Here is a 144179-nt window from a genome sequence, read left to right as displayed (position 1 = left end):
AAGCCATACTGAGTGGTGTAAACTATGCATCGGGAGGAGGAGGAATTTTGAACCAAACAGGAAGAATTTTTGTACGTAATTAATTAACTAATTAATTAATCAACAAATTATCCATTAATGTTTTTTGCTTTTTTCTATTTCTAATTTGCTTTTAATTTTTTGCAGGTTAACAGGCTCTCCATGGAAATCCAAGTTGATTACTTCAACATTACAAGAAAACAGTTTGACAATCTGATGGGTGCATCAAAGGCCAGAGACTTCATAATGAAGAAGTCCATATTCTCATTGTCAGTAGGATCAAATGACTTCCTCAACAATTACCTTCTCTCAGCCCTCTCCATCGGAGCTCGGGTTTCCGAATCCGCTAATGCTTTCGTCGACGATCTCATTGATCATCTCAAAATCCAACTCACAGTAAGCAAACATGGATCTAGCTAGCTAGTTAATTAATCTCATATATATCCTTATCGGTATCTCAGCTAGACAGATTAATGAGTTTCATTTTCTCACCTTCGAGTCTAGACGGGACACCTTAATGATTAATGGGATGAATGGATGCATGCATGCAGAGGCTTTATGAGCTGGACGCTAGGAAGTTTGCGGTGAGCAACATTGGACCAATAGGGTGCATTCCATACCAGAAAATGATAAACAGATTAAGTGAAGATCAGTGCGCGGAATTGCCTAATAAGCTGGCAACTCAATATAATGGCAGGTTGAAAGATCTACTTGCTGAACTAAACGACAACCTTCATGGTGCCACATTTGTCTACGTAAATGTTTACGACTTTGTTATGGAACTCGTCAGCAACTATGCCAGATACGGTACGTAAAAGCCTAGCAAGCTAGCTAGCTGTATTTTATTTTTTGGTTTGGTAGGCATTGATCGATTGAACTCATAGCTGAGGCTTTGTTTGCTCCATTTTGTTTTTAATAAAGAGGAGTTGATTTAGATTTCTGTAAAAAAAAATTTAGTCCTTTTTAAAAAATTTGAATCCATGATTGGGTTTGTTCAAGTGATAAGGTTGAAGTTGGACTTTTGATGACTTCAAGGTCTTAGATTTGATTACCCACTTATGATTTGTCTAATGAATTACTAGAGATGTTTCAATAGGTGGGTGGTTTGGCCTAAATTGGAGTTTCGAGTCAAAAAAAAAAAAAAGTCATTAGAAAGAAAAGATGGGGATATTAATTGGGTTTAGTGATTATAGAACATCCATTGAATCTCAATTATACAATAAAAGATAGTTCAATCATCTCACATATATATATCATACCTCCTTTCATCAGTATACAATATTAGAACCTAATACTATTTCTAAGCATCATATTATTTTAAATAAAAAATCGAAATCCCAAGATTTGAATCTCCAAATTTTAGCTGAGCTTTTGAGCCACGTGCAGGTAAAAATAACATTATTTTTATTTCCAATTACCATCCAATGCTCTTATTTATTGACTTTAGATTAGAGAACAATAAGGACAATGAAAAATTAACAAATCACAGCTTAAAACTACATGTAAGTATATAATTAACTGCCCACTTTACTTTTAGTTGCTAATTAGACTGAGTCACTAGCTAATGTTATAGGACTTGTTTAAAATTTTGTTAGAGATTAAAATAAAACCCTTTGACAGAGAGACTGGGGGGTGGGGTGCATGCAGGGTTTGTGACAGCTAGCAGAGCGTGCTGTGGGAACAGGGGGCAGTTCCGAGGGATGATACCGTGCGGGCCAACCTCCACCATGTGCAGCGACCGTGACAAGCACGTGTTCTGGGACCCTTACCATCCTAGCCAGGCCGCCAATCTCCTCTTCGCCAAGCAACTCGTCGATGGCGACACTCATTACATCTCCCCCGTCAACCTCCGCCAGCTCCGTGACCTTTAATTAATTTCTTCCTCCTTTAATGTTCTGTCTATGTTATGTTGTACTATATTAACTGTAATGCAAAATTTTCTGCACGTGCCTTGTTCCTTTTTCTTTTCTTTCTTTCTTTTTTATTCACCTTAATTTTTTTTAAAAAAAATTCTGCAGCAAGGGTCTCGGAACAAAAAATCTTTTCTCCCCTATTTATGTTGGCATTGTAAAGCAATTTAAGCAACTTCATTGATCTCCTTACCCCTGACGTGTCTATCGAATGTTAAATCCCAAAAAGGCCCGTTGTTAGGGAATCTCAATAAATCAACCACCGTAGTATCTTTTTGACTAGCCACTTGGAAAATTGCTCGTAAAGAGTTCCCAAAGACTGTCTTTTGTGGCTCATTTATCCAATCAAAATTTTTTTTGGTTCCCGTCGTCTCTGACATTGATTTTCACGTGTTCCCAATTGATGGTTTGTAGTTTATTGAAATTTTTCCAAACACCCCAGCTTGTGCAGTTGTGCTTTTGCCATTAGACTGTGGGCACCAATTTGCAATATTGTCATACTTGTGCTTGATACTGATCACCACTTTCTAGAGGGCTTCATCTTTCTTGCTATACCTCCATATACATTTTCCCAAAAGAGCTTTGTTCACGATTTCTAATTGTTTGATCCCTAGACCGCCTTACTTTTTTGATTGAGTACTGAGCCCCATTTGGCGAGGTGATATTTGAAGCTTTTCTTTGTTCCCCTCCACAAGAAGTTTCTTTGAATTTTTTCTATAGCCTGAACTATTTTCTTTGGAATAGGAAACATGGACATATAGTAAATGGGTTGATTAGAAAGCACATAGTTTAAAAGGATTAATATACCTCCCAAAGAATGGAACATTGATTTCCAAGTGGCCAACTTCCTCTCCATATTTTCTACCACTGGGTCCCAAATGTGTGTCGATGTTGATTTGGCTCCAAGAAGGAGACCCAAATATGATGTGGGGAAAGAATCCAGTTTTCACTTGAGGATTCTAGCTTTTCGCTCTGCTCTTTCAACTCCGCTAATTGGGAAGATGTAACTCTTGGATAGATTAACTTTTAGGCCCACTACTATCTCAAAACAAAGAAGGATAGCTCGTAAATTTTTGACTTCCGAGGAGGAATTTCTACAGAAGACCAGGGTACCATCTGCAAAAAGAAGATGAGATAATATGGTAGAATGAGATGGATTATGGAGATTGACTCTCTTCAAAATACCGATAGCCAAACCTCTATTTATCAACTGAGAAAGAGCTTCCATTACAATAACAAAGAGAAAAGAAGACAGTGGGTCTCCTTGTCTCAAGCCCCTTGAGCTCTTAAAGAAACCGGTTGCCTTTCCATTAACGAACACTGAGAAAGAAGTCGATGAGATGCACCAGTACTCAATCCACCTCCTCCATTTTTCTCCAAATTCCATAATTCTGAGAATGTTAATAAGGCATTTCCAATTGACGTGATCAAAGGCTTTTTCCGGATCAAGCTTACATACAAATCTATTTGTTTTTTCGCAAAAAGTTTGTGCACTTATTTGCAATCAAAGTTGCGTCAATAATCTATGTTCCTGAAACAAAGGCCATTTGCTGCTTGGAGATAAGTGCAAGTAAAACCTCTTTGAGTATGTTGGAAAAAACTGTTGCAAGGATTTTTTTTAAAAATCCCAACGAGGCTTATTGGTCTAAGATTTTATGTTTTCGGCCCCGCCCTTCTTTGAGATAGTGACAATAAAGGTGGCGTTTAAGCTTTTTTCAAATCTTCCTTTAGTGTGAAATTCCTTAAAAGCCACCATGAAGTCTTCCTTTACAAATTGCCAACATTTCTGAATAAAGGAGAAGGTGAATACATTTGGCCCAGGCGATTTATCCCCATTCAATGATGATTGGCTCTTCTGATCACGCATTCTAAGAAGGGTCTTTAGAGATCTTCCTTTTGTCAACTTAGCAAAGAAACAATCCCCTCCTCCTTTAATCTAGGCCTCCATTGTCATGCCCCCAAACCCACCAGGTGGGGCCTGAGGTGTGATGAGACCATTTATCGTCTTTGATACCATTCACACAGCGAAATATTTAAACAACCTCAAATAAAATACCAGAGTACTATGTACAACCCAAAAAAAGAGTATCCATCCAAATATATTACATAACCAGAAATTATGAAAACATAATTAAACATATTTTAGTTCTTACAACCACTCACAAGTTACCAAAATTCTAAACCCTGCATCGGAGCTTTCTAAGCTCGATCACCCGAAGGACCTAAAAAGATAATAATTTGTTGGGGTGAGACACCTCTCAGTAAGGAAGAAATAAGCTATAGCAGTGTGTAGCAAAAGAGCTTTAATATATATATACAAAATAAACTCATCAATTATTCAACAACAACTGGCAAGGTGCATACAGACTATAGTCACACAAACAACCCAATATTTATAGCGAAAGTTCTCGAGGATTGGGAAAATTACACGCCTATACATGTACCTTCCCTCTGCTCTGATACCGTTTGTAACTGTACCCTTTGATTCGGGTGTGACTACAACTGGTACCAATCAGGGCACTCACCTTTCAAAATAAGCCCTCAGGCAGAGAAATTTACTTTTCCATATATATTCACATAATAAAATTCACAAATCAGTATTCACACATATTCCAAGGTCAATCATATTCCAGAAATGCACGTGTTCACATACATCACCACACGACCACACAAAATTACAATACATTCCATTGATCTCAATATGTGTCTCACTCAGGGCAACAGCATACCTCGCAGTACGTGGCCCACATAGGGCTTCTACGTACAACCCAGTATGTGGCCCACATAGGATTACTGCATACTATCACAGTACGTGGCCCACATAGGACTACTACGTACTATCTCAGTACGTGGCCCACATAGGACTACTGCGTACTACCTAGTATGTGACCCACGTAGGGCAGCTATGTATTTCACTGCACGTTTACACTCACAACAGACAGTATTCACCCAAACAACACTAACAAGCCGACAATATTTACAACCAGTTAATTATGAAGGATTATTTTCATGCCACACGGTTTTTCCCAAATATGAATTATAATCACAACCAATCATTTTTAAATGCCTAATCCATTCAGAAAAATCATACTATATATATACACACAGTTCCTATACTCGAAAATAACCGATTCAATTTAATAAAAAGCCTAGTATAATTTATTCCCCTTACCTGATTCTCAAAGTTCTGCCTAAAATGAACGGAAAACGAAACACTGTATTCCAAAAATCCTAACTTAATCAGTTTAACCCCAAAATGTTTATCATTTAACATCTCCTCGACCCACACACTCACAATAATTAATTTAATATTAAAAATATCCTAGTTACTCTAACTTTGGAGTGGTGCCCAAGACCTCCAAATCAAGTTTCGGCTCCGGTTAACATGGAAAGAATCACCCCAAGAACCTCGTGGTGGTTTTCGATCGTTGAATTGGGCTAAATCCGAACCAGACTCGAAGAGAGAAGAGGAAGAAACTATAACCCTAGAGAGAGTGTGAGAGAGAGAGGAGAGAATTTTATGTTGAAATGGATTTAGAGCCTCTTTATAGACTGGCGCTCATTGACGAGTCTAAAAGGTTTGTCGACGAACGCAAGAAGAACATTCGTCAACGAGAACATCCGATTCGTCGACAAAGCTCTGTTGTGATGCCCTCTTAAATTTTTTCTTTTCCCTTTATTTATTTCCCATTTTTTTATTTTTTTTATTTTTATTTTATTTTCTAGGTTCAGGTTATTACATATATCCACAAAGCTCTTGAACTCTTGAAGGAGGTCATGAAAATATTTTGTGATCACGAAATTTATTTCTTCTTGATTTGTGTATACCTTGTTTTGGATAACCAGCCATGTGATGAAATTCCTCTTCCTGTGTAACGAAGCCATTCTGTGGAAAAGTTGGTATTTTTATCTCTAGATTTCAACCATATTTCTCTTGACTTAATTCTCCATGACTCTTCCTCTCAATCTAGCAATTAGGGTAGCTTTCTGTTTGCTTCCTCTCTCTTAGCTTTGTCTACTTCGCTGAGTTGGCCTTGTTCTACCTTTCTGTTCCAATAATCCGCCTCTAATAAACCTAAAAATTTGATCTATGACTCAGATGTATTGTATTCTTTACTCCATTTTTTCAAATGAACCTTCATGGTCTTCAGTTTTTTTTCCAAATCATACGAAGTTGTGCTGCTATAATTCATTGTCTTCCACCAATCCTCTATTTTCCTTTGTACTTGATATATCATTAGCCAACTGTTGTCAAATATGAAAGGGGCTTTTTCACCCCTGCAGTCTAGCATAATGGGGTTATGATTCGAAATTCATCAGGTCAAAGTCGTTTGACAAATTTGGGGGAAGTTCATCATCTATTCAGGAGGAATTAGGAATCTATCAAGCCTGGACATAACGAGGGTGTCCTAATTGTTGGCCTAAGTGACTTTGGCCCCATTAAGAGGTAAGTCAATCAGTTCCCAATTGGATATAAAGTCAAAGAAATGAGTCATGGTTTTGGAAATTTTACTGCAACCTTTTCTTTCGTTGGGGAATCTAATCTCGTTGAAGTCACCGCAAATACACCAAGCTAGGTAGCATAAAATTTTCCTTGTGACTTGGGAATTCAGCCCACAAAGCAAATTTCTCTTATATACCATGCGGACCATAAACCACGGTGTGCAACCATTTCCAACCTCTGTTAGAACATTCTAAAAAACAATTGTAATGAAAAACATGCCTCTAACGATTTTATTGCTTTTGATATTAGCAAAATTCTATGCCACTATAATGCCCCCGGAAGACCCACTTGCGTTCAAGGATGTGCACTTTGCATGACTACTTTTCAATATTGAATTCACTTCCTTATTTCCAATGTTTTCCATTTTGGTTTCTTAGAAAGACATGATGTTCAGTTTCCACAAAACCAACATAAGCTTAATTCTACTTCTTTTAATCATATTATTCAATGCCCTAACAATCCATGAAATTATTTTCGGATTCATGAAGAGACAAACTATGTATACATAGAATTCTTTTTCTTCTCAATTTTTGTAAATAACCTTCTTAGCTCGTTGTTGCAATCCTCTTGTCTACAACCCACTTCTTCACTAATCTCCATTACTTTATCTATGACCCAATCCATTTCTTTTGTATTGCCTACATTAAGATTAAAAGCCAAAGAAATCCACAAATATTCCACAATTGCAATTATTTAGTATTGGAATTGGTGTATTCCCAAGAGGGGGGGTGAATTGGAATTTTAGACTTATTCCTAAGTTAAACTAGATGTTAGCAGTATTTCACAACCTAGGGTCTTTCTATGCAATCTCAATCAAATATTTAAACAATTAAACACAAACATTCAAGTACTGAAATTTAAAGTGCGAAAATTAAAAGTAGGCACAATAAATGTTATCGAAGTTCGGCCAATACTACATACGTCCCCGCTTCTAGCTCACAAGCTCGAGGATTCTACTACAGCTCACTTAACGGGTGGAGTGGCACCGATTTCAATCAGATCAAATTTCCAGGGTTGACCTCAACCTTTACATACTCTCTTTACGGGGCAGAGAAGGCCCTACCGATCCTTACAGGTTAGATCAATGCCCCCTCAGGCCACGCCTAGAAGGCAATCAGATAAACATTTTCATACAATGAAAAATGCTTCTAACATAAGCAGATTTGTACAACAATTCAGTACAGTATAATCAATGCACACTAATAATGTAAGAACTATAAGCTCAGTGTTATATGTGTGCAATCAACACTCAATGTAAAGACTATATTCAATCAAACACAAGAGTGTATCAACAAGCTAATCTTTGAAACTATGTATAGATGTAAATCTCAATCATAGTTTAGGGTTTCAAAGATTTCTACCAAGAGTATTCTAAATATCTCTAAAAAATATTTTCTTAATATTCAAGCACAAAGAGATATTCAAAAATGAGCTTGTGAAAATATTTTTTACACACACAAAAATACTAGTTATGTTGACTTTTTGAGTCCTATCTCATTTTTTATAATGACAAATATAAGGTATTTAATGTTTGTCAAGTTTGTGTGCAGGATAATACTAGTAAGATCATATTGGTCGCATGTGGCAACTTAAAGAAGAATGAAGACCCCGACATATTTACTTGTTGTATTTTCATATTCGAGTCTGTAATATTAAATTCAAAAAGGTCTATAATAATCTGCATATCATGCATATAGGACTATAAGCTCAAGACCTTAGCGATCACCCTTTGGTCGACAGATGCCTAATTTTTTTGGCAAGCAAAACGACTTTAAAAAGACCACCCTAAGTCCTAGCACTTGCACCTTGGAAAGTCCCCACTATCACATATATTATCTAGGGAATCTTATGTTTTAAATTGAACTTAAAAATGCAAAATCCTATGGATTCGAGTGATCGAACTTGGCAGTACATTTTGCCTTAATCAACCGAACATTAGACTAAGTAAATAAGTTGACTTGAGTTCAGGCGATCGAAAGGAATTGGTCGTAGTGCCTTCGGTCGACCGAACATATACTAAGACTTGGTTCAACAACTCGTATGCCCAAACTTTTGCTTTCAAAATACCCTCAGGAGACCGAATTGGCAAGTTCGAGCTACCAAACATATGAACGGGCGACCAAACCTCGTACGTTTGGAAAATCACCTAGTTCAACCAACCAAATGTATTTTTGGGCACCCGAACATGGAAAAATTGCTTTTTCTCATGTGTCTGTTCAGGCGACCGAAACTTGGGCTTGGTCAACCAAAAGTCTCGGGTTGGCTAATATTTACCAGGGGTTAAAAGAGGTAAATTAGGGTTAATTTCTTAAAACTCAATTAAAATAATTTGATAATTCCCTTGGTGTCCCCCAACGGTCATAATCCTTCCCTTCTCTATATATATGAGCTCATTTGCATGTTTAAGCAAGGGATTAGGGATTTGAATTAGCCAAAAATCCTCTGCATTTTTTATAGCAAATTTTTCCTATACTAATCCTATACTCTCACATACTACCACCTTCTTGATAATCCAAGCCTTGTGAGAGTACCTAGAGTGATTATACTCCATTCAATCTTGCTCAAAAACTCTCATTTCATTATTTGTTATTTGATTTTCATATTGAGAGTTAAGATTAAGTTTCCCACTGATTTAATCTAATAAATATTGTGTGGGGAAAACTTAGTAGCTTGTGAGTCTTAGCATTTTTATTGCAAGACTCCTAAGCTTGTATTTCGATTTGTAAAGCAAAATATTTTTACAAGCTTTGACTACAAATATCTCTTGTGCTGGATTGTTGAGAAAATTATTTTATGAGATATTTTTTTATTACACTTGTTGGAAGATCTTTGAAACCATACTTGTGATTGATATACTTTGGTTTATTGTTTCAAAGATTGTTTGAAAATACACTCTTGTGCTTAATTGAATACTAACATAAGATTGAGTGTTTAGCACGCATATTGCATAGAGCTTATAGTTCTTACATTATCGGTGTGCATTGATTATACTGTGATGTATTGTATTACATACTTGCTAGTGTAAGAAGCATTTGCTTGTACGTAAATTTTTATATATGTTGTATTCCATGCGTGAGCCTGAAAAGGGAGACTAGCTCTATTGAATAGTCCTGGATTGGCTTAGACCCGGTTAGGAAAGTTAGGTGCACCATCATGGTAAAGTGCGATTATAGGTTGAGGTCAGCCCCATTAATTGACCTAGTTGTAAATGGTGCCGCTCCACCTATTAAGTGAACATTAGTAGAATCCTTGAGCTTGCAAGTTAGAGGCGGGGACGTAGACATAGTTAGCTGAACACCGATAACATATCGTGTGTGCACTTTACATTTTCGCAATTTTCATTCCTGCATATGTATGTTATTCTGTGAATGTTGCGTACGATTTAATTTTCGCATCTTACATTTATCTATGCATTTGGGTTTATGCGTATATAGACAGACCCTAGGTTGAGTATTACTATTGCCAGATTTGTTGAACATAGGAATAAATTTTAAATACCCAATTCAACCCCCCTCTTGTGAATACACCAAAGTCAACAAGCTCAATGAGTCTTGCAATAATAATGCAAAGACACACTTAACTATACGGTTTTTCCCACACACGGATTTATTGATTACGCGTCGAAACTGCGTAATTGAACGCTTAACCCGGACTTTCCCGTTTATATTTTTTAATTAAATGTCCAAATTTATTCAATATTTTAATAAAGTGTCAAAATCATCATTCTTGAATTTTATTGCACTATTTATGAGAATTTGGTAATTTTTTGTCGCAGGAAAATTCCCGGGAATCAAAACCAACACCTAATCGTATTTTGTACATAACTTTTCCGTCCGAGCTCCGATTGAGACGATTCAAATTTCTAGAGAAAGAGAAAAGAATTATCTACAACTTTTATGTTTTGAGTTTTGTGAGATACGGGCTTTAAAAGAGTCAGATTTGCGATGAACAGAGAATTAAAAAAATGAAAAAATATAGCAATTCGGGTTTCCTATTCGGGTCTAGGGCTTTCCCCCCCTATCCTATTTAACCCTTCTCTTTCTCTTCCTGCGTAGGCAGCCCCCATGGCTCCCCATTCTCCTCTCCTTCTTCTTCTTCTTCTTCTTCTTCTTCTTCTTTAGTTTGTTTTTTTTTGTTCTTTTCAATTCTACTTCTCTCCCCTTGTCTCTCTTCTTTCCCTTTGTCTTTCCTCCCTCACTCTCCCCCTTTCCTCTGTTTTTCTTGGCATCCTCTGCCCTCTTGCAGTACGGCCAGCCTCCTCCACCATCTTCAGCAGTCCCCAAGCATAGCAGAACACTAGCTGACTCCATAGCAGGACCACCAAAGTGCAGCAGCAACTTCTCCAGCACAGCAGCAACTTCACGGTTCCGTGGATTTGTTTCTCTCTCTCTCTCTTTTCCTTTCTTTCTTTCTTTTATTTACTTTTCTTTGAATCTTGGAATATTGAAGAAATTTTAGTTTTTTTTTAATGTTATTGGAGTTTTCTTTCTTTTTGTTTAAGTTGAGTAATGTTGAGTATTTCATTATTGTTAAATTAATCTCTTTGTTTATCTAATTGATAGTTATTTTAATTTAGCATTCTTAATTAAATTCAAATATTTTTTTTTTGTCGAAATTCGATTTAGTTAGGGTCTATGATTAGTAAAGGTTGTGTTTTATTGTGTTCCGTTATTGTTTATGTCTTTTAAATTTCCGTTGAGTTCATGTTTACATTTAAATTGTGAGTCTTGATTTGATCTCTTAATTGTGCTAAAGGTTCGATTTTTAGTAGGTTTGGTTTTTTTTTAGTATGTGTCTAGTTTAGTTTCCATTGTGTGTTTTTAATTCCATGTTCTAGGTTACTATTTTTAATTAACGCGTGTCCCAGTGTTTCCTTAAGTAGACTAGGGTTTTCATTATTGTTATTTTAATTCCATGTTTAAAGTTTCCATTTTTAGTTAGTATGATCCAATGTTTCTTTAAATAAACTAGGATTTCTATTCTTGTTTCTTTTATTTAGTACATGTTAGTTTTAGGATTTTTAAATTACGTGTCATCTAATTCGGCAAAAGTGAAATTGAACCATCTTGAAAAACTCGAATCTGAACTGAGTTCAGTGCATTTTTAATTTTGATTGGAAGAACGTAAAATCTGAGATTAAACGCATTCCCTAAGGAGACGATCTAGCCCTTGGGCTTAATATTACACGACAGAACTCCTATACTTGGGATAGCTTCCGAGCTACTCATTTTTCGAGTGAGTCAAGTTTTTGGCGCCGTTGCCGAGGAATGTTGGTCTTAGTCTCAAATTTGCATTTTTCCCGTCATTTTTGTTAGTTTTACGAAAAAGAAAAAAAAATATAGAAAACAAAAACAAAAAAAAAAATTTGAGTTTTGAAAAATGGCTGCACCTGCACCGCGCACGATAATGGATTTTTTGCAGCTTGAATATGCCACTGCATCCTCTTCCACTGTTTTGCCTTATGATGAGCTTAATTTCATGATGCAGTGTGGGAGGACGTCACTGCTACCCGAGTTCTATGGGACGGAATCTGAGTGCCCATATCAGCACTTAGCAGAGTTTGAATTAACCTGCAACATGTTTTTCTCTCATGCTAGAGCTGACGAATCTACTATACTAAATTTATTTCTTGCTACTTTACAGGATAGGGCACTGATTTGGTTTCATTCCTTGAGACCTCACTCTATCACTAATTGGACTGATATGGAGCGTGAATTTCTGCATGCATTTTGTCCCTCACAGAAAACTCCATTTTTGCAGGAACAGATTCTTAATTTTGTGCAACAGGATGACGAGACATTTAGGGCTTGCTGGGAGCGATTCAAGGATCTACTAAGCACTTGTCCACATCACGGGTTTGACTCATGGAGGTTAGCTGATTATTTTTATACTGCTCTTACCCCTGATTGCAAGTGTTTTGTCCAGACTATGTCTAATGGAGAGCCCGTCAGCGAGGATTTAGATCAGGTATTATCATTCTTTGATTACTTAGCTGACAATGTCCCACAGTGCAACACACAATACACTCAGGCACCCATGACTACACATCCTATCAGCACAATTAGTGGTGGTGATGCATATGAACCACCAAACTGCCCAGATATTCCTCCGCCTCAATACCAGCCACCACAGATCCCTCAGAGCTGTACGCCGTCGGAATTTCTAGAGGATAGCATAACTCAGATGGTGAATATGCTCCAGCAGTTCATGCAAACTCAAGTCGATCATAATAATGAATTGCGGGATACTATTAATGCGATAAGCACACAGTTGGACATCTTAGAAAATGAGGAAACACTCGCAGAACTTCAGCCTAGTCCTCAAAAGTACCAGCAGCCACACCAACAAATACATGATGTTTCTCTTGAGACAGCAGAGACCATCATTACTTTAAGAAGCGAGAAAGAATTTCCCCAACCTGAGATGCTCATCGCCCGGCAAATAGTTGTCCCAACACCGAAAGTTACGGCTGAAATAGATGAATTCAAAGAAAAATCAGAGGAAACGAGCCCAAAAGTTGAGCAGTTAGTTAATGAGGAGACTAATACCCATACAGAGTACCAACCTATGGTACCTCATACTCCGAGCTCAGAAACCGTGGAACCGTCACTCTCACCTGAATCAGATGTTAAGGAGCCTAATGTGGAGGCAGACCCTTGCAGTGGTATGATGATATGTACACCAGATAAAGAGGGTGACCAGTCTGGTGAGCATATAATTTTCAAAGAACCAGGTAAAACCTTTAATGTTAATGCTTCTGAAGAACTGCAGGTAATTATTCCGTTCACTTTCTCTCTACCGTTAGTTCGTAAAGAAGTACATTTCCTGGACACAATGTTGAATAAAGACCCTTTCTTGTCCACACACGAGGGTCAACCTGCGCATGTATTGTTTGGTATTTTAACATGCATTAATTCATTTGAGACTGATTTTCATGCAGGTATAACGACTGATCGATTGTGGCAGCTCAAATTTGGAGAACCGCCATTGCAATTTATAGACCTGCGGCCACCAGACGAAATTCCTCCAGAGCCTTCGCCAGACAATTGTGATGTTTTTCTTTTTGTTCTTGTCCTTTTATTTTATCTTATTTTATTTTTAGTTAGTTTTCAGGTCTATTTTCTCATAGTTCGATCTTTGTTTTCCATTATTTCACCACTCAGGTACGCCTTACTTTTCCCGTGCACAGTATTTTTTATTTCCCCTATGCTTTCACATTGAGGACAACATTCCACTTTAGTTGGGGGGGATGAGCATTCGCATGTGACACTGTGCACGTACACGTACTAGGTTTAAAAAACAAAAACAAAACAAAACAAAACAAAACAAAAAAACAAAAAAATCAAAAAAAAAAAATCAAAAAATCGAAAAGAGAGAGAAAGAAAGAAGGAGCACTGAGGAATTACATTGCATTATGCCATGCTTAACACTGACTCATACCTTTCACATACTTGCGTATAACTTATGAATGACACATTTGAGTCAATCATGCGTAGTTTCTCTCTATATGATCTTATGACTCCATGAAGAATCGATTGGTAGTACATTCGTGTTAGTTTGACTATATAATTTCCTGTATTTATACGGCATCTCACGAGACTGAATAAATATATTCACGTGATTCATTGCACTTAGGGTTTCCTGTGAGCACTAAAAGAGCACCCGTGGCGACTATGACACCTTGTGAGATATCCTTGAGCTGTTTATCGTCCTTTTGAGCATTACTATCAAATCAGAGTTCATGGAACTCAATTCTCTTTTTCTGGATGATTCCTTTGTACACTAGTCTATGTTTTGATTTGCTAGCCTAGAGGTGACACCTAGTGGGGAGATAGAAACCTAGGTCTTGTAGCCTACTCAAGATGTGAAGGCTGAGCCACCCCTAGAGATAGACTTAATTCATGAACTCCTATTCGAGCTCAATTCCTATTGATTGTTTAAAGATTACAAAAGAAGTGTTATATTGTCCTTATTGCTCAAGAAAAGACAGAAAATAAAGAATGAGCAGGAAAAAAAAAGAATAAGCAATAAACATGCGCAGGAAATGAAATGTCAATGCCGGCCCAAATACATATCACAAAGAATCAAGGACACGACACATATTTTTCCACGTATGAAGATTCTTCAACCGGTTAATGCCTCAGATGTATTCACGACAAGTTTGTGAATGAGTTAATCTAGGGTGGTCTCAGTTGGATATGGTGAGTAGGTGAGAAGATGCTAGGGTGAATGACCCGACACCTCATAGATCGGCTAGATCCTTTCAAGACTAGTTCACTCCATATACCTAGCGTTTGTTCCTTTTTAATATACGGGATGTTTGATCGCGACATTCTTCCTCACATATGATGAGTGAACTCATTTTCTTTGAGTGTTCTTGAGGGTATACCAGTTAGGCCGAGTCAAAGCGACCGTTCTGTAGGTGTCCACTGGCATCCTAGGTGTACTGAGTCACACACATTACACACACCTCAAGAGTTTACCAGTTTATACTCGAACTTATATGATTGCATTAACTCTGAATGTGCCACTGATTAACTTCATGTGAGTATAATGCTCTTAAATGACATATAAACGATGAAGCTTGCATGGGTGACGTGTTTTGGAGTCGTGTGCATTGAATATGAACGAGCTTGTGTGAAATTTAGTTATGTTCTTGTATGTGAAGTGGTATAGTTATGTTACATATGCATTGATTTCATGATCTCCGGAGTTTATAGTTGTAGATACCACCCTGAGATTCATTCACGTCATTTGCTAGAGACTAGCAAAACGTTAGTTGGGGGGTGTGATTACGCGTCGAAACTGCGTAATTGGACGCTTAACCCGAACTTTACCATTTATATTTTTTAATTAAATGTCCAAATTTATTCAATATTTTAATAAAGTGTCAAAATCATCATTCTTGAATTTTATTGCACTATTTATGAGAATTTGGTAATTTTTTGTCGCAGGAAAATTCCCGGGAATCAAAACCGACACCTATTTGTATTTTGTGCATAACTTTTCTGTCCGAGTTCCGATTGAGACGATTCAAATTTCTAGAGAAAGAGAAAAGGATTATCTACAACTTTTATGTTTTGAATTTTTTGAGATACGGGCTTTAAAAGAGTCAGATTTGCGATGAACAGAGAATTAAAAAAATGAAAAAATATAGCAATTCGGGTTTCCTATTCGGGTCTAGGGCTTTCCCCCCTATCCTATTTAACCCTTCTCTTTCTCTTCCTGCGTAGGCAGCCCCCATGGCTCCCCATTCTCCTCTCCTTCTTCTTCTTCTTCTTCTTCTTTAGTTTGTTTTTTTTTTGTTCTTTTCAATTCTACTTCTCTCCCCTTGTCTCTCTTCCTTCCCTTTGTCTTTCCTCCCTCACTCTCCCCCTTTCCTCTGTTTTTCTTGGCATCCTCTGCCCTCTTGCAGTACGGCCAGCCTCCTCCACCATCTTCAGTAGTCCCCAAGCATAGCAGAACACTAGCTGACTCCATAGCAGGACCACCAAAGTGCAGCAGCAACTTCACGGTTCCGTGGATTTGTTTCTCTCTCTCTCTCTCTTTTCCTTTCTTTCTTTCTTTTATTTACTTTTCTTTGAATCTTGGAATATTGAAGAAATTTTAGTTTTTTTTTAATGTTATTGGAGTTTTCTTTCTTTTTGTTTAAGTTGAGTAATGTTGAGTATTTCATTATTGTTAAATTAATCTCTTTGTTTATCTAATTGATAGTTATTTTAATTTAGCATTCTTAATTAAATTCAAATATTTTTTTTTTATCGAAATTCGATTTAGTTAGGGTCTATGATTAGTAAAGGTTGTGTTTTATTGTGTTCCGTTATTGTTTATGTCTTTTAAATTTCCGTTGAGTTCATGTTTACATTTAAATTGTGAGTCTTGATTTGATCTCTTAATTGGGCTAAAGGTTCGATTTTTAGTAGGTTTGGTTTTTTTTTAGTATGTGTCTAGTTTAGTTTCCATTGTGTGTTTTTAATTCCATGTTCTAGGTTACTATTTTTAATTAACGCGTGTCCCAGTGTTTCCTTAAGTAGACTAGGGTTTTCATTATTGTTATTTTAATTCCATGTTTAAAGTTTCCATTTTTAGTTAGTATGATCCAATGTTTCTTTAAATAAACTAGGATTTCTATTCTTGTTTCTTTTGTTTAGTACATGTTAGTTTTAGGATTTTTAAATTACGTGTCATCTAATTCGGCAAAAGTGAAATTGAACCATCTTGAAAAACTCGAATCTGAACTGAGTTCAGTGCATTTTTAATTTTGATTGGAAGAACGTAAAATCTGAGATTAAACGCATTCCCTAAGGAGACGATCTAGCCCTTGGGCTTAATATTACACGACAGAACTCCTATACTTGGGATAGCTTCCGAGCTGCTCATTTTTCGAGTGAGTCATTTATTAAATAAAATCAGGGGAAAAACCTAGCTAAATCCTCATTTCGAAAATCAAATATGCAATAAACAAATGAGAGTTTTTAGCACACTAGAACAATGAATAAACACTTGCAAGGCTTGATTTCTCAAAAGAATGGTAATATATGAGTGTATAGGATTTGTATGAAGAAATAGAGCTTAGGAAATTTCAAAAGATTTTTTGCTTAATTAATATACTAATTAATTACTAATCCAAGCAAATGAACCCCTATATATAAAAAGGTTAAAATTATAACCATATGGGATACACAGGAAATTATTAAATTTGTTTTAAAAACGTTTAAGAAATTTAACCCTCTTTAACTTAAAATAACCATGGTAAAAATTAGGACAACCCGAGAGTTTCGGGCGCCTAACCCTTGGTTCAGTTGCACGAACTAACACAACAAAAAAGTGACTTTTTAAGGTTCGGGTACCTAAATAAGGGTTCGATTTGATGAGCCGAGGCGATTTTCTAAAAGTCCGTGATTCGGTCGCCTAGTATCAAGTTCGGTTTACCGAGCTTGAGTATTTGGTAGTCCGAGGCAGTTTTACGTGAAAGTTTAGGTTGCCAAGTTGGTGGAAAAAGTAACCGTGTGAGTTCAGTTGACCGAGGACGGGAAGTCCTTTTTGGTTTGATCGCCTGAAGTCAAGTCAACTATTTGACCTTTCAATGGTTTGGTCGAATGAGGTGTTTTGAACACCAAGGTTCGGTCGCCCGAAACCCTATTCTTTTAGCCTTTTAAGTCCTGTTTAAATTCAATTGATTCTCCTAGTATTATATGTGATTTTGGGGACAATCTTACATGTAAGTGCAAGGACTTAGGGTCTTTCCTAAGGTTTAGGCATTTTAACTTAGCCTAAAAAACCTGGCATTGGTTGACCGAAGGGTGATCCCTAAGGTTCATCTATGGTCTTGAGCTTGTAGTCCCTATATGCATAATATAGTAAATCAATTATTACAGATCATTCCTACTTTATTATTACAGACCCGAATTAAACTTAATATAAATTACAACAAATGAATATTCTGGGTCTTTATTCTTCAAGCTACTATGTGCCTTCATATGATTTTGCGAATGTGATCCTGCACACAAATTTGGCAAACATTAAATACCTTATATTTGTCATTATCAAAAACGAGATAGGACTCAAAAAGTCAACAATTTCCCCCTTTTTGATGATGAAAAATACAAATGGAAAAATGGGTAAAGCCAAATAAAACTCCCCCTAAGAATATGCATTCCAATTTTTGCAAATGTATTTTTCCCCCTCTTCGCATCAGCAAAAAGGGTATAAAAATATAACTATTTTTGAATATGGCAATAGAGTACACAATAACAGTTTGACTGGTCAGTTAAAAAATTTAAATGACATGAAAAACATAATCAAACTAGAATTATCCACAAACCATTTCAGTTCGAATATTTCATAAGACTCGTGAACGATTTTTGTTCAAAGCACACGGCATATGAAAGCAAATAGAAGGTTTGAGCATAAAAACAATCTAACTAGTTCGCATGCATTTTCATGTGAAGTTTCCGAACCAGTTATGCAATTTATAAACATATATATATATATAACAATGTAAATACTAAGACAAGACATAAAAATTTTAAGTTTTGAGAATATTTCTTGCCAAAAAGTATATGTAAATAAATAAATATATATATAAGTATATGTAAATAAATATATATATATATATATATATATATATATTCCCCTTTAAAGTTTGCAAAAAGGCACTGGGGTGTGCTTACTGAAAAAAAAACTTTAATTTTTAAACTCAAGCAATCAACATTCATCTGATTAAGCATTTAAGCACATCCTCAATATGACCAGACAAAAAGCAGTCGTATAAATCCTAAGGATCTCAAGAATTTAAAAACAAGGATCATATGGTAAACCGATGACAATGGCAAAATAATCATATATCAATTTAAGATTTTTGAGAAAAACATTTCATTTAAGCATATGCCATAATGAATTTAAAGTACATCTAAGTTGAAAATATTTGTGAGAAAAAAAAAATAGGAATTTATGTTTAAATGCTCCCCCTTTTGTTTTGAATGATGGCTTAGATGCTTCTAAGTGCTTATACATTTCAAAAGTTACTTTCATTTAACAAGCCAAGAAGTATAAGCATTCATTTGCAAACTTTTAACATAACTACATTGGATATTAACTGATTTATTTCAAACATGACAACTAGTATAGTCTCCCTAGAGCCTTCAAAATGCATCAAAGAATATATATTAAGGCATATAATAATGTCCATAACTAAGAACAATCCATATCTATTCATAAAACTTTAAGCGCTAGATATGATGTTCAGGGTTCTTAGAAGAACCTCAAAAATCAAAGTGAGGTGATGCATTTGAGTCTTTTATGTTCTTTTCCTAGGGATGGAGCTGAGCTCCCTTAACTATTTGATGAATATGCTAGGATTAAATTTAATATTCAATTAGTTTGCATGGGAAAATCCTCGCGAAATTTTGGCAACATGGTATTTGTATATAGGACATTTTCCCATAAAACCTATACCTAATAAATGGTTGTTCTCAAAAGATAGATCATATATGACATGCAACAACCTAAAATCAACTACCAGCATGCAATTCATATCCACTGCATCCCCCATGCAGGAGGCATTCTAAACTAGGCATGCAATCAGATAATAATCAACAACTTAATCAAAATATAATCCATCTATCAATGAATATAAATAGTAGAGAGTAGATGATAGAATTTGAGTTCAGCACAGGCTGTTATTCAGTAAGGCATTTAAGCATGTAGTATGATTATGACAACATTTAATTAATATAACAATCAAAGGAAGATGCTCCCCCCAAGTTATGCACTTAATCATTTTATGCATTTTCTTATTATTCAAGTTCTTTAGCCAAGTGTTTTTAGTTTCTATGATTATATCTTGGCTTTAAATGCTTTCGGCTTAGAGGATCAAAAAGTCACAATAGATATTTCTTTAAGTGAACTAAGCCAATATTTGCCTCTTCTCTTATGAATCTCAATACGTGTGAGAGGCACAAGATGGAATGACTTTCAATTTAAAATGCACGTGCATAGATCTATTTGAATTTTTTGCATTCATCTAGATTGAGACCTAATGCAACTGACTTAGTCATTCAACTTGTTCTAATAAGATGAAGCTCTAAATAATTTGATGTTAACGTTTGAGAGCTTATGAAGCGAGTTAGGACGAATACTCTTGAAGGTTAAACTAATGAGTTCAGAAGAGTATTCCTAAGTGGACATTATTCAAGAAAATATTCGTGCTAGCGTGAATGTCCAAACAAAATGGGCAAAGAGCAATAAGGAGTATATGAATATATTGACCAAATGCTCTTTGGTAATTGGAAGGTATCCTTTCGATATAATCACGATTTTGGACTTTTTGTTCAAAGTGAGTTTGGGTAAAAATAATATATATCATGATATGGATCCCTAAAGCTCACATTTGATTAATGGACAGAGTATGCTTAACTAAAGATTTATAATTAAGTGAGAGTTAAGTAATAGGAATTATTTACCAGGCAGATGCACCTTGTCCATTTGGAAGTGAATTTTCTTTGCCATGCTTTTGAGAATTTATTCAAGATATGATTTATGTTTTTCATCTCAGTATTTTAAGATTCTAGAGTTTTAGCTTTAGACACAAACCACTTCCTAGGCCTTTCAGACATCATAACCCCTAAATCTAATCCTAGGGTCTAAGGGAAAATTAACTAGTTTGATAAATTTAATTTAAATCCATTTCTCCTTAGATCCTACGAGGTTTGCTTTGTTGATTATCCATTTCATTTCTTTTTCTAAGCCTCTGACACTTCTGAATGAGCAAGTAAATCGAATGTGCCTTTTTATTTTACAGTGTAAGCAGGTTTTGTAAATACGTGAAAGATTATGCTTACGATTCTTATGATTGCTCAATGAGGCACGACAATGGGAATCACATGAAAATCCTAAATCCTTTTTGAAAAGATTTTTCTTTTTAATTTCTAAGAATTTATTATGATTATTCTTTTTAATTTTAGCTTTGGTTATAACTTTAGAATAATCATTTACTTCTTTCCTTAAGCACATAATTTTCAATATCTTTTCAATATTTTTCTTTTCTAAGGTGGAATTATATTCTTTCAATTTTTTTAGTTGATTTGCCACTTTCTTATTTTCATTTTTCAAAATTGTTTTCTGTTTAGACATCTGAACTAGAAGCTTATGCATTTTCGATAAAGCATTTCCTAGTTTTTCCCACAAAGGCATGCATTCATTTATCAATTTAGCACATGACTTATCATAAGATATATCACAATTATTACATGAATCATCCCATGCAAAGTCAACAATAATATCACAACATTCAACAGATGATTCATCAAGTAATGTGTTACAGGAATCAACATATGAATCATCATATGCAATATTAATTAAACTAGAAGGAGAAATGTATACCTCCTCGTTGGTTATTGCTGTAATGATTTGCTACTATCTAATCACCTGATCTTGGAGTTTCTAGAGTGGCAATCTCCTTCTCCTGGGTCTCTCCATATCTCTTTTCGAGTTCAACCTAGATCTCTCGTGCACTCTAACATGCCACAAACTCAACAAAAATATTAGAATCTAATGCAAGATATAACATGTCCATGACATATGAATTTGCATGCAACAAAGTAATATCATTTCTGTTTACAGGCATACAAATTCATTTGACAATTACCTATCAGGCCCTCCAGTTCATTGATTTTATAAATGAGCTCATTCTAATTTTCCAGGTAGTGTAATCAACACCACAAAATAATGGAATACTGGAAGGTGATCGTCCTTATCCGAATGGGGATACACCAATGTGAGCCATTACGATCTTTTGCAAAAACGTTTTAAGTCTATGCAACGAGACTCTGATACCAATTGTTGGAATTGGTGTATTCCCAAGAGGGAGGGTGAATTAGAATTTTAGACTTATTCCTAGGTTAAACCAGATGTTAGCAGTATTTCACAACCTAGGGTTTTTCTATGCAATCTCAATCAAATATTTAAACAATTAAACACAAACATTCAAGTGCTAAAATTTAAAGTGCAAAAATTAAAAGTAGGCATAAGAAATGTTATCAAGGTTTGTCCAATACTGCCTACGTCCCCGCCTTAACTTGCAAGCTCGAGGATTCCACTACGGCTCACTTAATGGGTGGAGCAGCACCAATTACAACTAGGTCAAATTTATAGGGCTAACCTCAACATTTACACACTCTCCTTACGGGGTGGAGAAGACCTTACCGATCCTTACGGGCTGGATCAATGCCCCCTCAAGGCACCCTTGGAATACAATCAGATAAACATTTTCATACAATGAAAAGTGCTTCTAACACAAGCAAATTTGTACAACAATTTAGTACAATATAATCAATGCAAATCAATAATGTAAGAACTATGAGCTCGATGCTATATGTGTGCAATCAACACTCAATATAAAGACTATATTTAATCAGGCACAAGAGTGTATCAACAAGCTAATCTTTGAAACTATGTATAAATGTAAATCTCAATCACAGTTTAGGGTTTCAAAGATTTCTACCAAGAGTATTCTAAATATCTCTGAAAAAATATTTTCTTAATATTCAAACACAAAGAGATATTCAAAAATGAGCTTGTGAAAATATTTTTTGCACACACAAAAATACAAGGTCAATGAGTCTTGCAATAATAATGCAAAGACTCACTTAGTTATAAGATTTTTCCCACACACAGATTTATTAAATAAAATCAGGGGGAAAACCTAGTTAAACCCTCAATCCGAAAATCAAATATGTAATAAACAAATTAGGGTTTTTAGAACACTAGAACAATGAATAAACACTCACAAGGTTTGATTTCTCAAAAGAATGGTAGTATATGAGTGTATAGGGTTTGTATGAAAAAATAGAGTTTAGGAAATTTCAAAAGATTTTTTGCTTAATCAATATACTAACTAATTACTAATCCAAGCAAATAAACCCCTATATATAGAGAAAGTTACAATTATAATCGTTGGGGATACATAGGGAATTATTAAATTTGTTTTAACATTAAGAAATTTAACCCTATTTAACTTAAAATAATCACGGTAAAAATTAGGACAACCCGAGAGTTTCGGGCACCTAAACCTTGGTTTGGTCGCCCGAATTGACACAATAGAAAAGTGACTTTTCAAGGTTCAGGTGCCTGAATAAGGATTCAGTTTGTTGAGTCGAGACAATTTTCCAAAAGTCCGTGATTCAGTCGCCTGATATCAAGTTCGGTTTACCAAACTTGAGTATTCAGTAGCCCGAGGTAGTTTTGAACGTGAAAGTTTGAGGTGCTGAGTTGGTGGAAAAAGTAATCATGCGAGTTCGGTTGACCGAGGAAGGTGAAGTCCTTTTTGGTTCGATTGTCCGAAGTCAAATCAACTATTTGACCTTTCAACGGTTCGGTCGACTGAGGTGTTTTAAACACCAAAGTTCGGTCCCCTATTCTTTTAGCCCTTTAAGTCCTATTTAAATTCAATTGATTCTCCTGATATTATATGTGATTTTGGGGACAATTTTACGTGTAAGTGTAAGGACCTAGGGTCTTTCCTAAGGTCTAAGCATTTTAACTTAGCCTAAAAAACCTAGCGTCGGTCGACCAAAGAGTAATCCTTAAGGTCCATCTATGGTTTTGAGCTTATAATCCCCACATGCATGATACACATCAATTATTGCAGATCATTCCTACTTTACTATTATAGAGCCGAATAAAACTTAATATAAATTATAACAAATGAATATTTTGGGTCTTTATTCTTCAAGCCACTGTATGTCGTCATATGATTTTGTGAATGTGATCTTGTTCACAAACTCGGCAAACATTAAATACCTTATATTTGTTATTATCAAAAACAAGATAGGATTCAAAAAATCAACTTTTAGAGTACTCAGCTGATTGTTTGGTGTGTTCCCGGAGTTCTTGTGCCAAGGTAGCAATAGGGTTATAGGGGGCTGGGATTTTGCATTTGGCAGGGGTGGGGCTTGGCAGCGTGAGGGTTGGGCTTGCTGTGTTCGGGTAGGCCTTTATTTTTCATTAATTCACGACTATTCCAAAGTGCTGGGCCAGGTTCAACTCTCATGTCATGTTCTTTGTAGGCCAGTTGTATTTTGTCTTCTTGCTTTTATTCTTCCCAATGGATCCCCTTCCTATTGAGCTCTTTCCAAAGCGCTGGAGCCGTGAATATTTGAATTTGAAATCTGCTTTGCACTTTGACTTGTTTTCTTTTTTTCCCGAGGTCATGCCAGTAACTGCTCCAACACACGTGCATTGTTTACGTGAGTTTCACTTTCGTCTTCCTTTATCCTATGTTCTTTGTCATCTTCTTCCCCACAGAATACAGATTTTAGGATGAATTTTGGGTCTGCCTCACTGCTGCAATGAATCACGCTACGAGCATTTGTGTCGCCGATGATTATAGCTTCTGGGAATGATATGCTTCTTGTCACCGGGTCTTGCTTCCGTTAATTCCGTGAGATTCTTTTGAACATGGATCTGTGCTTTTCCTCTCCAATATCCACCCTAAAACTGGAATCCCCATTTGCTATGAATTCTTCTTTTGGATTTTTTTGTGCCGCTGTCACAATTGTTGGCGATGTGGCTCATAATCAGTACAAGTCACGGAATTTGAATCGGAGATCAGTAGATTAAGAGATTTTGAAGGATTTTCCTCAAGGGGATTGCTACAAAAGTGTTTTTAGTTATAGTCTAAGTCTTATATATGCATAAGGTTAGTATTTAATCAATATTTGTAACCCTAGTTTGATAAGCTAGATGTAAGCTTCACATGTGATAGTAAAAAATAACCACTTACTCCTGTAGACGTAGGCAAATTGTTGAACCACGTAAATTCTTGTGTCTTTGATTTTATTTTTTATTTTTTGCTTTCCTTATTCTCATTGTGAGTGATTGCTGGTTTCGTATTGTTCATCGTTGAGTGCTTGCATTACTTATTCTAATTTGATTCAAGTTTGCAAAGTATTCCACTATGCATTCGCATCAACAATTGGTATCAAAGTGCCAATTTTCAACAAATTGGTAGCTATTGGTTTCAATGGTTAGGATCTCTTCGATTAAGTTCAATGGAATAGGAAATTTTAGACTTTGGCAGAGGAGGGTTAAGCACTTGTTGGTGCAGTAAGGAATGGTGAAAGCACTATACAAAAAGAAGTTGGAAGGCATGAATGACACAAATTGGAAGGAGTTGGAAGCAAAAGTTGTGTCCACTATCAGGCATTGTCTAGCCAATGATGTGATGTATCATGTCATGGATAAGGAATCGCCAGCAGCAGTTTAGTTGAAATTGGAGAGCCGGTACATATCCAAGTCATTGACGAGCAAGTTGTATCTTAAGCAAAAACTATATTGGCTTAAGATGGCAAGGGGTTCAGATTTGACTTAGCATATCAACATATTCAATTAGATCATCAGTGATCTGAAGCGATTTGATGTGAAGTTCAAGGAAGAAGACAAAGCGTTGATGCTACTTAATTCCCTACCTATGTCTCCTATGTACAAAAATATGGTTATGACTCTAACAAGGGGAAAAGAAACCCTAGAGTTGGAGGATATCACGAGTCCATTGTTGGGGTTCCATTGGAGGAAGAAGGCCAACAATGAGAGTTCATAAGGTGAAGGGCTCGTGGCAAAGGGTAATCGAGATCGTGGGAGAGGCAAGCCCTGGACCAAAACGAGTGGTAATAAAACTTAACCATAGTCTAGGAGGAGGAAGGATGTTCACTATTTTAAGTGCAGAAAAATAAGGCACATAAAATCAGAGTGTCCGAAGTAGAAGAAAGGGAATGTAGAAACTAAATAAGGTTCGTCAAAATCTGTGAATGTAATAAAAGAAGGAGACTCAGGGAGTAGTGATTGTGATATGCTTTCTGTTTCATGGGGTTTAGAACGCCTCCTGGATTCTTGGATCCTATACTCGGAATGATCTTTTCATATGACGCCGAACAAGGCCTGGTTCACCACTTATAGATTAGCGAGTTCTGATTTTGTTCTAATGGGAAACGATACTGTCTGCAAAGTTGTCAGAATGGGGGATATCAAAATCAAGATGTATGATGCTGTGGTATGGATGTTATGTTGTGTAAGGCATGTACCTGATCTACAGAAGAATGTGATATCATTGGGCACTTGGGATTGTAACAGGTATAGTTACAAGTTTGAATGTGGGACAATGAAGGTGTGTAAAGGTGTCTTAATGGTGATGAAGGGACAAATATTATAAGGGAATCTTTATACACTACTGGATAACACAATTATAAGTGGAGCTGCAGCTGAAAGTTCTGAGTTAGATAATACCATTTTGTGTAAAACAACCACACACAAAACGAAGGGTATTCTTAACTACATTATTTTGGATGTTTGGGGACCAATGAGGGCAGCATCACGGGTTGGATTTAAGTACTTCATGATTTTATCAAAAAAGGTCTGGGGGTACCTCATGCAGCACAAATTGGAGATGTTTGCCAGATTTAAGTTGTGGTTGAGGTGGAATACCAGACTAGGAGAAAGTTCCTCAAGTCAAACTTGGGAGCTAGGTACATTGGCGTTTAAGGAGTTTGTGAGCATTATAGGTTGTATGCAAGGCTTGCAAGAAACTTCATGGTAAATTCAGTGAGTATGACATGTTTTTTTATTAATCGATCACCAAAGGTATCACTAGATGGGAGAGTTGTCAGAGAGGCTTGGACAAGTTATGCGGTAGACTTCTCTGGTTTGAGAGAGTTTGGAGGTCCAGCCATGCACGTTTCTAATAAGGTGAGACATAAGCTTGGTGCAATATCTGGACGGTACATATTTTTAGGGTATAAGAAAGATGAGTTCAAGTTGTGCTATCCAATGGCAAATAAGGTGGTGATCAGTGGAGACATGGTTTTTGAGATTAATGTCATGGTGTAGCATACTCATGTAGATGAAGAGAAGCAGGTTCCAGAAAGCTGTAGTAGCAACAAGCATGTTGTGTAGGAGGAGCTGGAGATTCAGGGTAGAAATGCAAGGAGTTCTAGCTCAGAAGACCTGTTGTATCATAGTGTAAACTAGAGTAGAAAGAAGATTGTGATGTAGGTGGAGTTACAGACTCGGGGCATAGATGACATTGTTCATAGTGCAAGGAGTTATAACTCAGAAGACTAGTAGGATCACAATAGGCGCAGGTGCACTATCATGTCCCTACCCAAATATAAGTTTCATAACCTAATGTCTTATGCATTTATCACTACCAGCAAGGTTCCTATTATTTTTAAAAATGCAGTGCACAACAAAGGGAAAAATAGATAGACAAGTGTTCTAGTAGAGGAGATGGAGTTACTGCATAAGAATCAAATGCGGGAGTTGGTGGAGCTTCTAGAGGGGAAAAGGGTGATAGGATGCAAGTGGGTAATTATTATGTAGTTTTATGTGTATGACATGCCAATTGCTAGGAAGATTTCAGCTGAGGTTAATTAGTTGGAAACTCTGATGAGAAAGGAATTTGATATGAAGGTTCTGGGTATGACCAAGAATATTCTTGGGTTGGAGATTCGCAAGGATACAATTGTAGGGAGATTGGAGTTACTCAAGGCGGCTGTGTGGAAAAAACTACGGGGAGATCGTGCTTATCTTAAGGTGATTTTGTGGAGCAAGTGTTGGAGAGGTTTAGCATAGTTAATGTTAAATCAATCACCAGTACACCGTTGGCGAATCAATGTAAATTATCTACTACTTAGTACTTCAGGATGAACGGTAAGGACCCTTTTGAAATGAGATACTGAAAGAAAATATAAAAATTGACCCCATTTTAGGATAAAATTACAAGGTTGTTACGAAGGCCCCCCGTGGGTTCACTTAATTTTTCATACGACGAGGAAACAAATAAAGAGACCCTATTAAAAAGAGGTCTAGTTAAAATTAGGATGTCTACAACATGCACATGAGATGGTATATTTACTATTTTGTAATCTATTTTTATGTTTCAATAGTGTTTGAAAGATAACTAAGCATGTGTTGATTCTATTATAGATGGAGAGGTACAAGATAGCTCCTACTAGAGGAAAGTTGTATGTGTCACTTCATACAAAAAAGGATGACACTTCTTCTTCATATGTTATTTTCAAAAAAGCAAAATCTAAAAGCACTAATACCATAGGATGAAAGGCAAGAAGAGCTCAAGGGAATATTCAATGTGGACACTTGATGACATTTTAACTAAGGTGATAGGACAGCAAAGACATGATCGTGTTTGCGGTCTAGCGTTAGGTCTAACTCCTTCTATGCTTGGTGGATTGACCTTAGATGATTCTGATATATTATAGGAAACATGTAGGTGGGTGAAGGGACTTGCGGAATAGCTCTAAGATCCGTTTGTAGTGCATACGGATAACAAAAAAAAATCATCAGATCATGCAATCCCTAATTACATGATTAGGAATATACCTGTGAGATCTGTCTAGTTTGATCCCGAATCTGCAAATACGAAAATGAGCTCTTGAAGATGACCAGGAATCTTCTACTGTATTCTTTGAACACATCTTGTGCCTGAGAGAGTGGACTCGTAAGCAGCTGCTAAGGTTTTCTTCTCTTATGAAAACGTCTGCCTCTGTGTGAGGTTTTTTTTTTTTTTTTTTTTCTAACTACTGAATGGCCCGTGTATATACGCTACAACAGGGACCTCTGGCCAAATATTACTAGGACTTCTCATGTAATTAAGAATTCCTAATTCGACCCAAATTTATCCTTAATTACGTTAATTATAATTCATACCATTGAAGAATTATAATTGCACTCCCTATCATATTCGAAATTAAATTTCGAGCTCCTATTATTAAATGCTTATTTATCTCCCCACGTAAATATTACAGATACCCATCTATTAAATTAAATTAATGATAATTTAATTAATTGACATATTAATTCTCTAAGATCTTACACTTAACTTATTTGATGTGTCGGATTCAAAATCTACCTGTAGGGTTTGACATAATCAAAATTTATAAGCTTCCTCAAGGGGGTATCATCAATCCCAATACTGGGACATGGATTCCATCAATAAATAATGTTCACCATACACATCATGTCATCACCCAACTCACTGAATATTTTGACCCATAAAGAATCTAACTCTTCTATGAATCAAAGTAATAAACACTATATGCACGTGTCCAATAATTATATCAGAATTAAGAGCATAAGCACTCATAATAACCATGAGGTATTAATTGTTTTATGTAGTACGATTACCTCAAGACGGTCATGTTCAATACACACAAAGTGTACTAGCACAAGGAATTGGAACTATTAAAACCTTGTGCTACAATCCTACCAATGGTGTGTCCAATTTCATTTAAGATTGTGAACAATAAACTTATATTCTATAAGAATTGATGATCTATTCTTTGTATGATCTATATTCTACACACTAGATCACCTACTATATAGAATAAAAGATACACATGCATAATCATTAAATAAATAATGTCAGACAAACATTACTCACAAAGATTCTCATTAAAATGAAATAACTGAAGTTATTAATAAATACTAAAATCGATTACATAAAGTATGCCTTTCAATATAAATCCCTAATAATCTCCCACTTAGACTCAAAGTCATGTTGCTATACATCTCCCTCCCATTCCCTCTACATGACTATCAAAAGTCCTAACTGGTAAGCTCTTTGTAAACGGGTCTGTTGGGTTACTTGCCGATGCAATCTTGATCAACATTACATCACCTCTTTGCACAATATCTTGTATCAGGTGATACTTGCGCTCGATGTGTTTTTCCCTCTTGTGGTTGCTAGGTTCCTTTGAGTTAGAAATCGCCCTGCTATTATCACAGTAAAGTGTAATAGGCGATTGTACCGAAGGCACCACTCCTAGATCCAATAGAAAGTTCCTGAGCCAAATGGCCTCCTTGGCTCCTCAGAGGCTACCACATATTCAGCCTCCATAGTGGAATCAACAACACATGATTGCTTGATACTCCTCTAACTAATGGTTCCACCTCCTAGGGTAAACACATTTCCTGAGGTTGATTTTCTATAATCCTTATCTGATTGGAAATATGAGTCTGTGTACCCAATGGGTACTAGACTATCTGCTTGATAAACTAATATATAATCCTTAGTCCTTTTCAAGTACTTGATTATACATTTTACCATAGTCCAGTGTTCCCACCTTGGGTTAGATTGATATCTACTGACCATGCCTACGACAAAATAGATGTCAGGTCTAGTGCAACGCATAGCATACATAAGGCTTCCTACTGCTGATGCATAAGGAACTGCCTTCATGTTCTCTACCTCAATCGATGTTTTAGGATACTAATCCTTGGATAAAGAGATTCCATGTCTGAAAGGGAGTAACCCTTTCTTGGAATCCTGCATGCTAAAACGGGCAAGAATCATATTGACATAAGTAGCTTATGATAAGCTCAACATCCTTTGCTTTTGATCTCGCAAAAGCTTGATCCCAAGGATGTGATTGGCTTCTCCCAAGTCCTTCATGTCGAACTGTCCAGATAACCACACCTTAACCGAAGATAATACCCTCACTTCGTTTCCCATGAGTAAGATATCGTCCACATATAACACCAAGAAAACCACCACGTTTCCATCATGCTTTTTGTATACACATGACTCATCAAGGCATTGATCAAAACCATAAGATTTAATGGCTTAATCAAAACGGATGTTCCAAGGCCTAGATGTCTGCTTAAGTCCATAAATGGACTTCTTAAGCTTGCGCAACATGTGTTGTTGGCCTACTGCTACAAAAACCATCTGATTGTGCCATATAGATGCACTCATCAAGACTTCCATTAAGGAAAGATATCTTGACATTCATTTGCTAAATTTCATAATTGAAATGAGCTGCAATGGATAAGAGAATCCTGATAGACCTTAGCATGGCTACAGTCGAGAAAGTTTCCTCATAGTCGATTCCCTTTTTCTGAGTAAACCCTTTCGCAACGAGCTTAGCCTTGAAGGTTTCCACCCTCCCATCTACTCCTCTCTTCTTCTTATAGATACACTTGCATTCAATGGGTTTTATCCCTTCGGGTGGCTCTACAAGATCCCATACTTAATTAGAGTACATAGACTTCAAGGGTAGCCAACAAATAAACAGACATCTGTCCTTGATTCCAACTTATCTGTTTCCGCTTTTAGCACGTGTGCTGGACTACCCCATATATGAACATGCCGCAAACTAGGTTTGCGCCCAGTCCACAATTATGTGGGTGTAGTAGGAACTGACTTAGATGGGACCAAGTTCAGAATATAGGCTGTTTTTTCTAGTGCATGCCCCCAAAATGAATTAGGCAAATCTGAATAACTCATTATAGATCTGATCATGTCCATAAGTATCATATTCCTTCTTTCTGCTACACCATTCTGTTGTGGCATACCAGGTGCGGACAACTGGGATTCAATTCCATCATTTGATAAGTAATCCACAAATTCTCCTAAGAGGTACTCATCATCACGATTAGATCGTAGTGTCTTGATACATTTACCTTGACGTTTCTCCATTTCTGCCTTAAATACCTTGAATTTCTCAAAACATTTAGACTTACAGCGCATCAAATAAATATACCCATACCTTAAGTAATCATCAATGAAAGTAAAAAAATACTCAAAGCCACCTCTAGCCTAAATATTCATGGGGCCACACAAATCAGAGTGAACCAGTTCAAATGTCTCTTTTGCTCTATATCCCTTGGTCGAAAAGGGCCGCTTGATCATCTTACCTTCTAAGCAGGATTCACAGACTGGGAGTGCCTCCACTTATAATGAACCTAATGATCCATTCTGAACTAGCCTTGAAATCCGTATCAGATTAATATGACCTAGACATAAGTGCCAAAGATAAGTTTGGTTCAATTTAGAAGGGTTCTTTCTCTTACATGGTAGTTTATCGGTGTTCTTTAATTCATTTAGTTGCACTGTAGGAGAAACATGATTAATAATATAAAGACCATCCATCGATGTACTAGAACAGATAAAACGTTTATTTAACTTAACAACAACCAATTTATTAAAATAAACGAAATAGTTGTGATCAACCAACTTGGAAACTGAGATCAAATTCCTCCTAATGGAAGGTGCATAAAGAGAGTCTTTCAATATTAAAATCCTATCTCTATCAAAAGAATTGTGAATATCTCCTACTGCAATTACTAACACTCTTGTGCCATCTCCCTGAAATACATAAATCTCCCCATCACTTAGCTGGCAAGTTTGCTGGAACCCCTACAAAGAATTGTAAATATGATTAGTGACTCATGTATCTACACACCAGCTACTGGTAGATATCACTGCTAAACACGTTTCAACTACTAGTGAATGAGATATACCTTTATTGTTTTGTTTGGTGAGATAAACTAAACATTTTGATTTCTAGTGCCTTGGCTACTTACAATGAAAACACTTGCCCTTAGGATTTTTCACTACATCCTGCGGCCCACGCACTACTGAAGGAGCTCCCTGTGGTTTTTGAACCTTTTTCTGCTTCTTTCGCCTTTCGGCCTAGAAGAAGAACCTTTCTCAGTCAGAAGAGCAATAGTTGGTTTCCTGATGAGGCCCTCAGCTACTTGAATCTCTTTAAGTAGTTCTGGCAATGAGTAAGAAAGCTTATTCATGTTGTAGTTCAGGAAAAAATGCTTGAAAGAGTCAGGCAGTGACTCGAGAACGATATCGACCTGAGTTTCCCCATCGATTTTAGCTCCAAGGATCTCTAGCTCATTGAGAAGACCAATCATCTTTAGAACATGTTCCCTTACTAGGGTCCTTTCTGCCATGGTAGTATTCATACGATCCTTCATAGCAGTTTGCCTAGCAGCACGATTTTGATCCCCAAACATTTCTTTGAGGTTCTGCATTATATCATAGGCACGAGGCATAGAATGATGCTGATGTTGCAAAACATTCGACATAGATGCAAAAATGTAACACTACGTCATCTCATCAGCCTTAATCCACTTCCAGTAAGCCTGGGTTTCCTCATCAGTCGCCCCTTCATCGGGTTTCTGTAGACATACCTCTACAAGCACATACTTGTACTCCTCTGCAGTCAGTACAATATCCAAGTTCCTTTTCCAGTCAATATAATTAGGTCCAACCAGTTTGTTTTCCTTGAGAATAACAGCCAAGAGATTGAAAACCATTTTAATCCTGAGAATCACATATTATAACAAAATATGATGAGTAATAATAAACTTTTAATTCAATTAAAAGAATATGGTTCTCTCTACCAATATTTTCTTTTAAAGAATATGTCAGCAACTTAACACACCGTGAGTAGTATACCTTGATGGGAGGTCATCTACTATTCAACATTTGTGTAGACAGGTGAGGACCTATAAATTTTACTATCTAGGCAAGTAACTATGTCAAACAAAATTAAACTGCTGACTTAGCTTTCGTCCTATAAATAATAGCAGTGACTTAGATGGTGAGGATATGATTATTCATAACTAAGTGTATACTATCACATAATACTAGACTTATTGTCCCATAGTGTTGTCCCGTAGTGAATCCCCAGATGGAGAGGTGACCCAATACTAACAATTACTAGAGTTTATACTTGGTGAGTCTATAATTAATTTCATCTTATGAGTAGGAAGATACTAATATAATCACATAAAATTAATTACTTCACCTATAAACTAGTGATGGAGACCATGAGATTTATATGTAATAAATTCCCTCACCCACTTAGTTATTTAATTCATGAGGGATACAAACGCGTGTTTAATATTCAAAAAAATTTAATGTTCCAATGTTGGTAACTAAATTACACGCAACAAATAAAATTTTAAATTCCCTTAATATTTTTTGTATAAAAAATTGTATTATAACTTAGGAATTAATTTTATTCTCTAATTGCACATGCATAAACCAAAATTGAAATTTTAAATTTTACATGCTTATGACATAACACAAGAACAACAAATACGCCAAGCAAGCATACATAAATAAGAAATATGATATAATAAATATCCGACTATTATGGTCGTTAAGCAGCTTGCATCATAACACCGTGAATCCTTGTTTACCATTACGTAGTGCTGGGGTTTGATTGGCAGGGTTCAACCTACCCGGTCAGGTCGCAGAGGTCCAGGTAAATTTAAATTCAAATTGAAATTCAAATTCAAATTTAAATTCAAATTCAAATTCAAAAATAAATTCAAATTCAAATTCAAATTCAAATTCAAATTCAAATTCAAACACAAATTCAAATTCAAAAAAGGAACGAAAAATCGAATTACTGTTCTAGGGTTTTTCCTATTTTTCGCCACTACTATGCACACGCCGCAACTGTCTCCTTCTCAGATGAAGCTGCATCAGATTACAAAATCCTATGCCTCCATAACCGGAGTTTACATGCTACGAATCTTGTAATAAATAATCACAATCAAAAAACATACATTTGTGTGATGAAGCTACATCAGATTACAAAATCTTATGCCTCCATAACCGGAGTTCATATGCTACAAATCTTGTAATAAATAATCACAATCATAAAACATACATTCATGTGACCAAAATTGCTGGACAGAACACTGCAAAACATATGTTAATGCATGCACACGTTCTACCCCAAGCATGCATTGATTCGATTTTTGAAGAACACGGTATTATTATCTGCATACAGTATCAACCAAGGCTTTGATACCAATTGAAGGGACTTGCGGAATAGCCCTATGATCCGGTTATAGTGCATACAAATAACAAAAAAATTATCAGATCATACAATCCCTAATTACGTGATTAGGATTATACGTACGAAATCTGTCTGATTTGATCCCAAATTTGCAAGTATGAAAACGAACTCTTGAAGACGATCAGGAATCTTCTACCATATTCCTTGAACACACCTTGCCCATGAGAGAGTGGGCTTATAAGCAGCTACTAGGGTTTTCTTCTCTAACGAAAACATCTGCCTCTATGTGAGTTTTTTTTTTTTTTCTAACTGCTAAATGGAGCACATGTATATAGGCCACAACAAGGACCTCTGGGAAATATGACTAAGGCTTCCCACGTAATTAAGAATTCCTAATTTGACATGAATTTATCTTTAATTACGTTAATTATAATTCATACCACTAAAGAATTATAATTGCACTCCCTATCATATTCGAAATTAAATTTTGAGTTCCTATTATTATGCTTATTTATCTCCCCACGTAAAGATTACAGATACCCCCGTCTATTAAATTAAATTACTGACAATTTAATTAATTGACATATTAATTCCCTGAGACCTTCCACTTAACTTATTTGACGTGCCGAATTCAAAATCCACCTGCAGGATTTGACACAATCAAAACTTATAAACTTCCTCAAAGGGGTTTCATCAATCCCAATACCGGGACGTGGATTCCATAAAAAAATAATGTTCACCATACACATAATGTCATCACCCAACCTACTAAGTTTTTTGACCCATAAAGAATCTCACTCTCCTATGAATCAAAGTAATAAACACTATATGCATGTGCCCAATAATCATATCAGGATTAAGAGCATAAGCACTCATAATAACCATGAGGTATTAATTGTTTTATATAGTCAGTATAAAAACAATTACCTCAAGATGGTCTTGTTCAATACACACAAAGTGTACTAGCACAAGGAGTTGGAACTGTATCATTTACAATAGTCAAGACAGGCCTATTTAAACCTTGTGCTGCAGTCCTACCAATGGTGTGTCCAATTTCATTTAAGACTGTGAACAATAAACTTATATTCTATAAGAATTGATGATCTAATCTTTTGTGTATGAGCTATATTCTACACACTTGATCACCTACTATATAGAATAAAAGACACACATATATAATTATTAAATAAATAATGTCAGACAAACATTACTCACAAAGATTCTCATTAAAATGGAAAAACTGAAGTTATTAAAAAATATTAAAATCGATTACATAAAACATGTTTTTCCGTATAAATCCCTAACAATGGGAACTTTTGAAAGATGAACTAATACAATTGCTTAGTGAAAGAATAGCTTCTTTATAGTCAAGGGACAAACAAAGCCAAAGGAAACTACAGTGGATATTATGTTATCTAATCAAAATCACAATCGAGATGCACATGTTGTTTTAATTAATGTTCTTTTCATTATGACTACTTTATCGGTTTTTAACCTAAAGCAAACTTGTTTATTGGTTTTTTAACAAGTTTTACTTGTTCCTAATGTAGGTTCAAGATTTAGCTAGTGGTGCCCCCACGGGTATGGCGCGATGAAAAGACATCAGTATGTAAGAAGGAGCATCGAGGGTTTAATTTCAGGTAGATACACTCACGGAGCCAGCGGTACCTGTGGATGGTGAGAATTTATTCTGTGAGCCAACGAGGACCGTGGATGGTGAGAGTTCTCTATGAGCCAGCGGGGACCGTGGATGGTAATGGAGATGTGTTCCGGGGGTCGGGTTGGCCAAACGTCCAACTGATGCACGGAAGTTGTGTCCACATTCCAGACTTTACCTGATCAGCGAGACCTATGGGGAGGACATTGATTCATAGGTTTCGTGCTATACCAGGGGGTCCGAGGGGTTTGTCGGTGGCTAAAGTTCGTATGTAATAAAAAAAAAAAAAGATTTAGCTAGTGGTGGTAATTTTGAATCTTCTAGTGCACGTGGATCTTCCTTTGGAAGCAAAAAGTATTGTGGTAAACTCTCATATAGTTTTAAGTTCGTTTTAATTAATGTTCCTTTTCATAAAAAGATAACGACTGATTAATTCATATGCTTCATATAATTTTAACTTCAAATAGAAGAATGAAGGACCTACTAGTCTTAACCAAATTTAGGAGGCATATATTTGTTGTCATTAAGGTAGTTCTCAAAACTTATTCTAGTGTATTTAGAAAATTAGAAGGTTTAGGGGTTGTGTTATGATTTAGTGTTATTTCTAATAGTTCCTACAGTTGAAAATTTACTTAGATTGTTCTCAATGATATCTCACAAAGTAAAATCTACATATAATTTTATGGAACCACTACATGGAGACCTAAGTTTTGCTCCCAGTGACACAAATTTATTAGAGTACTAACTACTAGCATTTCCACATTTCTTATGGGCGCTTTACAAATCGTCCTTCACTCGTTCAAATACCTAGTCCGGTATCCTGTTTGAACTCCGTAGTCGACCGTTGGAGAGTGAGCAGAGCGAAACAGAGAGCAATGGTTGCCTTGGGAAAGAGGACCCGAACCCTAGAACTTCCTGCAAACCCTAACCATCACATCGATAATGGCCAAAACCAGACAACTGAAGCCGAGACAATCTCAGCATACGAACTCTCCCGAGAAAAAAGAATCAAAGAAAACCTTCAAAGAATGGAGAAGCTTGGCATTTTTGATCTCTCAGCCAAGCTCAAGTCCGTCGTCCTTCCGACCCCAAAAAACCCCTCCGCTAGGAGAATAGCCGCTCGGAAGAACGAATCTTCGATACTGTCGTCGGGACCCCGTCGACGATCTTCTAGGTATTACGTTCCTTTTCTTTTTTGTTGGTCATAAACGTCAGCGATGAAGATTTAAATTTTTTGTATTTTTCTTCCAGTTTCTCTTCATATCAGTTCAGGGTTTGGAATTTTGATGGCTTCCGGTGTGCTTTTAGTTGTACTATATGGGTTTATTGATGTTTTGGCCGATGATAGGGTTTGATGATTTTATTGATTTAACTAAATCACAAATGAGGGAGGAGTACTGTGTACTGATTGAGAATCTGATGGGGTTTTAGGTTGCAAAATGTAACGCCCATTAGCTACTCAGAACTGGATATGTCGAAGAAGGATGCCTCTTGGGAAAATGAGGATCTACTGCGAGAAGAGGGTTCAAAGCCAGAGGTTTACGGTGAAGCGCATGAGAAGGTTTTGGGTAACACACAGAAGAGTTGGACACTTTTTGTGGATGGATGTGGAAAGGATGGAAAGCGTATATATGATCCAGTAAAGGGAAAGACTTGCCACCAATGCAGGTTTAGAGTCTTATCTCTAACTTAATTTCTGTCAATCATGCTGACGTTAATATTTTATTAAGAAATTTGCCATTCTTCTATAATTCATGGTGTCTCTCCACTTTATCTGCCGCCACTTAATTCCATGGCCACATTTTCCAAAATTTCTTTTTTCTCATGGATGATTAAAGAGTATAGATGACTAGTTTTAGAAATACTCATGTTTTTTTTTTTTTTTTTTTTGGGGATAAGAGTAAGATTTTATAATTGGCTGGAACCAAGTGCAATAGGAGAGGATAAGGTGTCCTCAAATACTAAAGAGAAACTACCAAAGAGATTAGAAAACAGCTGCCTTCCAATCCTTTTTAGGTTGGTTTCCAAAGAAAGCCCAAAAGAATTCAAACAATTGAGCCCAAAAGGAAGCCAAGAACACTGCTCTATCCCATAACTAAGAAGTTGCAGTTGTACAACCTTTTAATGTTCTTGCATTCTTCTAAGTGCAAATAGTCCAAACTCTAAAGGATGGCAAAAACCGCACCACTCCATAATACACAACCCTTTTTTGCTTTAGCCAAAAGTCTAATGCCTAATGAGCAAGAGATCTCCCATGTTTCTTGATGCTGTCTTTGCTTCACCAAGGCAAATGAATAGAGCATTCCAAAGATGAGTTGCCACCTGATAGCATACTAGATGATCTTTCTTACACACCCCATAACCCGATCAAAGGGAATCGACCCTGAGCCTCTCAATATTCTTTGCTACATTCAAAACAGATGCCTTCTGATCCTTTTGTAGGTTGGGCAGTGATAAACCCCAAAAAAATCCAAACAAATGAGCCCAAAATGGAGCCATGAACACCACTCTATCCTATAACAAAGAAGTTGTATGACCCTTGAACATTCTTGCATTTCTCTCAGTCCAAAGGATCACAAAAACCGCTTCACTCCATAATACACAGCCCATTTTGGTTGAGCCCAAACTCCAATGTGTAAAATGGGCAAGAGGTCTGCCATCTTCATAAGTGCCACCTATGCTTCACCAAAGCACAAGAATAGAACATTCCAAAGATGGGTTGCCACCTGACAGCAGACTAGATGGTCTCTCTTAATCTCCCTAGATCCCGACCAAAGAGAATCCTGCCTCAGACTTTGACGAGTCTTGGCTACATTCAAGAGCAATTCCTTGGGAATATTCTTAATTTCAGAATTTCAATATTCTCTCATTTATACCCCTATTTTTATAGACCCCTATGTTTGTCTATTTGGAGGCCTGACATTAGATTTGAACTTGTGTGAATTTAGGCAAAAATGCAGTACAAAAATGTATTGAATTTTTTCCAAATCCATGCAAAAGCCAAATTTGAAGCTTGAAATCAGTGCTACTAAACATTCCTAATGCTATGTTTGGGAGTGTGGAATTCAAGCCTTGGATTTAGAATTGTATAGATTTTAACAAAATGAAACATAAAATTATACTAAGTTTTGCCAAATTGTACACAATTCCAAATATAATGTTTGAACTCCACATTTCCCAACAGAATGCAGGTGTTTCAATCCTGTTTGATCCGGAACTCTTTGATTTTGTGTTCTCTCCATAATTTTATCTTCAACCGTACTAGTTATAGTGCACAATGAGATTTTTCCTACAAATGATTTGTGAGTGTATCTATGACCAAAGTAAGAAGACAAGGATTCTGTGCAATGGTAATGGCTTTATAATTGAAAATTTATTGAATCAGAGTTTTTGTCCTCTATCAAGTTGCTGTGCATTGTTGATGCCTCATTTTTCTAATTTTTTTCCATCAATTACTGAACAACTTGGTTCAAGAATGACAATCAAGGGCTTATTTAGTTGTAGAAAACTATTTTTCATTTTCTATTCAGTTCTCCAAATAATTACAAAATGCCAACTTGTTTTCAAAAGTTGCCAAGATATATATAGGAAAGCTAGAAAACATTTGTTTTATTGTTTCCCAACTTTTTTTATATAAATGTTTCAAAAAATGGAAAGCAAGGTGGTATTTTTTAAGTTTGGAAAACTGAAAATGGAAAATGAAAACTGTTATCCACATCTAAACAGGCCCCAAGTGTTTCTAGTGGCTTGAAAATTTTTTACATGCAATTAATATATCTTGGATCTTTGACAAGCACTTTGCTTGAATCACCTTTCATTCTGTAGTACTTTAGAACTTTTATGCAGATTTTTGTTTCAATGTTGGCATTTTGTATGCCAAATTTCTCATGGGAAGCAATCTATCACTAACAAAAGTAACCGAAAATCCAAAACTCCCTTGAGGATTTGCAGTCTAGATTTTAAATTCATCGTGTCCATGTTTCTATCTTTTGGTGTGTATGCTTGTTTCTATTTCTTTCCTGTAATAAAGGTAGCATCATTTCCTTGTTTTCGTTGTTTGAGCATGCTAGTTGTTCATCTTTGCTGTCATTGCATGTTGAATTCTTGCAGAAATTATTAGTTAGTATATCTTTTGAAGTCAAAGAGAAGTCTCAGAACATTTAGGTTTTAAGTTGCTTTACCAAAAGTGCAATATGTACCGGTTTTTCTTTGAAAATGCTGATGATAATAGTTTTTGAATTTGGTGCTTGACATAGAACAGTTTCTGCTTGAAATTTAACTAGGGTGAGAGATCTCTGCAGTTATTCTTTCTACTTGTATATATGATGTCTGGCATCAGGAACTGAAAAGACCAAAAAAAAAAAAGAGAGAACCATTATAGATAAACTGTTTCAAAGTCTTCCATTTTTAAATGTTTGTTGACCATTAAGCAGAAACATTTTTCTTGATATCAGGTTCTTGATTTATACTTTCTATTGAAGCGTGTGTGTCCTAGCTTAGTAGTAAATTTTACATATTCACCACATGGATCTGCTGTTTTACAGGCAGAAAACTCTTGGTCATCGTACTCACTGCAGCAAATGCAACATGGTCCAAGGACAATTTTGCGGAGATTGTTTGTTTATGAGGTATAAATTATTGAAACATGTGAAAGTGGTCAGTGATAATCTTATCTGCATTGCTTTATCCTGACTATTACATCAGCAATGCAAAGTCCAATTCATCTCTGCAGTCTGTCAAAGGCTACACATCTAGTTAAAAACTTGAGTTCTCAAATTTTTTACCAATTGTTTATGCACTCATTTTGCATTGTCTCTAATTGCACCTTCAACTTGTGCTAAATCTAAAATCTCTGTAAATCTTATATCTATTTAATCTTCAAACCGTACTAACCCAGGTTAGTCCTAACTAGATTATATTGATGAGCTCAATCTTCCTATCTAATTCATGATAATATTATTGACAAATTCTTTGTTTCCTTTCATTGAGAGTTTTAATACAGAGCCAAGCTAAGCTGGAATTTGGGTGTTCAAGCTTCAGTTTGAATTATTTTAGCATTCTTGCAGAGTGATAGCCTGCAATAAATGCTGTTGCAGTATTGTTAAGAGTGCTGTGTCAGCCAGGGGGATGGTTGAGCTCATAGTATTATTGTTGCTTCCTTACAACTTTGAAGTTTCAATTGCTAATATTCATATGCCTTACAGCCTTTTTTACTGCAATTTCTAACTGTATATTTAAATTTATGTCAATCCCTAAATTTTAGTCGTCATCTTTATCACTTAATGTGATCGCTGATGCAACTTTATACCTTGATCAATCACTGGTAGGAAATTTCAAGGGGGTTTAGCCTATGTGACTAATTTACCAGCAGGCCAACCCAAATTTAAGTTCCACGTGCAGTTGCCAAATGAAGCTCAATTAAATAGGATTTTGCTTGGTTAAGCCACTCGCTTGCTAACTACTGTGGACACCGATCCCTATATCATTTCCCTATACCAATGAAATATTATTAAAATCTGATAATTTGGTTAAATTTTTCTGATGTCATCTGAAACGACACCATGTTCATTTTATGTTGTATTATCTTCTGACTATAAAATTTTCATTTTATTATATTAGACAAATTTGGAAGGGTTCAGTTATTCAGACTCTGCTTTTGGGCCTTCTAAGGTGGCAAAGGAGGTTGCATTTTGTGATGATGTCTGAGGCTTTGAGCTGTTTTGTAGTCATGTCTATAATTTATGTAAAATTTTGAACTCTTATATTGAATATGTAGATATATATATATATTTTCAATTTTGTTCAGATACGGGGAGCATGTCCTAGAAGCTAAAGAGAATCCAAATTGGATTTGCCCTGTCTGTCGTGGAATTTGCAACTGCAGTCTGTGCCGGCAAGCAAAGGGATGGGCTCCCACTGGTCCTCTTTATAGAAAGGTATCTTTTAACTATGCCTCCCATTTTGGTATTGTATAGATTGCTAAGATGAGTTGAAACAAAGCTCAATTTTTCCTCAGATTTCAAAATTGGGCTTCAAATCAGTTGCACATTACCTCATTCAAACTCAACGCTTAGACGCAAGGTCAGGAAAAGACACAAGTACCAACAGTTCAGTTTCGGCAAGGAGATCATTGCCCTTCTCAGATATAGATGCACTATCGAAGAGCAATGAATTCCCCATGTCCAATAGTGACCATCATGGATTACTGAAGGCTGAAGTTGAAGAGAAAAACAATGATGGGTTGAATAAAGAGGAAAAGATGAAGCATTTTTCAGACAGAAATATCTTATCAGGAATTAGCCCAACACTCAAAAAGAAGGCTGCTTGTGCCACTGAATCAAGTGCAGATAGTGTTGCTGGAAGATTAAGGCAGAGGAAGCATAGTGAAGGCAATGACCACAATCATAAGGAGTTGGCGACAGAAGATGAAGAGGAAACTTTGGATGATAAGTTTTCTGCAAACAAGTCCTCAGAAAATAAAACAGGATTTGACATGAAGCTTTTGGCTGCATGTGAGCCAAAAAAGAAGGCTGCTCATATCACTGAACCAAGCCCTGATAGTATTGCTGGAAGATTAAGGCAGAGGCGTATGAAAGGCAATGACCTGAATGGGGGGAGTAGCTGATTCGGCATGAGAGAGATTTTGGATGCTAAGCAATGTCTCGCGGGAGAGTGAAGCAGGGGTGTACAAGTGTGGCTTGTGATATGTGTTTTCTTATGAACTTCTTGACATTTGAGTTATTTATTGTTCGACATCCACAAAACTCAGAACAAATTATATTCCATTTTGAATACAGCCCAACTTGTCGGTACCACTGGTGCATTCTCTTTCTATCCAATATACCACCCTCATACATCTTATATTTGCAAAGAATAAATTTCTTCATGTTTATTTGGAAAAAATTGTTGAGGATTTTTTATTTTGGATGATTTATCTGGTTAATGCCCAAAATTTGTCCTCTCCCTTCTTCTTATTACTCCTTCAGTATATCCCACACCCCGCCCCCCCTTTTTCTCCCTGATGGGCCCATGCATGTTTCCTTGTTCCCCATAGTCTCATTTTATATTTAGGTAGTTCATTTTGTTGATGCCCAAAATTTGTCTCGTCCCTTCTTCTCATTACTCCTTCAGTATTCCCCTTCCCCCCCCCGCCCCCCCTCCCCCTTTTTTCCTGGGTGGCACAGGCATGTTTCCTTGTTCCCCATCGTCTCATTTTATATTTAGGTGGTTCTTTTTTCTTGACTAATTTCAAACCAAAATTCCGAGCTGATATTGTCAAATAAAAAGCACAAATATAATCCCCATCTCAGTTGGGCTCTCTTTTTATTAATTCGTGTTATATGTTCAAACTTTGGATCTCTATGCAGAGGATAAATCCAAATTTAGCCAAACTAAATGCCTGTTTGGGTGGAATGGAGGCTGGAATGAAACAATGTTCCATTGTTTGGTTAGTTATCATAAGAAAGGAATCATAATTACTTCGGAATTAACAGTCCTATTAAAGAAAGAGCATTCTGCAACTGTATAGTGGAATGGGCATTCCATTCTTTTTTCAAAGAATGAGCATTCTGCAACACAGTCCATCTCGATGCAAGGACTTAGCAGCTGTCATCGATTGTTTGCTGATGATCTTGAACAGTCCAAAGAAACCCACTACAACTAGTAGAAATTGAGAATTGTTGTATTTGTCTGTGTTTTGTGGGTCTGCAAATTGCCAATTTGTTTTTACTTGAATTTATCACAACATTTTTGCTGTCCCTTGTGCATCAACTATGGTTTGTGGTTTCAAACTTCAAGTTACAATGATTCATGTAATCCCTATTTTTTGGAATTTTGTTATTGAATGGGAGAAAAGGGTTGGAATTTTCTGAGTGTTCTGGGGTCTAAGGTGTTCGATGAATTAACACAGTGAACTTTGTTAACTAACCTTGCAAATCTCAAATTCTCAATAAATCTCAAGTTCCCAATAAAATGGAGATAACTTTTATTTTTTATATATAAACATTGGAATGGACTTGACATCCCATTATGGATTCAATTCCCTACTTCAACTAAATAATTGAATGGAATTATTCATTCCGTTCCATTTTTGGAGTAATTTCATTTCTTATTTGATTCCATTCCTCCATTCATTTCATTTTTTGAACCAAACATGCCATAAAATCACAACTAGCTGTTTTCTAATTAAATTAAAAAAAAAAAAAAAAGTGTGATCTATACTCCAACTAGCTGATTACACAGTATTGCAAGGCCGAGTTTAATTTCTTCAAGAACCAAAAATAAATTAGTCCATACAATGTTTCCATATACAAAAAAAATAAATACCCAAAAGGGAGTACCTCAACATATTGAAATGAATTACTAGACTATATCTTATAGTTAGAGAGCCCAAAAGTCACTATCTAGAAATAATTTTATCCTCTGAGAGGACCACATTAGTCCTCTCATCGACCTCTTTTATCCAATAAAAGTACTACAAACCCTGGATACCATCAAATTATATGTGGACCATATAATGTGGTATTCATTTTTTGAAGTATTTTGATTGGACGAAAGAGCTTAATGAGAGAACCACACTAGCCCTCGTGAAATACCTAATTTTTTTCCCACTATTCATTTAAAATATCTCTGTATCGGCTACAATTCTAGGACCCTAGCTATTTTATTAGGCTCAATAATCTGATATGCATACCATACTACGCTAGGCATGTTTTTAATTTCTACTAATGTTAAAATAATGACTCCACATGCATAACATTTAGAGCTGCATTTATGTAGGAAATGTCTAATAAATTTAAAAGGGGAAATAGTTTTAAATTAGGCATTAAGAAGGAGAGAGCCTTACAAAATGCTTTGGCCTAAAATGATCACTAATATTTCAAGTTGTTCTTAGGGAGGGAGAGGGAACAACGGAGCACCATATTTTCAAGCTTGCGAAGGAAAAAATAGTTTTAAATTAGGCATTAAAAAGAGATTCAATTTTACAATGTTGACAGGAAAGCAACTGTCATCTAAAAATAATTCTTCTTAGTTATTCTGAAACTTTAAAAATTGTATCATTCTGGATACTTGGTGAAATAATAAAAAATCAAATAAAAAAATTCCCGGGCAATATTAATTCTTACATGTGGTTGACTGGGCTTGGGATAGAATCCATTTTAGAATTTGGTTGTCAGTTAGAATCTTGGAATTTTATATGAGGAAATGTTAGGCCAAATATTTCATTGTTTATCAGCCAATTCATTTTGATGTACCCAGGCAGGCTTTATTTGAGGATATAGAAGTGCTAGATGCTTTCTAATGGGTGGAGGAGACACTCAGTCACTAGTTGTGACTGAAATTTAGTGAGAATCAATTTTAATAATAATGTATTTCAATCTGAAAAAAAATAAAAAAATAAAGAGGACTTCAAAGAACAATTCTCTCTCTCGCTCACTGGTTATTCACTCTCTCAACACCACATACTACATTGCACACACACACACACATCTATTTATAGTAGATTTTAAACCAAAATAATCAGAGATTGGCTGGTAGGTGAGGTTGGTGACCGCCGATCAACAGAAGCGACTGGTCGGCAACTGTCGTCAAATATTACTGCCACCGTCAAGTTTACTCTTCAACATCCCCCCTTAAACTTGACTCTCCTAACTTTGTCATTTCGAGCATTGTCTTCAGTCTCACAAAAATATCATACATGAGTGGCTTCGTAAAAATGTCTGCAATCTGATCATCAATTCTGTAAGATATCAACTCCACTTCTTTCTTCCTGTAGCCCTTGGCAACAAGTCTTGCTTTGTATCTCTAGACTTCTCCTTGAGCGTTCTTCTTGGTTTTGTGGACCCATTTCACACCAATAGTTTTGCGGCCCTTCGGGAGATTTTTCAACTCCCAAGTCTTGTTTTTCTCGATGAATTGAATCTTCTCATCCATCGTTTTTATCCATTTGTTTTCTTCGTTAGCCTTCTCAAAGCTAATCACGTCGCTAGTCAGCAACAGGTAATTTAGAGCAACATACTTTTCCATTGCTTCTGTATTTTCATACAGACCAGCTAGGTTTTGAGCTCCTCTAGGTCTCATGTCTGAGATTTCACACTCAATTGGTGATGGAGTTTCATTCCTCTGTGGTGAACCATGTGGAGGTGTCTTCAGCTCGGAAACTTGTGACTCGATAGCCACTTCTCTTGTTTGTGTAGATTCTTCTTCTTCAAGTGTTAATTCTGCATCTTTGGAAGTTTCAGCCTGGTCCCATTTTCAGGATTCATTTTCTTCAAAAATGACATCCCGACTGTGAATGACTTTCTTGTTGATGGGATTATATAGTCGATATCCCATGGTGCTGACACCGTATCCAACAAGCATACACTTATCTCCTTTATCTTCTAGTTTTGTCCTTCTTGCTTATGAGATCTTGGCGTAGGCTATGGAGCCAAACACCCTAAGATGACTTACACTGGGCTTGTGAGTACTCCAGGCTTCATGTGGTGTCTTTGTATCAAGACTTTTCGTAGGACATCGATTGAGTAGATAGACTGCACATGACACTACTTCTGCCCAAAAACTCTTGGGCACATTCTTATCCTTTATCATGCTTCTGGCCATGTTAAGGATTGTCCGTTCTTCCTTTCAACTACACCATGCAACTGGGGAGTGTAGGTCAGTGTGAACTGTGTTGGAATCCCTTGTTGCTTAAGGAATTCCAAGAAAGCTTCATCCTTGTACTCTCCTCCTTGGTCTGACCGGAGTGACTTGATGCAATATAGTCACTCTGTTTCTCCACAAGAGTTTTGAACTTTTTGAACTTGTCAAACACCTATGACTTCCTTTTCAGGAAGTATACCCAAGTCTTCCTGCTGTAGTCATTGATAAAGGCGAAGAAGTATTGATTCTGTCCAAATGGTCTCAATGGACCACACACGTCTGTGTGTAATAGTTGGAGCGACATGATAGATCTCCAGTCAACTTGCTTTACAAAGTTGCTTCTGTGTTGTTTGCTCAAAACACAGCTTTCACATATCATATTTGGGTGGTAGATGTTGGCTAAGCCTTTTACCATCTTCTTGCTTCCCAACTTTTTCAAACTTTTAAAATTCAGATGTCCATACCTAAGATGCCATAGCCAGTCTTTGTCTTTGATGATAGCGCCCAAACACCTTGGCATATCATTTTGAATGGCTAGTGGAAATATTCGATTATTTACCATTTGTACTCAAGTAACCAACTTTGCTCGAGCGTCTGTTTTCACCATTTGCTTATCACTAAGGCTAATTTGGTAGCCTTTCTCCATGAGTTGTCTGAGACTAAGTATATTAGTCTTCATGGCTGGCACGTAATAGACGTTGGAGATGTAAGCATGATCTTCGGACTTCTGTTTGATCAAAACATCTCCTCTCCTTCGGACTGAGATTTTAGAATTATCGCCAAAAAGATCTCGCCCTGAACTTTCTCATCAAGTTCAAAGAATAGGTTCTTTCTTCCAGTCATATGGTTGTTGACTCCAGATTCAAGGTACCAAACACTTTGGTCCTAGGGAGTTGAATTGTGTGCCATCAGTATCAACGACTCTTCATCTGCATGTTTAGTTTTGGCAAGGTTAGCCTCCTCGCTAACATTTTCTTGTTGTCGCCCCCAACACTCATTGCTATAGTGTCCGTACTTATGACAGTTGTAGCACTGAACGTTTCTTTTGTCTACATTCGGGCGGTTATTGTATCCCCCTCTTCTTCCTTGTCCTCTGCCTCGTGGGACATAATTCTGTTGATTGTGTTCTTCTCTAATGGGACCTCTTCCGCTTCTGCCACCTCCTCTAGAGTCAAAATTTCCATAATTTCTTCCACGAGATCCTCGGTCTCGTCCTCTTCCTTGTTGTGACATCCCCCCTTTGTCGTATCTATCTGCAATGAGGGACAACTTCGTTTAGAGGGCTTGCTCTAGTGTTTGATCATCACTTCTTCTGATGACTTTCTACTCATGGGCTTGGAGTGAGCCCACAAGTTCTTCTATAAACATGGTTTCCAAAACTTTTGTTTCTTCCATGGTCACAGCTATATAATCAAATTTTGGATCCAAAGATCGCAAAATTTTCTCACAAATTCTCTCGTAATTGAGAGTCTCTCCATTTTTTCTCATTTGATTTGATACTACCATAACTCGTGTATAGTAGTCAGTAATAGATTCAGTAGATTTCGTTTTTAGAGATTCAAAATCACCTCGAAATGTTTGAAAACGAATCTTCTTTACTTTGTCTGCACCTTTGTGTGTTCTCTAGAGAAAGTCCCAAACTTCTTTGGATGTCTTGGCGGAGGCGATGATTTCGAATGTGGCCTTATCAAAGCCTTGGTAGATTATGGAGTTTGCCTTGCAATCCTTCTTTCGATCGGCTCGCAAGATCATTCTTTGAGCATCAGACATAGCTGTTTTGGCTTCTTTTGATGGGCTTTCTCTGTACCCATCTTCAACAATATCCATGACATCCTGAGCATCTAGAAGTACTCTCATTTGAATAGAGCAGTTATCATAATTCTCTCGGGTCAACTTTGGAATGACCGCTTGGGTAGCACCATTTGCCATTGAATTTAATATATAAAAACAAAGAGATAGGGGATGGTTTTGGAAAATCTGATGCCACCAATGTGTTTAGAAGGTTGAAAAACCTTAGGAACTAGTTTTAGGTTGCAAAGAACAGGTCCAAAAGTCACTGAACCGGCTACAAGAAGTTCTGGTGGTTTAAACTAGGCCGGTTTAACTTAACGGCCGTTTAAAGTCGTTAGTACTTACCATAGGGCCATGTGGCGGCTTTTACGCATGCCTTTTGTCAGCAGCTGGACGCTAGTCGGAAGGCAGGTCGAGTCTTGGGGACAGAGCCAAGTTGCGGGTCGCTGAGCTGGGTCTCGGATCGGGTGGCCGGGTCGGATCGCTTGGCTGGGTCGGATTTCACCAATTGGGTGAGGAAGACACGTGCGAGGGGTGTGGAGCACGTGTCGTCGATGGCCGGAGTCTTCATCAGCACGTGCGGTGAGTGGGAAAGACGCTGAATACGATGGCGGCTCGTGTGAGCGCGTGTGGCGTCTCCGGAAGTTCATTTGAGATGTGGTTTTCACTATTGGAATTGTCTCGACACGAATTTCAGAATGGTAGACTCAATTTTGGATTTTGAACAACTTCAAATCTGGGAAGAAAATTGAATTTCTCCTCTGTTTGCCTCTGTTTGGTGAATTTCGGCGTACCTAGATGCTCTAAGACCACTAATGGGTGGAGGAGACACTCAGTCACTGGTTGTGACTGAAACTCAATGAGAATCAATTGCAATAATAATCTATTTCAATCTGAAAAAAAAATAAATATAGAGGACTTCAAAGAACAATTCTCTCTCTCGCTCACTGGTTATTCACTATCTCAACACCACATACTACATTGCACACACACACACACATCAATTTATAAATGATTCTAAACCAAAATAATCAGAGATTGCGACTGGTAGGTGAGGTTGGTGACTACCGATCAATAGAAGCGGCTGGTCAGCAGCCGTCGTCATTGCTACCACCGTCAAGTTTACTCTTCAACACTTTCATGTAATTGTTTTCCGTAAAGATGTGCAATACTAAGGCCAAATTAGCTATGCTTTACATTTTTGTGTAGTTATTATAGTTGGTTGACACTTGAAAATAAATCGCTATTGTTTATGTAGTTATTATACTTGATTGACATTTGAAAATAAATCACTACTTCAAAGGTCGATTAAGTCAAAGGTAAATGAAATATCTTTTTCATTTCTGATATGCAAAATCAAAGGTAAACTCTTGGGAGGTCCTAATGACCCCTAAGGCATTCCTCCAATACCTAAGTTTGTTCAGAGTTGTCTAGTTAAAATGTGGAAAAGAGAGAGGGAGAAGTATAGAAAGAGTGAATCTTTTTTTTTTTTTTTTTTTTGTGAACTTACCTCTTTTGTTACTCAACTCCTCTTCTCTTAACTTCTTTTAAGATGTGGGCCCCTCCATTCCATAATGAGCGGTATCAGTTTCTTTGTGAGAGTGGGTGATTGAGAGTTTAGAGTATATACGACAACTTGGTTCTTCCCATGACAAGAATACCTCGATCATAAGGTCCACATGGAGCTTGGACATGGTTTCTAAGTGGAGCACCTCAGTCATAGGGCTCACATAAGGGTAGGTCAGGGTTCCAAAGGGAGCACCTCGATTATAAGGCCCATGTGGCGTAAAGCTCCAAGAGGAGTACCTCAATCATGGAGTTTGCATGTAAGTTGGTTAAGGCTCCAAGAAAATCACCTCTGTCGTGGGGCCCATACGGAGCTTGTGCAAGGCTCCAAGAGGAGCACCTTGATTGTTGAACCCACTTTTAGCTCGATTTTGGTTGTAAGAGAAGCACCTTGATTATAGACCCCACTTCCAACTCAATTTTGGATCCAAGAGGAGCACCTCAATTTTAGGGCCCAGTTCTAGCTCAATTTTGGCTCCAAGATGAGCACGTCGATTATGGGCCCCATACTTAGCTAAGTTTTAGCTCCAAAAGAAGCACCTCGATGGTCGGGCTCACTTCTAGCTTGATTTTGGTTCCAAGATGAGCACTTCAATTATAGTGCCCACTTTTAACTCGATTTTGGCTCCAAGATAAGCAACATGATTGTAAAGCCCACTTCTAGCTTGATTTTGGCTCTAAGAGGAGCACCTCGGTAATAGGGCCCACTTTTAGCTCGATTTTGGCTCAAAGATATGGGGCCTAATTCTAGCTCGATTATGGCCTTAACAAATGCTCCCTCTTTTGTAACTTGGTAACTTGAGTCAAGTTGCTAGAAGATAAATAGGTCCTTTTCCATGCTCCTCTTTATTGAGGTGTATGAAAGTTGCTGAGATGCGTATGTTAAGGTGGATAAGTGATTTAACATTAAAAGATAAAGTAAGAAATGAACATATACATAATAATTTAGGCACAACACTAGTTGAAAACAAGATAAGGGAGGGGCAACTTAGATGGTTTGGTCTTTTGAAACGTAGGCGTGGTAGAACACCTGTGAGGAAAAGTGAGTTAGTTATGGTTTTTCGCATGAAAAGGGGTAGGAGTAGACCTAAAATAACTTGAAATAAAGTAATAAGAAATGATTTAATAGCCCCTAATCTAGTAGAGGAAAATACTCTGGATCAAGTGAATTGGCGAGAAGAATTTATGTAATTGGCCCCACCTAGTGGGACTTAAGGCTAGTTGTTGTTGTTGTTTGTAGTTTTCCATTTTTAAAATTTTTGAATGATAAAAGTAAAACTAACATTAACAAAAATAAGGTGCCACCCACGTTTCAAAATGTTATGATTAATCTTAAATCTAGTATTATCAATAGGTTTAAGATTCTAATGATTGAACAAAAATAATAAATTTAATTTTGATTTGTGAACATAGGACTCTTTGATTTTTGGAAGAAAGGAAGGAAGAACAAATAAAAACTGTAAATGTAATAAAAGAACAATTGGCATTAATAAGGTTGGGTATGGGTTGATTACTAAGCCATTACCTTAAACCATTATTTGGGCTAGATTGGTTTACCAAAAAATTTGAATAGAATAAAATCAGTGTAAACGGTTAATCAAGCTTTAATTAACCAATTTTTTAGGTTAATATCTAATAGTTTGTTGGACCAAATCCATTAACTTAAAAATTAAACATTTCATATAATACACACACACACACAAACACACACACACACACACACACACATTTAAAAAAAATCACAATTTGCTAATATGTGAATAATTAATTACCTACATGATATATGTTATTGTAAATAATATATATTTATCATATAACTCATATTTTTTTTGGTAATATATTAATTCAATTTGATTACCTATAATTATGAATGAGCCGGGAAAACTAAATCAAATATTAAAAATAAAAAAATTTAGAATCAAAATTGAAAAAGTAAAGGTCTGTTTGGTATCGTTGTTGTTTTCTGTTTCTATTTTTCCACAGTAAAGAAATTGATTATAAAAATGCGCTTGTTTATATTGTTAGTTTTCTATTTTTGATGTCGGTTTTCAAATGTTTGCCAAAAAGTGAAAAACAGATTTTATGATTTTCAGTTATTTTGGTAACCTATTGTTAGAAATTTCAATATCAAAAAATAGTTTTTTGGATTGAATTATTCATTTTATATACTTATAAATTAAAATAAAAATTAAATGATCATATGAATTTAAATATTATTAAATAAAAAATATATATAAATTTCAAAAAATAATAGTAAATTCAATTACAAAATATTTTTACTGTTTTTCAATTGTCATGTCCAATAAAATTTTTATTATAAAGTAAATTTTGAAAATAGAACAATTAAGTAAAATAATTATATTAATTTTTTTGTAATAATTTTTTAATGCGTATCATTTGTAATTTTATTATTTTAATTATATTTTATAATATTATTTCATTTAAAGATGAAAATGAGTATTTTTCAAGTAAGTTTTTAACTTATATTATTTTTATAAATATTATTGGTTTCTAGTTTTTAACTTTTGTTTCTAAATTTTTATATTAATTTACAATTTTTATTTTTGAAAATTTTGATATTGATGCCAAACGACTCCTAAAATGCTTAACTGATTTTTTATTTGATTATTTAAAATTTTAACTTGATCAATTTTTAAATTTATTTTTGCCTTCCTAGAGGTTAGTGCACCGGAGCACCGCTGGGCCTGTGCCCCACTGCCATTGTTTTAAATCTGGGCCTTCTGATGTGGGCTGGGTCTAAGTTGGGCTTTTCTTTTTTGCAAATTGAGTTTGGTTTAGCAAATAAAGTTATTCAACCAGACGGGCAATTCGTTGTCTCCCCGACTTCATCCCGTTCGCTCTTCGCTAGGGTTTTAAAGAGGTTATTTTTGTTTTTTGATTTTTCAAGATTTCAAACCGCCAAATTCAGGGCGGAAAGTCTTCGTCTTCTCCAAATCTAGATTTACATACCTACATTGAACCCTATACCGAATTAACGAGAAAATTATAAGATAGAAAACAGGGAATGGCTTCTTCTCTGTTCTCTACTCCTCAGCCGCAACAACCCCAGCAGCTTTTTCAACCACAACCACAGCCTTTTCAGCAAAACAACCCATTTCTTCAACCACAGCAACCGCAACAGCAACAGCAATTTCAGCCGCAGCAGCAGCTGCAGTTTCAGCAGCAACAGCAGCAGCAGCAGCAGCAGCAGCAACTCTTTCTGTTCACAAACGAAAAGACTCCAGCCACTTACAGCACCAAATGGACTGATCTCCATCCCGACTCTCAGAAATTCCTCCGGCAGATCGAGTACACTTTCTGATATCTACTATTTTATTTTACCTGTGTTTTGTTTGTAACAAAACGTAGCATTGTTCATTGCGTTCGTTATTATTAGGTTTTAAGTGTCGTGTTATTTCAGTTAGGGTTTTGGGGATGAGTTTACTTGGTAATTGGAATTTGAACTGTTAAGAAGATTTTATTTTGTGCATAGGGAGCGGATACTGGAGTATAGGGATGAAAGCCAGAGACTGGACCAGTGTAGTCGTCTCTACGACTCTTCAGTCTCTAATGATGGGTTCGAGCTTGATGCAAGTCACATTGTTCAGGTTTCGGTCTTCTATACATTTGGAATTCTTTTTAACCTTCTTTAGTTTATCTCTTGCCCTGCAGGGTAGTTGTTTGAGTTTATAGTTTGTTTTTTTTTTTCTTTGAAGAGTTATTGTTTTAAATGTCAAATCTATAGTTTTTCTTGTCTTGATGTCAATTATCAATTCAATCACTCTGTTGATGATAATTTTTTATCCTGCATTTTGTTGGAATACTTAGCTTATTCCGATGCAACTTTTGGAGCTTGTGTGATGTGCATCACTCATCTGATAAGGCGCTATTTGTTTCCCAATTTGTAATAATGGTTCAATTAGGATTCTATTAAGCACTGTTTGATGTATTGTTCATCATTGTCATGAATTGTCTACAACGTATGGATTTTCACATCTAAATGTTGGAATTAGAAGGTGCAATTGCAATACTGAGTTTTGGACTAAATCTTGACGTGACATTTGTGTCTTTCTCATTTGTAGCGGGAATATAATAGACCAGAATTGGTAAATTAAAACTGCAGTGAATTAGAATAGACTAATAAAGGGTAAGGGCAACTTAGAATTTTAATCAAAGCAAGAGGGTATATGATTTCAGTCTTTAGGAAGACATCTTAATTTGAGATTTAATGATGCTTTCCCTTTCAGTCATAGTAGGAGAAATATTGGAGACAAAACTAAACTAGATGATGAAAAAATCAATAACACTAGTAGGTTTCGACACCTTGGGCTTATCATGCAAGCTGAAAGAGAAAGTGAAGAAGATGTAAATGTAATGTATAAAGTTAAAGCAGGTTGGGTAAAATGGAAAAATTCCTTAGTGTTATCCAAAAAGTAAAAGTTGCCGAGATGAGAATGTTAAGAAGGATGAGTGGTATAACGTTAAGAGATAAAGTAATAAATAAACATATTCACGGTAAGTTAGGCGTAACGGCGTAACTCTTGTAAAAGATAAAAATAGACGACTCAGATGGTTTGGGCACTTGCAAGGTAGGTCACATAATGTGTTAGTAAGGAAGAATGACTTAATTACTGTGAGAAGTTGTAGAAGGGGTAGGGGTAGATTTAAAATAACTTGGGATAAGATAGTAAGAATTTAATAGTCCTAAATTTGTCAAAAGAAATTGTTCGTGGTCGTATAAATTGGAAGAAAAAGATTCATATAGCCGACCCCACCTAGTGGAACTTAAGACTTCATTTGTTATTGCTATAATGATGCTTTCCCTTGCATTTTCTGTGTTGGGGAAAAAAAAAACACAACTATTCATTTACCATTCAAAATTGAAAGCAGTGAACCTTTATACGCATAAGGGATAGAAACAACTTTGAGGTTCCGGTCCAGTGTTGAATGGAGAAATTGTGAACAAGCTTCATCTAAAAGTGCAAATAGTAAAACCGCTGTTCCTTATTAAAAATTTTCTTATTGCTTCTATACTCTGGACAAATATTTGTGAAATGTGTTGCTAAAATTTCAACATTGCACTGGATAAGCTATTTGGAGTGACAGAATTTGAATCTCAAGTATTTGTTACAATCTAGACGGAGCACCAACTGAGGGTATGCAGAGAAATTTATGAATATAGTTTGGCTATGCACACCAATGATTAATAATTGCACTTGCTTGAAAGAGTGTCGTGTTTGGGGCTTAGCTTGTTGAAAGGATGAGGAAGGACCATAAAGGATGTGGATTGAGATAAATGAGAGGCATTTTGGTGTGCAAGTATAATCACAAGGTAGAATTTGTGGAGTTGATGTGAAATGGTCGGAATGAGATATGCTTTTTTGAGATATGTTGAATCTAGTTGAGTTGATATCTTCAATTTTACTTAAATCCCTTGCCCCTTCTCAACTTAGACAAATGAGAGTAAATTCTTCATTTATAAATTAGGATCAACTCAATAAGCTTTTCTTCTAATGACCATATGCTAGCTTAAAGTCACCATTTGCAAGTTGCACACATCCTAACACAAAAAGTTACCTTTTTTGATGTTGATAAGTATCAGTTCTTTTGTTTTTCAGTTTGAAATTATACAAATCAATAATATTGCAAGCCCTTCATTTTGTTCGGATGGATCTAGGATATTGCAAGTTGAAAGTTATGGGGCAGGATTAGAAGATATCAATTTTTTTTATTATTATTTATTTTGCAGCATTTTTACTAGATGGTTGATATATATATATATATATATATATATATATATATATATAAATATAAGAAGTGATGTTTGTACTTGACATAACGATTGTGTTCAAAGTTCCAAGATTTGTAATGGTGAAACTTCAATAGATATTGAAATAAGGTTGTCTGGTTTGACCTAGTTGTAGAAGTTAGAACTCCATTTGGCTATCAGTGACTTGCCTGCTGGATTCCCTCTCCCCTTAGGAATACGTCCTTGTACTTCAGCAACTATTTCTGTTACTGGTGCGACATTTTCTTGTTAATTGCCAATTTGTTGAATGGTAACAAATACTTCAGGTACTTATGGCAGGAACTTGGGGGAATCAGTACAGCCATGGAAAGACAAAAGGCTCAGCTTCATGAGCTGATGGCTGTTGTAAAAGATATGTTACGGAATACGGAGGTTGCCGTTCGTTCTTTCATGATGCTACGGCCAAGGTTTCCACATCCAAATGTGGGACGTACATCAAGTGCAACTGCACCAGCACAGGCAGCTGGAGCAATTGGAGCTCCCAGTGCAAGTAATCAACCCACATCTACATCAGTAGTGCCGGTTTTTGATTTCTACAGTGGGGTCCCAAGGAAACCGTCTCCTTTTTTGCAGCAAACAATTTCCAGATTTGAGAAGTATCTGGGTGAATGTCGCCAGTGGGTTGAGGAGTTGGAGCAGTTGCTTCTGTCAGATTCTGACAGAAATTCTTCCAACCATAGCTTCTCATTGTTACAGTCTCTTCCAAAAGTCATGTCAAATGTACACGACTTCTTTGTTCATGTGGCTTCTAAGGTGAGGATTCTAATTTCTTGTATTTTATTCCTGTTTATGTCTCAAAGCTCTGTTTTTAAGAATCGTATCTTTTAGTTTGACTTTTCACTGTGCTTTTTTAGCATTTGAAAGCAAAAATCAATTCAAATTTTGTGTGCAAAATAAGGGAATTTTTATTTTATTTTATGATTTGTGTATTATTTTGTGGTGTTCATTTGTCCAGAATTAGCATTATCTTAGGCTGCGGCTTGTAAGCATAGTTGATGTGAAGTTGAAGTTACTATTCCCGTACTCTTTCATTAATGAGGGCCCATTTAGTTGTTGGAAGCATTTTCCATTTTTTTATTTTTTAGTTTTTCAAAGACATGAAAATTTTAGCTTTTTTTTTTTTAGCTTTTCAAGATTCATATTAAAAAGATAGAAAATAAAAGTTTGTTTAAATGTGCAAAACAATTTTTTATTTTTAAATTTTTTGGATTCCAAAATAATTGCAAAAAAATAAAAAACTTGCTGAATTATATAAAGTAATATTTGGAGCATGGATTTTGATACTTGAATTTGGATTTGTGTGGATTTGAAAGAAACTCAATATATAATCCACACAAATCAAAGTTCAACATCCGAATTTCATGCTCCCATGCTCAAAGTAAGAGTTAGAAATCTAGAAAAATAATAAAAGCATGTCTTTCTATTTCTCGATATAAATTTGGAAAATTGGAAAACAAGGTAAAATTTTTGTAATTATTTGAAAAATTAGAAATGAAAAATATAACTATTTTCACAAGAAAATGGTGCCAAAATTTTTAATTATTGTTCATTTGTGTCATACAAGTGTTGTAAAAATGAAAAATTTGTTAACTTTTTTGTAATTTTTTGAAAAAGCCAAATGGAAAAATGATAACTGTTACTCACAACTAAATGAGCGATTATTTATTGTAAATTTTATTTGCTTGTTATGTGTTCGGCAATGCTTCTAACTAAATAATGAAGTGTGTTTTTTTCAGGTGACTATTCTTAGTATTTTCTATTAAATGCTGTTTTTCTTTTGTACTGAACAATCCATTATGAGTGCCATGCTGTTTGCTTGTTTGTCTTTTTGTCTTTTGTTTTAGGTGGAGAGCATTCACCAGCATGTTGAATCCATGAAAATGGCATATCTTGCTGACCAGCGCCATCGAGGAGATGTTAATGATCCATTTCTTGAGGCTGATCGACGAGAAACAGCCAAACAAGAAGCTGCTGCTAAAAGGGTGCATCCAACTTTACATTTACCTGCGATATCACAGCCATCTACTCAAGTTGTTGGACTGTTTGCCAGCTCAGCAGCTCCCGGGACATCGACTGCTCCACAGACATCTGCGACAGTTTCATCAGCTTCACCTGGAAGTGGTTTATTTTTTAGTACTCCATCATCCACTCCATCTGCCACCTTGTCATCATCTTCCCTCTTCTCTACACCAGCCACTTCTGCACCTGTATCTTCTCTATTTGGATCTGCTGGTGCTACTCCTCAGTCATCACTTTTTGGTTCCTCGTCTGCATCTTTGTTTGGGTCTGCTTCAACCCCTTCTTTGTTTGGGTCTGCTTCAACCCCTTCTTTATTTGGTAGTGCTGCTCCGTCTTTTGGTTCTACTGCGTCTGCTGGAACTTCACTTTTTTCAACACCATTTGCTTCAGGTACTCGGTTCTACATCAGTATTTGTGTTAGTGGCAGAACTCTCATTCACAGTTGTGTTTGTATTTGTTTAATTGTTTATTTTTATATCAGAGTTTATTTTCCCAATTTATGTATTGAGGAGGTAGGTTAAACATTTTCTTAGAGTTCCTTTAGAGAAAATAAGTTGGTCACATGCATTGCTCATGAATGTTTATTAATTTTGTAATTGCAGTAAGAAGCTATCATTTGTGTTTGTTTGTTGATCTTATCACTTTTTTTGGCTGTCTGATCATATTTTGTACGCTCCCCCAGGTGCTGCAACAGGGTCTGGGGCAAGCTTTGGGCCTTCTGTAAGTAAAATTGCTCTGGCATCTTGACTTCTGTTCTTTTCGGACTAGTACAATTACTAGTTAAGCTTAATATGTTGCTGCCAAAGATAAGTCTTTGGCTCGTCGCCATATATGTTTCATTTGTGACTATGATTTCTCTTTGAGTTGTAAGATATGCAAATATGGCTTAAAGATACACTGAATCAAACACTATTATACTATACCATTGTGTCAGATTCCACAATGTCAATGCTCTTGAAGCAGTACAAAGTACATCTATCAGTAGTTTCCATTTCACATACAGTATGCATGTACTGAATCATCTCCTTTCATATCTCTCGTATATCTGCAGAAATCTTCAAAGCCAAAATCTCGCACTGCACGGAGGTAGTGGTTATCTGGTCGCGAATGGCTATGGCAGCCTGTGTCTCGCTTGTGCATTTTTTTGAACCTGTAGAAGATTTAACTATTTTGTAGCAGCCGCCATCAATTTCTCTGCACTTCTACTAGGTCAAAAATGAGGTTTTTCTGGACTACCATGTCTCAAAGTTGCTTGCTAAATCCAAAGTCGCCCAAATCAAGTTCCCTTTTCAACTGCTGCAGTTGATGGATGTTCCAAATCTGCCTTTCACTTCGGATTTGTATTTTTGCAGGGAAAAAAAATGATGAGGTCCATTTACTGTAACATTGTAGGATAAAATATAGGAAGATGCTTGTGGATGTAGATTCTCATGAATACTTAGTAATCTTGTATCTGATTTTCAAACATGATAGACAAATAATTTGGAGTTGCCTCTGGCAGGATGGTTTTATGTTGCCTCAAATGTCTCTTTGCCCCAAGTTTCGAACATTTTATCATTTAACTGGTAACTTTGATACTGACTGATATTCAATCTGTATTTAGTGCTGGTACTGAATTGAACATAAATTCAGATGGAAAATTTTGGCCAAACTCACTGGTTTGGAAATTCGCGATACTGATTTTACTAATTTCACTGTCTTGATTTTTATTTTATCCAAATTCAATATTCTGGGGTTGGTTGGAAAAAGATTCTGGGAAAACATAAATAAAATACTGGGTGACAGGACTAGAAGTTGAAAGTTGCATTCTTCTTGTTTCCTTTCCAAAGGAATGATACTAACCTCCATCTGTTTTCCAATAATGGGGCATAAAAAAGGAGAGTTTGCATGGGTGTATCCATATACAGTATCAATTCTCATACTTTGGTGCCTGTCTCATAATATCCTAATACATCACATGTGAGAAGGTCTTGCATAAAATTAAGATTTGATTCTGTTTTTGGCATGTTTCCTTGCAATCTTTGCAGTTCGGCTTGGGATTCATTGGCCTCTGGGCATGATCGATCCCCTGAACAGAACACATGAGTTTTGTTCGTGACCTCTACCCAGCTTAGCCCAGGATCCTTTTCCAGCATCAACCCTCTTATCTTCCTCCTCATTTCTGCGACACCATCCCATCTCCCTTCAGCAGCATATAGATTTGAAAGCAGTATATGTGTTGCACTATCCTCAGAATCTAATCTTAAAACTTGCTCTGCAGCTCTTAACCCCATCTTCAGATTTCTGTTGATCACACATGAGCTTAGCAATGTTCGCCATAGTTCTAGATAATCTTCACCAAAAGGTGATTCAATGATCATTTCCTCTGCCTCCTCCAACATTCCTGCTCGACTTAATAAACTAACCATGCAGGAGTAGTGCTTAGGTCCAGGTATTAGACCATTTTCCTTCATGTAGTTCCATAAAAGCTTCCCTTCATCAACCAGGCCACAATGGCTACAAGCTGCAAGAAGAGATACAAATGTAACATGGTCTGGTAATTGTCCTTGCTTTAGAATTTCGCCAAAGATGTTCAGTGCCTCTTCTGTCTTCCCATGGTGACTGTATCCGCCAAGCAAGGAATTCCAACACTTTATATCAGGGTCAGTGACCATGGAAAATATTGATTGTGCAGCTTGTAGGCTACCAGTTTTGGCATACATGTCTATCAGACTGCCACAAACAGACATTTCAGCGTCATATCCTGTTTTCACAGCTCGGGAATGAATCATCTCTCCTTGTCTCAAAGTCGCAAGGTCAGAACACACACTCAAAGCTGCACTGAGAGTAAAGCTATCAACCTTATGGCCTTCCTGAGACATTCTGAGGAAGAATTTAATTGCATTATCTCCCTCCATCATCCTCGAGTAACCCGTGATCATCTCAGTCCAGAGAACTACATCCTTACGAGAAATTGAACTAAAAACCTTCCAAGCAGAATCACTTTCACCATTTTTGAAATACATGGAAACCAATGTACTTCCAACAAAGACGCTCCCCTCAAAGCCTTCTTTCCCTACTTGAGCATGGAGAGCTTTCCCATAATTGGAAGCAGGGAACTCCCTGGAGGCTGAAATCACGGCCACAAAAGTATACTCATCTGGTTTAGCAAAAGGCATTCTTTGTAGCTTGTTAAACAAATCCATGGCCTTGTCTCCATTTCCATTCTCCGAACACCCTGCTATCATCGAGTTCCATGAAACCAAATCTGGGTTTTCAATCCTACTGAAAACATTAAACGCTGCTGGGGTGTCGCCGCAACTGCAGTACATGTCAAGCAATGAATTCTGCAACGGTAAATCAGCTGATGTATTAGATACAACCACTTGGGCGTGGATTAATTGCCCACATTTGCGGGCCCCCAATCTGCCACAAGCATTCAAGACCATTGAGTAGGTAAACTGGGTTGGGATCACACCAGTCCTCACCATGCTGCCGAACAGATGGAGGCTTTCCCTGATCTTATCATTTTTCATATTCCCATAAATTATAGAATTCCAAGAGACGGCATCTTTACAAACAGCGCAGCTGAACACCTTATTTGCAGACTCCAAATCCCCACAATTCGAGTACATCCCAAGCAAGGAAGTTTGGACGCAAATATCACTTGAGAATCCGAACTTCACCACTTGGGAATGGAGTGTAGAGCCAACCAATCGATCTTCAAGCGCAGAAGACGCTTGTAAAAGGCTCGTGAAGGTTGCCCCGTTTGGACCGAGGCATAATTCATTTTTCATTTGTGCGAGTACTTTGAACGCGGTATTGGCGTTGCAGGGTGCTCGGGAGTAGGCAGCAATGAGGGCGTTGAAGGTAACGAGGCTTCTCAGAGGCATTGTGTCGAACACCAGGTGAGAGTCCCGGAGGGAACCACATCGCGCGTACATGGAGAGGATGTTGTTGTACAGGAATGGCGACTGCGGGTAGGTTGGTGCTGAGGTAAGAATGAAAGCATGGAGTTGGCGCCCTATTTGCAGAGAGGTCGTGGAGATGCATCTTTGAACGAGATTGATTCCCAAGGCAGAAGCTTCGTACAGGTATAATGGTGGCATAAAAGGATCTTCCAATGATTTTGGGTTCAATCCAAGCTCATCGTTGAAAATTGAAAAGCTTGAACAGAGAAAGTGGCGACTGACAAAGACAAGAGTGAATAGATTTGTGCGTTCAAAACTTAAAACCAGCCACTAGAGCGCCCCATGTACACAGAAGTCAGAATGTGGGATACTGAGAAGGATGACTACTAAGGTCTCATTTGGATATTGTTTTGATGTACTTTAAAATTATTTAAAAATATCTAATATAATTTAGGTAGAAAATAATATGGCTTTTAAAAATCAAATTTTAAAATACTCTCAAAGTACTTATTTTAAATTTAGGGAAAAAATCATTAATGATCATTTAGTAATAATTATAAGTATGTAGGTAACAATCGCAATTTAGATATCGCAATAAATTTATTAATATTTTCATTCCAATAAGTCATATATTATGAATTTTTATAAAATAAAAATAATAAAATATTATTAATTTATTAAGTTTCCTATCTATAATGATATATGAATATTAAATTTGATAATTTGTACATTCTTATCATATCATATCTTATATTTTAAAACTTCCTTGTCCAAACGTCTACTTGATGTTGTTGATGTTTTTATTTTATTATATTTTTAAATAAAACATAAATTTTTGTAAATAACTTTGAATATTTACACTTTAATATTTATAAAAGAAATCATGAGAATGTACTATTAATTTAAAAAAAATATATATATCTAAACTTTATTGAGAATTAGAAAGGTATTAAAATGCTTTCATGTGCATTGCACATGATATATTTACTAATTAATTTTAGGTTCTTGAATTTTATAATTAATATTTAAACATGTTAATACTTTTAGGAAGAATATTTATGAGGAATGGTTGTCGCAAATATGTAATTTACCAACCATAAATATAACAGGAAGTGAGCCGATTACTCGTAAATATTTCTCTAAAATATAACATGTTTAAATATAATATTCGGACATAGAAACAATGAATATTTGAAAATTAGTGTTATTAGTATAAGCCTTGCTCTATTTTAATGAAAAAAATATAATAAAATTCATCAACCCATTGAGTTAGCAATTAGGGTTGCAAACATAGTGAGCTCGAGCTTGACCTCAGCTTGTTTATTTATAATCGAGCTCGAGTCGACTTTAAAATTTTCTATTGTGAGCTCAACTTGTTTAGTATATATGTAACTCGACTTCGATTCGACTAAAACTTATTTCACATATAAATGAATCGAGGTTGAGTTCGAATTCAAAATTGGCTCAACTGAAACTCATTTTAAACTAAAAAACAAATTAAGTTACTAGCTAGTTAAATTAATTGATAATTAATAAATATAATTTTTTAAAAAATATTTTTAAAATTAAAAATTAAAAATTAAAAATTAAACATTTAATGTGATTTAAATTAAGCTTATTCACGAGCTTAATATTAAGCTAGTTTATAACCTCAAAATCAAGTTATTTCATGAGTTAATAATTAGTTGGCAAGCCTAACAAACATATATTTGCTCATCTAAACTGACTTACTTAATTTGATGAGTTCAAAATTTGAGTATGAGCTTAATTCTTTTTACTAAATGAATGAGTTGGGGCGAACTATTAACGAGTAGAGTCGGCTCATTAGCAGCCCTAGCTGCAACTACGGGAAAGCCGCGGAGAGTGAGTAACATGCGTTTTGAAGTAGCAGACAAAACGCTGCGTTTTGAAGGAGAAGAAGAAGCGCAGAAGAGGACTGCCGTGGAATAACAGGAACATCTCATCTGTGTGTCCGTTTTTGCAAGAAGCCATCGAAGCTCTCTTACCGTGTTGAAGGCGGAGCCTTGGCTTTCAGTGCGAGAATTACTCCTGGAAAATGTGCAGTCATCCCGAACACCCTCGCCTCTTCCGTCTGATTCATCACTCTCTTCGTCCTTACACTGTCAGTTTGATCATCCTTTCTTGCATTTTGAGGGTTTTTGTTTGTCACCTCGCCTTTAATCAGATTGATTGTTTTTTTAAAAAAAAAAAAAAAATCTCTGCAGCAACTGGAAGTAGTTCCGGATTCCAAAGAGAATGAGAAAAATATTCTAATTGCGCTCTCCCAGGTTGTCTAATGCTCGTTCTGTGAATCTCCCATTGTTTTATTTACTTCTCTATATGATTTTCAACCCTAAATTCTGTGGTTTCATCTCTCCAGCTTTGTGAAATATGCTTTTTCTATGTATTGTTTCCCAGGTGTTGAAGCAGATTCAGCTCTGGACGGATGAACTTGTTTCTGATTCTGAAGATGTCAGTCTCTCTTTCTCTCTCTCCCTCAAAAACTGCTTGGACTTATTAAGAAGAACATTAACAAAACTAACTTAAGATTTGAATAGGGAATGGTGTTGAAACCTGCGTGTAACGGTAAAATCTTGGGCTTTCGATCTGACGAACATCAGTGTTTGGCTATTATTCTAGGTGATTTGGTAAGCTTCCATATTGTGCTGGAACGAATGTTTCTTTGAAAATGCAGTTGGTAGAATTTACAACTACGAAACCCATTAAGTCTCATTTCATGTACTGACCGTGTGAATGCTTCGCGAATGTAAAGGAGTTCTAGTAACTAGGATTTACAGATTTATTCATGCTTTAAGTTATGAATGTATAAACTGCGCAAGGCTTTGTTTGAAAATTAGAGAACAAGAAGGAAAGGAAAGGAAAATATGAAACAACCCACTTTTTTCTTGTTTCTTTATCAAGGAGAATGAAAAACAAAATAAAAATACATATTTAATCAAGGAAAAAAATTTTTAGGATAAAATATACTAACATCCCATGAGGTTTGGCAAAAAGACACTGTCAAAAATTCTAGTGCCTCCCTTGAGGTTTCAAGAATTTTAGAGACCTTTCCTGAGGTTTGTAAAAAAGACACAAATCTTCTCTTGTATTTTGTAAAGGGTCAGATCCTTTGAGGGAAGTTTTGTGTCTTTTTGGCAAATTTCAGGGGAAGTTTGTGACATTTTTGAATCCTTAGGGGAATTCAATGGAATTTTTGAAATCTTAGGGGAAGTCCCTGCCTTTTTTGGCAAACCTCAGGGGAGGTCAGTGTCTTTTGTGCAAATTTTTATTCTACACTTATTTTAATTTTCAGTTATGTCTGAATATATTTTTATTCTTAATAATATTTGAGATTGAAAGAAAATATGGTGAAAAATTAATTTTCTTTCTGGTTTTTTCTTTCTTTCCTTTATCTTTTAACACAATTCTGGATTAAAACGAAGTATAAAAGTTGTTGACAAACCTGTAAATGGATTTACTCTTCCTTCAATTTCAACCCCTTTGCATACTTAACTGCATAACATGTATGAACTATGATTCTGTTATGATGATGATAGGTTTAGTAGTAAATTTGAATAGCCAGAGCACTACAAATATCAGTCAATCTTTTGGATCTCTCTGTATGCTGAAGCAAGAAACATCTCTTTAGCAGCATCACCTTATCCTTTTTCTGTCCTTAAAAGTTAAAATTAGTTTGTTTCCCTCTCCCTGAATTTGAAGTGCTGTCTCATTAATAAAGAACACCTTGTTTCTGCTGTAATGTGGTTTCCTGTGCTTGAAACTCTTACTTTGATTGTTTGGACAGATAGTTCTTCTAGCAGTTGAGAATCAATTTGTTCGACATTTGACAGGCAATGTTCTTGTTGCCATTTCCAAGTTTGTTACTGAAAATGTACATTACTCTTTGCTGGCTTAAAAGTTCAATTTGTATGCTACAATTACATTCCATTTATCTGCTTCATTTGCTTAGTTACAGATGTTTTGCAGGGAAGCAAATTGGGTGAATTGATTTGTTTGTTGTGCATTTCTATGGAAAGGGCCATCTCTAACACTCTTTCAGATTCTTCAACACCTTCAACAATTGGAGCTGAAGTTTTAGGTAGTGATTCGTCCAATTGTATTATTATCTTAAACTCAAGACTAAAAAATTCAAGTTGGTTGACAGCAGCTGGTGTAGTTCAAGTTCTACGTAATATATTGAAGTCTTTGAAGCAAGAGGATGATGATCAATATTTGAAAACATACTTAAACTCTCTCACTTCTTGCCTTTCAAGCACATGTTGGGATTTGCTGAATATTCCTATTGACTTGAATGGTGCGGCTGAGAGAGTCTACAAGGCGGATGCTTTACATCCCACAAATATTGGGCAACAGGAATCAGTAATTGTATTTCTAGGAAATCTTGTTCAATTATTTTGTTCCTTGGTTGAGCAGAGTGGTCTGATAGTAGCCGCATGTGGTTCTCAAGAAGAGAATTTTGTTCTTTGTAAAATCATCAGCTTAGTTCCCAAACTTTTATATTGGTGCCTTGGCAAGCAAGGGGGTTTGAACAACAGTTGCATCTCTCAGTACTTTAGACACAAAATATTGGTATGAGTTTATCTCATTATGTTTCTTGATATATCTAAATTTGAGTAAATGATCTTCAAATATTTCTTTTTGGACTAAAGATTCAAAATTTTAGATAATCAGTAGCACCACCCATGCACTAGGAATGCTGATTGTGGAAAAACTCTATTTGTTACAAGAAAAACATCACAAGGGCAAATCACAAATGATTGTTAGAATTTTATTGAATGTGAAAAAATTCAACTAATTTCAGAAAATGATGGAATGCCACATCGCTTGTTTTTTTTCTTGTGATGAATAGAAAAACTCCTGATTGTGTGTTTTGTTGGATTCACAAAGAACAGCATAGAATGAGATGTTATTGTGTATTCTATGCCTAAGAAATAACAATTCCTTTGTGAGATCTCCAAAAAAAAATGTCATTTTGCTGACCTTTGGCTGGGATGGGGCACCACATTTACATAATTTGATCAGTGCACCAAAACTTTCTGAATTACATATACAGTTGAGTTGCTGCTCAACAACTCAAGATAGAAGTACTGAGATAGAAGAACTGAAGTACGCAGTAAAGTCAATGCTACTAATTTTTTTCCCCTTCAATAGATGCACAACTAATTCTTTGACAATTTGCTGTCTAAAATTTTTCTGATTTGCATTGAAGACGCTTTCCATCAACTGTGTCTGTATTTTCATTTTAGTTACGATTTATATCTCCCCGGAAGCCTACATTATTCTAATATTTGTACAAATATATCAACACATACTGTTTTTTTCATTGTATCAAATATGTATATTAGATATTTAAATACTGTCAGGTAGATTGTTCTATTTGGGCTAAGTAGATTGTACTCTGCAGATGATTATTATCAGGCTTAGTTTCCAAGTTTCTCTGGAGCATTGCGTTCTTACTTTATGGTTGCAACTTCTGCATAAATACTTTCAAGATATTTTATGGCAACCCTTGATGCTATCTGAGTCTAGATGGAATGATTGCCTTGAAGGCTCTCCATTTTTATTGAGTATGTCAGATGGAGTACATCGCGTGCTTTCCCGCCATTTACAACGACAGGCTGTCTTCATTTTCCTGAAGTGTTCATTTAGTTTGATCAACATGAAACAAGGAATTAATGAGCAATGTACGTGTGCAACTCAAAATTTATGTTTAGGTAGCGATCTCTACAGAAACCTAGAGTGCTGCAGTAGAAAGAAAGGGCTGCTAGAGCTTTATGAGTGGCTTCGAGTGCATCTTCCTACTGATATGTTTGTGGATTACGAAATGTATGTGGAGAAATGCATAACCTTTGCCTTTTCATTCCTCCAGCTATATATGCATGAGGTTTGTCTACCTTGCCCCCTTGATGCTACCTTCTGAAGGATTCTATAATTGTTTTAGGTTTTTAGGTTTCATGTCCCTTCTGCTCTTCAAAAAATTTGTAGTACTCCACATTTGTGTTGTTTGTGTAAAACTTTTTTTTTTTTTTCAAACTCTTATTTTGCTCATATGCAGTGTGGTGAAAACTTGCTTAATATCCTGTGTTCTGTTATGCTCTAGGGTGCAAAAGGCACTTGGGGCCTACGTAAAAAGGTGCAGTGTGCACCTACAAAGATGAGGCATGCATTTTAAAAGTTACATATAAAATGCTCATATATTAAGTATTTAGCTTGTAAACAATTTATTATTAATGTTTATAGGAATGGTACAATAAATACATATGCTGTTCTAGTAGGACAGATCAATTAAATCAATGTATAATAATTAGAATTGCATTATTGATTTAGGATTTAGTTATATGATTTTTTGCTTTAAACAAAAATTCTTTTCTTGATTTGACTGAGTTTCATGCTTTTTGAAGTATTTCGAAAATTTATGTATCAAGCTGGTATAAATTTTAGGGTTGACCTATCCCAGAATTTGTCCAAATCTAAAAATCCTATACATTTGACCAAATAAAGAGCAAGACTTTTTATGAAGCTTGTAAAGAATAATATTTCCATTATTTTAATTTCTGATCTTTTTGAGGCTAAATTAATTTTTTTTTTCTCAAAACTTTCCATAAATTAAAAAGATAGCTAAACAATGTTGATAATTTTCAATTCTGTTTATGCATGGGAGTGTTGATTTTTTATTCTTCTAGAGTTTATTTTTTAAGTGTTTTTATTGAATTCAAATGCAAGGGTATCTCTGTTTACGTGTATAAGGATAAGTAAATTAAAAGGAAAGGATAAAAAAAAGGTTTTTCAAGTAAAAAAAATCACTTTGTTGAGGCTACAAACTGCTGATTCTGTTGGGAATGGGGCAACATTCAGTAAGTGTGCTTTTTTTTTTTGTGGGGTTGGGGGTGCCCTGGGGTTGGGGGGGGGGTGGGAGATTGGTGGTGCCTGGTGTCTTTTCCTGATGCATGCACCTGGGAGCCTAGGTATGCGCTTTGCGTAGGCTGCTTTATTGTGCCTTACAGATATCTATGGGTTGTATGAATTGTGACATTTATTAGCATTCTACATCTTCCCATGTGCCCAAAGATTTTCATTTTTTATGTTGCTTTGTGCTTTTGAAGGCTAAGTAGGCACATTTATTAGATGAATATTATATTAGTGAAATTGAAAATGCTGTTTGAATGTAGCCATTGAAATTTTGTGTCTCTTTTGATGTTTCTTACCATACTGGATTTTGTGTTCTTCTGGATGGTAAGATGGGCATTTGCAAAAAATATCTTAAAAAAAAAATTCCAAAGCTTTAGATATTTTATGTTAATTTTGCCTTGCAGTTTTCGGGATGATTCTCAATTTATTTTAACACATATATTGTTATCTAGACTCTAAACTCTCTCTCTCTCTCTCTCTCTCTCACACACACACACACACACAAACCCACATTCCCTCATCCATACATGAAGAAAAAGATTGTTCATTAGGGCTTGAAATGTGTCTTGCCATGGTCATCAATTCTGGATTAGTGTATTGAGTTGGATAACGCAGAAACGTGAATGGTTTTATGTTGACCACATAGTATAAATATTTGTACAAGGCAGGAGGCAGTTGTCTACTTGAAGCTTTCAGAAAATAAATAGAATTTGGGTTTCTGTTCATGCCAGAGGCTTAGAAAGGGTTGTAGCACAATACATGAGGTTCCTGCTTGCAGAGAATCTTGTTTCTGCAACTTGAACCCCTCAGGCACAAGTTACAGTGGAGCTACCTTACTGATGCTAGAGGCTCTTGGCCCTGTTATGGCACCACCCGCTGCCCTGGGGGGCGTGGGACGGGGTTGGAATTGTTAAATTTTATGCAAAAGTTAAGTTTAAAACAAAATCCTGGAAGGCAGCGCACTATCACAATCACAGTCAAGAGCTACAAAAGTTTTATAGTGGCTTGGTTTCACGTGATCTGTGACACTCCAAGAGACTCATTTGGATTTTCCACCAATATATGAAGAGTACATGAGCTCTTGACACATGGGTTCCACAATTGAGAGAGAAAATTTATAGTGATTTGGTTTCTCGTGACCTATGTCCACTCCCCAAGAGACTTGTTTGCGTATTGCAATAATATATCCATAGTACATGTGCTCTTGACATACGATTCTCAATCCAATAGATATTCAATCCAATGGAAGTTTGATCCAATAGATACTTGATCCAAGACAAAGTAATAAAGCTAGTGGGATTTAAGACAATGCAATAAATCTCACTTAAAATAGATACTTATAAAAATTATGAGATTAAAGTGTCAAAAGTTTTTGTTGTTTTGTTTTGAAGCAGATATTTAATGTCTTACAAGCTGCTGCATGAGTTGGCTTATAGAGCTATATGCACAGGATGGGTCATACTGGACGATTTAACTTACGAGGCTTTCTTATGCATTGAACTTGAACAGTTTAGGGTATTTTAATCTAGTTTGTAGTACTCACAATCAAGGCAACTTGTAGCGATGTTTTGCAATGAAGAACACTAAAAAAATTTTCTCATAGAGAGACAATGATCACTCTTTTAATTCACTAAATGAGAGACAAGGTAGTAAGCTTTTCTTCTTTGTAGCTCATGTCTAAAATCAGAAAAATTTTGGCAAGAGAGTTCCTCTCTAAGTATGGCATGTGTTGCTTGAAGTTTGTCTATTTCTTGTTTGTTCTTTCCTTTGTATTTCTTAATGCTGCACAAAGGAGATTAAATAAAGAAGAAGGCTAGGGTTTTTGCCGTTAGACATACAAATAGGGTTAACCATGTACCCTCATTGCATTCTTTGTCCAAATGATTTCCATATCCACACAAACATAGTTTCCTGGCAAATAAATCAATACGAACTATAAAAGGATGTATCTCCTCTATTTAGGCAACTACAAAGACATATCGCTCAGAAGATAAAGTCAAACCTGTGCAAGTTCAAATCTAATATATATGCCAAAAAATATGGAGGAACGTGTGTAAATGATAGCACCAGATGTGGCTGAGTGACTCATGCATAAAAATCACAACTTTGACATTTAAAAATCTTAATTAAATAAATATCCAAATAAAAATATTCCCAGAGATAGCAATCTTATTCTCAGGTATAAGATACCCAAGAAAGTGATACCAAGAGGACATTTAAGATAATCTGTGCTAAACGCCTCAAACTAACTATAACAAGATTAGCATGAAATATCCAACCAAAATATCAATGGGTAGAATTTGTAGAACAATAGTTTTGGATATTTCATTGCTTGAGCTAGCTCTTTGCTAGAGTCTATTCATGCATGGCTTGGTCTGCCATGCAGACACTCTTGCTTTGCATGAGGTGACTCATGGTGTACAAGAAATAACCAATACTCAAATTGTAAACATGCTTTGATTCATGTGGGCCTTGTATTTTAGGCAATAAGTAAATGCATAAATCATTACAGTTATTGTTTTGGAATCACCAAAATAACAGCAACATAGCTAGAATAAGATACATTCAATTATGACAGCCTTCTCGACAGAACATGTTCAACATTCACATGCTCGCCTTTCATAACATGTTATTTATATTTATCACATGATCAACATTTGCAACATAGCCAACATTGTCAATATTCTTATCGTCATCATGCACAAGAATATGTTCGACAACATTCATAACATTCATATCAACATGCACAGCAGAGGCGTGTTACCATTTTTAAAGTAAATATGCGAATCTTTCTCTTGATTTTGATTTTTCATATTTTTGGCCTGCATGATGAATCATATAATATACAATAATACTTTATACTGATGCAAGGGTCAAAACAAACTGAATATAGCAAAGGCATTCGTTTTATTTGGACAAATGTATTTCCCTTTTCTCTTTTGGTGCAAGTGTGGCAATTTCTGTCCTCTTTTATCACTTTTGGCAATAGCTTCTTGACATTGCTTCCGAAATATTTCAATTGAATTTCATATCTTGTTGCCGTTATTAGTTATGCTTTTTTAGTTCTTCTTTATTCTGATTTCCTTTCTTTTTCTTGAACTATAGGATGGTATCTTGTTTGAAGTGCTTTTACAACTGCTTACTGTGCCACGTCGTGCTGTGCAATGGTAAGCATGAGAAAATTTCTACTGTCTTTTTTGTGATATTTGGATGTGGCATTTTTATATATTCTTTCCAAAATAAGATTAGTTATGGATTTCTTGTAATGAGTTTTTGAGTTGTTAATGTAGGGTTTGCAAAGAAAGGGAGAAATTTAAGGAGGTGAAGAAAGACATACTTTTTCATGTATCAAATCTTTTTAATCCTGTGCACCTGTTCCATCTCTTACTTGCAGAGGCAAGTTTACCACACTTGGAAAATTCTATAGGAACATTTGAAGCAACTCCTGCATGAGTGTTATGTCATCAATTTGAACTAAATGATTGATTTTGTTTATTTTAAATTCTACATTTATTTAGAGAAATTAATGGACAGCTATGTGCACCTCCTCTTTATTTGCAGTTACACTATGATCACCTGGTGCTTCTTGACTACCTTATTTCAAAAGATACGGGAACCAGTTGTGCTGAATACCTTTTACGGTACCAATTTTTGTTCATATTATGTTAGGTGGCGAATGCCCCATGTGCAGTCAATATAATTTATTTGGCATCTGTTTTTTTTTTGCCAGACCTAGCTTTACAAAATTATATGCAGTCATATTTTGTACTTATTCTGGTCAGTTAGATGTGTGTCTTTTGCACTTGGTGGATACGGTTTATTCCTCAGAAAAACAAATAAGCAAATAAATAAAATATTGACGTGGTTTTATTCTGAAAAAATGTGTCGCATTGATTCTTTTGAGAAAAAAAATGTGGTTCATTGGTTCTTTTGAACTGTTGAACATAATTCTTCCTGTAATACATCCTTGGATATTTGTTCTTATGGTGATTTTGGCTTGCCTTTCTCTTACCTTTCTCCTTAATATGTTTCTTCTCAGGTGCTTGCGTGCAATTTGTGATTCATGGCACATATTTGTCGAATTTCCTCCATCTATGGAATTTTTAGATCAATCGCAGTACAAAAAAACAAGAGTCTGTTGGGATGGCCTGAGTACACAGCTGGAACCATCATCTGCGCAAATAAGAGGTGTTGTAACTCCTGTTTCACCTGAAGAGAAATGCGCAAGAGATTATAAATATGGTAGCAAAAACTGTGGAACTAGAGGACAGCCATTTGAGGAAGCCAGGGATTGTTTACTTATGTTGAAAAATTCTATGGAAAATCTTCAGCAGAAGAATTTGTTTCCTTATAATCCAGGAGTACTTCTGAGACGGTGCGTTTATTTTATCCACTGATATGGTTTTCTCATTAAGAAATCTGAATATCAATGTGCTGTAGTAAGTGGCCATTTTATTTATTTGTTCGTTCTATTTCACGCATAGAGGTAACTTCCTTCATGCGCACAAAATTGAATCCAATGGCTGATGGAATCAAAGTGATTTTAGAAAGGAAAAAATTCAGTTAAAAAAATTATCTTTTTTGCCCTAAAAAATTTCCTTTTTTTTTGTTTTTTTTGTTTTCTTCTTTTTTTCTTTGAATTTTTTATATTTTAGAAAAAGCCTTTCCATCTCTTCTATGAAATGAGTGCTGCATCTGCATCTTAACTAGCTGTCTGACTCGCCCACTTTTGGAAGATGCCTTTTCCTGTGAAAAAGTATTCAGGATTTTGATATGATTAATTTTTTTTCCCTTTCTAATACAATGAAGGAACACATTTGAAGTTTTTATTACTTGGAGTTTGACTTTGTATTCCCTATAACTTTACGTTTTGATTGATGGGCCATCTTATGTATGCTTGTAAGTTGTAAGCATTGTGCTGTTTGAGTTGCAGACAGAAAATTCTGTACTTCTGGTATATAATCTTTTAGATTGTGTTTATGAGTATGAATTTCAGGTCTCAGATTTGGATTTGTGTGAATTTGAACAAAACTCTGTAGTCAGTACAATTTTGAATTGCATTTTATCCAAATCATACAAATTCAAATCCAAAGTCAAACTCCTATCTCCCAAACATGGTGTTACTCTCCTTTTTGAACAGATAAGTCTCATAGTTCTTGAATGCCTCTTGCCTCTCATGAACTCATGGGTTCCATGATAAGTTGTAATTTTGTCCAGTCTAGTCTTTTGTGTAATTCACATTTTAAGATGGGATAAACGTAGCTCTGGCAGTAATTATTACTTGCTCTCTTTTCTTGCAGTTTAACAAGATTCCAGGAGCTCTGCCTTAAGCAAGAAAACTATTAACTTGTAAGGTGTAGTGGTTCCATTAGAAATTCAAGCGTAGCGTCCCTTGTCAATCAGCACTATGTTTCTCTCTAGAAATGCTTTCTGGATTCCATATTTTTTCTTTTACGTGAAAGGTTTTTTCTTCACTGCCGCTTGGAAGATGCATGAAAGAATGAAGCTTTATCGAAGTGGTGAAACAAAAATCTGATCTCTGGGTAAAATTGCAATTCCAGAGATCTGAAGAGGTTAAAATTGTAGATGAAGGAACAACAGGTATGCAAAGGCTGGGTTTAATTATTCTGTTTCTTTTCTTTGTCCATCATTTGTTTATAGATAACAAGCCAACTATTTGGAGTTGATATTTGTTCATTGCCTGATGAATTCAAATGATGATTAAAAACTGAATTGTGTAGGATTGTTGGTGGTGGATGGTGCTTGTTGTCTGGTGCAATTGTTGCAGCAGGTAGCTCCAAGCAAAGAAACTTGATCGATTTAAGATCTTTACTATAGCAGTCCCTATTTTTAGATTGACTGATACTGGTCATGTCCATAACTCTCTGGTAAGGCATTTGATTCCAGTAGGCCCCTAACTGAACCTTTTTCCTTGTCGAAAATAAACATCAGACTGGCTGACTGGTTATGACACTGACAAGGAATTGAAACTGATTTGGAGGGATATTCATGCCATGTCCTTGAGAAGGAAGTGATTGTGTTCCAGGCATGAAACAAGGTTAGCCTCAACCCTCATGGTCTTTACGGGAGTGTTTGTTTCACGGCATCTCTCAACATTGCTGGGAATGTGATATCCATGACATCTGATTTTCATGTTTGTTTTGGAGCTAGAATTTGATGTTGCAGTAATCTCAGAGTCCATGGGAATCATTGATTCTCACAAAACATGAGAATCCCATCCCCATGCAACCAGGGGGTAAGTTGCATGGGAATCCATTCCTACGGGTATCCTAGTTTTGGGACTAAATTGCTTCCACAATTTTGGCTGGATGGACTTTGGTGCCCCCTAATATGATATTATTGTTAACTATTAATATAATTATAATACTAAATATTATAATAATTAAAATAAAAATCATTAAAAAATAAAAGTAATATTATTATTGTGAAATAATAATATAAAACAATGGTTCAAATTTTGAGATTATATTGTTCCATTATTCTGGTTAATCAGATTATTATGTGATGATTTTTTTTAATGATGCTTGAAGTTTTTAGGATATAGATTTAATTTGTTACATATTTTTAGTAGGCTTTTGTGCTGATAATTATTCTTCATATGTTGTTCATAAACAGGTCAAGGGTATAACTGTAATCTTCTTAAAATGCTTGGCCAGATTGTCACATGAAAACAAACATTGACGTAGGCATCTTGTGTACATTCTTGGGAATGTCACAGCACAAACCAGATAAAAATATTTATTTATATGATACAAGCATCTCATTCCCGTGAATGAGATTGTCGAGAATGTCATTCCATGGGAATATTTTTTATCCATGAACCAAATGCCACCTCAGTATTGAATTCACCTTTGTTTTGTAAAGTAGCAATGCTCTTAGAAGAAACTTTCCTTACAGCCAACAGTCTTTTCACAGGCTTAAAATCTGGATGTGTTGTGAAATTCTGGAACTGTGCAAACTTCTGTAGATTTGAGATGCCAACAAATGTTTGATGATATGGTGATGAAGAGTGTGGTTTCATAGATGGAAACGCTAAAAAGTAAGCTGCGGCATATTGCTATCACAAGATTTTTTAGGTGAGCTGAGGTGCTTTAACTTGGGGTGCAAGATATGTCTACTTCATTGCATAGAATGATTGATGACCTTAGACAAGTAGGATATCTAGTGAAACCAGCTCTTAAGAGGCTCTTGCAGTGACGTATGGAAGTTATTTATATAATTATATGAGTCCCAAGTTGCACAATTCATTTTCATATGTCATGCCGAACACCACTCCATTTGATGTGAGGACATGAGATATGCAGTGTCATTGGCTGTCATAATTGGTGGCTATTCAGCGGTAGGGGATTTGCTGTGTGGGAAAATGCAATTAATTGGATGGGCAAGAGTTTCTGCCTTATTCGTCATGAGGTTAGGTAAAAGATGCAGACTTCTCAATTCCCATAAGCTTTCAAAAATCCCAGACTTCATTTAAGGTTTGACAAAAAGACATGGACCTCACTCAGGGCATGGTTGTTAGAAACTTATGATTTTTGCTTCAATTTATATGATTTGTATCAAATCCACTTTAATTCGATTCAAATCTTACTACGAATCTAAAAATAAATGAATCGTTGCTAAATCTGCCTATTCACCTTGTGAATCTGACGAATCAATCTGAATCCATCAATTCACTTGATTCTAGATCTATCATATCCTGGCAGACCCGATTTTTTCCATTGAGAAGGGGCTGAACACTCATATGCTAGGGTGGTACTTATGTTTTTGATGTATTGTCAAGATTCAAAAGTTGGTTTTTTTTTTTGCTTTGTTCATTTATTATCTTTTTTTTAAAAGTTAATTTTTATTTTTTTCTTTCTAATTAAGCAAAGAATATGCATGAAATATTATTATTTTTTAATTTTTGATAAACACCAAAATTTCAGCTTTTTATTTTTTTCTTGTTTCTTCCCTCAAGTAGCATAAAGTTAATATTTTTTTTTTTTTTATGAATATTTCTTGATTTGTCCCCCATACATCTCATTTGTTTAGAAGAAGCATACACATGAAATATGAATTTTTTCTACTGTCAAAATTTAAATGTGTTTTACTGTTTTACTTCTTGTCCATATATCAATATATGCATGTCATTTAGAATTGATTTTGGTTATTTCTACTGAATCTTACGATTCAATCCGATTTTTGATTCTCAATTCCTAAAATTGGAATTTTGATTCACGATCTTTCGAGTCTCTATTTGACAACTATGCCTATCATCCTCAGGTTCTCTCCCTCATGGCCTCCTCATCTGCTTTGTCTCTTTCAAACCTAGTCCAGAATCTCCCAAGTGAAATCCAGGATAACATCCTCAGTCACACCATTGATAAGGCCAACCATAAAATGATCCAAGGTCTCCAGTCCTTCCTTCTGTCTCCAGTCCTTCCTTCTGTCGATGTATGGTTTAGCTGATGTACCCATAAAAAACCTGGACTGACACTCTCTTTTCCCATTCATCAATAGTCTTTGGGTTCCCACACTTTCTTATTTGACTTTCCCCAAAGAAGCTTTCCTTCTATGGGTTTCTAAAATCCTAGACCTTTTTTGAAATTAAATTTTTGGGACTCGTAGGGTTTCTAAAATCCCGGACCTTTTTTGAAATTTAATTTTTGGGACTCATACCCTATCGTGACTTGTCCTTTGCCAAATATTAGGGGAGGTCCTTGCCTTTTGCCAAACCATAGGGAGATTTTTTAGGATTTTTCGAACATCAAGAAGGCTTGCCTCATTTTTTTTTTTTTCAAAACCACAAGAAAGGTCTATGGAATTTTTGAAATGTGAAGCAAGCTCCCCGTCTTTTTGAAAAACTTTAGGAGAGGTCAATGTCTTTTTTCCTTTACATTATTGATTTTGTTGAGTATGTCCTAATTTTATTTGTTTTTAGGTTCGTTTCTCTTCAAGTTTAATTGTACATGATTTCATGTAATCAGGCAGTAAAATTCTGGTCTGGAAATATATTGATTTATAAACTTTTTTGTTTTCAAATATTTTTTTTGTTATTTTCATTGTATACAAGTTATTTACATTTGAAAAGAGTAACATTATTTTTATGAATAATGGTCCTAAGGAGAGGAATGGGCAATTGAAATAACTTCAAGCCCGCTTACTTTGCTTTTTAAATTTGATGTTCTTAAACTTCCCTCAAAAGCCAGCAGACTTGCAATGACATTTTAAAATCTAGACGTGCCTTGTATTTCTAGAACTGTATGCGAACTGCAATAGGCTGGAGACCCGGTATATGATATGGTGATGAAAAATGTGGTTTCTTAGATAGCAAAAGTTGCAGAAATTAGAATATGGTTAGCACAGGATTTTTGGGCGAGCTGAGAAGCTTTTACCTGTGCTGCAAGAAATGCCTTTTGACACCACATAGGATTATTGATGGTGCAACTAGGATATCCAGTGAACAATGCCAGCAGTTCAGAGGTGTTTGCAGTGACGTTGCATAAGTGATTTATATGACTTACCTCAAATACATTCCGTTCTCAGATTTGGGTTAGTAATATAACTTCAATTATATGAGGTTATATAAGCCAAGTAAATCATTTCATTTCATGTTAAGCGACGTGTTTGATACAAGAATTGATGAACTGTTTGTTCTTTTGGATAAGAACACTGAATGGCATTGATCACTATATTTCTACATGTTCATCATATAATTTTTTATTTCGTTCTATTCCTGTTCCAACATATTCCAAACATTAGTAAGAAAAATGCAGTGTCATGGACTGCCATTTCTGGTGACTATTCATTTCTAGGGGACTTGCTGAATGAGAATCTACAATTTAATTGGGTGAGAAGGAGGTTTTATCCCATTCATCTGGATGTTCAGAATGGGAACCTGGTGTAGCCATAAACATTTCATGATATGCAGTAATGTGAGAGTGGATGCAGTCTTCTGATTGGGGAGTACGTGTGTGGGCTTGTTACCCCGCAGTTTATCTTGCAGCGTCAGGTCCACTTAATAATGGTATATGTTGTTTATACCTCACTGTTAGGGGTGGAAAACGGGTTCACGGGCCGGGTCTGGGCGGGTTGTAAATGGGCCGGATCATAAAATGGTCTAGTTGTAAATGGGTTGAGGCTAAAAGGGTCACAATCATGTTAACCCCAACACACGGGCAAGTCACAAGTTACCTATTTTAAAAAAAATAATTATATATTTTAATTTTTTAGTTTATTTTTTTGAGAAAAGTACTTATTTTATTTATTAAATCTTAAAAAGAAAACGTTAAATGTAAAAAAGAATTGTTTGCACATTTGAGTAAGACTGAGAGAGCCGAGAGACTCAAAGAGGAAGAGTGGAAGACTGTTGACAGTGAGTGCCGAGACTCGAGAGGGAGACTGAGAGAGGGCAAGATTGAGGGTGAGATCGTGAGAGGAAGACTAAGGCTAAGAGTGAGAGGGAGACTGAGAGTGAGACGGATTGAGGCGACTGGAAAGAGGTTCTACAGAGGCTCGAGAGGAGAGCAGTGGTGAGAGGCAAGAGGATTTGCCGTTTGTGAGATTGGACCACTTGACTCTTGAGAAAAGGCAACAGTGTGCGGCGACTGTCGACTGAGAGTGAGAGCCAAGACTTGAGAGGGAGAGCAGCGGCGAGAGGCGAGCATGCTTGGCAGAATGGGCAAGGGCGTAGGGGCACCGCCACATGACAATGGAGCTACGGAGTGGAGACTGTGGTCTGTGGAGCTGGAGCTTGAAACTTGTGAAGGAGGCTAGGACTCGAGGAGTGGATCGCAGATTCGCAACAGCCAGCAGCAGGAGGCAGCCTGCCAGCCGCGGCCCGTAGGAATTAGGTTTAGGGTTTTATCATTTTATGTTTTATCTCAGTAGGGTAGCAGCCGAGTAGGGTTAGTGGGTTTATATATATATATATATAGGAGCCAAATAAACGGGTTACCCATCCGCTTTGAGGATTCACTATCTCTCCCTTTTTAGGTGGAGAAACTTCTCTTTTTTAGTAGGCGGAGAAGCCTTTTACAAAACCTTCTTCAATAGGCGAAGTCGCCTCTCTCCTTTACTTAGGTGGAGTTACCTCTCTCCTTGGTTTAGGTAGAGTAGCCTCACTCCTTCACTAGGTAGAGTCGCCTCTCTCCTTTAATTAAGTGGAGTTATCTCTCTCCTTCAATAGGTGGAGAAGCCTCTCAAGTGAAAATTCCCTTTCATTTGTTACAAGGAAGTAATCAAAATGAGTTTGTATAGAAAGAACTCTCTAAATAGAGCAGATGCGTACGCAATCAAATCTAATACACTCTCAGAATAATATTGCTATGAAGCTCGAAGAGTTAGGCTAGGTTTTCTGGTTTTGAAAAGCTTTGAGCTTGAAAATATGAACATAGAAAAGCTTTTAGCAATAACGGCGCAAATCACACTTAATATTCAATAATAGGTCTAATCTCTTGTCTAAAACACGTGTAGGGTTAACTATTTATATGAAAGTTTGAATTATAGCCGTTGTACGTGTTTTGGTAACATAATATTTGAGAATCGAAAAGATTTTTTGTTGTTTGCGAAACTTATCGCAGTGCTTTGGTCGGCTGAACTGAATGTTTGGTCGCCCGAACCAATTAAATTAGGAATTTCAAAACTGACAGTAGCCATTTGATTGATTGAACCTGAGGTTCGGTCGCCCGAACCAATTGTGTCTTGAACTTTATAATGGCAGTAGCCATTCGGTCGACTGAACCTGAGGTTTGGTCGCCCCAACTCCCTGATGCTAGACCATTGTTCAGACCCTGCTTCATTTAGTCGACTGAGCATGGTGCCTCAGTCGCTCGAACATCCTGAAGTATGAATTCCTTTTTGTTTTTCATTCTAAAAATGATTTTAACCTTTTGAAGTAATCTTTTGGACTTGTAAAAATATTTTCCAAGAATGTAAAATACCTAACGTCCAACTAGGTCACCTAAGAGTTTTGTAGCAAAAATTAATTGAGATGTACTTACATGAAACCTATTTTACAATACACATGAACTATTTAGGTCTTCATGTTCTCAAGCTTGGTCTTCATCCAAGTTTCATGCCAATAGGCATCTTTCATTTTCTTGTGTGCTTCATGACTTTTTATTTTTCATATTTCATTATGCTTTTATACTGTAATACCTGTATACACATTTAACGACACAATTAGATATCTTAGTTTGTCATTATCAAAATAAGATTAAGCCTTGTTAGTCCAATAATCTCTCCCTTTTTGATGATGACAAATAAGGAGCAAAATGAGGTAACCTTGATAAGGCGCTCCCACACAATATGCATAAACATAGTATTAAGCAACATAAAACAATTAGGCATATTGAGATAAAGACTTATAATTTTTAATTTAATGACATTTATGCTCAATTTTTTATTAGCTTTCAAAAAGTCTTCTGCTTATCCCAAATATAACCTTATTAATAATCATAATCCTCCCCCATTTTTACTTAGAATTCAAAAAGGTATTTTATAATAATTTTTACATTTTGCTTAAAAAATTCTCCCCCTTTTGACAACAGCAAAAAGGTTGAACAAAAATCAGCATACAAGTTTGAGTCATTTCAGTGTTCTAAGTGCAATTTTACATTCTGCTCAATATAAGCTCATTGAAAATCTATATATATATATAATCAGTCATTTTAGTTTCCTTAACCAAGAATTTTGCATAGCCAATCAGTAGCAGTTTACAAAGATATAACCATCATCAGTATGTGACAATCATACATAAATCAGCCGAAGTCTTCCAATATTCAACATTATGTCTCAACCAACATTTAGAAATCAGTATGCAGAAAACAGTCAGCATTTCCAGCACATAACACATAGTGGTTGCAAACCAAACATATATATATATTAATATCGGTAATCATGCATAACCAAGCTGTTTTCAAATAACAATAAACTAAACAAGTACAATCAGAATACAATAAGTTTTCATCCTAAAAATTAACACACTCTCATCTAATTCTCATCAATATCATCTCCACTGGATGAGCTCTCATCCTCCTCATTATCTTTGTCGTCCTCTTCACTCGAGCTTTCTTCCATAGGTGCTTTCCCTTTAGACGAGGAAACACCACCCATTTTGTTTTCAAGCCTTTAGAGTCTCTGGTGGAAGGACCGAAAGTTGGAGTGGATATCCTATTGCATTGTGTCGAATCGGAAATCCATATGTCGACGAAGATCATTGAGAGTTCCTTGGAGGGAGGCATAATCAGGAGGAGTAGTGGTTGTACCAGCAGGAGCAGGTGGCTCCACATTAGATGGATCATCCCTACCATCATATTCTCGTTTCTCCTCCATACCCGCATCATCTCACGGAGGTGGACGATGTTTGGGAATCCAACCAAGTACTCTAGCTAATTCATATCCCATTTGTTTCATGGTTGTAAATGAGAATTTATCATATGCTTTTCATCTAACAAATAGGGTAGAAGGACGAGCAACCCCAAGATGTTCAAAAATGAGGTTTAGAGCCCCTCTGTAAGGAAGAATGATTCTTCGGGTTTCCTCCTTGGCGATCATCCATTTGATGATGAGAGAGGGAAGATCCAGACGCCTTCCAGTGTAAATACACCACATCACAAAATAGTCTAAGTATGAAAGATGGTCTCTCAAACCACTTTGAGGAAGAATGTTGTATGTGATGAGAAGGTGGATGATTTTTGCTTCAAGAGTCAAATTTTTGTACGAGGGGGGATGCCCAAATTTATTGCTTTGTTCAGTTAAAACAAGATGCAGAAAGGCTTGGGGGGGTAAAATCATGTTCCATTATCCAGGTAGGTCCAACTCTAGGACACTCAAAATCTCCAGGGTCAAAGGTTGAACCTAGTAGCAATGTTGTTGGCTATGAGCGTAAAATGTTTGGTCATGAGTTGAGTAGTGTAGTTTTCACTCTCTTTACCTAAGTTGGCATAGAAAAGGTGCACAAGGTTTGGATAAACCCCTTGGGGTTGATAAGACACAAACCTACCCCATCCCAAATCTGAAAACCTATGAAGAATATTTGGGAAGTATTCTTGCATAAATGGAATGTTAAGGATCTTACCAAGAATAGGATCAAGGGAATGAAGATGCTCATTATAAATTCTCTTGGCTCTAGGCGTCAAGAGCCAACGATGAATACTTTTGGTATCATCTTGACCTGTTAGTTTTTCTCGCAAGACTCTTTCTTCTAGACATAGTTTTGGAGTTTGAGTGCAAAGAAATCGTGAATCCAGAGGAGAAATCTGAGCTTAGGAAGATTGAACAGGAAGGGACACACCTTCAGGTGAGAGAGGAGTGACGTTCGGGAAACAGAAGAGGCAAAAATTTAGGGTATTACGCGAGGGTAAGTTTTTAAATCCTCGTGGTTCGGTCGACCGAGTGTACTGTTCGATCGTTTGAATGTCTTGAATTTTCCAATTACTTAAAATTACCCCAGAATACTTGAGTTAATAAACTAATTCTCCTCAAACAACTTACCTATAGTGTAATAAGCCTAGTTTGCTTCAAATTCTCTCCTTTTTGATTTAAAATCATTCTTTTTGCATACGAATGACCAAATTCCATATGGCTTTCCAATTTAGCTATTGGTGCATAGGTTTTTTTGAAATCAAAGCATTCATCTTAATTGAAACCTTGTGCAACCAACCTTGCTTGGTTGCAACCAACAATGCCATTTTCATATACATTCATTTCCAATACTTTATGTGATCAATAGGCCTAGGAACTAACGTCCAAAATTGTCTTCACCAATTTCATCTTTGATTTGCTCAAAGAATTTTTTGGATTCTAAGGTGCTGAACAATTATGATTTAAAGTGAAGAGCCAATAGTTATCCTATGTAGAGATTTACCAAGTATTTGTTAAAAAAATTGAGAGCGGAATAGGGAGTATGGACTTCTATAAAAAATAAGCCTAATATTTTCATGCTTGTGGATTAAGCATGATAAGCATATTCTAACCATTACCTAATTAGCAGTGATGATATCTTTTGGTTTTATGTGGAGACAAGTTCCTTTCCAGTCCTAAGCTAGCATGCTATCTCATCCCTTGAGCTATAGCCAATACTTTTCGTATATATTAACCACTTAGTAATGATATACACATTTAGGAGAATATATTGGATTTATTATTTGAATTTCTCATATTGGCTAAGTTCTCTAACGTCCTTAGTAATGTAGATGCATATACTAGCATTTGACATCTTAAACGCTATCCACTATCAAGACATTATACAATCATTACTAAACCTTTTCATTTAGGCATAGTTGAATCTATTGAATCCTTAGTAGATGACTAATCCTAAGTCCTAAGGAAGATGTATTTTAAAGATTTTGTAAATCTTCTTGGTACCCATTCTTCCTTGGGTCTCAAGAGGTTAACACTAGATGTTTCCTTGACTCTCCAAACTTTTTTGGTTTTTACACTTCTTATTTTAAACGGACAATCAAATTTGATATGACCCTTCTTTTTGCATAAGAAACAAGTAGTGTGAGTATAAACATTATTTAATGAAGTGCTACAATAGAATTTTGACTCTTCTACAAAGTATCCCATATAGAGATTCTTCTTTTTCTTGTTCTCTTTGTCATTGAATTCAATGCCTTCTTTATCCAAGGTCATCTTTTGTGAACCTACTAGCTTATCGAAATTGTCTTTTCCCTTCGTAAATTTATGGATTATCTTAGCATAGTCTTCAACCTTGCTTTCTAAGCTAGTGATCTTCAAATCCTTCTCATTTTCAAGAGTAGCTTGGGATTTTAGGTCTTCTAGCTCTTTTGTCAATTTTCCAGTCTTATTTACTAATATATTAATTTTTAAGTCCTTTTCCTTTTCAGCAATATTATGAGCTTCTAATTCTTTTATCAACGCTTCATTTTCATTTTCAATGAATTATTTCTTTTGGACACCTTGACCAAAATCTTATGAACCTTGTATAACTCTTTTTGCAGTTCCTCATAAGATGGCATGATTTCATCATTAGATTCATCATATGATTCATCACTAGATTCATTACATGAATCATTAAATGAGTTCAAAGAAGAACTTTGTACCTCATCGTCGTTCCATGCCATAAATCAGAAGTTCACAACCTCTTAGTCACTTGATTCGCCTTTTGATCTACTTGAGCTTGAATCGTCCCAAGTAGTGCCTTCATAGCCTTTTTCTTATTCTTCTTAGAGTCCTTTTTGAGTAGTGAACACTCTGGTTTATAATGTCCAACCTCCTTGCAATTGTAGCAAGTAGGTGGTTCTACTTTTGACTCCTTTCTTCTTGACTCTCCTTTATTCATCTTGGAGTCCCAGAATTTTCTTGTAAATTTCTTGTTCTTCTTGAAGAACTTTCTGAGTCTTTTGGTCATAAAAGCTATGTCATTTACATCCATCTCGTCTTCATCTTCATCACTAGAAGCTTTCCTTGGAAGCTTTAAGGGCGATGGATTTCTTGGCTTTAGGGTTGTCACTTGCTCGTTCGTTAATAGCCATCTCATACATGAGAAGTGACCCAATGAGCTTGTCTAGAGTCATTGCCTTCAAATTCCTACCTTCTGTTATGGCTGTAGCCTTAGGTTCCCATATGGATGGGAGTCTAAGAATTTTCTTAATCCTTTCATAGGTGGGATAATTCTTTCCAAGAGCATTGAGAGAGTTTATAATATGAGTGAACTTAGTGTACATACTAGAGATGGATTCATCATGGTTATTTCGAAGGGCTTCATACTCATTAGTGAGCAGTCTATACGACTATCCCTAACGTCTACGGTTCCTTTATAAGTTATTTCTAACTTCTCCCAAATTTCTTTAGCACTCTTACAAGTCATTATCCTATTAAATTCATTTGTGCCTAATGCACAATATAGGGCATTCATGGCATTAGAGTTTATTTGCATAAGCTTCTTATCAACTTCGTTCGTGTCACTCTCAATCTTTGGAACTTCTTTATTATCATTGAACTTTTTTGGCACATAATTGCCTTGAACAATAACTCTTCAAGCCCTCCAATCCATGGTTTGAATTAAAATTCTCATCCATTGTTTTCAAAAGGTGTAATTAACACCGTAGAAAATTGGAGGCCTAGTGGAGGATTGACCCTCACCAAATGGGGATACACCTAGGTTTGCCATTAGATCTTTATGCAACTACTTATTAGGATTTATTACAACTAGATTCTGATACCAATTGAAAGTCGAGGTGTGGTCCCAAAAGGGGGGGTGAATTGGATATTTAAAAATTATGCGAAAGTTTAATCAATTTTTAATCTAATTTTACAAGTACTCTAACTTCATAACAATATCAGTATTCTCAACAAGTAATTTTATCAATTTATATTTCCTTAAATTCTAAAGAGTCTAAGTTAAGATTTCAATATGAAACCAAACTACACAATATTGACAATTCTCACAGTAGATTAATATTAATAAAAATATGCTCTGCCACAAGATAATTTATGCTATAACTTGAATAAATGATAAACTAACACAATAAAATTCTCAGCAGATTAAATTAATATGATATTTGTAACTATTGCAGATTTCAATCAAAAAAAATATTCACAGCATTCATAGCAGATACAAATCAAAGTAAATATGCTTAGAAAGATAAGAAGTTAAGGTAGAGAGTGACACCATATTTTTTGCAAGGTTTGGCGGCCGTGCCTATGTCCTTGCCTCAAGCAACCTGCTTTGAGGATTTACTATCCCTCCTTCAGTAGGTGGCGAAGTTTCTCTCTTTTAGTAGGCAAAGAAGCCTTTTGCAAAACCTTCTTCAATAGGCGAAGTCGCCTCTCTCCTTTATTTAGGTGGAGTTACCTCTCTCCTTGGTCTAGGCAGAGTAGTCTCAGCGCTTCGGTCGGCTGAACTGAATGTTTGGTCGTCCGAACCAATTAAATTAGGAATTTCAAAATTGTCAATAACCATTCGGTCAACTGAACCTGAGGTTCAGTCACCTGAACCAATTGCTCCCTGATGCTAGACCAGTGTTTAGATTCTGTCTCATTCAGTCGACTGAGCACAATGCCTCAATCCCAAACATCTAAAGTATGAATTCCTTTATGTTTTTCATTCTAAAAATGATTTTAACCTTTTGAAATAATCTTTTGGACTTGTAAAAATATTTTCCAAGAATGTAAAATACTTAAGGTCCAGCTAGGTCACCTAAGAGTTTCGTAACAAAAATCAATTGAGATGTATTTACCTAAAACCTATTTTACAATACACATGATAAACTATTTGGGTCTTCATGATAAGCTTGGTCTTCATCCAAGTTTCATGTCAATAGCCATCTTTCATTTTCTTGTATGTTTCATGACTTTCCATTTTGCATCTTTTATTGTGCTTTTATACTGTAATACCTGTATACACACTTTAGCATAATTAGATGTCTTGGTTTGTCATTATCAAAACGAGATTAAGCTTTGTTAGGCTAACATAAACATCATTCCTCTTGAATTGTTCCAGCTGATTTGAAGTGGAAGGGAAGATTCCGTAGGGGTTCTTCCTGCTTCAGGACAAAAGGAAAAGTCATCTCATGCAGAAAATTTGCCATATAGATGAAAGCAGGGAAGACAAGTATATGATTGAACTTGACATAAAACTGACATGTGGACCCAAAATTAGCCACAAAGTTTGGCCAATGCGAGGCTAGATTCTCAGCCTTCAGCTGCATTTAGGATCACAAGACTTTTGAGTCTCGAATGATTATAAAATCAACTGCTTTATTGCTAGTTCAAATGTGGAGGGAGCCTGCTGGAGATGGAGAAAAGGGAGGAGAAGCATTTTGTGTTGGTTCACGGAGCTTGCCATGGGGCATGGTGTTGGTACAAGGTGGCAACGCTGCTGAGAGCGGCAGGTCACCGAGTCACGGCTTTGGACATGGCTGCTTCTGGGGTGCATCCAAAGAGACTGGACCAGCTCCGGTTGGTGTCGGACCACTATGAGCCGTTGAGGGAATTGTTGGACTCCCTCCCAGTCCTGCCGGAGGAGAGGGTGATTCTGGTGGGTCACAGCAAGGGCGGGGCCACTATTTCTGTTGCCATGGAGAGGTTCCCTCAGAAAATTGCTGTTGCAGTTTTTGTTGCCGCTATTATGCCCGGTCCCAGCCTCACTGTTCATACACTTAATGAAGAGGTTCTCTCTCTCTCTCTCTCTCTCTCTCTCTCTCTCTCTCTCAATTATTGATTTTGAATATGAAATATTTTAAAAGACTCCATATTTGTTAGGTCGATTTATATAATTGATTTTTGTGGGTATGTCTTGAATTCCTTTTCTTTGATCTCCAAGTTTAATCATACATGATTTCATGCAAACAAATTTCCGTTTGGAAGTATATTGATCTGTCAAATTTTGATTTCGTGTTTATGTTTTTTACATTTGCTAAGGGCTAGCATTTATTTTTATTTTTATTGGAATGGACAATTGGAATAACTTAAGCCTGCGCAAGCCAAAATATCCCGAAATTCAATTTCGCATGTAAATATTAGGTAGCAAATTTTTAACATGGATTTGGAGGCTTGAAATAAAAGTAGCCACCATGGCGGTCCATTTCAGTGATGATATATCATTAGGAGGGTTGAAAAATTATATATTTGGTATAAAACTAGTCTGTTTTTCATAAAATCTATGTGAAGTTATTAACAAATCAAAAAACATAGATTTTCTTAGATTAAAAGTTTACATTATGCTGTACCTACTAACAAACTCTAATTCGAGGTATTGTTGTGGTATGCCAAAGTCTTGTACCTATCCATATCTTTTTAAAAAAAAAGAAAAGAAAAGAAGGAATTATAGGTAGAATATAAACATATAGCCTTGTAAACATCATGAACTTACATGACTCGAGATGAATGGATTATGAAAAACAAATCTAAAAATGAGATGTGAATAAATAGAATTAGAAAAATTAATCAGTTAAGATGTGTATAGCACTACCTTTAAGGTCGATTTTGCCCTCCTTAGTTGGTTCATAGGCATCGTAAAAAGCAGAACTTGTGTCTTGTCATATATGGATAAAAGTTTTTGGATTAAGCTACCCTAAAATGAATGGGTTGTATCTCGCCTTGTTTGTGCATGGGAAAATCTAAGTAACAAACGTGTGACAGCTAGTGTTAGGAATATAGTATATATAAACTTAAATACAAATCAAACACAAGCATATATAAACTTAAATACATATCAAACACAAACACAAATTCATAATTAGGTTGAGACACAGATATCTCGCTCTTTATTAAGGAGATTCAAGTCCTTTGGAATTTTTTTGATTTAGGCAACACACGAACAAGTGCAGCAGAACTTCACTTTTATCTTGAGGATACTACAACCCAATTTAAATGGTATGACTATCCAATTGTGCAAAAATAAAATAGTTCAAAGCTCCACAAAGAATACCTTTCTTAAGTTGTCAAACTTTCTATACTTTCTTTTTTTTTTTTAATTAAAAAATTATAATTATAGATTAAAATAGATATGTACAAATTATACTCTGGGCATACCCAGGAAAGGAGCCCAAAGCTCACACACAACCAAGGAACAACATATACAACTCAAATTGGGACACCCCAGGGTCGTATAACTACCACTCAATACATTAAAACCTAGGCATTCCCAGGGGCTCATAATTCAACGTAACTACAACTTAAGTACAAAGGAAGGGAAATTTATCATACACCATTCTAAAAGTGAAAGTCTGAATCACTTTTACAATAGCATCTGGGTGGGTGACAATTCCTTCAAATCTCCTCTTGTTGCGAAAGTGCCATAGACAATGAGCCGTGATGGCAATACAAGCTCTTTTGGCTACTGCCTGTACTCCATTGCTTCTTCCTTCTTTGAGGAGCCATTTAAGACTAGCTTTGATCGTGTCATGGCCATAGTCAATCCCAACCATCTCTTAATAAAGTCCCATACAGTAGATGAGATTTTGCACTTGAAGAACAAATGGTCAAGTGTTTCCAACTCATTACCACAGAACACACAATTTTTATCCACCCCTTCCACTAAATTTGTCACAAGTCAACAACATCCCGCTTGCAGCCAACCAGAGAACAAAAGAGTGTTTTGGCACATGAACATTCTTCTAGATCAACTTCTACCAAGGGACATTCCTTTCCTTTAATCTCCAGAAATGGTAAGCCTCAGAGCACTGAAATTGCCCATCCACTTCCCACTTGTTTAGCTAAGATTCAGCCAAACTCTTATCTCTGCACTACAAAATCAATAAGTCTTTGATCTCTGTCAGCTTCTTAAATGTAAAGTAGTATGATAATAGTGATGTGAAGGGAATTGTATGTATATATATGAGCCAATTCCTTAGGTTATTTATAGGCATACAAGACCTAAAAACAAGGTATAATTAATATATCGAATTTAAGAAACACAAAAAACAAAAATCTAAATAAATAGATATCAAACTCTAACGTATTGCTCTTTCCAAAAGCTTAATTAAATAAGAGTCTTACTTCAAAGTGCATGCCCTTTCCAAAGATTCAATTATCTAAAAATCTAACTCCAAGATACATGCCCTTTCCAAGGATTCAATTGAATAAAGTCTAATTCCAAAATGATTAATCTTCTTTGATAGTATAATATTAAAATAAACTAACAATCCTCCCCCCTTATTTTAATATTATGTATGCAACATATATGTAGAGAGTTTAATAGCCAAATGAGGGATAATTATGCATAATAAATGTGTGCTCTACATTGAACTTTCACTTAGTGAACAATAATCTTTACTCTAGAATCAGTAGTAGACTTAGACTTGAACTATGACTGCTTAATGAAAATAAAGTATTACTGCTCACATATAATGATCTAGATGTTGATATGAGCTTTAACAGCCAGCACGTTTAGGCCTTGTGCTAATCCCAGTTTCATGAGCATATTTGAGATTAAACTCAATTCTCATAAAGAGTGGCTCCTTTCTCATGGTCACATAAGTGAAATTTATCAAGGGTGCCCCTGTAACTCTAAAGCCCCACTCATAAGAGATATAGATTATCACTAAGAGTCTTAAAAACTCAACCTTTCCCATTATAGGATGAATGCTCTTACATCATAGAGATGAGTTTAAAATTGTTAAGAACCTGTGAGCATCCAGATCAAAGTGACACCAAAGATTTAACGTGGTTCGGTCAATAACGACCTACGTCCACGGAGCACACACAAAGTATTCACTATCTCCGGAAAATATTACAATTCTCTCTCTCTCTCTCTCTCTCTCTCTCTCTCTCTCTCTCTCTCTCTCTCTCTCTCTCTCTCTCTCTCTCTCTTTTCCTCCCTTCTTCCTCTCTGCTCTCTATGAGCTTCTCTGTGCTCTCTTTGCACTGTGCTTTACATCTTCCACAGCCCTCTATTTATAGGGCTTGGAATTTAAATCATAATTAAATAAAATCAACGCAAATGGAAGTTATAATGAAGAGATTAATGGAAAGATAAATTCCACCGCGTTTCTGACTCAGCTCCAAGCTTGCAACGCGTCTCTAGTTGTCTCCTGGTTGTCTTCTGGCTCCAGCTCTACCAATTGTTAGAGCTGGAGCCAAAAGACAACCAGGAGGAACTGAGTTGGAAAATGTAGTGAAATTAATTTCACGCGGTGCAATTTATATCTATTTATCTCTCTGTTGTAATTTCCAATTTGTATTGATTTTATTTAATTATGATTTAAATTCCAAGTCCTCTAAATAGAGGGCTATGGAAGATGTAATAGTGTGTGCAAACAGTGCAGAGAGAGCAGAGAGGAAGAAGGGAGGAAGAGAGAGAGAGAGAGAGAGAGAGAGAGAGAGAATTGTAATATTTTCCGGCGAGATAGTGAATACTTGGTGTGTGCTCCGTGGACGTAGGTCTTTATTGACCGAACCACGTTAAATCTTTGGTGTCACTTTGATTTGGATGCTCATAGGTTCCTAACAAGTGGTATCTGAGATCGGTTGGAGCAGAAAAGCCAGATCGGAAGTGATCTCGAAATCAGAGCTCTGCCTAGTTGATCAAAACTGCATTTTAAGGCCACCATCGCATTCAACTAGCCGAGACAAAGAGAAGGGTGCCAGCCGGAGCTCAAACGGAGTTCAGACAAAGACCCACGTGCCCACACGTGCCTTGTCGGAGCAAGACGCCTCTCCACGCGCCGCACGCGTCTTCTTCGCCTGATCCGTCTCCACCCGACCCGGTTCACACCCAGACCCGACCCAACAGGTGACTCAGACCCGGCTTAACCCGATATCCGGCTTCACGACCCGGATCCGTTTCGCTGTTTTAGAACCGGCCATGCCAGCTCCGGCACGTCAGCAAAGGCCACGTCGGCTGGAGGTGCCACGTCAGTAGGACCCCACTGCCACGTCATCAAGTGGGCCCCACCATGCCACGATAGTAGTGGGCCCTACACCTGCCACTTCATCAGGTGGGCCCCACCCTACCACGTTAATAGTGCCATGTCAAAAGTGCCACGTCAGCAAGTTTGACCAAGTTTGATTGAAACTTTGACTATTTTCGGAGTCGTTTTGAGTCTGTTTTTCGAGTGACTTGAACCATTTATAGGGTTTTCGGTCGTTCTGGATCCAACCGTGCTATCCATTTGAGCTAATTCCATCTCTAGATTAGCGAATCGAGATGTCGAATGAAAAGAGCTCAAAAATCGAAATGTTCAACAGGAACAATTTTGGTTTCTGGAAGATGCAGATAGAAGATTATTTGTTTGGGAAAGAATTGCACTTACCGTTGAAAGGTAAGCCAACATCCATGAACGAGGACGAGTGGGAGTTGCTTGATCGAAAAGTCCTCGGAGCCATCAAAATGACGTTGTCGAAATCTGTGACATTCAATATCAAGCATATAACATCCACCAAGTCTCTAATGGATGCGCTTTCTAATATGTACGAGCAACCTTCAGTCGCAAACAAGGTACATCTCATGAAAAGACTATTTACGATGAATATGTCTGCAGGTGAGAGTTTCAACAGACATTTGAATAACTTCAATGAGTTGTCTGATCAACTCGTCTTAGTTGGGATAACGTTTGATAATGAAATTCGGGCCCTACTGATTCTCAGTCAATTACCTGAAAGTTGGAATGGTGTCGTTACTGCCATCAGTAGCTCCCCAGGAAAATCCAAGCTTGTATACGATGAAGTCATCAGCATGATTTTGATGGAGGAAATAAGAATGCAGTCGAACCATGGCTCCACTTTGAGTTCAGCCTTGAACATGGAGAGTCGAGGTAGAGGAAACAGGCATGGACAATCAAACAACCGTGGTAGATCTAGGCCCAGATAGTCTAAATCCAAAAATCCCAGAGGTACTTAGGACATAGGTTCCCAGAGCACAAAAGTTATTGAGTGCTGGAACTGTGGAAAGACTGGTTATTACAAGAACCAGTGCAGGAGTCAGAAGAAAGAATTCGAGACGAGGGCAAAGACAGAAGCAAATATTGCTTCTGAAAATGATGAGATGTTGATATGCTCTTTGGAAAGCAAGCTGGAGTCTTGGGTCTTAGACTTCGGAGCCTCATTTCATGCCACATGCTCTAGAGATTGCCTAGAGGAATACACACCAGGTAATTTTGGTAAGGTGTACCTTGGCAACGATCAACCTTGCGACGTAATCGGTAAGGGAGTTGTGAAGATCAATATAAACGAGTCAGTATGGAAGCTGAAGGATGTCAGGTATATTCTAGACCTGAGAAAGAATTTGATCTCAGTGGGTCAGCTGGCAGATGAAGGATACACGACGAAATTCATTGGTGATGAATGGAAAGTTACAAAGCGTGTACTAACGATTGCGCGAGGTAAGAAAAGCGGAACACTTTTTCTAACCTCTAATGCCTCCATGTCTATTTCAGTTGTTGTAAGAAATGACGACATCAACATTTGACACCAACGACTTGATCACATAAGCGAGAAGGGACTCAGGGTGATGCACTTAAAGGAAAAATTGAGTGGTCAACAGTCAGTGCAGGTTGACATGTGTGAGGATTATATAGTCGGGAAACAGAAGAGGGTTAGTTTCCAAATAAACACCCATGCCCCAAAGAAGAAGGGACTAGAATTGGTCCACTTAGAATTTGTCGGGACACAACAACAGAATATCGAGAATCCTCAGGTGGAGGAACCAGTGGAGCAGATTGTCGTACCACCATCTCCTACTCCAGCACCAGAGCTTAGGAGATCTACTCGGTCCTATATACCAGACAAAAGGTATATTGATTACTTACTTCCTACAGATGGAGGAGAGCCCGAATGCTATGATGAAGCATGTCAGGTAGAAGATACGAGCAAGTGGGAGCTTGCGATGAAGGATGAGATGAAGTCCCTCACCTCCAATAGAACGAGGAAGTTGTCCAAAGGCCCTCACAACAAGTGGGTGTACAAAATTGAAGAGGAGCATGACGGCTCCAAAAGGTACAAGCCTCGGTTGGTAGTCAAAGACTTTGAGCAGAAGGAAGGGATTGACTACACCGGCATTTTTACATCAGTTGTGAAGATGACAGCCATCGGATTAGTTTGCAAAAATCGAGCAGACAAGAAGATGGTAACTACAGAGAAACTGAAATTGTGTTCAACTTCGGTTGGTCTTCATGCTTGAAGCCACATATTATGAGCACATCATTTATTCATGATACTCTGGTTGAGGAGGTGTCTTTGTCTCAAAGTGGGAAATTGTTAGAGCTGGAGCCAGAAGACAACCAGGAGGAATTGAGTTGGAAAACGCGGTGAAATTAATTTCACGCGGTGCAATTTATATTTAATTATCTCTCCATTGTAATTTCCAATTTGTATTGATTTTATTTAATTATGATTTAAATTCCAAGCCCTATAAATAGAGGGCTATGGAAGATGTAATAGTGTGTGCAAATAGTGCAGAGAGAGCACAGAGAAGCTTAGAGAGAGCAGAGAGGAAAAATAATAGTGCATTTCTTATTACCACATATGATTCGTTCTTCCCATTGAATTCAATTATAGGATCTCTAGTTCTGGGTTGGATATCCTTATATGTGGTTTATGATTTTATGAGCTTCAATCCCATCTCCCTCAATGTATTCCAGACCCTTTCTCTTACTAAGACCTTAGTTAATAGATCTCCAAGATTCTCAATAGATTTTATATAATTCACATTAATGATGTCACTACTTAAATATGATCTCACAGTATTGTGTTTCCTTCTTATGAGTCTAGATTTAGCTTTATAATAACGGTTATTCGTTTTACCAATTACAAACAGTGGTATCACAATTAATTAGAATAGGCGGTCTTGGTTTTTTTTTTTCTTTTCTAAAATAGAATTTCACATGACATATCTCTCAACCAACTTGCTTCCTCACTAGCTAATGCTAAAACAATTAGCTCAGCTTCCAAAGTTAAGTTAGCAATTATTTATTTGTTTCTTAGATTTCTAACAAAAAGCTCCACCACCTAAATTAAATTTATAACCAGTGGTAGAGAGGGAATCACTTAACAAAGTATTTCAATCAGCATAACCAAACCTTCATGTACTGTTGGATACTTAGTAAAAAAAAAGTCATAATTTCTAGTACCAACTAAATACTTCATTATGCTCTCAAAAGAATTCCAATGTTCTCTACTTGGCTTGCTAGAAAATCTACTAATTTCTTTAACTGCGTAGGCAATGTCAGGTCTAGTTAAATTAATTGAATGTCTTAGACTACCAATAACGCTACTATATTCCTTTTGATTAATCACTTCATTTTCACTCCCAATTGGAAATAAGTGATTACTTCAATCAAAAGGAATCGAGACATCCTTATATTTATCGTACCCATATTTATTCAAATTTTTTTTAATATAATGCGACTGATCAAGAAATATACCATCACATAATTTTGTAAATTTTATGCCAAAAAGAACATTAGCCTCACTTAAATCTTTCATTTCAAAATATTTTTTAAGCATATTTTTTGTTTTATTTATGACATGTAAATTTGAACAAAAAATTAGCAAGTCATCCACACAGAGGCTAATGATAATATGTGAACCTTCTCAAGATTTATAATAAATACACTTGTTAGACTCATTTGTTTTATATCTATTCTTAATCATGCAGAAATCAAAATTTCCATGCCACTATTTTGGAGCTTGTTTTAAGCCATAAAGCGACTTTTTAAACTAAATACACTTTATTTTCTTGGCCAGAGTCTATAAAGTCTTCAGGTTGGTCCATATAAATCTCTTCATCTAGGTCCTCAAGTAAAATTTTTTTTTTCATCCATTCGATAAATTTGTAGATTGTAGATTATAGAACTCACAACTAATAGTCTAATTGATATACTCCTAGGAATAAGAGAAAATGTATCAAAGAGATCTAGATCTCATTTTTATTTGGAGCCTTTGGCTACAAAATGTGCTTTATACTCGTTTAATGACCCATCCGGATTGAGATTTTTTTTAAGGACCCATTTGCACCCTCTAGTTTTACAACTTAGTGATAAATCTACCAAATTCCATGTTTTGTTTGAGACCAGAGTTTCCATCTCATCATTCACAGTCTCTTTCCGAAAAACTGCATCAGGTGATGTTAATGTATCTTGTAAAGTAATTTGACTTTCCTCTAAAATTTTAAAAAAATAGTCATAACCAAAATCTTTTTCAACCCTAACTCTTTTACTCCTAGGTTCGATCTCAAAATCTCTTTTACTTTTTAAATCTGGAGTAGATAAAATAGGTTCTAAAGCAATGTTTGGACTCCCACTGGTTTTATTTTAAAAGGAAATTTATTTTTATGAAAAATTACATTAAAATTGCATCTCCTAACTAAAAGATAATATTATTTTTAATATCTAAAAATCTATAGGTTGAACTATTAATAGCATATCGAAGAAAAACAAAAGTAGACATTATAGCACCTAATTTAGGTCTTTTTGGGTCTGGAAGCCTTACAAAGGCTAAACAACCCCAAACTCTAATATAACCTGAATTAGGCTTATGATCCCTCAAAAAGTTCAAAAGGTGTAACTTTGGTTTTGTTTTTATGTGACACTCTATTTAAAACATGACAAGCAATCAAAATAACTTCTCCCCAAAGATTAGAAGGTGCACTTGATTCTAATAGCATAACATTAGTCCAATATATCAAAGTTCTATTCTTCTTTTCAGCTATACCATTAGAAGTAGGAGAATATGGTGGAGTAACTTCATGGATAATACCCAATGATTGTGCAAAATATTTGAATTCTAATGATTCATACTCACGGCCTCTATCACTTCTAATTCTTTTAATTTTTCTACCAAATTGATTTTCAACTTCGAGGAGGAAAATTTTAAACTTTTTCAAAAGCATCACTTTTATTATTCAATAAATAAACATAACATATATTTTTAAAAATCATCAATAAAAGTAACAAAATATCTATTTCCTCCATGAGTTAAAATTCCTTCAAATTCACACAAACTTGTGTGAATTAAATCTAACAATTTCGTATTTCTCTCAACACTTTTGTAAGACCCTTTTGTTATTTTAGGTTTACTACATGACTTACATTTTTTAAAATCCTTTCAAACATTTGGTATTAATCCCAAATTATTCATGATTCTTACATATCTACTATTAACATGACATAAACGAGCATGCCAAAAATTTAAGGAAGAAAACAAGTAAACTAAACTTGAGGATGTTTTATTGTCATTCTCAATACTTAATTTAAACATCCCATCACAAATATAACATTTGCCCATAAATATCTTATTCTTATTAATTGCATATTGATCAGATTCCATGGTTTGTTTAAACCCAACCTTATTAAGAAGAAAACCCGACACCGAATTCTTTCTAATGGAAGGAGTATAATACACATCTTTTAATACTAATACCCTTCTAGATGTAAACTTCAATTCAACCTCACCACTACTAAGCACTTGGGTGGTATGAGAATCACCAAGCATAATAGTTTTAAGTTTCTTAAAAGAAGTGTACATCTTGAATCAAGTTTTATCAAAGCAAAAAATGTCTATTAGCACCTGAGTCTGCCCACCATCCTTCAATACTATGGACTATAATTATATCTGTAATCATTGCCACAAACGACTCCTCAACTATATTGGCTTGATGATTATGTCTACATTTTGTTGGGTTATTTCTTTTCATATGGAGGAAAGCCCAAGTGGGCTTTATTAAAAGCCCAAAGCTCAGCCCTTTTAGTGTGAAAACCTTAAAGGAAGTTATAAAAAGAGAGGGGAGAAGAGAGGAGTCGTCACTTCTCAAAAGAAAAAAAGCAAAACGTGATTTTTCTCATGTTGCTTAGATTTCATCAAGACTCCAATCCCGCTTCGTTTGTGGTCCGATCAAGCTAAAATTTGGAGGAGAGGTTCATGACTTAAGGAGCTATAATATGAATGGTGGAGATCGAATTTGGAGCTCAGGAGTTTGGGTTTTTGACCGTGAACAGTAACCGCAAATTTGGTATATTCTCTCTAATTCTCTTTGTATTTGCCAAGATTGTAGATATCTTGATGAGAGATATTTGTATCCTCTAATTACGATTAGAGAAGATTTTGTGTACCTATTATTTGATTGATAGTGAAGATTTTAACTGAACTAGGTCCCGTGATTTTTCTCTCACACTGGAGAAGTTTTCCATATAAAAAATTGATTGTGTTCTTGTGACTTGGTGTGATTGATTATTTCTCTTATTATTTCCAGCACGTATAAAAGTAGAGATACACTATATTTGCTTGCATATAGGGAGAAAAATTATTCCTCTGTGGTTGTTTATTGATATCTCTCTCAACACATTTTTGAAAATTTCAAATTCGAGCAATATGCCCACTTTTGCCACAAATGAATCCAACATTACTGCTTTGTTTATTTTAATTATAAGGGGGGCCTTGGCTCCAATTCTTTTGAATAGGGGTTTCCCTATTCTTTTTGTGAGGTCTACCATTAGTTTTCATATTTTTCTTCTTGAGCTTTAATTGCAAGTTTTTTTTTTTTTAATAGAAAATGACCATTAGGTAAAGTAGTATGTTAAGCAAATAAATTTATCTTTATAGTATTTCCATTATTAGTATTACCGTTGTTTTCCTGTATAAACACATCTTGTCCTCTTGCCTGTTCCTCTATATGGATTTGAGTTATCAAGGTCTCGAGAGACATATCATTCTACTTGTGGGCATGCTCTTTTGGAATTCTCTCTAAGATGGAGGTAACTTGTCAATTATTCCGATCATAACAAGATTGCCTCCAATCTTGATGCCTTTGGGTGTAACTTCTATCACTATCATTTGGAAATCTTGTACTTGTTCTACAACCAATTTTCCATCCACCATTTGATAGTAGAAAAATTGGATAGCTGCATATTTCTTTACCCCTACCTCCTAGGTATCATACTTTTTCTACAAAGTTGTCTAGATTTTCTTTAAGAAGGAATAAGTAGTATCATAATAATCATAAAAATGATTAGCGAGGCAATTTAAAATATAAAACCAACATTTATACTCATCATTTTCATATTTTTCCAACTTTTCATGGTGGTCGACAAGCTCATATTCATTCATGTTGTCGGTATTGGTTCTATTGGGATACTTCTTGGTAAAAGCATTGACAACTTTGAGGAGATTGAGGTAAAAAAGCACCTTACCTTTCCATCTCTTGATGTGGGTGCCTTTAAACCGAAAGGGCTTGTTGAAATCTCTAACATTTTCATTGGGCTTATATATATAAGAATATGGTACAAATATATAAAAAAAACTTAAATACAAATCAAACAAAAACACGATTCGCAACCAAGGTGAGACACATATATCTCGTTCTCTTTAAGGAGATTCAAGTCTTTTGCGATTTTTTCGACTTAATTCATAAACCAGTGCAGCAGAACTTCATTTTGACTCCTCTCCCTTGAGGACACAACAATTTGATTTGAATCATACGATTCTACCTCTATCCGATTCTGCAAAAATGAAAGAGCCAAAAGCTCGGAAAAGAACACTTTTCTTAAGTTGTCAAACTCTCTATATATACTTGGATGATAAAGTAATAGGAATGTGAAGGGAATTGTATGCAGAAATATATTAGACTCAATTAAATTAGATTCTTACTTCAAGTTACAAGCCCTTTACTAAATTAAGTAAAAATCTTACACCAAGATACATGCCCCTTTTAAGGCTCAATTGAATAAAGTCTACTTCTAAAATGATTAATTTTCTTTGATAATATAATATTAAAATAAGCTAAAATGGGCTGGCAGTTGTATATGGGAGATATCCTCATCTTTTTTTTTTTTTTGGGGGGGGGGGGGGGGGGGGGGGGGTGGGGGGGAGGGCTCTCAATATGAACTTATATATATTTTATTTATATTATTTTTTAAAGTAAATCTGGGTGTCATCTATTAGAATGGTAATATCTATTTAAAATATTATTAAATCTCATTCTAGATAGTATATTTTTATTTGAGATTTTAGTATAAATTACCCTAGAGGAATTCATTTATATATATATATATATATATATATATATATATATATAATATTATGGCAGAGATATGGAATTGTTAGATATTAATTCTGATTTTAAATGTTTTTTGGAGGAAACATAAACAGTTTTTTCGAAGGATAGATTCAAACATGGACAACCAATTTGGATTCGACGACGATCCTCACAACCCTCCAACCTCCATACTCTTCGGCCCTGACTTCTTGTCATCCAAGCTCTACCACCTCTCTCCCCCAGAGGTAACACAATTTATAATTATAGCTTTTTAAAAAAAAAAAAATTATAATTTTGGTTTAAGTTTAAGTTTCTTTTCTGTTCGTAGTGTTTTAAAAATGTAATATTTTTAAAAAAAATTAAATTTTTTTGGGTATAAATAAATAGGATTTGACGCTCGCAAAGATGCTAGTGAGGCCGGAGCGGCTGTACGGCGCAGAAGTAGCGGAAGAGATGGCGTTGACGGAGGAGAAATACGGGTCGGTTCGTAGGGTTTTTGTTGTGTGCGAGGAGGACAAGGTGCTGAAAGAGGACTTTCAGAGATGGATGATTCAGAAAAATCCACCGGAGGAGGTGGAGGATATCTCCGGCTCCGATCACATGGTCATGCTCTCCAACCCAGCCCACCTTTGCTCCAGCCTGCTTGGAATTGCTGAACGATTTTATTGAGTTGAGTTCATATGCCCTCCAAAAAATAAAGAACAAAAAGGAAGTCAGTCTGCATGGTAGTTCCCTCGAGTTTTTTATGAAAATTATAAGTTTAAATTTTAAGAAACGCAATTGTATTGGTGAAATATATATAGAAGTGTACCCAGTCAAATTCTCAAAAGTTGGTTCCCTACAAAATGACTTGTAAAAAGTTGGTTCTTGTTCAAAATAGATGGTCAATGGAGTCAAAATGTAAAGTCGGCTTCCACCTTAAATTGACTTTCCAAAAGTTGGTTCTATCCCCATGCATGCAAAACAACAATTCACCTAAGTTGAAATCTACTATCCAAAATACAGTTTTGAAAAACTATAAAAAGATAGATATTTTATTCGCAAGTTAGGAAAAATGAGTCAAATCAATAATTTTAAATCCAACAAAGGGGTGATAATTTCTAGTTGCTAAAAATAAATACACTTCTCTACAACTTTTAAGTTTCATGAAACTAGCTTTTTTAAAAGATGGACTAATTTAATCCAACCAAAAAAATACAACAATTGTTTGCTGAGTCTTATTATATTACTTTGCATAAATATATATATGTCAAGTCTATAAAATGTTGATGTCGATCTAGCAATTATTGGAGTGCCTTGGGAGCATTAATAATTTCTTGTTAATGTCAAATGGGCTCTTTGAAAGATTATAAGTCCAAGAGTACACAATTTTCAGTCTTTTGAGTATTTTTGAAATCTTTAAAGAATGCCCTACTAGCTTGAACTCATATTGACTAGCAGAAAATTCCTTTATTTCAATTTCCCATAGTATTGATGACAAACACTTCAGCAGGCTACTATTCTGCAAGGTATTGCGAGATTGTGAGATCCTAGGTCAACTGCTGATGCTATGTGCAAAACCCTATTAACCGACTTCTCAAAAGTCGATTTTATTCTTTTGCATGCAATACATCAATTCACGTAAACTGAAATCGACTATCCAAAAGATAGTTTTGATTGAACAACTGAAGATTGTTATGTCATTTTCCATTTTCTTTCTCACTAATATAACTACAGAAAAGATGGATATTTTATTCTTAATTTAGGAAAAGTACGCCCAATCAATACTTTTTAATGTAACAAAGGGGTGATAAATTTTAATTATTGCTAAAAATAAATACTATTTCTTCACAAATTTCAAGTTTCATGAAACTAACTTTCTTAAAAGATAAACTAATTTAATGCAACAAAAAAAAAAAAAAAATAACAAAACAATTGTCTGCTAAGTCTTATAATATTACTTTACATAAATATATATGTCAAGACTAGGAAATGTTGATGTTGATCTGCCAAGCCCTGGAGTGCCTTGGGAGCATTAATAATTTCTTACTAATGTTAAATAGGCTTTTCAAAAGATTATAAGTCCAAGAGTACACGAGTTTCAGTCTTTCCAATACTTTTGAAATCTTTAAAGATTATTTTTGCAATGTTTTGTTATTCTGTGTCTCTATCGCAAAGTATAGATGTAGGTTTGTTGAATGATTACAAGTATACGTAATGAAGTTAAAATGAAGAAATGAAAGAACTAGTTGCCTCTTATTAAATGGAACAAAAATGCATACACACAATCATGCCCTAAAAAAATACAATCATGTCTTATAAGGTGAATGTCTCCTCTGTCTTTGTAGTCGCACATGTGGTTGCTACAACTTAGGGGTGTAGGGATCAACTGCATCTATGGCCACATCATTCGTACATCGCCATCTCCCACATCGATATGCATCCTCATCAACATGGGATGTTCTCGAGATGTGCTGCTGCAACAAGGCATTCTACCAACATTTGACCGAACAAAGCAAATGAGATCGGAAATGAAATAGAAAAGTGCTAGAATTGCTTATGTCCCGGGTAGATCAGAGGTGAGTATGAGGGAATGGATTGCGGTGGTTTCAATATATATGATGTACTTATAGATGTCTTATATGAATCTTGAGATGTATGCATCAAGATATATGACCTCTGTGACTGCGAAGTAGAAGCCTCAACATGGTAGGGGGGAGGTAAGTGTCATTATAAACTACTTAGCCACCTATATTGGATGATCATCATCTCCCTGTTGAAACTATGTTGGCTGGGTCGGTCCTCCCCAATGTCCTCGAACACAACCCCCTAGCCTCCGTTGAGGCCCAGCACGACCTCTCTTATGCAGCGCCTGCTTAACAGTTGTGACGTCTTCAGTAGTTGCGGCATCATCTCCATCATCATCATCATCATCCACTTGAGGCTGCTATGTAGGGGCAACCTTGTGAATCGAGTGCAAAGCCTCCTCCACCATGATTTTCATACAAGACTCTGCCCTTGGTCTGGTAGGTCACTCCTAGACACAGTCAGATAGCTAAATGCCCTCTGTAATATACTTCTATAACAAGATGTTATGATAAAATTAATCATTTGTTGAGACCATTTGTATGTTAAACATATGAATTGCATAATTTATTCACTCGCCACCATTATATGCAGACTGGCGGATCTACTAATAAATCGAACAGTGATTAACCGATATCACTGACTATATCTATCCTCGTTCTTCAGATGGGTAAGCCTAGGGACGAGGTTCTTTGTTAGTATGTGTATGTCATGGTCCAATTGTCGCTGCCACATTTGCAAGTAATGACTGTAGTATGTGGATCAAACGATGTTATAGTGGCCACACTGATCAAGGTCATGGAGATCTTCATGATGACCATTTGAGTCATACCCTGTGTGAGGTGGACAGGTGATCCGCTGCCTCAAATTGAATTATCACAAGACTCTATTTGACAGTGCCACTCCAAAATTTGAAAATATTTAAGGGAGTGTGAACAAGTCAAACTCCTACTCCACTGATGTAGATATACAATAGTGAAAAAACTATTGTAAAAATAAATAGAAAAAATGCTGTAGAACAGAAAACGTTTCAAGACACGTTACAATGTCATTTTCCTTAAAATGCTATTTGCCCTCACTGGATCTGTGTGTATTGAGTCAGAAAATACATTTTCTTGATACAATGAAGCCCATAATATAATCTGATATTAGTTTGCATTATATAAAAAAAAAAAAAAAAAAATGATCACAAACACCCTTAGAAGAATCTTAACAAATTTCTGGAATTCTGTTTCTGCAAAAAACAGAACCCAGAATTGAAGAAGATATAATTTGTGAAAGCCTTATGAGAGAAAGAGAATGAGAAAATGATTGAATATTTTTGTCGGATTCTTGGAATTAATTCTATCTTTAAATAGATAGAATTATGCATATTCTTGGAGTTAATTCTATCTTTAAATCGACAGAATTATGCATATTCCTAATAGTTACAAAGATGGTTATTTGAATAAAGAGTTACATCTGTTCAAATTTAAACAATCAGTTAAATAATTGTTTTATTTACTGCCACTTGTCAGATTAAAATCTGACCGTTGGATTATTTATATGGTTTAGATCACACCACTTGATCTTATAAAAAATATAAGATTAATTTTAAGCCATCGATCATGATCAACGATTGCGATCTCGCAACGATGCAAGCGTGCAAAGTGCTAAGTGCTTGTACGCCAACTAAATGCGCCACTAGCGCCCTACAACCCATGCCACGTGCGCACACATGCGTGTGCGCGTGCGGATGGTGCGAGTACACACTAGCACTATCTCTTAATCAACTTTAAAAGAATATTTCTGTAGCGCCCCTGAACTCGGTGGGGCTCGGAGTGCTACATTTGCGTCCATAAATAATCCATACATACATACATACATATATATATATATATATATATATATATATATATATATATCAGGTATCCCTGTCCATAACTCAAATTAAAACATGCAGCGGAAGATAATTGAACCTCAATACTTTACCAGCATTCTAAAAACCACCATAGTTACACATGTACCTCCAAATCTTAATATTACATTCCAAAATAGACAAAAACATGACAAACCTAGTGTCTTGCAAGCACTTACAATAACTATATAATCTAATCCCAGTCCCGTAGCTCACTAGGGTCGATTCCCTGTTGGTCCTGAAATATGAGGTGGATATTGGGGTGAGACATTTCTTAGTAAGACGAATTAAATTATCATCAGTGTGTGGCTACCATGAGTTTTAGTGTGAACAAAATACATCCATTTAATTAACTATAAGTGAAATGGAATTTGAAAACTATACTCACACCTATATCGTTGAAAATACATAATTTCCTTCGTAACATTGTTTCGGCTCAATATAGCCCATTTTACATAAATTCACATATATGCATAGAAGAATCAACCTGGTTGGGCTAACATGATGTATAACCCTCATGATCGAGTTATGCGGTCTAAAGACTGGACTTTGCCTTGGCTGGCCTACCACTAAGCTAAGTCAAAACTATCTTGTCTGAAGTACGATTTGCCTACCGCATCCTGGTATGGACCGAGGAGGGTATCCTACTATTCTTAGACCAAATCGATTATCCATGGCCTACACTTCCACTACAATGTGGCTGCGCTAATAATTTCACTAGTTACGGTACCAAGCTTCATTTATATCAAGTCCCTCAGGGTTCTTAAACCATACATTGCAATTTACATAATAAAAACAATAATATGATCTCATTTTTCTTAACTCGGTATCAAACCATCGTTTCAAATCATCATTTCACAAATTGGTATAAAACCATCATATCATAACTCAGTATAAAATCGTCATATAATATCTCAATATCAAATCATCATTTTATAAATCCACATTATTCTCAACATTTCCTGAGATCAGTATAAAACCATAACTTTTACCATGCCATACCCTAAAAACCAATAGGTTTAATTATGCTATAATAATCATTCTCATGCCACATGATTTAAGTGATATATCATAATATAATAAACTGCTTGGGGAAAATATATTTTTCTGAAAATAAGGGTATAATCATCTCTAGGGTTTATTTTAACTCAAAATATATGTTTTACATGAAAAAAGGAACCCTACTTTCTTTAGTTTTTTCCAAATACGTATATAATAAACCAAAATCCTCATTTTTATATGTCTGATTCATTCAGAAAATCATACATAGTATTCATGTACCCATAAACTTCAGTTTAATCGGTTCACATTTAAAAAATAATTGACATAACCTAATCCCTTTACTTGTTCCTGAAAATATGCGTACAACGTTTAGAGGAAAACCCTAGCTTCTTAACTTGGCTGAGGAGCGAGGACCGACAAGCCGAGAGGAGGGAGAGAGGACTGGAGAGCACATGCGGAGAGATTCTGGGCTAGGGAGAGAGTGAGAGGCTCGATTTAGGGAAAGGGTGAAAGAGAGAGTGAAAACTCTAAGAGAGAGAGAGAGAGAGAGAGAGAGAGAGAGAGAGAGAGAGAGAGAGAGAGAGAGAGAGAGAGAGTTGAAATGAAACATAACTTACAAGATTCTAACTTATAGGCCCTTGGCCCGCAGGAAATTGTCGACAGTTTTCCTAAGATTGTCGAAACCATTGACGATTTGGTCTCATACCAAACCGTGCACACCCAAAACCTTCGACGGTTTTTCTGAGATTCCTCAAACCGTCAACAGTTTAGTCTTTGTACCAAACCATTTATTTTCTTTTTTCTTTTTGGTTCAGGTTCCTACGTCCTCCTCTCCTTATAAGAATTTCATCCTCAAAATTGCTAACTACACTTATACCAACATCTGAAAATCACTGAAATGTTTACCCAACTTTAGAAAAAGCTGGCAGCCACCCACATAGTGGCTCCGTTGCAAATTTATTAATTACCCTCACTTATGGTGGATGAATACCATGGTTACATAAAATCTTCTGGGAGATTACAAGTTGTAGGTCAAAAACTCTCCAAGAAAGCACTCTTAACCTAAAACCAGAAATAAACAGTTTAAACTAAACAAACCCAACTTAAACAAATTTATATTCAAAACCAAACACTTACCTGAATAGTGACACTTACCTGCCTTGTGTTGGGCCTCGCTGAATAAATGTGGGTACCTCTGACATATTTCCTCTTTCAATTCCCATGAAGCTTCCTGACCTGCATGATTACGTTAGAGTACTTTCACCAATGGAATCTTCTTAATACATAGTTCTTGTTCCTTACAGCCTAGAATCTGAATTGACACTTCATCATATGATAAGGTATCTTTGATTTCCAATAACTCATAACTTATCACATGTGAAGGATCTGGGACGTACTTTTTCAACATGAACACGTGAAACACGTCATGGATCCTAGACAATGCCGGGGGTAACGCTATCCTATAAGTAACTAGACCAATCCTCTCCAGTATCTCAAATGGCCTAATATACCAAGGGCTTAGCTTATCCTTTTTTCCAAATCTTATAATTCCCTTCATCAGAGCAATCCTCAGGAATATCTTATCTCCTACCTCAAACTCTAGCTCTTGTTCGCGAATATCAACATAACTCTTTTATCGACTCTGAGTTGTTTTAATTCTATCCCTGATAAGTTTGATTTTCTCAGAAGTCTGTTGTATAATTTTTGGCCCCAAAATTCGTTGTTCACTGATGTCATCCCAATACAATGGAGATCAACACCTCTGACCATATAATGCTTCATACGGTGCCATATCGATAGTAGCTGGATAGCTATTGTTGTAGGCAACTCAACTAGTGGCATATACTAAATCCAACTACCTCTGAAATCCAGCACACATGCTCACAACATATCCTATAATGTCTAAATCGTTCTCTCTGACTGTCCATCAGTCTAGGGTTGAAAAACTATGCTAAAGGTCAATTGAGATCCCAAAGCTTTCTGCAAACTCTTCCAAAACTGGATGTGAACCGTGGGTCCCGATCTAATATGATGGCCACTAGTACACTTTGTAGTCTAACTATCTCCTGTACATACAAATTTGTCAGTCTATTCATGGAGTAGTTAACTTTAATCGAAACAAAATGAGCATTCTTTTTCAACGACTACCCAAATGGAATTTTGCCCATGAAGTGCTTGTAGTGACTCAGAGAATAATAGTATTTAAATAATAAATAGGGAGAGAAATGGAAACAGTAACAGAAGGAGGCAGCCGATTTTGCGTTCGTCGACGACATTGCATTTTGGAGATAAAATTTCTAAGAAAATTTTCTAGGCCTCGTCAACGAACACAAGAGTTTCGTCGACGAGGGTACTTCAAGACCTCATCAACGAGGTTTCGTCTCATTGACGAGAAGATATCAAGAAGGATTTTTTAGAAGTCTGAAATTCATTGACGAAGGTGCGGGTTCGTTGATGAACTTTCTACAGGACTCGTCGATGAGGTGACGTGGCTTGTCGACGAATCCCGTAGTATAAATAGTGCTTAAACTCAATTTTTACGCAGAATTTCAGCGCAGACTCTCTCTCTCTCTTCTCTTCTACGACCTCTCCCTCTTCTCTCTTTGATTCCGGCCTCGTCGTTCGCCAGATCGACGATCTGAGGCCACCACGACGCTCCTAGAGGAGTTCTCTTTAAGTTTGTTGGGGCAGATCGTTGGTGGGATTGAGTCGAATTTCTTCCCAAAATCAGGGTAAGACCTTTTAGTCAAAATTTGGCCTTCTGTTAGTTGTAGGAAATGATGTAGGCAAAGAAATATTGATATTTTGTTCTTACGAATGTTGTTTTCAGGGTGTTGAGTGGAGAACCCTACGGGTGTAGGACCCGCTACAATAGGAGGATTTTAGCAGAAACTAGGTAAGGGAAGTATGCTATGCTAGGTTATTTGAGTATGATTTCAGTATAAAATTATAAATATTCCATAGAATATTATTCACAGCAGATATTTATATAGTTTATCAAGTATGATTAATATGTTTAAAATTACTGTGTGGCTTCAGAATATAGATATAGTACAAAAATATGTTCTACAGTATTTTCCTGAGTTATATTTTACAGAATATATAAACAGTGGATATGTTTTATAGTAATTACAGAACACCATGATCATATAGTTGATACAGATACAGTTTACAGTACCATGACATATAGTTTTACTGTTTATTTCAGAAAATACAGTCGATACAGATACAGTTCATCACAACGTCATGGTTTATACTGTTATTACAGAGTCATGGTAAAACAGATAGTTGTATATATAGAGATGTATTATATAGTATCAGACCCTGTTTGACTATACAGTTTACAGAGCACGGTACCGTAACTGCATAAAGTATATAGAGTGCAACCACCTATTCAGATAATACGTGGTATAAAGGTTGATCGCATATAGCCCACGAGTGGACAGGCTCCCTATCAGATATGGGTAGAGGAGGGTTGATCAGACCTATGGAGTATAGTAATCTATTCCTGGTTGGCCAGCCAGGGTAGATCTCGCCTACGGGCCACACAACCTTGTTATGAGGGGTTAAATCATAACACACAGTTATCCACAGGGAAGATTTCAGTTATTACTATGTTTATACAGATTTACACAGACAGAAAATTTATATATTTATTAGAAGTATTTTAAGTAGAAGCCTAAAGTATAGAAATGTTAAGCAATAGATAAAAGATGATGATTTATATTACTGGTATTGTACTTTACATATTCAGTGATACATGATTATATAGTAATAGATTTTCACAGTATTGTAACTCATTTGCCACACACTAGCAATAACATATTTTGTCTAACTAAGCGTTGGCTCATCCCAAGTAATTTAACATTTTTCAGGTGATCCAGGCAAGCGAGCAGATCAGGCTCGCAGGTAGAGGGGCTTCAGTACTGCCCTGTCAGTAGAAAGTGAGTATTTGGTTTTGAAGTATTTTTGTATAGTCCTAGCCAATTAAGGGTATTTTGGGGAAACAGTCGTGCATGTATATTTTGGGAAACATTTTAGTACTCTGGTATTGTATATAATTACATATGGTTATTGTTTTATTTGATTTCTACTTCTTGTTACTTAGGTTGATGATTGAGTTTAATCTAGTATGGTATCAGAGCATTTTAAATGTTATAGTATAAAAAAAAAAAAAACCCAAGTTAAATAGTAGGTTGTTACAATACTGATGGCAACCCTGTGGAGAAATCCATAGAAATGTGCTCCCACTTCCACTCAAGAATGTGCCATGGTGGTCTCTAATACTCAGCTTTCACTTGCTAATATGTTAGGCACTACTCCACGAGTCGGACAATTTCTCTCTTCATGTTGTTCCACCAAAAATATTTTCACAAATCCTGATACATCTTAGTGCTTCTTGGATGTACTGTATAAAGAGAGCGATGAGCCTCTTCCAGAATGGTTCTTTTAATCTCAGCATTATTGGGTACGTGTAATCTGGTGTAAAACCTCAAAACCTCATCATCTAAGATGTTAAAATCCGCCCTCAATCCACTTTGTACTTTATTTACAATCTTCACTAACTCTGCATCTTTTATCTGAGTGGCCTTAATCCTTTCCAGTAAGATCAGTTGGATTACCTGACTAGCAATGAACACCTGACAATTCCCCTCCACTAATTCCACACCAAATCTTTCCAGGTCCATCCTGATTTTATGTTAAGTTACAACTGTTAACACTAATGCATTTACTGACTTTCGACTTAACGCATCAACTACTACATTAGTTTTCCTTAGGTGGTAACTAATGGTACAATCATAGTCCTTTATCTGTTCTAGCCATCTCCTTTGTCTTATATTCAGTTCTTTTTGAGTAAAGAAGTACTTGAGGCTTTTATGGTCTGTAAAGATCTCATATTTTTCACCATATTGGTAATGTCTCCAGATTTTCAATGCATATACCAAAGTCGCCAATTCCATATCGTGTGTGTGATAATTCTTCTTGTAATCCTTGAGTTGATGAGAAGTATATGCAATAACCTTCCCCTGTTGCATTAAAACACACCTAAGACCATTCTGAGACGCATCACTGTAAATCACAAAACCACCATCCCTTGATGTAATGGTTAGGATCGAAGCAGTGACGAGTCGTTGTTTCAATGCTTGGAAGCTCTGCTCACAATCAGAAGTCCACTCATACTTCACATTTTTCCTCATCAACCATGTCAGAGGACCTATTAGCTTATGTAACGCCCCGACCTCAAGAGTGGGGCCCAGAGTGCCACGTAGGAAAACCTGCATAAATCCTTGTAATAGTCTTTGATACCATAAATACACAGCCCGCCCCCAAACTGGGGTCCCGAGTGTTCCTATGCATAATTGAAAACATAAACATGCAATGGAAGAAAAACCATCTGAAAACACATTACCACAGTTCTAACTGTCCCAAACACACATATGAAACTCCCTGTCATTATATTACAACTCATATATGACAAAACATGATAGTTGGTGTCTCACTGGCTCTATTAACCACTATCAACAATCTAATCCCAACCCCGTAGTATGCTAGGACCGATTTCCTTTAATTGGCCAAGATCCAACTTTGCACTACCAACTTTCGCACTACTATATGTGCCTTTGACCCCAAATTTCCACTCAAACTCAAGGTATTATATCCAATTCTCGTGATCAAATAAAAGCCTTAAATTCATGATTTAAAAAAAAATTATAATTTGATAGTTGATTATTAAATATTTAAAAATATACCAAATTATAATTTTAAAAATAACTTTAATTATTATGTTACAAAATAAATGGTTCATCAAATGGTAAAAAAAATTATATATGGGATAGGAATGGTATATAATTTGTCCTTTGCCACGGATTATTTGATCTGAATAGTTGTAAATCAAACATTTCATTGAGTTGGATATAAATTATAATTTCTTTACTTGATAATTCACCTAACTCGTTACAAATTATCTGACTCGATCCTTTTTTCTGAGTTTAACTAGACACTTCTTTTCATTTTTGTACAAGTGTTACGAATTGAAAAATAATGCAACATATTTTAGTTATTTAAAATTTAGTAAAAAAAGAGAGTATTTTTCACCATGGAATAGATCTTAAAATTTGAAAGGCTAAAACTAATTTTTTTAAAAAAAAATTAAAAATTATTCAAAAATAATGCAATTCAAATATTTCTTGAAATGATATCTTTTAAAATCTCTTAAAAATAGTCTATAATTTCTTTTAACAAAATATTAATCTCCCCAATTTTACAATTACTAAATTAAATAATAAAATAATGGTTGTTAGCCCATCACATTCGTGAATAGGGGTGTTCAACAACCCACCCAATTCGATCAACTCAAGCATGACTGACTCACTTCTAAAAATGAGCAGCACTATAACTATCCCAAGTATAAGAGTTATTTCGTGTAATAATTAGCTCAAATAGGTTAGATCGTCTCTTCAAGAAATGCATATTAGTTTTAAACTAGTGCGAAACAAGAAAAGAAAATAAGAAAACAATTTTACTGAACATGATTCAGATTCGAAATCTTAGGGTTTTTGAAAGTTTGTGGTGAAATTAAAATGACATGAAACCTAAACCATGAACCTAACATGCATAGAATCAACCAAACACTCACTAATTAAACATTCAAAACGACAACTTCAACAAAAATAGGTAACCTCATCTTTGACTTAGGAATTATAAAACGACTCAACATAATAATGACCTAATCAAAAAAATAAAAAATAAAGCAAACAATAGTTAACATTTAAAAAAAAAAGAGAGAGATGTATACTCAGCTAAAATAATAAATTAACTCAAAGTAGAAGCATTCAAAATAACAAGTTGAAGGACAAAGAAATAATTAAACTAATACACTATTCAACCAATAAAATAAACACTGGTTTAATGCAACAATAAAATTTTCCCAATGTATTTAAAATAAGCATTAAAATAAAGTAAACAAGAAGAGAGAGAGAGAGAGAGAGAGAGAGAGAGAGAGAGCAAAGGAGATGGAAGATGGTTGCCACGAGGAAGAGGGAGCTCGGGTCTCCATGCATAACAAGGCGGCCTAGCTGCCAAGGTCTTCAAAACATACCCCATGCAACAACACTCCCCCCAAAACCCTAGCCTCCAAAAGAAATATTTGAAAGCCCTCCAAAAATACTTCCACCCAGCTGCCTCTCCCAAATAAAACATTTTAAAACTCTTAAAAGTAACCCTAGAACTACAAAAGCAGCCCTAGAACCCCCTAGCCTCACTTTACAATTAATGCCCCACTTCCCTTTCTTTTTCTTTTTCTATTTCAATGCCAACACCTACTAAGCTAGCAAACACACACACACACACACCCATGCTTAGCACTCCTCACATACACACACGGCTACACTTTTTAATTTGCATGGCCGGGTCACAGCAAGTGTTGGCCTTATAAGGTTTAAAATCTTGTTATCTTGTTTTGATGCTAACAAACAAGTAGAATTTAACATATTTATGTGAGTAATATTATTTTAGGGCTCATATATGAGAAAGTAAAGTCAAAGTGCTCACAAGGATCAAATGAAGCTTAAATGAGTCAAAGCATGGATTTAAAGATGATAAATTAAACCTTGAAGAATATGAGGACATGAATGAGTTGTTGAAAGCCAAGGAATATTAAAGTCAAAAGAGCCAAAGAAAAGCAAAGTGACAAAGTTCAAAGAATATGAAAACTTGAAGAAAAGATGGACTCAATCCAAGGACAAAGCATGAAGACTCAAGAACCTAGAATGTTAATGTCTTAAAAGTCTCATGTAAGTGCTTTAATGTTTAAAATATCGTTTGAAATATTTTGAAACTCTTAGGTTAATTTCTTAGACCTAGATACCTTTTAAAATACTTGGAAAACATTTTTATAAGGTCAAAAATTATTTTAAAAGGGTTAGAATCATTTTTGGAATGAAAAGCACCAAAAAGAGTTTTCCCAAATGCTGTCAATTTTTATACATCCGCATTGAGGTGAATTTTTACCTACCAAGATATCATTATTTTAAAATATATTCAACATTAAAGTTGTAGGATTTTCTCTTAGATTTATTTGGAAACCAAGAACACCTAATTTGGAGTTATACAGAAAAAGTTATGACCAAAACACTGAAACGGAGTCACTGTTGTCAAACATCTGAACACTGTTCACGGGAGAAACTTCAGCTGTCTGAACAGCACACAGAACCACTTTAGACGTCTGAACACGAAACCTTAGATGTCTGAAGATTTTATAAAAAAAATAAATAAAGAGGCAGTAGCTGTTTAGACGTCTGAACCCGGCACTTCAGACGTCTGAACCCGGCACTTCAGACATTTGAACTCGACACCTCAGACGTCTGAACCCTACTTCAGACATCTGACCCTATGTATAGTTCATTTTTTAAGGGGTTTCAGGAACTTCAGATGACTGAACTCGAATCTTTAGACATCTGAACGCTGTTCAACGAGAAAATTTTTAAATTCTAATATTTTAAAATATAGCCGTTTGAGCTCCAAACTTTCTAAAAACTTGGGAAACTCTCTAAGGAAACTTTTGCAACATGGAAACAAGTTTGAAAGCCTATAAATGCATGGTTTTGCAAATCAAAATATATCCAAGAATTGAAAAATCTGTTTGTAAAGCTGAAAGCACTCTTGTTCTTCCAAAGCTCTCTTGTTACTCATTGCAAAACTCTTTTGCTAAGATATTCTGAAGTGCTGATTCTTCTTCCTTTGAATTCCTATTGCCAATCCTCTTTTAAGAAGGATATTGGTGAATTCTACACTTGAGCTTCATTGTATTTCATATTGATATTTTACATTAAAGTATATAGTGCTGAAATTGTACTAACTTGCTCTTTGAGAGAGTGTACTTGTACACAGATCTTATCTTGTGTTTCTTGTAGTTTTTTAACATTTCAAGGATTGTTTGGATTGTTAGCTAAGTAAGGGAACATTGTTTAAAAAGACGGGCTCTAGTCTAAAGGAATGACCGAACGAGGGGACATCGTTTGGAGAGGCGGGCTTTAGCCTTAAAAAAGGAGTGTTGTAAATGTTTGTTCCACCCGTCAATGGAACAGGTATAGTGAATCCTTTGGTGGTTTGCCAAAGGCGAGGATGTAGGCTGTGTTGAAGCCGAACCTCTTAAAAATCCCCGTCTCACTCTCTCTTTCCCTATTCTTTATTTTCAATGTATATTTAAATTACGTGGATGAATTAAATTTGAAAATCATATAAACTACGTATATTTGGAAATCAAACAAATTTAAGGTTTAATTTTGATTTGGATTTTGGAAACCGAAAGGGAGTACGTTGGTTACACCATATCTTGTGGAAACCATATGGAAGTACGTTACTTGCTTAACATACCAAAGATAAATTTACCAAGAGTTTATTTGAATTTTAAATATTTGGAAAGAGTGATTGGATTCATCTATACAGGGCTTTACATCAGCAAGCATAAAATTCTCATTCACTACAAGGTTTGATTCAAATTTGACTAATATAAACAAACAACCATCTTGAGTTTTTATTTTACATAAGTGTTGTGTATTGATTTGTTTGTTTACTTTCTAATTATAGTTGATTGGTTTGGTTGAATGATTGGATGTTTGTATGGTTAAAGATTATATAAAGAAACTGAATTCTTGAGTGCTTAACAAATTAAACAAATAAGTCACAAATCGGTTAAAAGAAATAAAATAAGTTTAAAAATTCTAAAAGGAATTAAAAGAAAATTTTAAAAGCCAATTCACCCCCCTTTTGGGAAGCTATTCCTAATTTTAGCAAGGACCCAACCCACTTCTTTTTTTTTTTTTAATTTGGCTTTTGCACCTCCACACACTCACAATGGCCGAGCACACTTTATTTTTCAACCCAGCGCACCAAGCCACACACTTCACGACCCATTTTGCATGCAGGCCAATGTCCTCTTTCTTTAAAGCAGGCCCAACCCGCATGCCTCCAAGTACCCGGTTTTGCATAGCTTCTTCACGGCTCAAGCTCAAGTAAGCATGGTCTGGTCTTCTTCCTTTTTCACATGTACACGGCTTCAAATAAATGCTTGCATACGGAAACGTGCATGTGGCGTCACCTTGTCACGTGCATTGTCTCTCGCACACTTTAATTTCGGCTTTAGTGTCCAAAATTTATCCTGCAATAATAAAATACCAAAGTCCATAGATTATCGAATAAAAACCTAAATATTGCAAATTAAACTTAATATTAAAATATTGAACATAATTAGATATTTAATTAGAATTGCAATCTTTAATGTACAAATTTAAATGTCTAAATACACAACTTTGACGCGTAATCAATGACCAACCCACAAAATGCATTTCAAATGATTTATTGGTCAGGTGGTGGTTTCTTATTTTATAGAACACGACTATACATGTTGATTTTTGATACCTAACCCAATCATACAACTTCTAATGCATCTATGTAAAAAATAAAGTTATAGTTATCAACATGTACATTCAATTACTCAGGACTTATGAAGGGGATGCATATGGATAGACTATGAGATTGAAATGACTTGGTGAATTGCAAAGGTGAAATAAACAGTGTTTAAAAATAAAGAAATGGGGTCCATCCAAATGCACAAAAGGCATAATACAAATGGTACAGCAAAAAACATCATGACCACACAATTATTAATCATATATTGATATAAATGCTCAAATAGTAGGAGAAGAAAGTATCACTATCACACTATTATTAATTATAGACAACTATTAATGCCCCCTATACTAACTATTAACACATACCAACATTATTAATATCACATTTTGTTGCCTTCATATTAGATATAACTTGTTCACCAATGACTTGCACATATACCGACTCTCCAATTTTAGTCAAATTGTCACCAGAAATTCCTTATTCATGACGTGATACATCATGTCATCAGCCAGACAAAGTCTGATAGTCTCCAAAACCTTCACTTCCAATTCCTTCCAACTCATGTCGTCCAAGTCTTCCGGCTACCATCCGTATAATGCTTTTACAATACCCTACCGCACTAACATGTTCTTAACCCTCCTGTGCCAAAGTTCAAAGTTTTTTGATCCATCGAACTTGACAATATCGAATTTCGCAAAAGAAATCATAGCCATTGTAACCAATAGCTCTGATACCAATTTGTTATACAAAATTAATGCGTAGCGAAAAACCGTTCGAATTGTACAATGCAGCAATTAACGATGAACAATACGGAAACACTATCACACATATTTAATAAGGAAAGCAAATAAACAATGATGCAAGAATTAACGTGATTCAACAATGTGCCTACGTCCACGGGAGCAAGCAGTGGCTGATTTTCACTATCAACATAAAATCAGGGTTACAAGATTGTATATATGCTAACACTATACGTACAAAGGGATTAGGAAGTTCCCCAAATACCCTTGTATCAATCCCCAGAGGTTTTGCCTTTGAATCCTCATCCTACTTGTAATAACCCAGATAATTATTAGAATTAAATAATAAAGAAAAGAGGGGGACAAAAAAATTTTAAAGGGGGTTCACGTTCGTCGACAAAAAGTCTTCTTGGGCTCGTCGACGTGGATGCGTGTCTCGTCGATGAGAAGTTACTGAGAGGGCATTTTCAGGGCCTAAATCTTGTCGATGAGGGGTGGGCGTTCGTTGACGAGACTACAACTTGGATTAATCAACAAGGTGACATAGATCGTCGACGAGGCCACGTGAACAACATTTTATATATAGCCCTAAAACGATTTTTTGATAGGAAATTCATTTTATAACTCTTCTCTCTCTCTCTCTCTCTCTCTCTCTCTCTCTCTCTCTCTCTAAAATGATTTCTCTGACTTCTCTCTAAGATTTTGACTTCGTCTCTCCCCGGTTAGACGATCATAAGCTACCACAATGATCCAGGGGAGATTCTCTACAACTTAGCTAGAGCGGAAATTCGATTTGAGAAGTTTGGAAACCATCCTAAAATTAGGGCAAGTAGATTTTTAGGTATTTTAGTATTACAAGTATTATTTGAGGTTAGATTTTGTATTCTATGAGAATATACTAATGTTTTGTGGAATAAATTTGGGATATCATATTTTCAGGAATAGGGTGTTTTCGGCCCCTATAGTCATGGGTGAGGACCCCAGCAAGTATCTGTTTGGAAACTCAGGTAGATTATGGTTTAAGAGATTTATGAATAGGAAATTTTAGGAATTATGGGTGCATTGATTTACTGGAGAATATGTGTATATAAATGCAGGTTTTTGAGGTTGGTACACCGAGGGTGCGAGAGTGGAGTGTTGAGTGGAGGCCAGCCTCATAGTCAGATAGGTAAAAGAAATATACTATGTTAGGGATTTTAGAAAGTATATTAGAAGATTATCCATATATATATATATATATCATCTTACTATTCATTTTTTTCTAGAATATTATTATTATTACAGTAGGAGTTACAGATTTTAGAGCATGAGAATCTAATTGCTTACTTGTGTGGCATGAGTTCATAACAGTTTAGTAAAACATTAATACAATTTTACAAATATCATGTTTTACGGTATACTAGCAGAAGATATCAACATGCAGTTTACAGAAAATATAATTTATAGTATTTTTCAGAATGCCATGACTACAGAACCATAGCACTTAGTTATTTAGTTATTCAACCAGATATATAGATTATGCGGATCAGTTTTGAAATTTTATGGTTATTTCAATATCATGGTAAAAACAGTAAGATAATTTTTTATATATATATATATATATATATATATATATATATCAATACTAAATAGTATCAGATCCTGTGGAAATATTCAGTCAGATTCAAACAATAGAGCACGATACCGTTACTATTTCATATTAGAGTGCAATCATATATCTCAGATAGTGTGTGGATTCCGTCTACCGTGCTAGGAGAGATTGCAGTCTACCCAGAAAGTTGGTTGAGGTGGCCGGCTTGGCGTAGTATCATGCCTAGAGAGACTACAGTGGGCCAAATTATTGATTGGTAGAGATTCAGATTGACTTACTTGGTAGGCCAACCAGAGTTAAGTCCCGCCTACAAGCCGTACAACCTTATCATGAGGGGTTGAATCATGACATTCAATTCCGAGGGTATTATCACAATTATTTTTATATATATACAGATTTACAGTGCAGCAACAATTTTATTGTATTATTAAAATTATGTGTAACTAGAAAACCCATATATACAGTTGTATTTTAAGCTATAATAAATGTAATCTGTATGGTATACTAGACTATCAGTTTTACAGTTTCAGTATTATATCAATATATTAAACGTGTAACTCAGTTGCCATAAACTAGTGATAGCATATCTTCTTTTACTGAGCGTCATCTCATTCCAGTGACTCAACATTTTTTTTAGGGTATCTAGCTAGGCGAGCAAATCAGGATCGCAGGTAGAGAGGTTCTTGTGCCGCCCTTTTTGAAGGGTGATTGTTTCCTGGGTGTTGGTTGTTTGGGTAGATCTGAGGGTTTTTGATGATGTCACTGTGTACTTTGTGATGTATATTTTGGTACTTTAAGATTTCATGTATTGTAAATATTGTTTATAATTTTATATTTACCGCTGCTTAGGAATGTTATATGAACAGAGTTACCTCAGTGTTCCCTTGGGACTTGAGATGTTATCAGGAGGTAATACAGAGAGATTTGCTATATATATTTTATATGTTTAAGTGGAAAAAAAATGGCATGAAAAAGCAGGTCGTTACACTACTGATCTTCCCAATTAAAAATTCAAAAACAGTGCCAAGTAAAACCGTCAACGATTTCAGCAAACCGTCGACGGTTTCTTACTGAGACTGAAACCATTGACGGTTTCAGATAAAACATCGATGATTTTTTCTTGAGGCTAAACCGTTGATGTAATCGTTGACTGTTTCTTTTTGCAACTCAGCTTTCTTGTTTTTCCTCAACATGCTTTCTCTGTATATATGTTCTGTTGGGCTTACAAGACTTAAAATCTTATTTTGATGATAACAAATAGGAGGAACTTAACATATTTGGTCAAGTGATGGTATTTCAGGATTCAAGTATGTGAATATAAAGTCATATGCACACAAGGATTATTGAAAGCTTATACTCCAAATAAAGAAGATCTCATAAAACTTATACTATGAAAGCATGGATTCAAAGATGATTTGATGAAGCTTAAAGAGAATTGAAGTTGGAAGTCAAGACAGACTCAAGAGATGGAAAAACATGAAAACTTAAGTGCTTAGAATGTATAAGTTTTAAGAAGTCTCATGTAAGTACTTCAAACACTTTCAATATGGATTCATGAAATTTTTAGGTTAATTACTTGGACCTAAATACCTTTTAAAATACTTGGAAAATATTTTTTTATAAGGTCAAAAGTTATTTCAAAGAGGTTAAAATTATTTTTGTAATAAAAAGCACCAAAACAGGATTTTCCAAATTCTGTTCTTTTTTCTACATTTGCATTGATGAGCACTTTCCTTTGTCAAATACTCCTTATCTTAAAAAGCATTCAACATGAAAGTTGTGGGAGTTTCTCTTAAATTTCTGTTGATATCAAGAACGTTTAAATCGAAGTTGTATAATGAAAGTTATACCCAAAATATTGAAGGGTGTTCGAAGTTTTTAGGCGCTTGAATGTGTTGACTCAGGCAACTGACACAATGACAGAATGGAATTGGGCAAACTTGAGAGGATCTAGGCAATTGACTCTTCAAACCCAGTCAACTTACTCTACAAAATTCAAATTTTAAAAATAATGGAAACTTTCCAAAAGTGATTTCTTGGCCACCAAACTTTGTGAAAACTTGAGGAATATTCTAAGCAACTTGGGCAACATGAAAATAAGCTTTTCAACTCTAGAAATACATACTAAACTCAAGGATTTTACACACCAACAATTAAGAAATCAACTATTGCTCAAAGTCTTCCACATTCAAAGAGTTCTTACTGAGCATACTTTGCTGAAAGATATTGCTACGAGTTTGTTGAATTAAAGCTTAAGGTTCCTGTGCTTAAACTGGGATTTGTCAAATCTAAAGAATCCCGGTGATATATTCTTGAGTTTTGTCTATTTATATTTATTAATTGCTAAAGTATATTGTGCTATAACTTGTACTAATCAGCTCTTGCAGAAAGTGTCTTTGTACACCAAATTTGTTTCTTGTTTTCTTAATGGTTTAGGATTGTTGAATCGTTATTGGATTGAGTGTGGGGTATCGCTTGGAGAGGGAGCTCCACCCTATTGAATGAGGGATTGTAAAAGGCTACTCCTGCCCGCAAAGGAGTGTGTAAGGTTGCTCCTACTCGTAAAGGAGTGGTATAGTTGAATCCTTAGATGTGTTGCCTAAGGCGAGGACGTAGGCAGGTATAGCCGAATCTCATAAAACTCGTGGTGTCACTCTCTTCCCTACTCTCATTTAATTTTCAGCTCATATAAATTGCGTGGTTGGATATTTAATTTTTAGCTCATATATTGGATATTAAATAAACTGAAAATTAATTTGACTTTGGGATTGCGGAAACTAAAAGGGAGTATGTTGGTTAATCAATTCTTATTGCGGAAACTATAAGGGAGTACGTTGACTAATTAAACACCTAAGACTCATTAGGTGAGAGTTTGTTTAAAGTCTGAGTTTTGGAAAGAGTGATTGAAAATTTCTATTGCGCTTCATATTGAGAAATAAAGTGTATTAATACAAGGCATTTATCAGCTATATACTTACATTCAACATTGGCTTACTAAATTACTAAATTGTGGAGGCATTGTTGAAAACATTTTATATTGTGAATCTTATTTTGGTTATCTTGGTTGGGCTGAATTAAATTGCTGAAAGGAATATTCAAATTGGTATATTCATTCATAAAGGCTTTAACTAAATTAATTTTCAGCTAAACTTGTGATTGTAAATCAACTTTACATGTGTATTTACTGAAACTGAAAAGAGTTAAGAAAGAATTAATTAAAGAGGGTATAAAGAAAATTTAAAATTTTAATTCACCTCCTTCTCTTGGGAAAACACCTTCCTTTCAATGTCCACTTAATATGAGCCATATACTCCCACAATGACCAATCCACAAATTGATTTCAAATGGTTTATTGGTTGACTGGTAGTTTCGCATTTTGTAAAACCCAATTGTACAGATTGATTTGTGAGTTCACTGTCTAATCCACCTAAACCAATCCGACAACTTCTAATGGATCTCTGTAAAAAAAAAAAAAAATTATAATTATCAACATCGATTTCAATTACTGAGGACTTATGAAGGGAATGCATATGAATGGACTATGAGATTGACATATTTTAATTTTTATATTTTCAGTCTTATTCTTATTGTGGTAATGTTAAAAAAGTTAAATCATTAATCCAATTCAATCCGCCTAACAATCAAATTCATGCTACCCACAAAATTTGATTTAAAATTAAAATTTTCTCAAACTGTTAAAATTGAACAAATTGAAATTGTAAAGCTAATTCAACCCGACTAATCATGAAGACCTCTTTCTGTCAAACATACATCATGAAACGACTTGACGAAAATTTAAAAGTAAGGAAATGTGGTCCAGTATCACTGTCACACTATTATTAATAATAGACAACTATATTACTATAACACATACCAACATTATTAACTGCTTTCATAATTCAAACTTGAAATAAAGCACTAATCGATCAAAAGAAATAATAATAATAATTGGGCCAAGGCTTAGGATTTGAATTGTACAAAAAGTAACCCATCTCATGTCTTACTTTCCTTTCGCTCTTGATAGAACTTGAGACTTCCATATTAAAGTACAAAAAGTCATATTATAATTGTTAATTTAGATGTCCCTTAATATAATATAATATTCTAGTGTAATTTAAAATTTAATACTTAAGTAGTAGATGCGTATTTTGCTGCAATTTGAGAGAGACGATTGCAGAGCTCTTGGGTCATGGAAAGCATAGGCATGTGATCAGCACCGTTCATCACCTCCACTTCTATTCCTGCTCCACCATTCTCTATCATCCACCGTTGAAATTCCTCCCATATGCCCTTATCTTCGGTGCAAACTACATATGCTTTCTTCACTGCTCCAAATCCTTCGCTCGAGAAATTCTTTGCCTTCGATAGATCCTCCACAAACAACGATCCTGGCCTTGACAACATTCTTGCAAGCATATAATCCTACATTAATGCACCATAAGTAATATAAATTTAATCAGGAAAATTAATTAAATTAGCTATTATAAAAATTCGCACATACGATTAGGGATATCAATTAGTTACCTCGTCCGAGCATAGTTGATAGAGGTTGGATCGTAAGAATTTTGGACCGAAAAACATCGATGTGAGGGGCTTTTCGGAAGTGCCGTAAGATAAAAATTGAGTGTCTAACCAATACTCTTTTGAAACCTTCTGCGAAAACTTAAGTAGAGAAAAGAGAAAGCATAACATCAAGTGAGTGAACACACTATTTTTCACTTTGTGGTCGTAATATCCAAAAATTGATTTTATATATATATATACATTCTTAGATTGGAATTGAACACACTATTTTTTATTCACATACAAGTAAATCACATGCGGGCGATTTTGTGCGGGTCACTGCTCGCTGTCTACAAGGACAATGTGACGTCATTTAGTGAGTGCCATGTGACATCATGCAGCCCTAATTCTTTTTTTTTTTTTTTTTTAGATTATGCACTAAGTATCCACGTGTCCGTTTTACGATTCACGTGACTAATCCTGCATCTCTTGAAGTTGATCCTACAAATCCAAATTGAGGGTAAATTCAGGAGCTCAGGGGAGGAAAAGAACTCGAGAGGATTTGAATACCTGAACTCGTGAAAGGTACTCCCACAGCCCGCACTACCACCTGAACCACACCCTGAGGGTAGTTTTTCCCTACTACTACAGGAGTAACCATGATCCATTTTTCACAAATAAAAAATGTAGGAAGTGGCCAACAAGCCAAGGATTGATTAGTTTTATTTATTAATAGTTTATGCAGCTATCAGTAATAAATTGCATTATCTATTAGTTTTAAAATATGATTTTTATGAAATTAACATATTAATGATATTATTTAAAAAATTTTCGTGAAGTTGAGGTTTTTTTTAAAATAATAAGGTTGAGAAATATTAATTTTTGAATTACAATTTGTCAAAAAGATACATAATTTTTTTTAAAGGACTTGTCTTTTCATAAAATATAAGAAGAATTTGGGTCTTTTTGAAAAATTTCAGAAAAAAAGTTCCTAAAATTCTTGAAATTACAAGAGAGATTTTTAGAATTTTCAAAATCTCCGAGAAAGTTAGTATCTTTTTGTCAAATCTTACGTAAAGTTAGTGTATTTTACCTTTATTATAAATTATGAAAATAAAATTCATAAACAAAAATTAAAAATAGGATAAAAAAAAAAAAAAACGTAAACTCTCAATCCATCTGGTTAATATTTTTGAAACGAAAAAGCTAAAATTTTCATTGGGCAATGCTCCTTTTTATCTTAAATCAAATAACATATAAATGTAATAAAATAATTGAAAAAACAAGGTAAAATATTTTTTTAAAAAAAGTAAAAATATGATAATTATCATACTTAAATTATTATATTTCTAATCTGACTTTCCAAGCTATAAGAACAATTATATTTGGCAATAAGAAATAGTAAAACAATTTTTACTCAATATTTTTATTATTAAAATATTAAATAATACGGCACATATGTTCATTTTTATGGAATACCTGTTCGAGAACGTAAGACGGCCGGTGCACGGAATCCGGCATGAACGCCGTCAAGAAAACGGCGAGGGAGATCTTATCGGGAAAGTGATCCATGGCAAGGGCCAAGTTGAGGCCTCCCAGGCTGTGGCCCACCAGAATCACCTTCTCACCGGGAGGAATCGCCGCCATTAACTCCATCAGCGGCCGGGAGTAGTCGGCCAGGGAGGTGAGCTCTTCGATGGTCTGGGTGTCGATGCCGGACGCCGCCAGGTCCAGTGCGGTGACCCGGTGGCCGGCGGACTCTAGCCGCGGCTTCAGCTTGTACCAACACCACGCTCCGTGGCACGCCCCGTGCACAAGAACGAAATGCATCGATTTCTGCTCCATTCTTCGTGATATGTTTATGCAGCAGAGAAAAAGAAATGATTCAATTTCTTCTACAGGTTTCCAGTGTGCTGCGTCGTCTTCTTATATAGAGGCGATGGATAGAGCCAATGGAAAAAATGGGTCCAATATTTGGCCCGCCCGGTGGTGGGAAGCATGGGTGGGTCCACTGGTCCCTGGTCAATCGTCTAAATCATTTTTTATACTTTTTTGAATTCGGCGATTGTGTTACTGTGTATCATCTGACTGTGATGCTTTGGATTTTAGCTCCATGTTCCTAGTTTATTAGTTAATTCATTAATTAATTTTGTTTTCAAGGGAACACAATTAATTAGTGGGGATGTAGAGGGACAATACTTGCTCTTCGGGGAAATTTAATTAATCTCAATTAAATAGTTATGACTTGAGATGAAATACGAAATAAGAAAAAAAAATTATTTTTTGTTCTATAATTTAAGTTTTTAATAGGCTTAAAATAATTTTTTAAAATAATATTTTAACATTATTATTGTTTTGAAAAATATATATGTGGATCTTTGTTTTCTCTAAATTATTTTTTATTCAAATGTGAATATGTTACAATAGAAGTAGTTCAAGACCATCATTTTGTATTGTCAATATGATTCACTTAATCATTTGAAAGAAAGAGGAATAATTGAATTCCTTTTATTTCCCCATTCAAACATCTAATCAAGTACCAAAGAACTTTTGAGGGTTTACCCCAAATTACAAAGAAATTTAGAAAGAAGAAGAAGAAAGCAAAATTGATATTGGTGGATGTATCTACAATGAGGTCATGCTTTGAATATGAACAAAATCAAATATTTGTACTACTCAAGCCAATACTTCTAACAGTTGTCTACTAAAGGGATTATACAATTCATAGAACACAATCTCAAATGTATGATTCAATGACGTCCAATCTTTCTATAATTACATGTTCAATTTTTATGTGTGTAGAGAAGTTGTAACTTAGTCCCTATACTATTAAAAGTAAAATAATTTTAATCCCTTCACTTTTAAATTCATTCACTCATTATTATTGTCATTAGAATAGGATGATAATATATATTGTAGAGACTCGTAACATAGGAATAATAAGAAAAACAAAGGAACAGAGGGAAAATGGTTTGGTATAGACCAAATCGTCGACAGTTTTGTAGGAGCTCAGAATAACGTCGATGGTTTGAGTAACTGCAGCCCAGTAACAGTAAAACGACAAAAAACAGAATAATTAAAACCCAAACCATCGACAGTTTTGAGAAAACCGTTGACGGTTTTGTTTGTCAGTAGCTTATATGTAAATCTTACAATTCATTTTCTGAAAGGAAAAATCAAAATTTCCTCTTTCTCTCTTTTAGGGTTGTGGCTCTCCCTCCTTCTCTCCTCGATTTCTCGCCTGATTTTAGCCTGAATCAGTTAATAAACGTGATTTCAAGATCCCAACGGTGATTCTCTGCTGTTTAACAAGAGTAATTTTTTGAATTGGCCATTTCAGGCACCATTCCAAAATTAGGATAAGGAGGTTATTTTTAAAAGTTTAGCTAGTTATTGGTAATATGTGGACTTATGTATGTTGAATGACTGTTATTCTAGGGTTAACTTGATTGAATTAGGGTTTATGGATATAGGCTTTGTACGGGCGCCACGAGCATAGTATTGGATTCCCTATAACGACCAAAAAAAAAATAATAATAATTAAAAAAATTTATTATTATTAATTAATTAATTATTATTAAGAAAATTAATTAAATTAAAAAATTTGAGGATTTTGGGTATACATATATATATATATATGTATATTTAAATACATATAAGGATATATATATATATATATATATATATATATATATAAGTATATATAAAGGTAAAAGCATGGATAAAGGGCAAAAAAAAAAAAGAAGACTTAGTTGTTAAGTCTCTGAACCAAGTAGGAAAAAAAAAAAAAAAACTTAATGTTTAGCTTCCTCTGGAAGCACCTGGAACAAAACGGAGGTAGGAAGAGGAAAGAAAACAAAAAAAAAACTACTTTTCATGCTGGTGCAGAACAGGAAGGAAAGGGAAAGAAAGAAAAAAAAAAAAAAATTCTCTCACCTCACACTCTCCACTGCTCTCTCTCTACGATTTCACGGCGGATTCTCGCCCAATTGAAAATCCAAAAATACCACTGAACTCCATTCTTCACCACCGACATATCTACCGAAGTGGATTTGTCGTAGGAGTAATGTGGGCATATCTCTTGGGGTAAGCCAAATTCTCTTTCTTACCTCAATTTTTCTTAAATTTTAAGTCAAATGGACGATCGAACACCACCACGAGAATCTATGAATGATTCTCTACAAATCTAGCGGAGCGGATTTCTCATGGAATCATTATAGCCATAGCCCCAAAACTGGAATAAATGTGTTATTTAGAAATTAATTGGTATTTAATTGTTGTAATTGGGGAAATGTTAAAATAATATTTTACTGCGGTTTATTTGATTGAATCAGGGCTTGGTTGAGTGCTGCGGATATAATCTTAGGAGCTCTACAGGCGTGGTTCAGGAAATTAGGTAAGGGGGAATAAAATTATATCAATATTTTATTAAGGTGAACAGGTTATTTATGAGCGTATGAAATTTATTATTTATCTATATGATTTTTAGAACTGTCCGAGTACTAAAAAATGATGATTTTGTTTAAGGTTTATATTTGGGATAATTGCATATGATATTAAATTCGTGTGACATGGGAGTAATTTTTCCTAATAAATTGAATATAAATTACTGTGGTATTTGGGTTTGCTTGTGAAGATGTTTGAAATGATTATGACATGATGAATGAATTGTTATGTTTGACTCTTGTGTGAAAATGTATTGATCTGTTAGATACTGTGTCGAAAATGAATTGATCTGTTGGAATTGTAACGCTCCGAACCCTTTAAACCCGAGTCCGGCGCGTTATACCGGATAAAATCCTTGATAATCCATAATTAACCTAACATACGCAACGGAAAACATAACAAAATCTCCATATAACACAATACCAGAGTTTACTAATTTCTATCTATAATCTAAAGTATCCATCCAACACCTGCATTCCCATATATACATACATCTCCAAAAGCATTTCAGTATTTTCACAACCATTCTGTTCTCAACAGGCTTAAAACATAAAAACTTAAAACATAAATATTTACATTCCCCCAAAGTGTTTTGAAAATATATCCTTTCTCTTTAAGTCCCTCAAAATGCTAAATACCCTCGAGCTCCTTAGGCTCGTCCTCGAGGATGTCCTGAAAAAGAAGTAATCATATTCGGATGAGACACATCTCAGTAAGGGAAGAAATATACATATTAAAACAGCATGTGGCCAACATGAGATAGATAGATATCATTTTTATTTCATTTGCAAATCATCATATAATATTGAAATCATTTTCTGAACCTAAACAATCACATGCAAATATTTAACCCACGAGATTACCTAAGGATATGGGTGATTACCCGCCCATACAAGTAGCACCCCTTTGCTCTGATACTTAGGTAACCCTAAAGTCACAATTAAAACATATCAGAGCACTCACCTTACTCAGTAAGCTCTCAAGTGGTAGATTAATCTCGTACCCACACAGTTCAACAATAGTTTACCAGCGAAGGCCCTAAGGATAGGGAATCCAACCAGCTCATACAAGTAGGTTCCCTCTGCCCTAGTGCGTAATGCAGCTACTGCCACATCTGAAGCTACTAGTGCACTCGCCTTACTCAGCAAGCCCTCAGGCGAATAGTGCGCCCCGCCCAAACGTAACATGTTTTACATACATAAATACTTCTAATATCATAATACATCATTATTTTTATCATTATTCAATCATACACATCTATTCACATTTCACATTTCATTTTGATTTCATACTCATTTTTATTTTAATTCATAAATACTCGGCATCTTTCCAGCTGTGGTTGGTTAGCTTCGGCATCCTTTCAGCCGTGGTCGGCATCTTTTCAGCCATGATTGGTTAGCTTCGGCATCCTTTCAGCCGTGGTGGGCATCTTTTCAGCCATGGTTGTTTCAATGATTGTATTAACACTCACATGTAGCATATTTCATATATCATTTTCATGCTCATTTCATTTTCTGTATATCTTGCACCTCGTATATAAAACATAATTTCATACAAAATTCTATTTTACTCATGCCACACAATTTAATAATAAAATTCATACAATGCCTATAAAATAAGCCAACCAACATTTAATGTTTATATGCTGAAAATACCTTTCATTTCTTACTTAATTATCCTGAAAATATTTCCCACTTTCATCAGTTCATTTTCGCATATATATATATATATATATATATATATATATATATATATCTAATAAACAACCCTAAACTCGAAAGAAATATAATTTAAACAGTTGGCATTTTACCCATATCGAAACATATACACGTACATATAACACAATTTATTTTTTCATTAAATTCATAAAAATTCTGATTTAATATATATTTTTCCCTTTACCTTGTTTCTTGAACTACGCCAACAGGGACCCCGAAAAGATGCCTGTGGCGTTCATCCGGATCCTGAAATTAAATTCTTAGTTCCAATAAATTATTCCTGAATAAAATATTATTTTAATAATTTCTAGGCCCATAAATTCTAAATAATTAAATATATCCTTAAATATAATCAAATTACCAAATTTCCAAAATTAATTAATTCATTTTCGCAAAATACTACCCATCTAGCCTTCCTTAGGCTCCACACACTTCAAATTAACATTTAAACTAATATTTAACACTCCCACTTAATTTTCTAAATTATGCCCGCGGGGCCCAAAATTACACCCGCGGCGCTTACCCGAGCCCTAATTCAAAAACCCTAATTCCATTTAAATTATTTCTAAATAATGTACTATTTAAATATTTTCTAAGATCAAAATTTTCAATTTACAGTTATACCCGCAAATTTAATTAATTTGCCAAATTTCCCAAATCCCACTCTCGCTTTGGAGTAGGGTCTAGAAAATCCCAATTGAAAAATTACCTACGTCAAAATGATGACGACGACGATTAGGACCACGTGGTGGTACCCGTTCGCCGATTTAACAGTAGATTTAAAGCAAAATTAAGAAAATGGGGAAAAATTACCTTTCCCCAAGAGCAGTGCCTAAATCGTTCCCACGACCAATATGCTCCAATAGAAATGTCGGCAGCGGAACCAGAACTCCAACGACACCTTCCGTTTCCTGATCCGTTGCAAATTCACCGAGAAATTGAGAGAAGAAGAGAGACAGAAGATGGAGGTGAGCGTGCTGCACAGGAGGCAGGAACAATTGCAGAGGCAATTGCAGAGAAGGGGGGGGGGGGGAGCAGGACATTGAATTGGATTTCAAATTGAAATCCAATTCACTTAATTCTATCTTAAATTATTATATTATATACATACTTATTACTTTAATCATATATATATACAATATCTTTATATATATATATATATATATATATATATATATATATATACCCATTATATAATTTACTTAATTAATTTATTTAAATAACATTTAATTAATTTATTAATTCAATTAAATAATATTTAATTAATTAACTAATTAATACTTAGTCTAATTTTATTTTATTTTATATATATTTTTATTTTTTTTCATACTATTTCTTTTATATGTTCATTTATTATTATTATTATTATTTTCTAATTATTTTAATTATTTTAATTTTTCAGGACTTTATAGGAATCCTGTGTGGAAATGCATTGATGCGTCTGTGTGAACTAACTGGTTTGGTTATTCGTATGCATCTCAATATAATGTTGGCATGAGGAGGTTATTATATTTCCTAGATATAAATCATGATATGACGTTGACAGGTCAAGGAGTTTGTCATATTGTCATTTATATAAGGTAAGACATTGGCAAGTCGAGGAGCTTGTTCTACTGATGTATGACGGGTACATCATGGGGATTGAATATTGATGAATTGTGGTACCTGTGTGGGCCACGCTATATCCTGTGTGGATAATGACACCTGTATGGGTCATGTTATGTACCCTGTGTGGGCAGTGGTGCCTGTGTGGGCTACGTGTTGATAAGAAGTACGTTGGTGCCTGTGTGGGCCACGTACTGATATGTACGCAGTTGCTCTGTGTGGGCCACGTACTGAGGACATTGGAAGACGAAGTATAAGTTGCGTGATTCTTGTGTGGATGTGTTGTGCATGTGAATTTAATTAAAACAAAATAGTAATGGTATAGCATATTGTGAATGCATGTGTGTGCATTCGGCGAGGTAAACATACCACCGGGGGCTTGCTGAGAAAGGCGAGTGCTCTGCTAGGTCGTTTCTTGGTATCAGTACAAAGGGATGCTACTTGTATGGGCGGGTAGACATCCCGATCCTTGGGAACCTTGACCTTTAAAATAATAAAGATGTGTGTATTGGCGGCGAGGTAATATTTCACCTGAGGGCTTACTGAGTAAGGTGAGTGCTCTGGAAGGTAGTTTTTAGTACCAAAGCAGAGGGAAGCTACTTGTATGGGCGGGTAATCTTTCCTATCCTTGGGGACTTTCGCCTGCATAAAAATTATGTACTTGTGCATATTGGATGTGTGTATGACATTAGATATCGGGAATGTTATTAATGATACATTTTCTCAGTTGTTATTGATATTATGTGAGAAATAGTTTATTTTGATATGTAAATATTAAAACTCATTTTTCACACACTGTTATTGTGATGACCCAAATATATATATATATATATATATATTTATATAATTAAAGTACAATAATAATAAAATACTAAAAATGGTCATTAAGTTAATCTCAATACTAAAGTGTTTTTCTGTAGGATCCTTGATTCCATGTTTGATGCCTAAGAAAGACCTTGTCTTAGCGAGTGCTCAGAGACCATTGCGGCTCAGTCGCTCCCTGGAGGTCGGCTTGGTCAAAATGGAATTTCATAAGATAAACAGGATAGACACTATTTGTACACGTAAACAAGTATATATACATAAAATAGTGTTTTGACAGACATAATTTGTAAAAATACATAATAAGATGATAATAATATAGGTATCATATGTGGGGCCCATAAGACTATGTGGGGTCCACATGAGTCCCGGAGCCACAAGACACTGTTTATATATGTAAATAAGTACATAAAATAATGTTTTAATTAATATAATTTGTAAAAATATATAATAAAATAATAATAATAATATAGGTATCCTATGCGGGGCCCACAAGACTGTGTGGGGACCACATGAGTCCCGAAGCCGTATGGAGGTTTACACGAGTTTCAAAGTTATGTAGGATGCATAAAATCGTATAAGAGTTATTCGAATTACGTAGGATCCATTCGAGTCTCGAAGTTGTGTGGGGCCCACATGAGTTTTCAAAATTCAAATTTAATTTTTGTTCAAAAATAAATAATAAAATAAATAAATACTAAAAATAGTTTAAAAGTAAAAACAATGATAATAATGATTAAGAAAAATAATAAAATAATTAATTAACTAATTGACTAATTAATTAGGTAAGTGATTAATTAAAAATTTATTTAATGGGAATGGTGGCAAACACTCCCACATGGCCTCCATCCCCATCCCATACTCAACCCATACCTTGCCCATCCCTTGCCCATTCTTTAATTTTAAAAAAATTATAATTTCACCCATCTCCCCACACTTTAATAAATTTCATTTCTTCCCCAAAATTTTCCTATAAATAGGGAGCTCTCAACCTACATTTTTCACAATAATTTTTCAAGGAAGAGAAGGATTAGTGAGTGAAAGAATTTGTGGTGGAGAGAATTTTTGAATAAATTCTCAATCACCCACTCTTTCTGATCTCATTTCTTAGAGATAGTTACAGTGTTCGTAAGGAAGAAGGTAAGTAAATTTTGATTATGTTAGTTTTTTTTTATTTAAAATTCATACCCGAGTTTATTTTATAAGTAAATTTCAATTATGTTAATTAGTTCACAAAATTTCCATGAGTTTATTTTTACGCGTATTTGATTATACCAGTTCTATCTTTAATATACTTGCATCTATTTTTGGGTTAAGAAATGTTCTAATCTCCTCGAGTAAATTTTCAGCATTTCTTTCTATTCAAAAATAAAATTATATATATTTTTAACACAAAAAAATTGTGTGGCATGAGTTTATTTTTACGTTACATTTTTTATGTAAATATGAGTAAAGATGAGATTTTCACGATATTATTTTAAATTGCATAAATTATAATAAGATGATTTTAGAACCCCTTATGGCAACGAAAGTTCAAAGTTACGGATGCTCGGTACCGCAGCTTAAAGTTTAAATGGATCAGAGTGCACCCACACTCTTTACAGAGTGGTTATTTATGTTAGTGGATTTCTCTTGAGTGCACACTTGGTTCCGGACCAGGACTTAATAAGGAAAATCTCACTTAAAGTTTACGTACGTTGATTTAGTTTGGTCGGCCAGCCAGCTAAGTCTAGTCTTCGGACCGCACAACTCAGTCATGGGGGTAAACATGACTTACGACAAATAGGCCTAAGAGTGGTTTTTTTTATAATATATATATATATATATATATATATATATGTTTATACATATTTAATTATGTGTACAAAGTTACTGATGATTTGAAGGAAAAGTGTAAGTTTACGTGAAAATGATCATTTTGGTGCTTAAATGACGATCTAAGGAAAACGTATAAAGAAAAGTATATGTATGTTTATCATTAAATGTTCATACAGTTTTAAAGTTAAAAGTTTAATTTAATAGTTATAGTATATAATTATAAAATTTTACTGTTGTAATTGATAACAAAAGTTTTATGTAGAAATTTTTAAATTTATATTTATTCTAAAAGAAATTTTGAAATTATAGTATTAAATATTGTTTTATGAAATTTTTTTAAAAAGCTCATTTTAGCCACACACTAATAATAATCTTATTTACTTACTGAGCGTCGTCTCACTTCAATCATATTTTTATTTCAGATAACTCTGAAGAGCATGTTGGAAATTAGGCTTAGCAAGCATGCGGGTGGGGATAGAAAAATAAAGATTTGTTTAGAAATATTAGTATGATATCAGATATTTATGTTGTGAAATTTTTCTTTTTTTGAAATAAATGATTGTAATATGGATAATTAGTGCTTTGGTTTAATAATAATTGAGTTTATTTTGCTTATGCTGTAAATTAGTAGTAAAAAGTTAATATCCCAAGCCCCTCGGGGTCAGGGTGTTACAGTTATAATTTATTCCACCCTTACTGAGAAGTGTCTCACCCTAGTGGATTAACAATTTTTCAAGTTCTTTTAGAGACCAGGTTTGAAGGCCTAGGCTAGGATTGTATTTGGTGGTTTTTTTTTTTTTTTTGGGTATTGTGAGATACTGGTATATATATACAGATATATATTTGTAATGGGTTATGTTTTAAATGCTGGTTGTGGATATGGATATCTAGATGTTGTAGTTTTCATTTTTGGGTTGTTATATAGGACTCTGGTATTTATTTGAGGTTATTTATTTATGTTCCGCTGCGTGTATATTAATTATGGTATCAGATGCAGGTAATTGGAACACGTGGCACCCGGGCCCCACTTGGCGAGTTTCGGGATGTCACATTTCCTGCAGGCATAGTTTTAAGAAACAGGTAAGGGGATAGATTATGTCAGGTATTTTCCAAAAGTTTACCGTTTCAAATATAATATTTGATTCAGAAATTGTATATATGAATTAATGCAAGTTTTTTGGAAATTTGATGTTTGAACTAAGAAAACCCTGGAAATAGATTTATTGTTATTTTTCAGAAAAATATAATCTTCCTAAACAGTCAGCATATTATAGAATATCACTCACTTGTGTGGCATGAGTATAAGTACTTTATTGCAGATATTAGCATGTCAGATTATTTTATGGTTACATAGAACAAACATGTTATTTTATAACGAATTTTTATAAAATCTATAAATATTATAGAACTTATGATATTTTGAATAAATTGTGATAATTCAGCCGACCCAGATGCCGTGATAATTCAGCTGGGTTAGATGTCGTGATATTTCAGCCGGCTCAAATGTCGTGACTAGATATATTTATACCAGTTTATTCAGAAACATTATTATGACAGATTTTACACAGAACCATGAAACATTTATATTACAGTTATTTATGAAATGTACTATATGAAAGCAGAATCTGATTGACTTAGTTTAGTTTTAGAGCCCGGTACCGTAACTATCAGTTAAGATTAGTGCCACCACACGTCTCAGATAGTGTCGGTGAATAGATAGTCGATTAAGCCCAGTGTAGTCGTGTGCCCCTTGGCAGTCCGGACCAAACTGGGCAGGCCAATCGTACTTATAGACGAGTCAATTTTGGCTTAGCATGGTAGGTCAATCATTTGCTAGGTCCCTCCTACGGGCTACACAACCCAATTATGTGGGAGTAATACCTAATATCAACTAGTTTTCCATCCAAGGGAGAATTACAGTATTACATAGATATGACAAACGATTTATATGCATACAGAAATTTATGTTTAATATATGTTTATAAGAAAATAGAACTCATGTGCCACACACTAATGTTTATCTATTCCACTTACTGAGAAGTGTCCCACCCCAGAATTCAAATATTTCAGGAAACCCAGACAGACGAGTGGAGCAAGCTCTAAGATAGAGGAGGTTTTAGTACTACCCTAACTGTAGGGTAAGTGTTTGAGTTGGAAGAGGGATTTTGTGTGAGTCCTTAGAATATTTCTATGGATTTTTGGGGATGTATATGTATAATTATGAAGTTAGTAGGACTCTAGTATTATGTATAAGGTTCATGCATATCATGTTTTCCGCTGCACATTTGATATGCATTTATGAACAAGTATATCCTCGGTACCCTACTTTGGGTCTAGGTTGACTTTGTTAACAGTTTGTGGTATCAGAGTTTATTAAGTAAAATAGAAAAAAAAATACATAGTTAGAATTTTCGGGGCGTTACATTATGGTATTAGAGCCTAGGTTACTAGGTTTTGTAGACTTTAGTGTACAGCTGAAAACAATACTAGAGTATAGGAATAGATCTTGTAGAAGACAGGAAAGTTGTGTTGGGATTAATAGCTCATTATGATCTTCATTTGGAACAAATAGATGTGAAAACGACGTTTCTTTATGGTGACTTGGAGGAACAAATCTACATGGTTTGACTGGCGGGATTCATTGAACCAGGAAAATAAAATTTTGTTTGCAGGTTGAAGAAATCTCTGTATGGGTCGAAATAGTCTCCAAGGCAATGGTATAAACAATTTGATTCCTATATGATAAAAATTGGCTACAAATGATGTGAGTATGACTGCTGCGTATATGTGAATAAACTTGATGATGACTCACTTATTTTCTTGTTATTGTATGTCAACGATATGTTGATAGCTGCAAGAGATTTAACTGAGGTGAATCAGTTAAAGGACCTATTGTATAAGGAATTTGACATGAAGGATCTTGATTCAGTCAAGAAAATACTTGGGATGGAGATTCGCCGAAACAGGGCTACAGGGAGATTATGGCTATCTCAAGGCGGTTATGCGCATAAGGTGTTGGAGAGGTTTAGCATGGCTGATGCAAGACCAGTGAGTATACCTCTAGCAAATCATTTTAAGTTGTTTACTGCAGATTGCTCAAGTTCGGATGAGGAAATTCGAGACATGTCAAAGGTCCCGTATGCTAGTGCTATGGGGAGTTTGATGTGTGCCATGGTGTGTACGAGGCTAGATTTGGCTCATGCAGTGAGCGTGGTAAGTAAGTTTCTTTCTAATCCAGGAAGGCAACATTGTGAAGTCTTCAAATGGATGCTTAGATGCTTACGGGGTACATCGGGATATGACATCATGTTTGGCAAGTAACAGGGTTGTCCTTTAGTTATGGGATTTGTTGATGCTGATTATGCTGGTGATATGGATGACATAAGGTCTACAACGAGATATGTGTTTACCTTTGTAGGAGGATCGGTATGTTGGAGATCCATGATATAGTCTCTAGTAGCATTGTCCACAACTGAGGCGGAATATATGACAGTTGCCGAAGCTGCAAATAAAGCCTTATGGCTTACTGGTTTAGTCAGAGAGCTGGGGTTACAAAAAGATGGTGTGGTGCTGCATTGTGATAGTCAGAGTGCCATTTACTTGGCGAATAATCAGATATACCATGCTAGAATCAAGCACACTGATGTGAGGTTTCACAGGGTTCGAGAATTGATTGCTTCAGGTGAGTTTGTGTTGGAGAAAGTTCACACGTCTGAAAATGCAGCGGATATTCTATCGAAATCAGTTACTTCAGAGAAGTTCAAGCATTGCTTGAACTTACTCCATGTCTTCAAGTGATAGAAGGGAGACATACCCAACCAAGTGTTTACAAATTCAAGATGGAGCAATTAAACATGTTTTTCGGGATTCTCCTAAGGGGTGTATAATCGCTAAGGTGGAGATTGTTGTTTGTGACTCTTATACTTTATTTTTCTTAAGCAAAAAGGAAGAAGGAAAAACATGAAAGGGCAGCACAGTACAAGATCGTCGATGAATGCCCTATGTTCGTCGTCGAAAGGACTCGTCAACGAAGGTTCTGAAATCGTCGATGAGAAAATACGGAGAGCAGGAAAATTTCAGAGTTCTGGACTCGTTGATGAAAGCCTGTTCTTGTCGATGAATTTTCTTCTGTGGATTGTCGATGAAGCCCTGTACTCGTAGATGAAAGGCGCCTAGGCTGCAAGCAGTTTTTATGAATTTTGAATTTTTGAGCGTTATGTGGTTGGGTCAACGGAGGAAAACCTCTGAGGAACTTCTATATATGTTATTCTGGGCATATATTGGAGTGAGAGTGATCATTTTGATAAGTGTATTGTGTACATTGTGATTTTCATAATTAAATTTGTAACCATTGCTTCAGTGGATGTAGGCTTTGCCAAACCATGTAAATCTTTGTGTTGTTCTTGTTCTGGTTGTGTGTTTGCATTTACTTGTTGTTTATTCCGCTGTGCATTCTATTTATTCGATTCATATCACAACTCTCTCTCTCTCTCTCTCTCTCTCTCTCTCTCTCTCTCTCTCTCTCTCTCTCTCTCTCTCTTTTATTTGAATTTAGTAATACCTTTGCCCTTTAACAGCATAAAGGGTCTCCTTTGACAAAATGGATAAAAAGTTATTAATCTCTCATTGTTTATTATTAATTAATTAATTAATAACTTTAGTTGTGATCATTTCACCCAATCATTCATGCATTTGCAAGCAAAGATACATGCAAATGCACCATTTTATTATTATTATTATTATTATTATTATTATTATTATTATTATTATTATTATTATGCTTTAATCGTATATACATTTTCAGGGTCATTAAACATCAAATTAACGATGATGATGTGGCCCACGAATAATGTCATGCAATGGGGGTCACATTGCAACATCCCTCATTCCTGGTTTATTAATACATTGGTTCCTACTATTCAGAATCTACTTCCTAAGTTTCGTAATGCCAAACTTGCCAGGGATTTTTTGGCAAAACGATACAACTGTGGCAGTGATTCTACTCTCGAGTTTAAGTTGGAAACTAGGCTTTCTCAGATGCGTTAAGGACCTGGAAAGTCTATTGCTGAGTTTCATGCTCAGGTTTGTGGCATTTGGGATCAACTTTCTCAAGCTAACCTTGCTTTTTCTGATGAACAGTCAATTAAGCTTTTTGCTGCATATCGGGATCGTCATTAGTTCCTATACTTTATAATGCACATCAGGGATGAATTTGAGAATACTTGAGCTTCCTTGTTACACCGATCTCCCCTTCCTACACTTGAGGTTTCTCTTGCAGAACTCATTTCTAAGGAGACACAACAGCAGACTTGTCAGGTTCATTTTATAGATGTGGTCTTGGCTACCGCTTCGACTAGCTTCTCTACTCCTGCTACGGTTGTTGCTGCTTCTATACCGCGTCGTTTCAATGGCCAGTGCCACTATTGTAAGGAAAACGGTCACCGTATTTCTGATTGTCATAAGAAGAAGGCCAAGGATGCTAGGGATGCTCTCAAGGCTAAGGCATCTTCCTCTTCCAAGACTGTTGTTGCTGTCTTCACCAGCTCCTCAATTTCTGCACCTCCTTTGTCGTCTCTTTCTGCAGCTGACCTTGAGGCAATTGTCACCCAGGTTCTATCTAGCACTTCTACTGCCTTATCGGTCTCCATAGGTACCTCTACACCTTGGTTTATTGATTTTTCCTGTTACAATCATATGACCTCTGATTCCTATTTAGTGACACATAAGCAGTCTTTAAATCCTGTTCCCTTAATTTATACTGCTGATGGTTCGCATATGTCTGTTAGTCATCTTGGTCATGTTTCTACTCCTACTTTTTCTGTCCCTCACACATATGTTGTGCCTAACTTGTCTCTTAATCTCCTTTCTATTGGTCAACTTGTTGAAAGTGGTTTGATCTTAACCTTTTCTCACAAAGGCTATGATGTGCAGGATTCAAAGACGGGTCAGCTTGTTGGGACCGGGCGTAAAGTTGGTCGCCTTTTCGAGCTCACATCTCTGCACTTGCCTCGTTCGTGTTCTCCTCCGTCACTTTCTGCTGCCGTGTCTTCTAGTGTTTGACATTCTCGTCTTGGTCATACCTCGTTGTCTCGTGTTCAGTCTTTAGCTTCAAGTGGTTGCTTAGGAAATGTTAAATTTGAACATTTTGATTGTATGCCTTGTCAACTTGGGAAATAAAAAGCTTTACCTTTTAATGACAATAATTCTTTGTCTTCTGCACCTTTTGATTTGGTTCATTCTGATATTTGGGGACCTGCTCCTATCCTTACTAAGGGTGGGTCTCATTACTTTGTCATTTTTATTGATGATTACTCTCAGTATACATGGATTTATCTTTTGCATTATCGCACTGGGTTACTTAATGCTTTTCGTGACTTTAAGCAGATGATTAAAACTCAATTTGATCGCCCCATTAAAGTCTTTCGGTCCGATAATGCCCTGGAATACACTTTTACCCCTTTCATTAAAGAACTTCGAGAGGCCGGCACCTTATCCCATCGATCCTGTCCCTCCACCTCCTAACAGAATGGCCATGCAGAACGTAAGCATTGTCACATTCTTGACATTATTCGCTCTCAACTCTTCTCTGCATCCCTCCTAGAATCCTTTTGGGGTGAAGCTGCTATTACTGCTGTTTACACTATTAATCGGGTTCCAACTCCTACTTTTTCCAATAAATCTCCATATGAGGCTCTCTATGGAAAGGTACCTAATTATTCTCTTCTCAAAGTATTTGGTTGTTGTTGCTTTGTTTTGCTCCTACCTCATGAACATACAAAACTTGAACCTCGCTCTCGTCTCGGTTGCTTTCTTGGTTATGGCATTGAACACAAGGAATATCGGTGCTACGACCCCATAGCCAAGCGTCTTTGAGTCTCTCAGCATGTTCAGTTTTGGGAACACAAAATGTTCATTAGTATCTTTCCATTTTCTTTCGAATGTCCCTCATACTCTCCCATTTTCACTGATCCTGCCATAGATCCCTCTCTCGCTTTCTTTTCTAATGCAGGTCATAACAGCTCATCAGGTGATCCTTCCACGTCTACCGCTCCCGAACCTGGCCCGTCTGATGATCATGCCATCGCTTCCACTTCGCCTGAGTCCTTTGCTTTGGATGTCCGTCATTCTAGTTGGGTAAGGGCACCTCCTACCTATCTTAGTGATTATCATTATTTTTCTACTCTTGACTCCCTTCACGAGCCTCGCAGTTATTGAGAAGCTTGTTGTATTCCTATTTGGCAGCAAGCTATGTCTGAAGAACTTGACGCACTTCACAAAACTCAACCTTGGGACCTGGTTAACCTGCCTCCTGGTAAGACTGTAGTTGGGAACAAATGGGTGTATAAACGGAAAACAAACTCCAACGGTTCTGAAGTTCAACATAAAGCTAGTTTAGTGGCAAAGGGTTTTACTCAAGAATATGACATTGATTATGAGGAAACATTTGCCCCTGTTGCTCGTATTACCTCTGTTCGCTCTCCTTTGGCTGTTGCCTCTGCCTGACGATGACCTTTATTTCATATGGATGTCAAGAATGCCTTCTTACATGGTGATTTAGCTGAGGAGGTACATATGCAGCCCCTCCTGGGTATCCTCATTCTCTTGGCAAGGTCTGTCGATTCCGCTGTGCTTTATATGGGCTTAAGCAAGCTCCCCATGCTTGGTTTGCCAAGTTCAGCTCCACTGTTGCACAACTTGGGTTTACTTCTAGCCCCTATGATTTTGCCCTTTTTACCCATCACACTGTTAGTGGCATCACTATTCTACTACTTTATGTTGACGATATGATCATTACTGGTGATGATACTTCTGGTATTCATGAGTTTAAGCAATTTCTATGTCAGCAGTTTGAGATGAAAGACCTCGGTTCTCTTCGCTACTTCCTTGACTTAGAAGTGTCCCTTACCTCTGATGGCTACTCCTTGACCTAAGCCAAATATGCCTCTGATCTTCTCACACGTCCTGGTCTCACTAATTGTAAGATAACTGATAGTCCGCTGGAGCCCAACATCAAGCTTCGTCCTACTAATGGGAAGCTCCTTCTCGATGCCACTCGTTACCGCCAGCTTGTTGGGAGCTTGATTTATCTCACTGTCATTAGACCAGACATTGCCTATGCAGTGCATGTTGTTAGCTAGTTTATGTCGGCTCCTCGTTCTGTTCACTATGCAGCTGTTCTCCGCATCTTACGATATGTGAATGACACATTATTTCATGAACTTTTTTTTTTTCCTCTTCCTCATCCCTGATATTATAAGTTTAATCAGATGCTGATTGGGTAGGGGACCCTACTAATCGTCGGTCTACCACTAGTTTTCTCTTTTTACTTGGTGACTCTCTTATCTCTTGGCGGAACAAAAAGCAGACTGTTGTTGCTCGCTCTAGCACTGAGGCTGAGTATCGGGCTCTCGCTGATATTACTTTTGAGCTTCTTTGGCTTCGTTGGCTTCTCCAAGATATGGGTGTTCCTCAACCCTCAAGCACTCCACTTTATTGTGACAATCATAGTGCTGTCCAGATTGCTCACAACGATGTTTTTCATGAACACACCAAATACATCGAAATCGATTGTCATTTTGTGCGCCATCATCTTCAGGACGGGACACTTCGCCTCTTGTCAGTTCTTTCGATCGATTGGCTGATATCTTCATGAAAGCACATCCACCTGGTCGTCATCATGCTTTAGTCTGCAAACTCCAAATGGCATCTTCGATACCACTTTGAATTTGAGGGGGGATGTTAACATATCTTCCTAAGTTACTAAGTTACCCTTGTATTGTCATGTAGTCTACCTCCTTTAGCTATAAAAGGATGACCTTTTGTACAGTGTAAAAACACAATATACAATATAGACTTTCTTCTTTCCAACAATAACAGAGACATGATTTATTGTTTTTTTTTATTTTGTATATCTTGTAGGTAAAATTTGATGAGGTTTTATTTGTGGGGATGGGCAAGACAACACAATTGTCAAACCTTATCCCCTCTTGCCTGTCCTTGCATGTATCACGTTGAGTGATTTTTTTATGTTCCTCTCAAATAATGAGTTTCTTAATAAATATTAATTTATCATTATGGGATTTTTATGAGTTTTTTCTCAATCTATCTTTTCTTTTAAAAATATATATTAAATAATATTTTTAAAAATAATAAATTTTTTCGTACGTAATCTCAGTTCAGAAAAATTTTAAAAAGTAACAAGATTTAAAGTGTTGCATTTGTAAGGCAAATCTCGCTTGATGGGACTGTTAAGGCTTGATGAGACACTTTCCATGCGCACCGGCGACAGCTTGAACCCACGTCTTGCGAACTGCACGGCCCCAAGAGAGGTGGAGGAGGAGACGTGGCCTTGGCAGGAACCAGAATCTGAGGTGGGGAGGGGTCGAGGAAAGGTCATTGTGGCGGCGATGGCGGTGGAGCTATCGAAGGTGAGGATGTGTTTGCGCAGATATCGAAGGTTGGATCCCGTGGTTCGTAGGGACGACCGTGGTGCTGTCGCCGGCGTCGTTGATCCCACTGTTCAAGTGGGTGAGCGTGCAGTCCAAGTCGGAGGGGGTGATGACTTCGGACGCAGAGCTGTGGAACGGGAGAATTGCCATGTTGGGTCTGGTTGCTTTGGCCTTCACTGAATATGTTAAGGGTGGTGCCATTGTGTAGCTCACCCCCACCATCTTCTGATATTCCTTTTGGACAACAAGTACTACTGTAATATTTTATTGATTATCAATACTACTATCAATAGACAGATCAATGTTTTTACAGTAAAAATACTACTGTAATATTATTGTAATTTTTTGGCTATTTTAAGGCCATATATAAATTTATTAATGTGTTTGATTTCATCATCATTTGGGTAAATTAATTACATCGACCACAAACACTGTGCTACTTAGTAGTTTAAATCGAGGGTAGCTATTTGATTCTTATAAATTTAATTTTATATTAAATATAAATTTCAAATATGATACTCTTACAATTACGTTCTTAAAACGAATAAAATATAATTTAGTGAAACTACTTGTGTGATTTACCTCTATTTTTTCATAAAAAAAATTTAGATGCAATATCTGTTAATCTAGGTTCATACTATTAACAATGCTGTATTTTTGAGTTGTTAGCTAGTTGTTAATTCAGTTATTAGTTTATTTATTAATTTAGTTGAATTTTTCATTTCATATACTAGTATAAATACTATCAATTCCGGAATATATAATTTTATTTGTTTAACATGATATTAGAGAGTTTTTCTCTCCGCTCCACTCACGCTCTCCTCTGATTCTCCCTCGCTGAGATCTCCCCTTAGATGGTCTCGCTCTTGCTGGCGATTAGTTGCGGTCTCATTTTTCCGGCGAGGTGCGGTCACTTCTCGCATGGACTCTCCGCTAGAACTGTCCCCTATCTGAGATTGCTCTCCCGCCTCTGCCAGTAGAATCATCCTCTCCTTAGATTTTTTTAGATCGTTTCATGATCTTCATTTGATTATGGATTCATATCATTCGATGAAGGTTTTGTCCTTTGTTGTCTATTTCTTAATTTCAGGAAGTCCTTGGACAGTTGATCGATTTGCAATTTTTATTTTGACGATGGATGCTTTTAATCCCTGCGAAGACTTCATTTAAGACAAATCTTCTGTTAGATGTGTGATGGATTAGAATATTCATACAACGATCTTGGTTCTGATGATGTTGCTGTATTCGGATAAGTGACGTAGAGAAATCATTTGGGCATGACTATTAGATCAATATAATTTTTTTAAAAT

The 144179-nt window shown here is 35.8% G+C and overlaps 8 protein-coding genes and 1 pseudogene across 20 annotated transcripts in view; 6 read left to right on the top strand and 3 right to left on the bottom strand.

Annotated features, from left to right (window-relative positions):
• LOC131160185 (GDSL esterase/lipase At2g23540-like) overlaps positions 1-1962 on the top strand; it is a 2957-nt gene extending 995 nt beyond the window's left edge. Inside the window, exons 2-5 of the mRNA XM_058115589.1 lie at positions 1-71; positions 166-414; positions 570-825; positions 1666-1962. The exon at positions 1-71 is cut by the window's left edge and continues 60 nt beyond it. Coding sequence (XP_057971572.1) covers positions 1-71; positions 166-414; positions 570-825; positions 1666-1889 — 800 coding nt within the window. The 3' untranslated portion in view covers positions 1890-1962. The remainder of the gene's footprint in view (positions 72-165; positions 415-569; positions 826-1665) is intronic.
• A 30399-nt stretch (positions 1963-32361) lies between these two features.
• LOC131153593 (uncharacterized) lies at positions 32362-33057 on the bottom strand (annotated as a pseudogene).
• A 3826-nt stretch (positions 33058-36883) lies between these two features.
• Positions 36884-43025, top strand: LOC131168645 (uncharacterized). Its single transcript, XM_058128246.1, has 5 exons — positions 36884-37387; positions 37645-37881; positions 40758-40841; positions 42020-42149; positions 42230-43025. Exons 1-5 carry the CDS (start codon positions 37089-37091, stop codon positions 42836-42838), a joined length of 1359 nt encoding a protein of 452 aa, XP_057984229.1. The 5' UTR covers positions 36884-37088; the 3' UTR covers positions 42839-43025.
• Positions 43026-53011: 9986 nt separating this feature from the next.
• Positions 53012-59562, top strand: LOC131146127 (nuclear pore complex protein NUP58). Of its 2 annotated transcripts, XM_058095493.1 has the most exons (6): positions 53012-53520; positions 53705-53819; positions 56300-56773; positions 57865-58429; positions 58722-58759; positions 59091-59562. In XM_058095493.1, the coding sequence occupies exons 1-6, from the start codon at positions 53237-53239 to the stop codon at positions 59127-59129; spliced, it is 1515 nt and encodes a 504-aa protein (XP_057951476.1). In that variant the 5' UTR covers positions 53012-53236; the 3' UTR covers positions 59130-59562. The 2 variants fall into 2 exon arrangements, with proteins under 2 accessions (XP_057951476.1, XP_057951468.1); XM_058095485.1 differs by lacking the exons at positions 58722-58759; positions 59091-59562 and having other exon boundaries at positions 53022-53520; positions 57865-58675.
• A 262-nt stretch (positions 59563-59824) lies between these two features.
• Positions 59825-62307, bottom strand: LOC131146118 (pentatricopeptide repeat-containing protein At3g50420). Its single transcript, XM_058095473.1, has one exon. It carries the CDS (start codon positions 62125-62127, stop codon positions 59956-59958), a length of 2172 nt encoding a protein of 723 aa, XP_057951456.1. The 5' UTR covers positions 62128-62307; the 3' UTR covers positions 59825-59955.
• A 1455-nt stretch (positions 62308-63762) lies between these two features.
• LOC131146073 (uncharacterized) lies at positions 63763-88223 on the top strand. Of its 11 annotated transcripts, none has more exons than XM_058095394.1 (16): positions 63830-64051; positions 64155-64217; positions 64348-64401; positions 64488-64577; positions 65735-65780; positions 65906-66519; positions 67355-67834; positions 71965-72026; positions 72150-72255; positions 72421-72500; positions 72899-73234; positions 74160-74208; positions 74322-74460; positions 74601-74650; positions 74812-74917; positions 87332-88223. In XM_058095394.1, the coding sequence occupies exons 1-12, from the start codon at positions 63986-63988 to the stop codon at positions 74203-74205; spliced, it is 2043 nt and encodes a 680-aa protein (XP_057951377.1). In that variant the 5' UTR covers positions 63830-63985; the 3' UTR covers positions 74206-74208; positions 74322-74460; positions 74601-74650; positions 74812-74917; positions 87332-88223. The 11 variants fall into 11 exon arrangements, with proteins under 11 accessions (XP_057951423.1, XP_057951377.1, XP_057951396.1 ...); XM_058095371.1 differs by having other exon boundaries at positions 63832-64051; positions 65735-65821; positions 65917-66519; XM_058095413.1 differs by lacking the exon at positions 65735-65780 and adding an exon at positions 65781-65821 and having other exon boundaries at positions 63831-64051; positions 64488-64515; positions 65917-66519; positions 74160-74460; positions 74601-74917.
• On the top strand, positions 87626-91448 carry LOC131153530 (methyl jasmonate esterase 1-like). Its single transcript, XM_058105924.1, has 2 exons — positions 87626-88000; positions 91386-91448. The coding sequence occupies exons 1-2, from the start codon at positions 87626-87628 to the stop codon at positions 91446-91448; spliced, it is 438 nt and encodes a 145-aa protein (XP_057961907.1).
• Positions 91449-100437: 8989 nt separating this feature from the next.
• Positions 100438-100969, top strand: LOC131153450 (methyl jasmonate esterase 1-like). The gene is made up of 2 exons (XM_058105809.1): positions 100438-100545; positions 100688-100969. The coding sequence occupies exons 1-2, from the start codon at positions 100438-100440 to the stop codon at positions 100967-100969; spliced, it is 390 nt and encodes a 129-aa protein (XP_057961792.1).
• Positions 100970-122432: 21463 nt separating this feature from the next.
• On the bottom strand, positions 122433-124956 carry LOC131146059 (salicylic acid-binding protein 2-like). Of its 2 annotated transcripts, none has more exons than XM_058095341.1 (3): positions 124491-124956; positions 123033-123170; positions 122433-122930 (listed from the first exon to the last, which is right to left on the bottom strand). In XM_058095341.1, the coding sequence occupies exons 1-3, from the start codon at positions 124854-124856 to the stop codon at positions 122637-122639; spliced, it is 798 nt and encodes a 265-aa protein (XP_057951324.1). In that variant the 5' UTR covers positions 124857-124956; the 3' UTR covers positions 122433-122636. The 2 variants fall into 2 exon arrangements, with proteins under 2 accessions (XP_057951324.1, XP_057951332.1); XM_058095349.1 differs by having other exon boundaries at positions 123033-123161; positions 124491-124930.
• Between the last annotated feature and the right edge of the window lie 19223 nt (positions 124957-144179).

This window comes from Malania oleifera, chromosome 1, assembly GCF_029873635.1.
Source record: "Malania oleifera isolate guangnan ecotype guangnan chromosome 1, ASM2987363v1, whole genome shotgun sequence".
Lineage (NCBI taxonomy): Eukaryota > Viridiplantae > Streptophyta > Magnoliopsida > Santalales > Ximeniaceae > Malania > Malania oleifera.
The sequence above is the reverse complement of the archived record's forward strand: the minus strand, read 5'-3'. Positions and strand labels throughout refer to the sequence as shown.

What these genes read in the sequence shown, in the direction of transcription:
- LOC131168645 (XM_058128246.1), top strand. Translation starts at nt 37,089, where the DNA reads ATGGTTGCCTTGGGAAAGAGGACCCGAACCCTAGAACTTCCTGCAAAC. An exon ending in AAGACTTGCCACCAATGCAG is followed by an intron (nt 37,882 to 40,757) that starts GTTTAGAGTCTT and finishes GCTGTTTTACAG; the next exon opens with GCAGAAAACTCTTGGTCATC. An exon ending in CTGGTCCTCTTTATAGAAAG is followed by an intron (nt 42,150 to 42,229) that starts GTATCTTTTAAC and finishes ATTTTTCCTCAG; the next exon opens with ATTTCAAAATTGGGCTTCAA.
- LOC131146127 (XM_058095485.1), top strand. Translation starts at nt 53,237, where the DNA reads ATGGCTTCTTCTCTGTTCTCTACTCCTCAGCCGCAACAACCCCAGCAG. An exon ending in AAATTCCTCCGGCAGATCGA is followed by an intron (nt 53,521 to 53,704) that starts GTACACTTTCTG and finishes TTTTGTGCATAG; the next exon opens with GGAGCGGATACTGGAGTATA. An exon ending in TTGTTCATGTGGCTTCTAAG is followed by an intron (nt 56,774 to 57,864) that starts GTGAGGATTCTA and finishes CTTTTGTTTTAG; the next exon opens with GTGGAGAGCATTCACCAGCA.
- LOC131146118 (XM_058095473.1), bottom strand. Translation starts at nt 62,127, where the DNA reads ATGCCACCATTATACCTGTACGAAGCTTCTGCCTTGGGAATCAATCTC.
- LOC131146073 (XM_058095362.1), top strand. Translation starts at nt 63,986, where the DNA reads ATGTGCAGTCATCCCGAACACCCTCGCCTCTTCCGTCTGATTCATCAC. An exon ending in CCACGTCGTGCTGTGCAATG is followed by an intron (nt 72,027 to 72,149) that starts GTAAGCATGAGA and finishes TTGTTAATGTAG; the next exon opens with GGTTTGCAAAGAAAGGGAGA. An exon ending in TCCATCTCTTACTTGCAGAG is followed by an intron (nt 72,256 to 72,420) that starts GCAAGTTTACCA and finishes CTTTATTTGCAG; the next exon opens with TTACACTATGATCACCTGGT.
- LOC131153530 (XM_058105924.1), top strand. Translation starts at nt 87,626, where the DNA reads ATGGAGAAAAGGGAGGAGAAGCATTTTGTGTTGGTTCACGGAGCTTGC. An exon ending in TTCATACACTTAATGAAGAG is followed by an intron (nt 88,001 to 91,385) that starts GTTCTCTCTCTC and finishes TTCTGGCTCCAG; the next exon opens with CTCTACCAATTGTTAGAGCT.
- LOC131153450 (XM_058105809.1), top strand. Translation starts at nt 100,438, where the DNA reads ATGGACAACCAATTTGGATTCGACGACGATCCTCACAACCCTCCAACC. An exon ending in ACCACCTCTCTCCCCCAGAG is followed by an intron (nt 100,546 to 100,687) that starts GTAACACAATTT and finishes ATAAATAAATAG; the next exon opens with GATTTGACGCTCGCAAAGAT.
- LOC131146059 (XM_058095341.1), bottom strand. Translation starts at nt 124,856, where the DNA reads ATGGAGCAGAAATCGATGCATTTCGTTCTTGTGCACGGGGCGTGCCAC. An exon ending in CGTCTTACGTTCTCGAACAG is followed by an intron (nt 123,171 to 124,490) that starts GTATTCCATAAA and finishes TCTCTACTTAAG; the next exon opens with TTTTCGCAGAAGGTTTCAAA. An exon ending in ATCAACTATGCTCGGACGAG is followed by an intron (nt 122,931 to 123,032) that starts GTAACTAATTGA and finishes GCATTAATGTAG; the next exon opens with GATTATATGCTTGCAAGAAT.